The sequence below is a fragment of the Schistocerca piceifrons genome, chromosome 1 (genome assembly GCF_021461385.2).
Source record: "Schistocerca piceifrons isolate TAMUIC-IGC-003096 chromosome 1, iqSchPice1.1, whole genome shotgun sequence".
Taxonomy (NCBI): domain Eukaryota; kingdom Metazoa; phylum Arthropoda; class Insecta; order Orthoptera; family Acrididae; genus Schistocerca; species Schistocerca piceifrons.
Genome location: NC_060138.1, coordinates 749186288 through 749330466, shown reverse-complemented (window position 1 = coordinate 749330466; position 144179 = coordinate 749186288). Strand labels below are relative to the sequence as shown.

Sequence of the window (144179 nt, the reverse complement as noted above, 5' to 3'; positions counted from 1 at the left end):
AGAGCAGGCTAATAACGCAGGCTGGGCCGACCGTTGTGATCGAGCGGTTCTTGGCGCTTCAGCCCGGAACCGCGCTGCTGCTACGGTCGCAGGTTGGAATCTTGCCTCGGGCATGGATGTGTGTGATGTCCTTAGGTTAGTTCGGTTTAAGTAGTTCTAAGTCTAGGGGACTGATGACCTCAGATGTTAAGTCCCATAGTGCTTAGGCCATTTCAACAATTTTGTACGGAGGCTGGTAAACATGTCTTGAACGTTTTGAACCGTCGTCTGTGGTGTACGTAATACCATTTGATCCGATTCGTGTTTTTCTGCTTTAAATTGCTATGGGAACGAATATGAAATGGCCCGCTCAGGCTCAACAGCGTTAAATAGCATACTAGAGATGGGGTGAAAACGCATCGAACTGTATTTTGATCTCGGCTACATTTAATACGTTTGGAAACGATATTCCTCAAATGTTCTTTCACTTGCTTCATTGTCTCTACATCGTACAAGTTGAACAACAGCGGCGATAAACTGTCTTAACACCAAATTGCACTTCTATTTCTCCTGGTTGGGTTTTGTTGATTATTCATCTGTCACTGTACTTTAGCCTCAATCTTGTAAAGATTGTAAATGTCTTAATCCCACTAAGATTCTCGAAGGCTCTGTTTCTAGGTCGTCTACAAAGTACGGCAACCTCGCAGAGTAAGCTTCTAAGACTGGCTGCACGAGATCATCTTTGTGTTACTGTTTACTGTCTTAAACCAGCTTCACTGTACAAGGTTTCCAAACGCAAACATCTGTTGCTCCAATTTTCCCTGTGAGTCTCGGGGAGGACGTAGTTGTCTTCGTATAAATGTCGCCAGTGAATCTGGGAAAATATCAATATCAATGAGACAAACAAGAAACGTAGATGTTGCATGCAGAAATATGAACAAAAAATGTGCTCGTGTTAATTCTGTGTAGGAAAAATACTAGTTCCGATAAAATATATTTCACACGACTGTGTAACTTCCTTAACCGATTTACATTTTCTGTCTTAGATGTACGGTGGAATTGTTTGAAGAACTGTAAAACCAGTGGTTTTACTCTGCCTTGGAGTATATAGACAACATGAGAAATGTAGAAGCGCAGACTGAAGCACCAAAATAACACTATATACATCACGTATTTTGCATGTGTGTGACAAATTCAGTTGGCTTCAACGGAGTACCCATTCGTTGAATAAAAAATGAAATGAAATGAGCTTATGGTATTGTTGGCCGGGAGGCCCCATCCGGGGAAGTTCGGCCGCTGACGGCAAGTCTTATTTCAGTCGACGCTACTTACGTGTTGGTGATGAGGGTGAAATGATGAGGACAACACAACATCCAGTCCACGAGCGTAGAAAATCTCCAACCCGGCTCGGAATCGAACCCAGGCCCGCTGCACGGGAGGCAAGCACGTCACCACCCAGCTAAGCAGGCGCACATTCGTTTAACAGGCTGTGATTAACAGCTGAATGTCGAGCTGACTATCGTAACTGATATTACTCTTGTATTTTAATTGATGATCTGCTGATATTTTGTCTGATTTCGGGAATATTGAATAGGGCAGCATTTACACGTAGGCACTACACAGAGAAACCGCACATCACAAAAATTTGCAATTAAAAAACGTAGACGTAATCATCATCAAATTCCGAGCGGCACTTCCGTTGCCAAATTCGTTCAGACTTTAAAAGAATGTCGGAAGGAACATTGCTAGTTTGAAGTGAAGTCGATTTCGTGGAAAGCGAACTTCTTCCGTACCTTGTCCCATCAGAATCAGGACGCACTTTTTCCTTCCTGTCGACCGATGTGGATTACTGAGCTGTTGAAGTTGGTAAAAACCATTTGTGATATTCGCTAGTGAGATACTGCGGGAAACGTACACGGTATTTTAAGATCCATAGCGTTTTATAGCTACCATACTGACTCGTACTGTCATAGCAATGTCAGACGACCAGTGCGAAATTCACAAGCCAGACGATCAAATGCTTTTTTTTTTTTTAGGTACAACTGGGCAGGTGCAAGGAGGACTCACGCTCTGAGGGTTCCGTACAAACTTAATTATGTATATATATAGACTGTTTATCCATCCCAAGAATCGATAATCTCGACAATCTTTGTCTGTTATCGACGTCAATACTGGCAAGATATAGGTCCTGGGATTCCAAGACTTTCGAGAAATTTTTAATTTTAAGTCTGAAGTCGGACAGAAAACGACAAAAGATTTTTTTTACAGATTAACAATAGGTTGTTGTACTGTGAAACCATGATATGATATGATTTGATTTGATTTTAACAGGGAAGCTAAAACAGCTTAGGTCCAACCCGCCACTGTCCGCACCGAAACTAAGTTTATTCTGCGGTATCGCCACCTGTCTATTTAGTAAAGCCAACCAGTGCCCTTAAATAGTGCAAGAAGTCCCTCTACCAGTTTTTTGTTAGACACAATTTCTTCAGGTCTAGTTGTCCCGAAGATCCTGTATCTTTTACTCTCCAAAGCCATGCATTCGAAGATTAGGTGTGATCCAGTTTCTTCATTCTCATCACAGATCCTATATTTAGGGTCCTCTTCCGTTATACCCATTGTGTGTCGGTGTTTTTGGAAATTTCCATGGCCGGTCATCAGTCCAGTCATGAGCTTGATCTCTTTCCTGTTCAATCCCAGGATTACAGAGCTTCTTGTAAAACATGGCTTGGGCATCATTACCTTACCATGTTTTTGTTTATGGACCTTGGTCCAACATCCTACGTGCTGTTTCCTAAGCCAGTTCCGTAGTTATATTTTAATCACAACCTTTGTGATTGTCAGGACAGGTTCCGGTCCAATAAACGGAGTTGTTGTCCCCATCCTAGCCAATCTGTCGGCTTGTTCATTGCCACAGATCCCTGAGTGGCCAGGGATCCACACTAGGTTTACCCTATTGCTTCCCCCTAACTCCACCAGAGCCCTGTGGTACTCTGCAACAATCTTAGATCTTGTTGCAATGCTGCCAATGATTTCAGAGCTGTCTGGCTGTCTGAACAGATGTAGATGCTACGGTCCTTGTAGCACCTACGCATATTCTCCTCCACACATGCCCTGATTGCAGTAATTTCAGCTTGGAATACAGAGACCAGTTTTCCTAGAGATATGATGCCCTCCAGTCTTGGCTGAACCCCATACATCCTGCCCCAACGCCTTGGTCTATTTTCGACCCATCAGTGAACCAAACGATGTCCCCCGTACTGTGTCCAACTTTTTCCCACTGCTCCCTGCTTTCAGTTATTATGTTGTAAGGCTTGTCGAAGTAGTTAGGAGTTATTATATAGTCGGCTTGCATTTCCCCAGCCATTCCTATATTTACTTCACTCACTATGTTAGTGTGTGATTCTGGATATCCGAATGACACCCAGTTTTTGCCAGTTTTAAGTCTGTGTGCCCCAGATGCTGCCTCCATCTTGACCCAAAGGTGAAGTGGAGGCATATCCAGTATGGCTTCCATTCCAGCGGTTGGTGTGCTGCTAATTCCGCCCATTATGGCTAAGCAGGCCAATCTCTGCACCTTATGAAGCTCCTTAGCTGCAACCCGCTGTTCTAGCTTCTTCCACCACACTATAGCTCCATAGGAAATCCTAGGTCTGACCACTGTGGTGTATATCCAGTGCATACCCCTGGGGCTTAGGCCCCAGTTTTTGCCACAAGCCATTCTAGTACTCACTAGAGTAGTTTTTGCCTTGGAGCAGATACTCTTAATGTGAGGGGTCCGTGTTAGCTTCTCATCTAAGATTAGCCCTAGATATTTCACTATCCCCTTCACAGGTAGAGTTTCATCGAAGAGCTTTAGGCTGTGAAACCTTACTTCTTGCCAAATTTCATGATTCTAGCGCAACAGGAGATATCCGATAGCTGTTGAGGAAATATTCCAGAATTCGAATCAAGAACAGCTGCCAACAAGAGTAACGTAGAAGTAGATGTCCTCGGAGTAGTGAAGCAACTTAAATCATTTAATAAAAGCAAGTCTTGTGGTCCAGACTGTACACCAATTAGGTTCCTTTCAGAGTATGCTGATGCAATAGCTCCATACTTAACAATCATATACAACCGTCCGCTCGACGAAGACTGGAAAGTTGCACAGGTCACACCAATATTCAAGAAAGGTAGTGGGAGTTATCCACTGAATTATCGGCCATATCATTAACGTCGATATGCAACAGGAGTTCGGAACATATATTGTATTCGAACATTATGAATTACCTCGAAGAATAGGCCTTCTGACACACAGTCAACACGCATTTAGAAAACATCGTTCTTGTGAAATAACACTAGCCCTTTATCGCACGAAGTGTTGAGTGCTACTGACAAGGGATTTCAAATTGATTCCGTATTTCTGCGTTTCCGGAAGGCTTTTGACACTGTGCCGCACAAGCGGCTTGTAGTGAAATTGAGTGCTTATGGAATATCGTCTCAGTTACGTGACTGGATTTTTGATTTCCTGTCAGAGAGGTCAAAGTTCGTAGTAACTGACGGAAAGTCATCGAGTAAAACAGAAGTGATTTCTGGCGTTCCCCAAGGTAGTGTTATAGGCCCTTTGCTGTTCCTTATCTATATAAACGATTTGGGAGACAATCTGAGCAGCCTTGTTAGGTTGTTTGCAGATGACGCTGTCGTTTATCGCCTAGGTAAGTCATCAAAAGATCAAAACAAATTGCAAAGCGATTTACAAAAGATATCTGAATGGTGCGAAAATTTGCAGTTGACCCTAAATAACGAAAGGTGTGAGGTCATCCACATGAGTACTAAACTTCGGTTGCACATCAGTCAAATCTAAAGGCCGTAAATTCAACTAAATACCTAGGAATTACAATTATGAACAACTTAAATTGGAAGGAATATTTAGAAAATGTTGTGGGGAAGGCTAACCAAAGAGAGCGTTTTATATGCAGGACACTTAGAAATGTAACAGATCTACTAAGGAGACTGCCTACACTACGCTTGTCCGTCCTCTTTTAGAATACTGCGGTGTGGGATCCTTACCAGATAGGATTGTCGGAGTACATCGAAAAAGTTCAAAGCAGGGCGGCACGTTTTGTATTATCGCGAAATAGGGGAGAGAGTGCCACTGAAATGATACAGGATTTGGGATGCACATCATTAAAACAAAAGAGTTTTACGTTGTAGAGGAATCTTCTCACAAAATTCCAATCACCAACTTTCTCCTCCGAATGCGGAAACATTTTGTTGACGCCGACCTACATAGTAAGAAACGATCACCATAATAAAATAAAGGAAATCATATCTCGTACGGAAAGATATAGGTGTTCGCTGTTTCCGCGCGCTATACGAGATTGGAATAATAGAGAATTGCGAAGGTGACTCTATTCAACCTCTGCCAGACACTTAAATGTGGTTTGCAGAGTATCCATGCCGATGTAGATGTAGATGTTGATGTGAATTTGCGGGTATCAAAATTTGCGATATAAATGGCCACATCTTTTGGACGCACTGATTTGGAAGCTAACGCTTATTACACCGCGAAGGAATCATAGGCCTTAGTATGTGATATAAATTTCATCGTTATATGTCTACTCGTTCCTAAGAAAAAGGGGTCTTAGCAGACGGACGGACAATCGGATAAAAAATAACAACAAAATTTTCGTGTGATATAATCAAAAATTAACAGTTTTCGAATTTTTTGCTTCAGTTGTACTGTTAAGTGTTGTTTCTTGCCAAGTTTTGATTAGAAAATTTTCTAATATCAAAACATATGACATATTATGTTCGTATCTTTTCCTTGCATTGGGTTAAAAGCTCCCATTTTTTTACACTACTAAGGGGCCGTAGGTTTTAGTATGCAACATAAATTTAACTTGATACGTGATTTCGTGATAAAGGGGTTTTTGTCAGTCGGACAGGCAGACAGACGGACAAGGGTTCCATTTCTAGCGATTGAAGTACGGAACCCTAAAAATATGAATTTTTGTTTGCTATAAGTAATTTTCTGGGTATGATATCTACCAGAAACCCCAACTCTGTAAAGAATCGAACTCTCGTGTATAAAACAGCTTCAGACTTCTTATTACATATACTCTGCATGTGTTAAATATTTGATGTTAAGCATGCAAACGAGGAAAACTTCAGAAATGGGTTTAAAATTGTGATTAAAGTTTGTTGGAAGTTGTGCTCCCATTACAAAGGCTGGATGAGTATTATGTAGGTAATTTGTCTTATATTTTAATCAAAAGCCAGTTTTTCATGCATCTCAATGGCTATGATGCGATATCTCCTTTTTTTCCTAACTATATGTTGTACAATGATACAATTTTGCAGGTATATTCAATGGTATATGTAGATTCTTTCTGCAAAATGCGTTGCGAATAGAGGAAGCATTAAAGAAGCAATAAATTACTAGGGCGTACCGGAAAGTAATGCCACCGAATTTTTTATGTGGAAACTTTTAAAGCTTTTTAAGTAATCCTAATGTTCTTAACATTCTACATCTTGTAAGATGGCAAGGACTATGCCCCTTACATGAAGTCATTAAAGATCACCTAACTCACATTGAGCGAACAGTAGGGCTGAACAAAAATGAGTGACAAGGCACAATGCATCTTGTAGAGGGTATAGTATGGAAGTATTGGAATAATTAATATCGGGTGATGGTTTTAAAGTAATTCACACAACATGAAAACTTTGTGGAAAAGCGTCCATATACTGGAGGCTAGTTTATAACAGGGAATTATTCAGAGTCGCCGGCTGGGGAGCGGTGAAGGGAAGTGACAATAGGCAGCTAAGGGCGGCTCAAGCTCTGAGAAAGCAGTAATGGGACGCGGCCGCCAGCTGCCTTAAGATGAGTGACAGTGAGTGGGTGGTTGACCCCATGCTGGTGTACCGGGAAGCAGACGGAGAACTTTTATGCCCGTTGATAAATGTCTGTCATCCCATTTCCAGTGAAACATGCGAAAAGCCGCGAAAAGCTACAGTGGAGTGGTCAACAGAGGCCAAAATATGAGTGTTCGTGACTATAGCAACTTCACGCTGAATTCACGGTCTGCAGAGCCTGAAGTAAATCAGGTGAAGAGCGACAGCAAGAAATACGCCGGTGTCCAATGGGAACGTAGGACCAAGGAATTTGAAGTACTCTCCTGGGAGTCAGAATTCCGGAAAACTTGGTGTTTGTGCAGACGCTAACCTTGATGGGTGGCCTGGGAGGAGTTAAATAGCAGGAGTTGAGAGGAAGGGAAATTTTGTGGGAATTTGTTCACTTCCCAGAGCAGGTATTGGTCAGCCCTGGGAAGCGACACATAATTAACGCGACTTACACTGCAATTGGCGTAAGTGATTTTGCTGGAGGGGAAACCGAGGCAAAGAGCCGACTGGGAGAAGTCTCCGTAGTGGTTTTCCGTTCCCAGCTTGCCTAGAGTGCGCACGTGGAGTTCTTTACTCAGCTTGCCTGAGAAAGAGTGAGCATCTCTGAAGTTTAGGACTTAGAAAATGGAACAATTGAGCTTGGAGATGAGCAAGATAGCTGGGAGTGAATAGACGAGCGCAGCCTTGCAGCACCACGAGGCCGGCCGACGTCCTCACAACGCCGACGCCCCGCGATGCTGAATTCGGTGATATTGCACCCGCTCTGGCTTGAATTAGGCCACTGGTTAATTTGTTGGATCACGTCGGCAAAGTTTGCATGAGGGTTTCATGGGCCCTGTATTGGGGAATTCTTCCCACACTTCACATTACGCCTGGGTCAGTCGATAGGAATTAATTTTTATTTATCGCGCTTTACTCCACGTACACGCAATTTGTTGCCACTGCCTGATAGGAGAGTCATGTAATGTGATGATTGAAGGTCGGGAGTTAAAATAAATTTGTGCTTATCGATGCGACTGCTACGGTCACAGGTTCGAATCCTGCCTCGGGCATGGATGTGTGTGATGTCCTTAGGTTAGTTAGGTTTAAGTAATTCTAAGTTCTTGGGGACTGATGAACTCAGAAGTTAAGTCCCATAGTGCTCAGAGCCATTTGAACTATTTTTTTGTGCTTATCGACTGCATCTGTTTTCAATCAAGTAGTTGAAGTCCCAAGTCACTTCCTTAATTTATTTTACGTTCAACATTTGCATCTGGTGTTCAATAGCTGAATATAACATCAATGTGCACCCCCTTTTGATTGAAAGTGATCAATTCTGAATCAATTAATGTCAACACTGCCACCACAGTTCAATCAGGAGTCACAGGGCCTTATTACTTTCTTTGCGTTATCTGATATTGCGGGAGTTTTGCACTCTCTGTTGATCTGTTAGTCAATTATCTGGGGTGATCACACGCCAAAACCAGATAAGTGATGGGTGGGGTGTTACATATGGCTGACCCCTGCCAGGATACAATACTTCGGGATTTGCTAGGAAGTAGTCTTAAAAAAAGGAAATTTTTCCACCTGACCTATTGCTTAACCATTTTAAATTGAAAAACGGGTAGCGTTAGTTACAATAAGTTACATTGTCTTCTTCATGTGCTGTCCTTTCAAATTGACATTTATAGGTGCCTGTTCATTGTATTTGTGATTTTTTGGAGTACTTATGATGTGCAGTGCCATAATCAGGCGATGCTGAGCACACAGAACACAATCATTGGTACTAGCCTTTTTGCCTTTTTGGGGGAATTCTTCATGAACTGTTTGTCAGATGACTGCTCACACCCAGTGTATCAATTTGTGTTTTGCATTATCTAATTATTGAGTGTAAGAGGTACCTGGGTTTTGTGTTTTCGTGTAACATAAAAAGTTGAATGATAACGAGGGGAAAAGCCAAGACAACGGCAGAATATAATCAGATTGTTACTCGGGAGAACATGGGTGATAATAGGAAAAGCTCTAACGATGAGCGTGACGAAAGCGAGTTGCAACTTCGTGAAACTGGATCTCATGACTGGTTTATTCCGTTGAATAGCAAGGACGTTGATTCAGGCAGTGATACTGAGGACTCGGGGGGCGCAGGGAGTACAGGATTAATCCATAAGTATGGAAGATCCAGCCTAAGAAGCCAGAGTGTGTTGGAACAAAACGATATCCGACCATTCACAAGTGATCCGACGGGGGCGCGGAGACGGTACTTGTCTAGATATCGAAGGGTTCCTCAGAACAGAGGAGAAGAGTCGCATTTTCAACCACAAAAGAGCAAGGATCAAAATGCGGCTACTCTCAAAAATATTACGGACCTGTTGCAACAGATGCAAACGGTGAACTTAGAGCAGAGCGCCAAGCTTAATGCCGAAATTAAAAAGGCGAATTCGGAGCTGAACTATAGGCTCGCAGAAATTCATAGGTAAGTAAAAGAGGAGGTACAGAATCTCGGCGTCAAAATAGAGAAAGAGATTGCCATCATCAAACGAACGGCAATTGAAGCCAAATTAATTGCGAAAGGTGCAAGGAAAATACCGAGAGAAACTCGGGACTCCGCGCAAAGCATGGCAAAAGTAGGAAATGTCACGTTATCAAGGCCACAAAGCCGGATAAAACGTGTCGAAGAAAAGCAACGAGAGCAACCTAACGAGATGTTGAAAGAGGAGGAGGTGGCGATATTAAAAATAAATTTAGAGGATGAGGTAAAACGTCTCATTACAGAGACATCAGGAAAGGAGAAGGGTGTAATTACTGCGTCGACTGAACCCGTCACTTGCCGAACACAGATAACCGCTTCAGGTGTGACAAAGTTGACACTATAAGCAACGGGAGCCACGCCTTGATTCACAGCTCTGAGGCAACGACCGAGGTAAACACGGACAGCGCGCAGCAGTCCAGTGAGCACAATTGCTGTCGGCTGATTAGATGTACCGAACAACTGTCGAACATACAGACGGGGAGAGATGACGATAGCGTGTCGGAACGAATTAGTCAGCGTCCCGAAGTTCATATGAATCGCAAGAACGGGCGAAATGATAACTGGAATGATGACCGGTTTGACTACAAGCATTTTGTATCAGTCCGAAAGTTCCATCACTACAAGGACGAAGGTAATAGCTTGCATCCAAAAAATTTTATGGGACAATTCGAGTTATCTTTGCCCCCATACTGGCCATTGATGTACCAGCTGGATTTTGTGTGCTCCCATATGGAGGGCGCGACCGCTGAGTACATGAGTAATATAGCGAAGATGAGCGTCTCGTTCGAAGAATTCAAAAATGCCTTCTTGGGCAAGTTTTGGTCTAAAGAAACCCAAGAAAGGGTCAAACAAGAAATTATGATGTCCAGAGATATGGAAGGGGCAAGAAAATATGACAAAAAGGAACCAGTACCTAGACATCCCATGTAGCGGTGCGGAAATCATCAGATTATGCTACATGAAACTTCCCATTTCGTATCAACAATCACTTGCTGGTCGTTGTGGTAGCGATACTGAGGTATTTAAGGGCATTTTGCGCGAACTGGAATTCACATTTCAAGAGGAACAGGCGCGGGAGAAACGCCGACAGCGTGAACAAAACAACAACCGTCGCAATAATGGACCCAAGATAAGAGTAATGGCAACTCGAAAAGAAGGTACACGGAAGAAGAGCGACACTCGCCGGTGCAACATAATAAATAACAAAGGACTTGGGGCGGTAATCAGCAATCGGGAAGGAACAGGAATAATGGTTACCAAAATAACAACCAGGAAGAGGTCGAAGTCCGCCCTCCGAAGCCTGGTCCATCCCACCTTAACGGGCAGAATTACGAATGACTAGACCAGAGCGCGGACGTAGTAAATAATGGCGTAGAATAAGGATTTTTGCTAAAGTGTCTTGTTTGTTTGTGTATGTACTGATCTTAGTGGTAGAATGTCTCGTTTATATGTGCCTATATTTTGTGTTTTTATTATTAATAATGATATCTCGCCTCTCGATGTTGTGAAAGTGAAGTGCACTAGATTATTTTGTAAAAACACATGATTAAAGAAAGGAAAACACGTATTTCGGGGCGTATCCCTAGAAAAAGATGCATTAGGGACTCTGTAAGTTATAGGAAGGTTCACCGTAATTGTATCTCCGTCATTGGAGAACATATTTAAGGTGGCCAGTCCCGTTACGAGGACGTACCGACGCATCTCGTATGCCCCTGAATACGTAAGAGGTGGACGGCTATGCGCAGTTGCGTGAATTAGCGCACCCAGTGCATGTTAAAATGAACCGGATGTAATCATCTACAGAGCTAACAGCAGCATTAATACGCCAGAAATACTTGTTGATACCAAGATAGTGTAACAACTGCGAGCGTGAGCAGTGAGCTATATTAGTGATGTACCATTGTGGCATTGCTAATCCGAAACATGTTCATAGGCCTTATGAAATCATTCGCGACAAAAGGAGAAAACGGGAAGAAAATAGAGGAGAGAAGAGGTGTCGCAATAGAACACGATAAAGGACGCTATCCAAACTTCCAACAAAAAATCTTGGTAAGATTGACACATGTCTGAGTTTGTTGTGTTTTATACATGTTCGCAGGCACAATACGAGGACGTCTGCCACATAGGGAATTCAGAAGAAAAAACAAGATTAGAGATAAAAAGTAGCAAATAGTTGGCCGACACCGTGTTAGTCGTAGGAATTGGTAGTTAGAAATGGTGATGGGATCCTGTCCAGATAATCTTGATTCCCTATCCCTTGATTGTGTGTGTGTGTGTGTGTGTGTGTGTGTGTGTGTGTGTGACGACTGTGAAGCAAATTGTCTTGTACATTTTTATGTTTATGTATAAAAAAGTTCTGTTACATTTCTATTTTAATTGATCCCGAAGCTGATTTACAAACAAGTAAATTTATTCCTTTTGTAATGAAACAATTTCATTGTCTTCAATCAAATGTAAAAAAAATGTATGGTACTCATGTTAAACATGAGCACTTTCCATGTACTAAAATTAGTTGTCTTAATGTGTTAAGGTGGCGTTACTGAGCAAGAGGGAGTTGAAGCTACGACACCTGGCACACCACACACGAGCTGACAAGGAACGAGGACGACAGCAATGAGGGGAGCACACAGCTGACGATGGTAATGGCATGCAGACCACGCCCTGAATCGACGGGGATGGTGGTCAACTCAGCAGCCAAGGAGAGGTGACATCCAGCACCTCTGTGTACGACAAAGAGGTCGGTCCTGGTCTCTGTACACGGTGCGGATCGGGGGCAGCAATGAAGAGGTCCAAGAAGGTTTCTAAATTTGTTGCTCGCCACGTCAGGTGGAGCGACAGCCCAGCTGACCTTTTGTGCCTAATGACACCAACTTTGAGGGCCTGAGCTAAAAATAGGCTCTTGTCTGCTCACGGTCCCTCCCTTGCCCTAAAACGTCTATAGAAGGAGCAATGACCTGTGGCTGAGTCGCGAGAGGTCACCAATCATAGATGCACTGATGGGGTCTTGTGCCTGTCGGACAAGATGTTAACAACGAGCTCTTAGGTGAGAGCCATCCTGCCTCAAGAAGATGCAGGTGCCTGTGGCGCCGTCTCGGTAATCGACGTTGCTCTCTTCCCGGCCATTAGCCATCCCTCAACTTGCTAGTCAGACGTAATGTCACTTCCGTTCCTGCAAGAAACTTGTGCCGTGTGTGTGAGTGTGTCAGTGTGGATTCAAATGAATAACATGCGCCTCAATGAACGTAAGGTACTCATTTGTTCTGTTTATGAATTATGTTATAAGAAGGTTATGATTTTATAAATGTGCCATTTGTTAAAACGTCATATATTTGTCATCCCACATCTCTTTGTGTTAGAATAAGATTTCATACTTATACCTTGTTACAAATACACAACAGTGGTTGCTCAATACGCAATGATTCTTGTCATTTTGGTCGTGTGTTATATATATATATATATATATATATATATATATATATATATATATAGGTCACCAATCATAGATGCACCGATGGGGTCTTGTGCCTGTCGAACAAGGTGTCAACAACGAGCTCTTAGGTGAGAGCCATCCTGCCTCAAGAAGATGCGGGTGCCTGTGGCGCCGTCTCGGTAATTGACGTTGCTCTCTTCCCGGCCATTAGCCATCCCTCTCTCTCTCTCTCTCTCTCTCTCTATATATATATATATATATATATATATATATATATATATATAGAGGTACATGTGTGTACACAATCCAGACACTGGACTGGGCCAGACCTTGTTGAATTTTGTAAAGATGGCACTTACACCACGCACAATATAAACGTCCAGAGACAGTGAGACACAAAAAAAAACCTTTATTTATAAAATGTCACATATAATTGAATGAGAGCAACCACTATCAACTTCACAAACTGTTACACGAATATTGTTAATGTATGTTTTTAGTAATTTAAATCGAGTAGGGATGGATAACTGAGAGTGAATGGACCTTAAGTTATAATTGCGGGTCTTCCCATTCAAATGGCAAGCACAGAGGTGCTTAAACATGTGTATTTGCCCTTTGTGACATGTGTCCTTGTAATATAATTGTAGTTTTCTTCTGAGTACTCTGACCAATAATTGTCTCAGGAATTGGCAGAGATTAAAGTAAAATTAGACTAAATAATGACCACATCTTTAACAGCAAATCCAGTCATTGAAGGCAGGTACCCTAGGAATGAGTGGGAGTTTGCATTAGAGAGGAGGCAGTGGTAATCAGTCGCCCATAACTAATCACGCGAATGGATTAAAATACCAGTTATTGAGATATTAATTTTGTACCACGGGTGGTAACACCATAGGAGTCATCACCTGCACTACAAAATTGATTTGAAGAGAGGGGCTATGTAAGATGGCAAGAACTATGCCCCTTACATGAAGTCATTAAAGATCGCCTAACTCACATTGAGCGAACAGTAGGGCTGAACAAAAATGACTGACAAACCACAATGCATCTTGTAAAAGGGTATAGTATGGATGTATAGGAATAATTAATGTTGGGTGATGGTATTAAAGTAATTCACACGACAAGAAAACTTTGTGGAAAAGCGTCCATTTACTGGAAGCTAGTTTATACCAGGGGAGTATTCAGAGTTGACTGTGGCCAGCTGGGGAGCAGTGAAGGGAAGCGACAATAGGCAGCTTAGGGCAGCTCAAGCTCTGAGAAAGTGGTAACGGGGAGCAGCCTCCAGCTGCCTTAAGATGAGTAACAGTGAGTGGGTGGTTGACCCCATGCTGGTGTACTGGGAAGCAGGCGGAGAACTTGTATGCCTGTTGATAAATGTCCGTCATCTCGTTTTCAGTGAAACATGCGAGAAAGCCGAGGAAAGCAATGATGGAGCGGTCAACAGAGGCCAAAATATGTGTGTTCGTGACTATAGCAACTTCACGCCGAATTCACGGTCTGCAGAGTCTGAAGTAAATCAGGTGAAGAGCGACAATGAAATACGCCAGCCTCCAATGGGAACGTAGGACCAAGGAATCTGAAGTACTCTCCTGGGAGTCAGAATTCCGGAAAAATTGGTGTTTTGTGCAGATGCTAACCTTGGTGGGTGGCCTGGGAGGAGCTAAATAGCAGAAGTTGAGAGGAAGGGAAATTTTGTGGGAATTTGTTCACTTCCCAGAGCAGGCATTGGTCAGCCCTGGGAAGCGACACATAATTAACGCGACTTGCGCTGTAACTGGCGTAAGTGATTTTGATGGAGGGGAAACAGAGGCGAAGAGCCGAATTGGAGAAGTCTCCGTAGTGGTCTTCCATTCCCAGCTTGCCTAGAGTGCGGACGTGGCGTTCTTTACTCACCTTGCCCGAGAAAAAGAGAGCATCTCTGCAGTTAAGGACTTAGCAAATGGAACGATTGAGTATGGAGATAGAACGTTTTGGTTCAGCTATGTACTAATCAAGATAGCTAGGAGTGAATAGACGAGCGCAGCCTTGGAGTACAATGAGGCTGTCCAACGTCCTCACAACGACGACGCCCCGCCACCCTGAATTTGGTGATATTGCACCCGCTCCGGCTTGAATTAGGCCACTGATTAATTTGTTGGATCACGTCGGCAAAGTTTGCATGAGGGTTTCATGGGCCCTGTGTTGGGGAATTCTTCCCGCACTTCGCATTACGCCTGGGTCAGTCGATAGGCATTAATTTTGATTTATCGCGCTTTACTCCATGTAAACGCAATTTATTGCCACTGCCTGATAGGAGAGTCATGTAATGTGATGATTGAAGGTCTGTAGTTAAAATAAATTTGTGCTAATCGACTGCATCTGTTTTCAATCAAGTAGTTGAAATCCCAAGTCACTTCCTTAATTAATTTTATGCCAACATTTGCATCTGGTGTTCAATAGCTGAATATAACATCAATGTGCACACCCTTTTGATTAAAAGTGATCAATTCTGAATCAATTAATGTCAACACTGCCACCACAGTTCAATCAGGAGTCACAGGGCCTTATTACTTTCTTTGCGTTATCCGATATTGCGGGAGTTTTGCACTCTCTGCTGATCTGTTAGTCAATTATCTGGGGTGATCACACGCCAAAACCAGATAAGTGACGGGTGGGGTGTTACAATCTTTATTCCTCAGGTCTACATATGTGCAGCCCTCTGCCGCTAAAGGGCTCTGAATGGTAATGTGTAACATGGTGGTGTGTGCTGTAATCATGTCGGCATGTGCTGTAATCGAGTTTCCACTCTGAAGAGTCCGTCCACGCATGGAGCACCATCTCCTCCAGCATGACAACACCAGATCATATAAGAACGCTGCGAAATCTGCAACAGTCCAACGCCTTGGATTCACTGTCACTGATCACCACTCTCCATACAGTCCCGACGTGGCCCCGTCCAATTTTCATTTGTTTCCTCAACTTAAAGGACACCTTCGAGGACTTCACTTTGATAGTGATGAAGTGGTGCAGGTAAAGGTGAGGTTGTGGCTCCACCAACAAAGTAGACATTCTAGAGTGACGGTAACAACAAATTAGTCCTTCGTGGGAGAAATGTATTCGTCGCCGGGCTGACTATCTTCAATAATACACTACTGGCCATTAAAATTGCTACACCACGAAGATGACGTGCTACAGACGCGAAATTTAACCGACAGGAAGAAGATGCTGCGATATGTAAATGATTAGCTTTTCAGAGCATTCACACAAGATTGGCGCCGGTGGCGACACCTATAACGTGTTGACATGAGGAAAGTTTCCAATCGATTTGTCATACACAGACAGCAGTTGACCGTGGTGAAACGTTGTTGTGATACCTCGCGTAAGGAGCATAAATGAGTACCATCACGTTTCCGACGTTGATAAAAGTCGGATTGTAGCCTGTCGCGATTGCGGTTCATCGTATCGCGACACTGCTGCTCGCGTTGGTCGAGATCCAATGACTGTTAGCAGAATACGGAATTGGTGGGTTCAAGAGGGTACTACGGAACCCCGTGCTGGATCCCAACGGCCTCGTATCACTAGCAGTCGAGATGACAGGCATCTTATCTGCATGGCTGTTACGAATCGTGCAGCCACGTCTCGATCCCTGAGTCAACAGATGGGGACCTTTGCAAGACAACAACCATCTGCACGAACAGTTCGAAGACGTTTGTAGCAGCATGGACTATCAGCTCGGAGACCATGGCTGCGGTTACCCTTGACGCTGCATCACAGACAGGAACGCCTGCGATGGTGTACTCAATGACGAAACTGGGTGCACGAATGGCTAAACGTCATTTTTTCGGATGAATCCAGGTTCTGTTTACAGCATCATGATGGTGGCATCTGTGTTTGGCGACATCGCGTTGAACGCACATTGGAAGCGTGTATTCGTCATCACCATACTGGCATATCATCCGGCGTGATGGTATGGGGTGCCATTGGTTACACGTCTCGGTCACCTCTTGTTCGCATTGACGGCACTTTGAACAGTTGGTTGGTTGTTTTGGGGAAAGAGACCAGACAGCGAGGTCATCGGTCTCATCGGATTAGGGAAGGACGGGGAAGGAAGTCGGCCGTGCCCTTTGAAAGGAACCATCCCGGCATTTGCCTGGAGCGATTTAGGGAAATCACGGAAAACCTGAATCAGGATGGCCGGACGCGGGATTGAACCGTCGTCCTCCCGAATGCGCTCGGTTTTTGAACAGTGGACCTTGCATTCCAGATGTGTTATGGCCCGTGGCTCTACCCTTCATTCGATCCCTGCGAAACCCTACATTTCAGCAGGATAATGTACGACCGCATTTTGCAGGTCCTGTACGGGCCTTTCTGCATACAGAAAACGCTACGGTCGCAGGTTCGAATCCTGTCTCGGGCATGGATGTGTGTGATGTCCTTAGGTTAGTTAGGTTTAATTAGTTCTAAGTTCTAGGCGACTGATGACCTCAGAAGTTAAGTCGCATAGTGCTCAGAGCCATTTGAACCATTTGATACAGAAAATGTTCGACTGCTGCCCTGGCCAGCACATTCTCCACATCTCTTACAAATTGAAAACGTCTGGTCAATGATGGCCGAGCAACTCGCTCGTCACAATACGCCAGTCACTACTCTTGATGAACTGTGGTATCGTGTTGAAGCTGCATGGGCAGCTGTACCTGTACACGCCATCCACGCTCTGTTTGACTCAATGCCCAGGCGTATCAAGGCCGTTATTACGGCCAGAGGTGGTTGTTCTGGGTACTGATTTCTCAGGATCTATGCACCCAAATTTGGTGAAAATGTAATCACTCGTCATTTCTAGTACAATATATTTGTCCAATGAATACCCGTTTATTATCTGGATTTCTTCTTTGTGTAGCAATTTTAGTGGCCGGTAGTCTAAATATGTGTACATGAAGGATTAAAATTGTTGGATGTAAATAACGTTTGTCTTATGTAAAATACTTTAAGAGTTTAAGAGTTTTCACATAAGAAACTCGGAGGCATTATTTTTCAACACGTCCTCGTAAAAGGCCATGTCTAATGCGGCAGTTTTACTGCATGAACAGCGAAAATGAAGTAAGCGATGAGCTCCTCCTTTATTTTCCTTCTATTGTTTTGTGAAGGATGTCAGCCAGAAAAACTTCCGAAAAGGTTTAAAATCATGTGTAAAATTTGTTACAAGTGCTCTCATTGTCAAATACTGGATGAATATATGACGGTATACTGATAATTTTTACTTTATAGACCGTCTGACTACAACTGAATGAAACACGATTTTCGTGCCATACGCGTTTCGCCTTTATTTTCTGCAAGGCACTTTCAATAGCCTAGAATGTGTACATATTTTTGCTATTTGGTTTACATTTTGGTCAATGTACCTATTGGTTATAAACAGTTCTGGTGGTTGGTGCTTGACGGCCAAAAAAAGTAAAAATTATCAGTATTCCGTAATATTACACGTAACTGAGGAAGACAGGACTACAAAAATTGAAGATGGATGAATATAGTCTGGGTATTTGTGCAACGCAGGTTACACTGCCTCAAGACATTAGACAGTGTTTCTAAGTGCCCCCTCCCCCGCCCACCATTAACCATGGACCTTGCCGTTGGTGGGGAGGCTTGCGTTGCTCAGCGATACAGATAGCCGCACCGTAGGTGCTACCACAACACAGGGGTATCTGTTGAGAGGCCAGACAAACGTGTGGTCCCTGAAGAGGGGCAGCAGCCTTTTCAGTAGTCTGGATGATTGACTGATCTGGTCTTGTAACACTAACCAAAACGGCCTTGCTGTACTGGTACTGAAAGCAATGGGAAACTGCAGTCGTAATTTTTCCCGTCGCATGCAGCTTTACTGTATGGTTAAGTGATGATAGTGTTCTCTCGGGTAAAATATTCCGGAGGTAAAATAGTCCCCCATTCGGATCTCTGGGTGGGGACTACTCAGGAGGACATCGTTATCAGGAGAAAGAAAACTGGCGTTCTACGGATCGGAGTGTGGAATGTCAGATTCCTTAATCGGGCATTTAGGTTAGAAAATTTAAAAAGGGAAATGTATAGGTTAAAGTTAGATATAGTGGGAATTAGTGAAGTTTGGTGGCAGGATGAACAAGACTTTTGGTCAGGTGAATACAGGGCTATAAATACAAAATCAAATTGGGGTAATGTAGGAGTAGGTTTAAGAATGAATAAAAAATAGGAACGCGGATAAGCTACTACGAACAGCACAGTGAATGCATTATTGTAACAAAGATAGACACGAAGCCCACGCCTTCTATAGCAGTACAAGTTTATATGTTATCTAGCTCCGCAGATGACGAACAGGTTAAAGAAATGAATGATGAGATAAAAGAAATTATTCACATAGTGAAGGGAGACGAAAATTTAATATTTATCCGTGACTGGAATTCAACAGAAGAATATGAAGAGAAGGAAAAGTAGTAGGTGAATATGGACTGGGGTAGGGGATGAAAGAGGAAGCCGCCTGGTAGAATTTAGCACAAAGCATAACTTAATCATAGCTAACACTTGGTCTAAGAATCATGAAAGAAGGTTGTACACGTGGAAGAGGCATGTAGGCACTGGAAGGTTTCAGATAGATTATATATTGGTAAGACAGAGATTTAGGAACCGGTTTTACATTGTAAGACATTTCCAGGGGCAGATGTGGACACTGGCCGCAATTTATTAGTCATGAACTGTAGACTAAAACTGAAGAAACTGCAAAAAAAGTAGAAATTTAAGGAGATGGGAACTGAATAAACTGAAAGAACCAGAGGTTGTAGAGAGTTTCAGAGAGAGAATTAGGAACGACTGACAAGAACGAAGGAAAGAAAACCAGTAACTTAGAAGAAGAATGGGTAGCTTTGAGAGATGAAATAGCGAATGCAGCAGAGGATCAAGTAGGTAAAAAGACGAGGGCTGGTAGGAATACTTGGGTGACAGAAGAGATATTGAATTTAATTGATGAAAGGAGATAATATAAAAATGCAGTAAATGAAGCAGGCGAAACGGAATACAAACGTCTCAAAAGTGAGATAGACGGGAAGCGCAAAATGGCTAAGCCAGGCTGGCTAGAGGACAGATGTAATGATGTAGAAGCATGTATCACTATGGGCCCGATAAATACTGCCTACAGGAAAATTAAAGAGACCTTTGGACAAAAGAGAACCACTTGTATGAATATCAAGAGCTCAAACGGAAAACCAGTTCTAAGCAAAAAAGGGAAAGCAGAAAGGTGGAAGGAGTATATTGAGGGTCTATACAAGGGCGATGTACTTGAGGACAATATTATGGAAATGGAAGAGGATGTAGATGAAAATGAAATGGGAGACATGATGCTGCGTGAAGAGTTTGGCAGAGCACTAAAAGATGTAAGACGAAACAAGCCCCCGGGAGTAAAAAACATTCCATTGGAACTACTGATAGCCTTGGGAGAGGCAGCCATTACAAAACACTACCATCTGGTGAGTAAGATGTACGAGACATGCGACATACCCTCGGGCTTAAAGAAGACTATAATAATTCCAGTCCCAAAGAAAGCAGATGTGGACAGGTGTGAAAATTGCCGAACTAGCAGTTCAATAAATCACAGTTACAAAATATTTACACGAATTCTTTACAGACGAATGGAAAAACTGATAGAAGCCGACCTTGGAGAAGATAAGTTTGGATTCCGTAGAAATGCTGGAACACGTGAGGCAATACTGACCCTACGACTTATCTTAGAAGATACATTACATTTCTAGCATCTGTAAATTAGAGAAAGCTTTTGACAATGTTGACTGGAATATTCTCTTTCAAATTCTGAATGTGGAAGGGGTCAAATACAGGGAACGAAAGGCTATTTACAATTTCTACAGAAACCACATGGCAGTCATAGGAGTCGAGGGGCATGGAAGGGAAGCAGTGGTTGAGAAGGGAGTCAGACAGGGTTGTAACCGGCCCCTGATGTTATTCAATCTATGTATTGGGCAAGCAGTAAAGGAAACAAAAGAAAAATTTGGAGTAGGAATTAAAATCTATGGAGGAGAAATTAAAACTTTGAGATTTGCCGATGACATTGTAATTCTGTCAGAAACAGCAGAGGACAAGGAAAATCAATTCAACGGAATGGACAATGTCTTGAAAGGAGGATGTAAGATGAATATCAGCCAAAGCAAAACGAGGATAATGGAATGTAGTTGAAATAAATCAGGTGATGCTGAGGGAATTAGATTAGGAAATGAGACACTTAAAGTAGTAGATGAGTTTTGCTATTTGGGGAGCAAAGTAACTGATGATGGTCCAAGTAGAGAGGATATAAAATGTAGATAGGCAATGGCAAGGAAAGTGTTTCTGAAGAAGAGAAATTTGTTAACATCAAGTTTAGATTTAAGTGTCAGGAAGTCTTTTCTGCAATTATTTGTATGGAGTGTAGCCGTGTATGGATGTGAAACATGGACGATAAATAGTTTAGACAAGAAGAGAATAGGGGCTTTCGCAATTTGGTGCTGCAGAAGAATGCTGAAGATTAGATGGATAGATCACGTAAGTCATGAGGAGGTGCTGAACAGAATTGGGGAGAAGAGGAAATTGTTGCACAACTTGACTAGAAGAAGGGATCTGTTGGTAGGACATGTTCTGAGGTATCAAGGGATCACCAATTTAGTGTTGGAGGGCAGCGTGGAAGGTAAAAATCGTAGAGAGAGACCAAGAGATGAACACACTAAGCAGATTGAGAAGGATGTAAGTTGCAGTAGGTACTTCAAGATGAAAAAGTTTGCACAGGGTAGGGTAGCTTGGAGCGCTGCATCAAACCAGTCTCTGGACTGAAGACCACAACAAGTGCAATACTCCTATCATTGTGTTAAACGCTTAAATAAGATTATACGTCTTAATGAGAAAATTATGACAGCATTTAAAATTTTTCAATTCGCCCAATAATTATATGAAATACTGAAAATCACATCTTCGTTGCACCTGGAGGCTTTTATATAGGCAACCTGCAACTGGTATTATGCACCCTGAACCATGAACCGAATTAGCCGATTAGTAATATAGGTAATAGGTCACAGGTTCATACCTGGTATTATGTCCGTTTGTAATCTACTAAGTACAAGAAAAGTACTGCTCGGTTATTCGGAAGAGCTATCTGAAACGGTGGATAATACGGACCAAATAAATTTCTCAAACCGCGCTGCAACAGTTATAAAAAGTAAATATGTGAAACATGAATAAGTCTCCGGACTAATTATCGCATTACTAGAGCATTGAATGCTAAGATGAAGTCGTGCCATAGCCATGTTGGACTGTTGTTCTCCCATTGTTGGTCTTGCAGCGGCATTTTTCAACACTATAATGTGCACAAGTTGTTGATGCAAACACTGGAAGAAGCCTACATGCAGGAAGTTCAGTTTGCGTTCCGGACAAAAGCATTAACATGAGATACAATACCGACCCTACGACTTATCTTAGAAAATAAATTTAAGAAAAACAAACCTGTGTTTGTAGCATTTACAGATTTAGAGAAAGTTTTTGACAAAGTTGGCACTCTTCAAATTCTGAAGATAGCAATGACAAAATGCAGGCAACAGAAGGTTATTTATAACTTCCAAAGGAGCTATACTGCAGCTGTAAGAGCTGAAGGATATGAAAGGGAAGCAGTAGCTGAGAAGAGAGAGAGACAGAGTTCTAGTCTACGCTTGATTTTATTCAGCATTTCGGTAGAGCAAACTTTGAAGAAAACCAAAGAGAAATTTGGAAAGAGAAAGTTAGAAAAAAGGAATTAATACTTTGTTCAGTTTGCCGATTGTAACACTACCACATGTGTCACAACTTACTTACGCACATCCAGATAATTTTTTTTTTTTTCGTAACTGGTAATATGTGCAATAGAGGTAACACATGGAAGCTATCACTATAAACAGGTTGAATGGAAATTGTGATGAACCTGCATTACACACTGCGGAGCATCACAGCAACTTCAGGCAGAGTACGCTAAAAAGCACTTATCAAAGTAAGTTTAACAGTTAATAGAAGATTAGCGTTATTCTTAACTGTTGTCTAACAACTGACTAAACCTGGGACAGTTTTTTTTTTTTTTTTTTTTTTTTTTTTTTTTTTTTTTTTTTTTTTTTTTTTTTTTTGAGTCATTAGTCCTCTGACTGGTTTGATGCCGGCCGCTACGAGTTTCTCTCCTGTGCCAACCTCTTCATCTCAGAGCATCAGAGCAGCACTTGCAACCTACGTCCTCAATGATCTACTGGATGTATTCCAATCTCTGTCTTCTTCCACATTTTTTGCCCTCTACAGCTCCCTCTAGTACCATGGGACTCAGTCCCTCATGTCTTAACAGATGTCCCATCATCCTGTCCATTTCCTTGTCAGTGTTTTCCACATATTCCTTTCCTCTCCAATTCTGCGCAGAACCTCCTCATTCCTTACCTTATCAGTCCACCTAATTTTCAACACTCGCCTACGGCACCACATTTCAGATGCATCGATTCTCTTCTGTTCTGGTTTTCCCACAGTCCATGTTTCACTACCATACAATGCTGTGCTCCAGACGTATATTTTCAGAAATTTTTTTCCTCAAATTAAGGCCTATGTTTGATACTCGTAGACTTCTTGGCCAGGAATGCCCTTTTTGCCATTGCTAGTCTGCTTTTGATGTCCTCCCTTCTCCGTCCGTCATTGGTTATTTTGCTGCCTAGGTAGAAGAATTCCTTAATTTCATCTACTTAGTGACCATCAATCCTAATGTTAAGTTTCTCGCTGTTCTCATTTGCGCTATTTCTCATTACTTTCATCTTTCTTCGATTTACTTCCAATCTATATTCTGTACTCATTACACTGTGCATTCCATTCAGCAGATCGTGTAATTTTTCTTCACTTTCACTCAGAATAGCAGTGTCATCAGCTAAACATATCGTTGATACCCTTTCACCTTGAATTCTATTTCCACTCCTGGACATTTATTTTATTTCCATCATTGCTTCTTAGATGTACAGATTGAACATTAATCGGAGCATTTCGTTCTTGTCTTCCGATCTTATTATTTCCTCTTGGTTCTTGTACATATTGTGTATTACCCGTCTGTCCCTACAGGTTACACCCATTTTCTCAGAATTTCCAATACTTTGCATCATTTTACATTGTCAAACGCTTTTTCCAGGACGACAAATTCTATGAACGGGTCATGATTTTTCTTTAAGCCGTGTACACACCTAGCAACAAAGTCGTGGGACTTTGTATGGGGACAGTCGTGATACAGTATCTCGAGACTGTCGCAAAACAATGTCACGCGTCCACCATGTACGAAGCCAGTTGCGATACAGAAATCAGAACGCGATGTCACAAGAAATAGCTGTTTGTGCTGTTCATCTCTGTTTAAATAATTTAATGTTGTTAGGAAGCAAAAAGCGTGAACCTAAACGGTACTGGACGAGGAATTTACTTTCTGGTGGAGTTACTACAGCTTTGAACCTTCTTGAAAAACTGAAGCTAGAAGATGGCATTGGTTTCAGAAATTTTGTCAGAATGAGCCGTACCGATTTCGAAACCCATCTGCAAATGGTTGGAGAAAAGATTTCGAAAGAAAACACTATATCTAGGGAAACCATTCCAGCCTCAGTCAGGCTAGCTATCACCCTCCGGTTCTTTGCCAGCGGCGAATCATTTTCCAGCTTGATGTACACCTTTCGAGTGTCAAAACAATCAATTTCAAGTATAGTTCCAAAAGTCTGTGAAGCCATAATTACTTCGCTGAAAGGGTTAGTAAGGGTAAGAAGTAACTTAATTTTTATTAATTACATTTTTTATTTTACGAATGAATTAATTACAGGTATACAATTTTGTCATTTTTTAATTTACAATGATATGAAATTTTCAAAAAAACCCGCTATGGTTTGATCTTCTCTGGTCCCTTCATTTTGAGAAAGAGGTTCCAGATCTTGCGAAGATGTTGAGGGTGTAAAGGAACAGTCTGAAGAGTATGAGTTTTGGCCGTCTGTACTATGGGATGTTGATGGTGAAGAATGGAATCGAGGTGGAATTGTTTGAAGTGGGCTTAACTGGTTTGAACTGACCTGGGGTGAATATCCTATCGTACTGTACATTCCCATTTCCAATTTTAAGAATATGTCATCAATTTCACACTGGGTGAAGGAAATTTCGATGCGACTTGGCGGTTTCTTAATTTATTAGCAACATGCTCTCCGTAAACCGCAACTTCATCTCGGCTACTAACAGCCTCTGTTAAAGATTTCATGCAGCTTACTGTACCCCTTGCAATATCAACATCGTGATCTGCATTCTTCCTCCTTTTGGGTATCGGTGGCCTTCTGAATTCTTCTTTTGGTAGAGTGGACTGTCGTTCGTCATATCGCTCTTCTTTTGTTCCGTTGTCGTTGTCCTCCTAGGGAACAACCAACAATTTCATTGAATTTATTCTGTTTCACAGCTGTTACTTGTGTTTATTGTTTTAATGTTATTGTATTTTGTTTAATATTTCAGATGCCAAAATCTAACACCGAATGGACAGCAATCGCAGAACAATTTGCAGTGAGATGGAACTTTCCTCAGTGTTTAGGTAGTATAGACGGCAAACACATACAGATAGTAGCCCCAGAAAACAGTGGCAGCATGTATTTCTATTATAAAGGAAACTTTAGTATTGTGCTTCTTGGGGTAGGTGATGCCAATTATAGCTTTATATATGCTGATGTGGGATGTCAGGGCCGAATATCGGATGGTGGTGTCTTAAAATTTACATCTTTGTACAAGAAAATGGTGCAAAAGAAACTAAATATCCCCCCAGATAAAGCTTTGCCAGGCTGATCTACCCCTGTTCCTTATGTATTTGTAGCAGATGACGCGTTTGCATTATCCACCCACGTGATGAAACCTTATCCAGGCCAGCGATTGTGTTCAGCATCAACAGAAAGGCTTCTCAATTACAGGCTATGTAGAGCTCGACGCACTATTGAAAACATATTTGGCATTTTAAGTTCCAAATTCAGAGTGCTCTTAAAACCTATTGCACTGGATCCCGATAAAGTAGAATCTGTGGTTATGACATGTATTTATCTGCACAACTTCCTAAGAAGAAATTCTGAATCAAGGAAGTTTTATACTCCTCCAGGTTCGCTTGATTTAGAAGACATTGACGGAAGTTTGATAGAAGGACAGTGGAGATCTGAATCACCAAATAATCTAATAAAATTGCAAAGTATTCCTGTAAGAGCACCTACCGATGTGTACAAAATTCGAAATGAATTCAGAGATTATTTTATATCTCCAGGAGGAGCGGTTTCTTGGCAAAACAATCAACAATAGGGGCAATGGCACATCTTTGCGGGATAATTAATTTTTAAATTATTTTTCCTTCATTGCCAATGAAAATAATTATCTGATGTTAATAAAGCTAAAAATATATTTAAAAGCTTTGGTAAATTACTTTTAAAATACTAGAAAAGATACAAATATACAAAATACTTATGGTAAGAGTAAAAAATGACTGTGTAAATTGTTAAATTAAATAAAGTTCACTTACTACGGTATTTGTTTCTTCTTCTGCTTCATCGCAATCAGTGTTCCGGCTTCCTCCGGATTCCGTTCCTTGTAACAAAAACAGTAATGGTTTGTACCCAAACCAGCTGCACTTTTTGGGGGATGAACCACTTTTTTTTTACTCGGATAACTTTTTATGTTCGCGCCTAAACTGTGATTTTAAGTTGTGGGTTTTTTCTCCATTTCATGGTGTGACATCTGGTATTTTTTAGCTAGAGATTCCATAGCATCCCTCCTCATAGTTCTGTTTTTATATTCCTCACATGTCACATCCCAAAGATAAGGGCATGCTTGAAAATCTTCAATTATTTTCATTGTTGTCTCCATTGTGGCCAGGTACAAAATGACGCACACACATCAAGGTACACGTACAGACTGCGATATGTCGTGCGACATTACATCATGTTCCCCGCTTTGACCGGGAACCTGAGACTCGAGACTTTTGTATAGCGACAGTTTCGCAACACGAGAAAATGTCCCAGAACAACACTGAGACCTATCTCGGGACACGTGTTCCGCGACTTTTGTTGCTAGGTGTCTACGCAGCTTTTGTCTTTCTTCGATTATCAACCACAACGTTAGAATTGCCTCTCTGGTGCATTTACCTTTCCTAAAGTGAAACTGATCGTCATCTAACACATCCTCAATTTTCTTTTACGTTCTTCTGTATATTATTCTAGTCAGCAACTTGGTTGCATGAGCTGTTAAGCTGATTGTGCGATATTTCTCGCACTTGTCAGCTCTTGCAGTCTTCAGAATTGTGTGGATGAAATTTTACCGAAGGTCAGACGGTATATTGCCAGATTCATACATTCTACACACCAATGTGAATAGTCGTTTTGTTGCCACTTCCCCTAATGGTTTTAGAAAGTCTGATGGAATGTTATCGATCCCTTCTGCCTTATTTGATCTTAAGTACTCCAAAGCTTTCTTAAATTCTGATTCTAATATGGGATCCCCTATTTTTTTTCTAAAGCGACTCCTGTTCCTTCTTCTAGCACATCTGACAAATATTCCCCCTCATAGAGGCCTTCAGTGTACTCTTTCCACCTTTCCACTCTATCCTCTGTATTTAATGTTACCACTCTTGCGTTTAATTTTACCACAAGTTAATTTGACTTTCCTATATGCTGAACCAGTCCTTCCCACATTTCTGGAAAGAGTTTGACACAGTACCCCACTGCAGGCTCTTAACGGAGGTACAGCGTATGGAATATGTTGCCAGATATATCAGTGGCTCTAAGACTTCCTAAGTCTTCATAAGTAATACCTCAGCTAATAAGGCCCAGAACGTTGTCATCCACGTCGAGTGTTCATCAGAGACAAGCGCATCGTCAGGAGTGTCCTATGGCAGGACCGCTCTTGTTCTCAATATAAACTAATGATCTGAAGGATAGGGCGAGAAGTAATCTGCGACTTTTTCCAGATAATTCTGTAATGTATGGAAAACTGTCACCTCGGAGCCACTGTAGGAGGGTACAGTATGACTTAGATATTATTTCTATTTGCTGTGATGAATGGCAGCTAGCTCTAAAAGTAGAAAAATATAAGTTAATGCAGATGAGTGGGAAAAACAATCTCGTAATGTTCGATTACAGTATTATTAGTCTTCTGCTTTACGCAGTCACGTTGTTTAAATATGTGGGCGCAACATTGCAACGCGATGTGAAATGGAACGACTACATAATGACAGAAATCAACATTTGTTTATTAGGAGGCTTTTAGAAAAGTGTATCTCGTGTATCAAGGAGACCACGTATAGAAAACCAGTGTGACCCATTCTTGAGTGCTGCGCAAGTATTTGGTATCATCACCAAGCTGGTTTACAGCAAGACATCAAAGTAATTGAGAGGTAGACTGCTAGATTTATTAGTGCTAGGATCAGTCAACGAGCGAGTATCAGTACTTTTTAAACTCAGTTAAAGAAATAAGTAACAGTATTAAAGCAACAAATTCATCTGCAATGGGCCTTGTTGGAACACCACTGCCTGTTAACCTGGTATTTCAATGGAGGGCTGGCACACCTCTAATGTTACAAAAGCTGTATCCAACTTTTCAGGTTTCAAAAGTATGGACTGTTATTGGTTATCAAACAACATAATTAAAAAGACAATACACTCAGTCAATAAAGGCGCATTTGCATGCCGTTCGTGAGTTTCCTCAGAAACGTGAAATCTTAATTAAATAATTAATCTCTGACAAATAAATAAAGCCTATGGCACAGAACTGCAGCGCTATGCCGCTGATAAAACAAAATACAATTATGACACTCGTATGTTTCATTAAGAAGAAGTAGGTCGAGTAGAATAGCTGGTGCGGGTAGCACGTATATTTTATTAACTGGTTGATAATAACATATTTGATGTTATATAAGAACACGGAGAGTTGCAATCTTCCTAGGCACTCGATTCTGTAAAGAATTTATATTTATGAAAGTAAGTACAATTATTTACTGTAGGCTTATTCGTTGAATATATCTGATTTAACTAACTGTGTAACTTTTTAATGTTTAGTAGACAGACATCTCTGTACGACGTATTGACATGGCTGGCAAATTATTCTAATATTGAGTTTTAGATTTTGAGTCCGCACCTACCGTAGCAGTCTTTGGAAACGATTTAAATACGAAGTCCGATTATTTGAGTCTTATTTCACGGTCAACTACGAATAACACTGCGTTTACGAAAAAGCCATTGTCAAGCGTCTGATACCAAATAATTAAACGTCCACGTTCCAGATAAGCCAATATTAATTACAACCAATCACTATCATACATAATTAATATTTTATTTTATTCATTTCTTTATTTATTTTATATTGGCGACTGCGTGTCGGACTTGTTATTTTGTCATTTGTTACATTTTTCTCTTTGTTTCATGTGAAAAATCAACTTTCTGGACCTGGACTTGAATATATGAGAAATAACAAAAATCTGAAGATAATTTTCAATTCTAAAATTTTGCGGGAAGACGCAACGAAGCTTCCAGCAAAATAAGGTAAGACGCAGCAACTTTGCATTGGCAGGCTTGACCAGACGCATAATTCAGTGTATTAGCTCTTCACTAGATTCTGTAGTATTTCTTTCGCGTGTGGCAGTTTTCAGTGATAAATTTCATTCTCAGTGCTTTTCCTTAAACAATAACTTCTGCAACAATACCAATACACGAGTGTACAATATGGCCGACTTCTGTACGATACGTTGTAACATGGCCAGCAGCCATTAAGAATAATCCGATGTTCAGTTTACATTTTTAAATTAACAAACAGCCATTGTTGCTACGAGTGATTCATGTTCAACTGCATATTATTTTAAAACCAGTGTCAAACTTTATTTTCTTGAAGCATATCTTACGTGTGGCATGGTCATAACTAGAAAACACTACGCAAAGATGGAACAGCAAAGACTATTCAGACGCAATCCGACTCGGACGAGAGACAATTGTTAGAAAGTGACTTTACGCCAGCAACCGGTAGTGACGATTCATCAAATACTGACGGAAGCGTTAACGGAAATTTTGACAATAGGCCGTCCACCACAAAAACTTCAAAGTCTCAGTCAGAGCCCATGTTAATACATGACGTCACGTCTAATGATGCGGCGGGGGCAGTCAACTTGCAAACAGTAAACATTGCGAACATGTTACAAATGCTAATGAAACAAAACGCAGAAAATATGGTAACCTTAAAGACACAAAATGAACAGTTAACGACACAAAATGAACAGTTAAAGGCACAAAATGACGAAATTAAATCTGATCTCATAGCAATCAAGATAGGTAATGACGCTTTATGTAAACTTGTGGAACTTATAGACGCCACACTGACCAAACAGATGACTGAACTCAGTACGAAATTTTCCAAGCTTAATACGATACAAGAAAAGACTACAAATGACGTAGCACTTTTACAGACACAAGTAAAAAACCTTAATGTCACGTGTGAAGCTCTTACTGAACAAATTCAAACATATCCTTCAGTACATGACAACCTTGAAAACCGAATTACTGACGTGCAGAATAAATTTGACGACGTTGAACAACACCTGACTGACATCTTACAATCTGATGCCACAGCTCATTTTCAAAATATTAATAAAGAATTTCCTGATTGGGTAGAGAACAAAGACAAACATTTTGATAGATGCATACGTGAAAATTTACCAACAATTGTGCACGACTCCGTAGCGGAATACATCACTAATAAAAACAGCTGTTTAGTGACGCATTACAGTCTGTCACTGCACCAATGAGAGAATTCACCGATCAACCACAGTCTGAATGTAACGAAAATCAGTCAAACCAATATACATACGAGTATGACGCACACATACCGCACACAACAAACACACAAGAACAAAACACATCACGACAACAACACATACCACGTCGTGCAAACACAAACACAAGCTATTATCATGGTAAACCACAGCAATATTATCGTAATTACTCGCCATCTGAACATTACCGTAATTACAGTGGAACAAATCCATATCATAATGCAAAGGAAGAAGAAAGCTTACTAAAACACAGGCAATTTCAGACTTTTATCCCGGAAAAACGAACCATTCATCCGGCGATTTTTCTTAAATATTTCCACGCACTTGGAGTGACCGGAAAAAGATTTCATATATTGTCGGTTATATCCAAGGCGATGCAGCTGTCTGGGCATACAGTCAAGCTGACGTATGTACCACGTACAGTGAGTTTGAGCGTGCCTTTCTGAACAAATCCTGGTTGCAATCCGTCCAGGAGCGACTCAGAAGACAAATTTCAGAACCTGAAACTTTTAACAGTAAAAATGGTAACTTACGCAGATATTTTGAAAAATACTTTAACATGGGACATTTTTTGGACGAACCAGTCGCAACACGTGATATACTCCGTGCGTTGAAGGCCAAATTGCCTTTCAACATTAAAGAAAAACTCTTACATATTCCGGATGACGATCCAGATTATTTTTTAACAGCTTTAGATTCGGTTGACATGTTTCTAGAAGATCAGCGCTTCGCGCGGCAAAACAGCAGTCACAATGTTTATATTAGTGGTATGTAGTGGTGGGCAGGAAATCGCGTATCTGTTAGAAATCGCAGTGACAGAGAAGTCACAGATATCACAGTAGCAACTTTACAGAATCTAACTGCGATTTCAGTCACAGTTAGCAGTCGCAAGTAGTATTTCACATTCAAAGACGTGTGCCATCTATTGGTCGAATTTAGCACTGCTTTCTGCGATTTCAGTGACAAGTCGCAACTAAGAGTCGCAAGTAGCAACTAAAAAGCGCGGTTAACAGTGGCATCTGTTGGCCGAAGTTCGTACTACGTCCATCTCTGCGGTACGCTATGGAGCAATGAGTTAAAATTTCATAGAGTGGCTGAGATACTAGTTACAGCGCTCCTAGCGGCAACCAACGCTAACTCGGCCGCCATGTTCTCCTTAGTCAAAACATTAGGAAAGCGTTACTGTTGTTTGTGCTGGAAGTGTGTCAGCTGTTGTGATATTACTGCAATATTTAACTTTTCTAGTTGCCTTTTTTGTTACAAAATATAAAGTCAACATGCCTGCAGTGTGTTCAGCGTTCAACTGCACAAATCGCAGCGATAAAACAACAAATATTTCATATTATAAGTAAGTATATTAGTACCGAAATACGACACACGTTTTTTAATGTTTATTAAAGAGTCATTTGCATTGGAACTGTAATTATGCTTAAGACAAATGCAGGAAAGTAATTTATTTATCGTTGATTACAGATTTCCTTTAAAAGATAAGGAAATTACAAAAAGATGGGTTATAAATATGAAGCGAGAAAACTGGTTTCCTACTACAGCCAGTTACCTCTGTTCAGCTCATTTTGAAGAGAAATATTTGTACCACACAAATGTCCAGAGGCGCCTTTTGTCAAAAGCAGTACCTGCTATCTTTAACTTTCCACCACATTTACAAAAGCAAGATAAAGTATTACGACCACAGCCCAGAAAGCGATCTTTCGACAATTTGCAAGATAGTTCTGTTACAGTGACATCATTAGCACAAAGTAAGTCAATAATTTAATTTTACTCCGTGTTCTTATTACTTTGAATTACATACTTTCTATTATAATCTTATGGTGCAACTCTGTTATAAACTTATGATGTAACTGCATTCTTTCAGTGCCTGTCGGACCTACATCTATTTCTGCTGACCACAATTACTGTCTACCAAGCCCTAAGAAGTTGAAAACACAATATAACAGAGTACAAGCAGAGAATGTGAGACTAAAGAAGCGGATAAAGCAAATGAAGCAACTTAGTGTACAACACAAAAGAAGAATAGTGCAGTTACAGACTTTAGTTGCTGGTTTGAGAAGAAGGCTATAATCCTGAAATGTCAGAAAAACGTTTTGTTGAGGTTCCAGACAGAAGTGTTGCAATTGGTGAGAGGCTCCTTATTTATAAACAATGAACATCTTTTTACAGAAACTGAATATGGTGAAGAAACCCATTATGTTAAACTGATAAAACTGCTGCTCAAACATTATTTTGTATGTCGAATAAATCACTTATGCAAATCAAAATCATCTGAGCAGAGAGGTAAAGTTGTGAGACAACTATACACGAAGCTTATTTTATTTAAAGGTCAGTGAAAAGACTGGAAAAATACGAATGTTAGTTAAAAAATTGTAAAAATTAAATGTAAATAAATTATTTTACTTTTCTTGTAGATTATTATTGAATTACTATGCTTGTGTTAACTACTTGTAACACATATTTCAAATAAATTCTCGTTCACAGTGTACTGGTTTTTGAGGCTTTGACTGTTTACTTTGAAATAGCGACAAAAATATCGCATTTCTGCGCCCGTTACTGTTTCTGATAGTTAACCACAGCATGTTTAGAAGTTTCACCGTAATATTCTGGTGGTACCTGCTCTAATTGCATTAATTTATGGGCAACAAGTAACGTTATAGTGGATGGACAGGCTTATTTGAGTTGTCTTGTAGTGTTATCTACATCGAAAAGTTTAGCCATATTTCGACAAAAACATCCCTTTTTGCTGTCAGTATACACTAAAATCACTGCTGTCTATTGCTTGTTTTAGAAAAAATGAAGCTAGTATGGGCTATTTGAAGTAAGTCAAACGCAGTTACAAGGGGGCGGGACACAGCAGACGAATGCCTTGACTAAAGAAAACATGGCGGCCAGAACTTCAATTTGCTTCAAATATGGCGGACCTATAGCCACTCTGTGAAATTTTAACTCGTTGCTATGGAGTCTAACTGCGATTTCCGTGACAAGTCGCAACTAAGAGTCGCAAGTAGCAACTAGAAAGCGCGGTTAACAGTGCCATCTGTGGGTCAAAGTTCGTACTACGTCCATCTCTGCGGTACGCTATGGAGTCTAACTGCGATTTCCGTGACAAGTCGCAACTAAGAGTCGCAAGTAGCAACTAAAAAGCGCAGTTAACATACTTTTCCTAGTGTCATCTGTTGACCGACGTACGTACTTCGTTATGAGAGCCTTGTACCTCACGAGATCGATGTGCTGTGTGTGCATATGAAGGGCTTATTTCAATAGTGGTACAAGTCCATTTTTGTTAATTTTGAGATATAGAGTCGTAAAGTTAAATGAGTGCTGAAAAATCTGCAGTTGAGATACCAGAAATATTCAAGCATATGGCTTCTTGCTAGAGATGAACCTTTATTTATGTTTGTTTGGATCACTAATTTCAGAAGCATTATAGACAGAAAAGTGTAGGTAATGGACTTGTACCACTATTGAAATAAGCCCTTCATATTATATGACGACATGCACATTCAGCATCAGTTATGGTTGGTCAAATACTGCTGTGACTCTGAATGTATTATATTAATAAGAAGCAACATTGCCTTTTTCTCCTGAAAATATCAAGTAACGTAACAAATGTGTTTGATTCTGCTTCCAATATGACAGTTTTGGTTAATACTCCACATGCCTACAGGACTTTGCAATGTTAACACAGCAGAACTCAGACATCTGTATAAGTGTAGAGAAATGAAAACAGTCATATGAATGCCTCACTTTTGTTCCGACACAGTTCAAGACTCGGGAGAAAAGTTTTACACCTGGTGTTCTACATGGCAACTTCACACACAAGAACTTTTTGCCGACACTACTACCACCTACATAAGTAAGCTTTTCCTGTGTCACTTTCAAGTAATGCACTTAAGCTATTCCTGATTTAACTGGAAGATCTGTACTTCCCACTTTCATATCAACAGTCTCAAAATGCATATTGTAGACTTCGGGATATGTTACAGGTCAGTGTCACACCAAGATTGGGGAGAAAGGGGGGGGGGGGGGGGCGGCACGTCGGCATCCAACAAGTGTTTACCAATAAATAAGTGGCGGAAAATTACGGGTATAGGACGGCTTAACATGTGGAAAATGAGATTTTTATTATTCACTCAATGTATTTAACATTTATTATTCCTTTAAAATCGCACAACAACTTCAATAAAACACTTTAATCAGTCACACACTTATTTCATACTTATTTCACTTTTAAACGGCAAATCCTCTAAGAGCTGCCTTGAATCTTCACGAGTCTCTCTCAACAGCCTTGATGTGGATAGATATGTACAGCAAACAGTTATCAGTCAGAACTGCGTCTGCAAAAACACAAGGATTATTAAACAATTTTTGCTGTCACTTTACTAGCAATATAATTGACAGAGTAGATTGCTAATATTTGCTATATCACATTAGCTAATATTTGCTATATCACATTCGCAAGAACGATCTCACTGAAGTAATTAGGTCCATCAAAACGCTTAGAAACTAATCTCTCGTCTGACGAAAACGGTCTAAAGACTGACAATTTCTTCAGCTCTGTTGACAATGATATTTTGAATTATCACTTTACTGAGTGACTGAAATGTAGTTCAGGTACCTATGAACATAACAATATGTTAGAATTCATTTTCTAAACACGAACTATTACGGTACTGTGCGGCTACTTACATATTAATTACACTATTAATATTTTCACAGTTGTTTCTTTAATACAAAATTAAAGCCAACGGAAGAATAAACGTAAAACATACTTACCAATGACAGATTTGTTGAGATGTAATTTTCTGTGTGGACAGATGTAACTTTTTCATACGGTGGTACGTCGCAGAAATCGCAGGAGTCACAGAAATCGCAGAAGTCACAGAAATCGCAGAAATCGCGGAAGTAGCAGAAATAGCAGTGGCGGAGGGATACGCGACTTAGGTTCCTTAACTGCGACTCTTAACTGCGACAAATCACAGTTAAGAATAACAGATACTGAAAAGTAGCATTCACAGAAATCACTGATATCAGAAAATCGCAGTTTAGCCCATCACTAGTGGTATGCAAAACATGCAGGCTTCCCAACTCAATTCTGGCGCGCCGACGGTTCGATACGCGGTACAGCAAAAACAGCAAACTCACATGCCATCTCAATACGGAAATCAAAATCAACACACGTATTCCAATACAAACAACAGTAATAACACTTCATGCGGCAATCCATACAAAAGGCACCGCGGTAATAACTACTACAACAACGGATACAAATATAAAAACAAAAACACTAACAGAAACTCACATGCCGTCTCAATACGGAAATCAAAATCAACACGCGTATTCCAATACAAACAACAGCTACATAAGTAATAACACTTCATGCGGCAATCCATACAAAAAGCACCGCGGTAATAACTACAACAACAATGGATACAAATATAAAAACAAAAACACAAACAGAAACAGAAACAATAATAACTACGAGCCAAGACAACATCAAGGCTGGACTCGTAGCGATCAATACTTTCATTCAAACACTGCTATACCACAGCAGCCACCAGGACAAAATTGGAGCATACCTTACGACCAACAGGTAAGTAATAATGCGCAACAGCAACAACAACCGAAAAGGTTTGGAGATCACAACAGGCAATATCCGAATGAGAATATAATAGAAGTGACACCTGATACACAACCTCATTCTGTGTCAGTATCTAATACAAATGATAATCCAACAAACTAGAAACAGTCACTTCTATGCCCCGGGTCGTGGCTGCAGAATTCTTGGGGGGCGACTTCAATGTTAATCAGTTATTTGACACCACCATTGAACAACAAAATATTGATATGCCTAATAATTGTAAACAAAAACTACCTGTTTTTTTTATAAGATACAACCACAATGAGAATATATCAGATGAACTTTTGCAAGACAGTACACAATGTCATTCAAACACAAATGAAATTGTTTTAGCGTCAACTACTGGTGTAGTAGGTGGGATTCCAACTACTATTATCCTAGATACAGGTGCAGCTGTGAGCGTTTTGTCTTTTAATTTCTATAAAAAGATGTGTGAATTGGAACCTGTGCCTGAGTTTCCCGCCCAAAACTGTAAAATAACTACTGCTCTAGGTAATAAGTCATGTAGGGTTAAGAAGCAAGTTTTTGTAAACATTAAAATAGATAATGGAACCGTACAATGGCCATTCCTGGTTGTACAAAACCTTATGACAAATTGCATATTAGGATTAGATATTATGAGCGAGGACTGCATTATAGACTTCTCCAAAGGTAAACGTATTTTAAATGATAAAGGCAGTGTAATTATTATTGATTTGAACAGGAGAACTCTAAAGCATGACAAACACTGTACAAGGTACAAGTTTTAGTTAGTACTTGACAATGACATTCAAGACACGCACACACGCTCATCTGACACAGAGCTAATGGACTTGAAAACATTGCTTGATCATAAGATAAATGAAGCTACAGCTCTCAGTGTACATGAATGTATGAAACTACAGGAAGTGTTATCCAAATATTTACAAGTTTTAACCAAACGATTAGGTGTTATCAACACGTATGTGTACAAGTTAAGCCTCACAAGATCCTCTACCACAAGACATATAACGTACCGTTATCTCAACGACCTGCTGTGTGGCAAGAACTAAAACAAATGTTAGACTGGAAAGTCATTGAACCATCCACCTCACCTTAATGTAGTCCTCTACTCGTTGTCAAAAAATCAAATGGTAGCATTAGGCTAGTGTTAGATGCACGAGCAATTAATGAAATAATTTTACCGGTTCACACAAAACCCGAAAATTTAGAACAGCAATTACAGAAATTTCTAGATGCAAAATATTTTTCCACAGTAGATCTCGCTAATTCATTTTGGCAATTAGGTATCACTCCTGATTCTCGGAAATATACTGCATTTATATTCGGGGGCGAACCTATCAGTTTTGTGTTCTACCCTTCGGATTGAATGTCAGCTCTGGAGTATTCATTACAGCCCTGGATACCGTGCTTGGCGATGATTTAGTTGAGACAGTCACACACTATGAAGATGATATACTGATAGCTACAGTCTTGGAATGAACACATTGACACACTTCAAAGAATTTTAGAAAAATTTGCACAAGCTGGAGTCACAGCCAATCTTAGAAAATCAAAATTTGGTTGCAGTGAGATAAAATATTTAGGACATATCATTAATTCACAGGGCATAGTCCTGATCCCAGTAAATTAGATGCTATCAGAAACTTTCCTAGCCCTCGAACAAAAAAGCAGTTAAAATCATTCCTTGGGCTATGTTCATTTTTCAGACTTTTTTACCACAACCACTTTTGAACAGTAAACATCTGTTAAATTTACTCAGGAAGAATCAAGTTTGGATCTGGTCAGAACAGTGCAAGAATGACTTTAATACAATTAAACATGCTTTAGTGAATGCAAACATATTGAGCCATCCAGATTTCAATTTAGATTTTTGTATGATTTGTGGCACTTCATGTTCTGGCTTGGGCTGCTGCTTATTTCAAGTTGTAAAGAATAAAGAAAAGGAACAGATAAGAATTATTGGATTTGCAAGTCGTACTCTAAGTGAATGTGAGTGTACATACTCCACTACTGAATTAGAAACACTTTCCATAGTCTGGGCAACCGGCCGGTGTGGCCGTGCGGTTAAAGGCGCTTGAGTCTGGAACCGCGTGACCGCTACGGTCGCAGGTTCGAATCCTGCCTCGGGCATGGATGTGTGTGATGTCCTTAGGTTAGTTAGGTTTAATTAGTTCTAAGTTCTAGGCGACTGATGACCTCAGAAGTTAAGTCGCATAGTGCTCAGAGCCATTTGAACCTTAGTCTGGGCATTCAAGAAATTCAATTATTATTTATTTGGAAAACATACAGTAATTTATACCTATCACCAGGCCCTGACACTTTTGTTAACTTGTAAACTTCTACATCCTAGGTATCACGATGGGCAGTTACTCTTCAGAACTACTCTTTTGAAATTAAGTACATAAAAGGTAAGGACAACACCATTGCCAACGCTTTGTCTAGACTTCCACAAGGTATGAATGAAACCAACAGTGACTTAGAAAATATAAATGACTACAGGATTCTCTTAATGCAAGACAAGCAGTATCACCAATATTATATTGATATGTGCAGAAACATGGCTAAATTACAAAAATCTGATCCTCACTGATATAAGATAATAACATTACTGGTAGAAAAACACAATCATCCTTTGACTAAGTATTACAAGTTACACAATGATGTATTATTTTATCGCCGACATCCAAATGCTACTAACTGGTGTGTATGCATTCCCAAAGAGTCTGAACGTAATTTGATTTGGCACACACACTTAGTTTGGGGTCATTATAGGATGAAAAAGTGTTTGGCAAAGCTCAGCACATACTGCTATTTTAGCAATATGAGAAGAAAAATTTACAGGGCACTGAAAACATGTGTCATATGTCAAAAATCAAAACCTCAGAATTTATCCACAAAAACAGATTTACATTCTATTTTACCGAGTAAACCCCTGGAAATTCGGTGTACTGACATCAGTGGACCGCATGCAGCAAGCTCTGGAGGCGTCAAATATATCTTAGCCTTTTACGATATATTTTCTAAACATGTAAAACTTTATGCTTTAAAATCCGCCACTGCAAATGCTATAATACGAAGATTCTCAAGTGATTACCTGACGCACGTGGGAAAACCTAAAGCAATTCTGTCAGATAATGCAGCATACTACTCTGGGTACAAATGGAGAAATTTCTTGAAGGACAATAACATTAAAAGTATATTCATTTCAAGGTTTAGTCCACAATGTAACGCGACTGAGAGACTTTTCCGAGAACTAAACCGATTCATGAGGACCTATATTTCATCAAAACATGCTAATTGGGTGTCCTACCTAAGTCTTTTCGAAGATGTACACAATAACTAAAATATTTACAATACAAATTACACACCTAACGAGATCATGTTCAATTACAAACAGAACGATCAATGGATAGAACCATTACCCAAGTTGTCAGACAAGGAAATCACACCTGAACAGAAAATAAAAGAAGTATTGACTACACTGACACATCACACACAGATACGAAACAAACACCACACAAACATAATAAAAAGAAAACAAAAATTCAAGGCAGGAATGCTTGTACTACTTCGTACTCATCATAAATCTGTAGCACTCAAACGACGCAATGCTAAGTGGCGTCTGCTATATGAAGGACCTTATAATATTATTAACATACTGCATCCTGGTGCATATCTGTTACAACATCCTAGAACTAAAAAAATTATTGGGCTATACGCACTCCGAGATCTTAGAGTATTTCATGCTAAATAATGTCAAAGTCATATCCATGAAAACATTGTTAAGCAACTCGCAAAACTCTGTTTGCTACAACATAGATAATAAGTAGTATAGGAATGTTCATTTCAGCTGTTCCAGTGATGCAGTTGAAGACAGAAGAACTTTTCTTTCAACGCCGCGGCACTACCAAGAAGACTGAATATTAAGGTAAAATTTATGATTACGTAGCAGTGAATGATATATTAATTTTTCACGGAGCATTTGTGACTGTAGGTACCACTGATTTGGCATGACACCTGACGAACCGACAGGCGTCATCTGTGAAGGGATCTTTTACTTCGAGAAATAGATGAGACGCACATCTCTCAGCAAGAAAAGCATCTACCAGTAGCCAAGGCCACACAGACACTATACACACATGCACAAAACGCGAGGAATCTAACAGTTTTCTGTCTCTTATTATTTTGAATATTTATTGAGTAGTGAAAAGGCCTGGTCTTGCCCACTGATGTAATGAATGTTGTGTCTAACCTATCTTAATTTCAGATGACATCACAAAAAAAAATCGATAAAAACCCAGCGAAACCGTTAGGGGGAATGTAAATATCTGCAATTCATGTAATCCAATGTGACATAATGTAATAATTTATGTCATGGACTGTGCGGCTGGTCCCGGCGGAGGTTCGAGTCCTCCCTCGGGCATGGGTGTGTGTGTTTGTCCTTAGGATAATTTAGGTTAAGTAGTGTGTAAGCTTAGGGACTGATGACCTTAGCAGTTAAGTCCCATAAGATTTCACACACATTTGAACATTTTAATAATTTATGGTTACGTAATGATGATGTAAACATGTTTATGTGTAACTGTATTATGTTTATGCTATGAAAATATGTGACATATATATGTATCATTACTTATGTATTTTAAAAAATGATGTATAATGTAACTGTTACTATGTGAAAATTTGAACGATAACAAGTGTCAAAATGTGAAAAACTTTAAAAAAAATTTGCATAGTGAACCACTGCTCACGGACATTAACGTACATTACTAAGTCTGCAACTACGCAGAAACCTATGTGAAAGAAACTGTTAATGATATTCATCATGCATCGTACCTTTGTAAACGCGATGAACGATTTCTCTGATAAGTAACTACGAACATTTAGGTGAGCTATATTTAGCAAAAAACTGAAAATGTGAAGTGCATAATTGGTGCATCGTCTATTGACATTACTACAGTATCTAACTTCAAGATGTTAACTGGTCACAACGTGCCTGTCCAGAAAACAACACGGCGAGTGGAAGAATTTTGGTTGGAACTTCAGAGAATGGAATGTTCTCGAAATGTGACGGACACACTTACCTGGACTGTCCAAGGATCGACGCCAGCTATGTGCTGTGCGAGGTTCTGCAACCAAGCTTCCACAGAATATTGAAAACGAACTGCATATGGACCAATTACTCGACGGGTCACATCCGATCTGTAATAAACAATGCTTGTTGTCACAACGAACTGCATCACAACGACTATAATGGAAATAGGAAATGGACGTGCTTATGTATCAATTACGTTGTTATACAGCGATGTTACTGTGATCAAAAACCTTTACCACAACGACACTAACCTGCGAAACATTACTGTGCAGCATCTGAATATAAACTGTAATAACGACACGATGTGTATAGATCAACGCACCTGAAACAAAAGGACATTTTTCTTTGAAGCATATCAGTGCAATACTATGTAACTAAGAATATTCAACAATCTAAAGTTGTATTGATTATAACAAATATCGTAATTTCAAAATTAAGTAACCTGTCATAGAATGTACTCTTCATATGTAATCTTGGTGGAATATTTTCTTTGTGCAACGACTAAGAAACGCGCGCGCACACGACCAATATGTACTGTAATACTGTGCCGCGTGATCAAAATTTACGATATAACGGCAGTGCCGGAGTCACATAGATGCTTCTGCGCATGCGCGCACTCTATTTTGCCAACATAAGAACTTTTACAGCGCGCGCGCATCATTCAAATTTTGTATATAATATACTGTATAATGTATGTCATGTAAATAGTTGTAGATAACTTAGATTTTCTTGTGCCTTTAGGTGAAGTAAATAGTTGTAGATAACTTAGATTTTCTTGTGCCTTTAGGTGAATCGCTCGCCTGCAGGTGTGTCCTTTCGCCTCGCAATTCAGTGGGCAATATAATGGCACATTTGCATGCCGTGCGTGAGTTTCCTCGGAAACGTGAAATCTTAATTAAATAATTAATCTCTGACAAATAAATAAAGCCTATGGCACAGAACTGCAGCGCTATGCCACTGATAAAACAAAACACAATTATGACACTCTTATGTTTCATTAAGAAGAAGTAGGTCGAGTAGAATAGCTGGTGCGGGAAGCATGTATATTTTATTAACTGGTTGATAATAACATATTTGATGTTATATAAGAACACTGCAAGTTGCAATCTTACTAGGCACTCGAGTCTGTAAAGAATTTATATTTATGAAAGTAAGTACAATTATTTACTGTAGGCTTATTCGTTGAATATATCTGATTTAACTAACTGTGTAACTTTTTAATGTTTAGTAGACAGACACCTCTGTACGGCGTATTGACATGGCTGGCAAATTATTCTAATATTGAGCTTTAGATTTTGAGTCCGCACCTACCGCAGCAGTCTTTGGAAACGATTTAAATACGAAGTCCGATTATTTGAGTCTTATTTCACGGTCAACTACGAATAACACTGCGTTTACGAAAAAGCCATTGTCAAGCATCTGATACCAAATAATTAAACGTCCACGATCCAGATAAGCCAATATTAATTACAACCAATCACTATCATACATAATTAATATTTTATTTTATTCATTTATTTATTTATTTTATAAGTCGCAAAACCATTAGCTTTTATTTTTAATAAATGTGTAGAATTTGGAGTTCTTCTGGATGCACTTCAGGTATCAAAAGTTGTCCCAGTTTTTAAAAAAGGGGACAAACATCTTCCCCAAAGCTACAAACCAGTCTCCATTGTTCGAATATTGTCAAAGATATTTGAAGCACTGATACACACACAAATAAGCAGCTTCTTTGAAAACGACAATATCCTATGTAGCAATCGGTTTGGTTTTCACTAGGGGAAAAACACAACAGGGGCCATCTTGGAAATGACTGACCAAACCTTAACAGCTTTAGAAAACAATAACATGGTATCACTGCTACTATGTGATGTAAGCAAAGATTTCGATTGCATTCCTGTTGACATACTACTGGGGAAACTAGAGTTTTATGGGGTAATAGAGGCACTTTAGCTGTTATAAATTCTTATTTAAGTAACTGAAAACAGTTCGTTTCAGTCAGAAATGTAAATTCTTCCATAATGGAAATCAGCACAGGTGTACCACTAGGGTCTATCCTTGAACCCTTCTTCTTCGTTGTAGTTACTGATGATTTACCTAAAAACATAGCCCACCCTGTCGTGTGTTATGCTGGTGATACAACACTACTTACCACACATCAGAACATTTCAGATCTAAATAACCTAATAAAAGAAATACTTAATAAGGCCCTGGACTGGTTCGCAGCCAATAAGCTCCGTGCAATCCTGATAAAACCCAGCAACTTTTAATGGGAATATCAAATGAAGTAGGTGGTGTCAGAGGACACCGCCTTAATGAAGCACTGTCCATGCGGGTGAGGAGGTTTGCTAATTCTCTGGATCCGGAGGGCTATGCCAGTGGTAGCTTAGCTACCAGAAGGGTCACTCAAGCCAGACAGGCTGAAGGGGAGGAGCCAGACAAAGTGTGTCTCACAGTGTCCTATTGATCCCCATTTTCCTATCCTAATCCTTGTCCTTTTTCCTACCGTCCCTTGTCACAAGTAAAGGGTGGGGTAGACAGAGCTCCTTAGCCATAGTGAAGGCAGTCTGTCTAGAGTGACAACCCTTAAATAATAAGCCTCTCAAGCTAAGAACTTGGGTAGTATCTTGGACAGTGGATTGCTGCTGCCCCACAAAGAAATATCTTCAACTGAGCATGGAGGAAAATTTCGCTGTATGCACTATCCCAGGTGGTACCCAATCCACCATCACCCTAGGTGACGTTAGCAGACCTTCGAATTCTGGGGAGTCGTGCCAACATGCTTTAAGGATGAGTAGGAGTATCCTGAAATCACCGGATGTAAGCTCAGACCAAGGCAGCAAATCTTCTTCGCAACATTTAATGCTAATTTAGTGCTCAAAGTGGGTAAATAGAAATATCTGACTGATTCACTTACGCAGCGCAACATAGTACTGACAACAGTACAGGAAACCAGATTCACAGATGATCATGCCTTCGAGTCCCAAGGATACAGAATCCCCAAAGGAAAAGTGGGTCAGTGGGTACTGAAGAATGTACTCCACTTAGGTACAGGATTTATAATCAATCACAAGGTACTGGATTCAATCATTGACTTCACCACCCCAAGCAGTCTTGTATCCATCCTGTCCCTCAAATGTGTTAACATGGGCTATAGTGTAGTCGAAGTACATGCCCCAAACAACCAGAGCAACAGACGCAATCCAGACAGAATGGATACATTCTGGGAAGACTTAGAAGATATTCTTTCTAAAATTCCAGAGACACACACCATCGTACTGCTTGGTGACTTCAATGCCCAACTGGGAAGAGAGAAAAAGTACAGAAATATAGTGGGCAACTACCCAGCACATTTGAGCACTAACTGCAATGGGGAACGATTGGTGGATCTGTGTATGACTTTTGGGTTGGTCATGAAGTCTACAGCCTTCAAACACCTGCCAAGGAAACAGAAGACTTGGATATCACCTAACACCAACTTGGGTGAATTCCATATAGATCATGTTACCATTTCAAAAAAATCTCAAAAGGAAATACGAAACGTGAAGATATAGAAAGGTGCAAATCTGGACACAGATCACAACCTCTCAAAGATCAAAATGAGACTCCAGCCTAGAAGTACTAGAGTACACACAAAAACCCCAAGACGGTGAGAATTTACGTAGAGTGATTTAAGAACAGTCAAGAATTAAGCCAGAGACTAAAAAGTACAGATTTCAACACCTGGGACCAACTGAAGGAGACTCTTGTGAAGATGGCCAATGAACTCGCCCCACTCACAAGAAGAAGGAAGCATCTGTGGTGGAATGAAGACTGTGAGTATGCAATAGCCCAACGACAGACACTCTGGGAGAAGTGGAATTGTGAGAAAACAAAGATAAATTGGGAGAACTTTTTGGAACAAGGAAGGCTAACAGCTACGACAATTCGAGGAACCAAACGGACCTTCACACAAAACCAGGTTATCCAAATGGAAAAGGACTTAGCTAAGAATAATTCCAGAGATTTCTGTAGAACCTTCAAGCAGACACTCAAAAAATACAATCCACCAAGCCTCCACTTAAGATACTCACAGGGCAAACTGGCTTTTAACAACAAGGACAACTGCCATCACTTAGCTCAGTACTTTAAAACCTACTCAACTGTGCTCCACCCAGTGAAGACTTCAACTACACACAAACCATACCAAATCTGTACTCTCTGCCTCCTTCATTGGAAGAAGAACGACAAATAATTCAACTTCTCAAGAATAATAAGGCAGCTGGAGAGGACTCTATCATTGCTGAACTCTGGAAATGTGCTGGAAGTAATGCTGTGGGCAAGCTCACTGAGATTGTCCAGAACATCCGGTAAACAGAGAAATTACCACCTGATTGGAACATGGCTCTGATCCATCCCCTTCACAAAAAGGAAGATGTTGCTGATCTGAACAACTACCATGGAATATCTCTTGTCCCGGTGACATACAAGATTCTCTCCAAGGCATTATTAACAAGGGCAGAATATCAATTGGACAGTCAACTGGGAGAATATCAGGGAGGCTTCAGGAAAACCAGATCCTGTGCTGAACAGATCCTCAACCTTAAACTCCAAGATGAGAAACTGCAAAGTGATTATCACCTTTGTTGATTTCAAGAAGGCCTACGACTCTGTTGATAGAGAAACGCTTAACAAAATACTCCAGGAATTAGGACTAGACAACAAAGCCCACAGACTCATTCTAGGAACCTTGACAAACACCCATTCGAAGGTCAAATTTAGAGGTGAGATCTCAAAAAGCTTCGAGATAAAAACTGGAGTGAGACAAGGGGATGGACTCTCCCCTCTTGTCTTCAACTGTGTCCTCGAAAAGGTCATGAGAGAATGGCGCAAAGAACTGACCAACTTGGCTGTCCACAGTGATGTCTACCTGGGCTGTAAGAACGAAGGACTGATTGTAGATAGCCTGGCTTTTGCAGACGATATGGCAGTGATAGCTGATTCTCTTGAAATGGCAACAGTGCAGGTAAACTGCCTCAGAAAACAGGCAGCCAAAGTGGATCTTCAAGTTTCGCTGGAGAAAACAGAGTTCTTCACCAACATCAAATACGCTAACAAAAAGATGTTTCTAGACCAGGGAAAGATCAAAAGGACTGAGAAATTTAAGTATCTCGGCGAATGGATTGAACCCAACTTATCAGAAAAAACGCGACTATTCATGAGAGCCAACAAGATGGAAATAGCTTATCAACTGACTATGAACACCTACAACAAGAAATGCCTGTCACGCAACCTGAAACGTAAGCACTACACATCAGTCATACAACTAGAAGCCCTGTGTGGCATGGGATTTCTTTCTATTAACCGGAGAGGTCTGATGGAGAAATTGGAAGTCAGAGAGATTAGAATCCTCAGGAAGATCCTAGGCCCAGTAGAAGAAGCTGGGGAATTCAGAAGGCAGCATAACTCGGAGTTCTATGAACATATCGAGAGGCTCTCTCAGTGTGCAAGAAAAAGAAGGGTAGCTTTCTATAGCCATGTTGCAAGATTGCCTCCAAACAGATTGACCAACTGTCTGTCCACCTTCTGGGAAAACAAAAAGATTTGCACCACCTGGCTGACAGAAACCAAGAAGCACAATAAAGAACTGGGAATGACTGATTTCCAGAACAAACAGTCCGTGAGACACACCCTGAAGGAAGTCCAAGGATTTCAGGAATAGCCCCAAAGAAAAGGTACCCACTGGACAAAAGAAAGGAAGGAGCTACACTGACACAGGATGCGACAGTACTGGACAAAGATCAAAGCCCAACAGTCGAACATGTGTGGTCGAAAGTAGGCCCATTCAGAACAAGAAAAAGTCGGTAAAACTCTTAGGTATTCAAATTGACTCAAAACTCTATTGGGAGGAACATGTCAATCACATAGATGAAAAAATATCTTGGGTGGCACACCTTATCTTGAAACTAAGGGAAGTAGTGAGCTTGGAGTACCTTAGGGTGACATACTTTGGGCTATTCCAGTCACATGTCGCATATTTCATATGGTCTGATTATATGGGGTTACACCCCTCATATTAAGAACACCCTGAAATTTAAAAAAAAAGCCTTATGCATAATATGTAAAAGTGGTCATAGGGAGTACTATCATAGTCATTTTTCCAGACTCAGAATACTCACAATTATAAATGTATACATTTATGTGTCTGTACTCTATATTAAAAATAATATTTCAGAATTTATTGCCAGAAGGGAAATGCATGAACACAACACCAGGGCTAAGGGTAATTTAAACATACCACGCCACAGATTAGCAAGAACAGGAACTTCCCACAAAGTAAACCCACTCAGAATGTTCAATAATCTGCCAATTCATGTTCAGCCTATGGATATAATTTTTTTAAAAATTAAGTGGTACAGCTGGTTGTCAGATCATCCATTTATGACATTAAAGAATTATTTGAGATGCCTGAGGAGGATATTAGCATTTAAAAGTTGTCTGTAGTTAAACATATTATTGCATGCTGTGTGTAATTCATAGTGTATACATTAAACGATACAATAACGTATTATATTAGATTATAGTATACCTTACTGCATTAAATTTTATACGCTACCCTGGTGTAATTTAGTACACTGCTATACTTGAAATGTGTTCCATAATGTACTGGCACTTTTTATTTTATTATTCTGAATGTACTAGTACATCCTGTATGACGAAGCCAATATCGTTGTAAAATGATCTACGGTGAATAAAATTCTTGATACACAAGAAGTTGTAATCAGGAACACAATGTGATGAAATCAGGCCGGCCGCGGTGGTCTAGCGGTTCTAGGCGCTCAGTCCGGAACCGCACGACTGCTACGGTCGCAGGTTCGAATCCTGCCTCGGGCATGGATGTGTGTGATGTCCTTAGGTTAGTTAGGTTTAAGTGGTTCTAAGATCTAGGGGACTGATGACCACAGATGTTAAGTCCCATAGTGCTCAGAGCCATGAAATCAGGTTCTGTGTCAGGTTCATCACGCTATTTTTAGGTTTCAGCGTGTGCTAAAGCGCAATTGTTTCCACTTGATTGATATCGCCGAAATTGCAGTGTTGGGTTTTAGAGACAAACAATTTTACGGTATAAAGCCGACCACAATGCCATCTCTAAAATTTTGTACACCTGTGAGCCCTAGCTACGAAAAGTTAATCCTAGTTTTTGACTGGGATTTCTCGAAGATACTACTTCACAAGGCCACAAAAACCTTTCTAGTCACTCACTGTACCATTAGGCTGTGAATCCTATCCATAAAGTATAAATGAAAAATATTGTCACCTCATACTCATGTTTCAAGAAGCAAGAATAGACTTTCGCACCATATTTTTCCATATTCGAAGTTCACCGTCAGGTCATTTGAAGCGCTACTATAATTATCTACCTCCATATCATAACATGGGCAGTGTACTTCATATTTTGGTATTCTGGGGTTTCCAGGTGATTCACACTTGACATCAACGCAACGGAACGCAATATGGTGGTGTGTTCACACTATACCAAAGTGTATATGTCAATTAGCTTAGCCTGGTATCGAATGTTGAAAGTGAAGTTAACGTGCATCAACACGATACCTTTTTTCCTACATTTCCAGCAGTGCAAGCCCAACTAAACATCCCTATTTGTGCATGCACAATTTCTTGGAAACAGAGGTTGTGCGTAAGATTACGTTGCTTCCTGGGTTCTATGGGAATTTCATGTGCTGCTCAGCAGGTAACAGATCGCTGGGACCCTCGTTCGTTTCGTTGTGGAGTGTGTTGAGATTATGCTTTAAGGTGACTTGTTTGCAATGATGTATGATGACTGCAAAGGAAGCGTGGTAGAATTTAAGGTGTGTCCACAATTACCTGGAAGTGAAGATTGTGCATTAAGGGCATTACTTTCTACCGTTAATGGGAATCTTTATGCTTTTTAGCAGATGACACGTTGCTGGGGCCCACGTGTCTCTGATTGTGTAGTGTGTTGAGGTTATTCTGTTAAGCGATTTATTTGCAATAATGTCTGTTCACATCAACAGACAAAGGAAGCAAGGTTAAATTTATAGGTGATTACAGGCAAAAAAAGGTATATAGAATGCTGCTTCTAAATACTATTTCAAAAAAAATTGAGATGTATGCCCTGAGTCTCAAGGATTAGATAAAAAGTTTGCACTTATCTTACTATAAAGAATTAGATTTTTGCAATTTTCGAAGTAGGAAAACAAAGAAGAATAAGTAAGAAATTTATGAAACGTGTGCATCAAAACTGTGAACAAATACTCATGCTGTGGCGAGTTAATAGTACAACTGAGTAGCCTTACATCTGAACAAAAGAAATGATGTGTCTATCCTCAACAGGCTACTAGAAGTAGAATACTGATTACGCAAAAAATACAAAATTGGAAAAACAACCTCTGATCTGATGTATTCTAGCGTCTAAGAAAATCCCAAATTTGTCGAGTCTGTGGATGTTACTCTACATATAATTTTTCGTAGTTAAAGTTGTATAAACAACTTTTTTTATAAAATAAAATACAAATGACACATTGGAAGTTACCTACACATTCCAACTAAGAACCAGCCTTACGCATTTCTCAGGGGCCTTAAGTATTTCTCAGTTTCAAGAATAGGGTAATCACTTAAATGTTTTATTTTGAAATATGAAATAAATAGTTCAAACTAGTATACAGGATGAACATTGATAAAACCGACAAACTGCAGGAACGGCTTCCAGACTGGTAATGGTGGAAATGTCCTATCAACATGTGTATGGAAATGTACCATTGCCACTGTAGATGGCGCTAATGATTGACAGTTCCTGTGACCATGTGCCACGTGTTCCTTTTATGTAGTAGGCTGTGTGACTGACACAGTGTACTGTGAGCAGCAGAATGGTCTAGTATTCATGTCAGGAACAAGCCGAGATGGTGTTTGTGTATGGCCAAGCAGATAGAAACAGTCGAGAGGCAGTACAGCTACACCTAAACAAGTACCCTCACAGACAACAACCACAACACACAACATTTCAAGCCCTTTTTGAGAGTTTGTGTGATCATGGGTTCTTTCTGACTGGTGAACATGCAATGAGGCACAGAATGTGCATACCCCAGATTCGGAGGACTATGTTCTATGTACAGGATATTTAGACAAACCCTAAAGCGAGTTTCATGCAAGTGGCCAAGCAAGATAGTGGAAACCAAAGTAGGATTATGAGTATCATGCATAACATCCGCTACTATCCCTATCCCCTGAAATACATAAGGAACACACAGCACATGGTCAGAGGATCTGTCATTTGTCAGCACTATCTACCGTGGCAATGATATATTTCCATTCATAGGACCTTTTTCTTGGTTGGCCGTCAGGAATCCATTCCTGCAGTTTGTTGGTTTTATTAATTTTCACCCTACATTAATTGTTTTAGTGTTGTATGTGTGAACTGTATATGTAAATCTTGATGATTCCTTGTGTTGTTTGAATGGACATTTTGTTTTTTTGAAGCAATCTTGCTGTTGTTATCTATGATTTTCCTTATAAACATTATTGTTTCTAAGATATAGAGGGATGGTAATGGAAGAATATGAAGCTTTTTTAATTTATGTTTTGCATGAAGATCGAGATGGTGTGCCTTCCATGGCTCTTATAATTTTTTTGTGCAATGAAACAGCTTTTGTTGGGTGGTGAATTTCCCCAGCAAATTGAACCATATGTTAATAGCGTTTCTACTTGGACATAGTACACATTTTTATGACTTGCATTGATGTTCATTCAGCAATAGTTTCAATACTATAACAAATGGCATTAAATTTACTACATATGTGTTGTGTGTGATTCTGCCATCTTAGGTCATCTTGCATCAAACTCATACAAATTTGGTGCTAGCTACAGTTTCAAGTCTTTTGCCTAACAGTTCTATGATTGCAGTTAGAGGATATTTATTCTGCACTGTGTGGTAGATGCATGGTGTTTCTTTGCTGTGTGTTTATTATTAAGTTGTTCATTGCGAACCATTCCGATATATGTAAAGTGCTCTTTTTTATGTCATTTTGGATCTCTTCTGGGGTCTTTCCTTTGATAAGAATATTTGTATCTTCAGCATATTTAATGTACTTATAGGTAGGGCTGGGTTGTTCCACATTATTTACAAACAGCAAGAATTACATTGGTTGCAGTACAGAACCCTCTGGCACACCATATTTAACACAGTGTTGCTCTGAATGATACGAAATTAGGTACGGCTTTATACACTCATGGGCTTGACCTCTGATACCAACATTGTGTTTGCTTTTTCTGTCACCTTTCGTTACACAGAACAAATTGTCAAGCAAAGCTATGGATGCATAGCAGACTTCTTGCACAGTGAGACAATGTATAGACACATCAACATGCTTGGGTAAGTTTGTTGTTTCTACTAATTTTTGTGCTTGCACATTTGTTATCATGCATCAGCGATTGCATAGATGTAATGAGGCATCGTGTGGACATACCATAGAGTATAAATACTCCATTATACTATCCATGACACTAAATGTCAACTTGAGGTATTGTGTGGACATACCATAGAGTATAAATACTCCATCATACTATTCATGACACTAAATGTCAGCTTATACTTCATGTAGTATCAGAGTTAAGGAGTTAATAAAGCTTGAGTTTACTAATGGACAAAGCATGATACATAGCAAACATTCTCGACAAAGCTTCTTTGGTAAGTTTCTACACTGCTGAGAGGTGAAAGAATAGAAAAAGAGACATACAAAAACCTCAAAATATCGGAGTTTATACATAAACACATCAGTCAATATATAGAAGGCAATACGTACGTTGTATACATACATAGTATACATGCCCAGATAGCTACATGTGTTAAACCACTGCAGCGAGGATGGAGAGATGTGTTGGCCCTGGATCAAATCTGCTCAGCAGATGAATGTTGCAGTTCAGTGTACCAGCCAGCTTGGATGTGGGTTTTGGGCTGTTTCCCACATCTCAGTAGGTGAATATTGTGCTGGTACCCAGGTCCTGCCTCAGTCACATGATTCACATACATCTAGAGAACTTCTGCTCACTTTCAAGTGAATAACACTACACTACATGCGAACCTGAGCAGTTATGGGGTGGCGACAGGAAGGGCATCCAGCCACCTATTAAATTAACAATTTCAAATCCGTTGATATACATAATGATTTGGGACAAAGGCACACGAAAAAGAAGACTACAGAGCAATATAGATACTCTCTGATAGTCAATGTTAATTGAACAAAATGATATGCCATTACAATTCTTGCATGGGGGAATGTTATTTTATGTAATTCTTGCATGGGGGAATGTTATTTTATGTGTTCAGATTGAGCCCCTTTAGCAGCTTAACAATGCCGATGCTGCTGAACTGTTGACCAAACAACAGTTGTCAGCGTTTCCAGTGTGATAGTCACTCTGGATTCCTTGATGGTTTCTCATAGCTCGTTCAGTACAGCTGGCTTCTGTCGATGAACTCCATTTTTTAAGGTTCCTCATAAGTAGAAGTCAAGAGGTGTAAGGTCTGCAGACTGTGGTGGGTTCTCAACAACTCCCTTATGTCCTATACACCATCCAGGTAGATTTTCATCCCAGTGGGCTCTGACATCTCTGTGGTAGCGAGGTGGAGTGCCAGCCTGTTGTAGGTAAAATCTTTCATTTCCAAACGCATCTGAGACGGCAAGAAAAACCGGAGTTTGCAATATATTAAGATACACTTCACCAGTTACAAGACCTTCAAAGAAGAATGGGCCAATCAAACTGCATGGCGACAGACCACACCACGCATTAACACCAGGTATCGATTAACATGCTTGTCCATGTGAACATGAGGATTTTCGGGAGCCAAGTACATGCAGTTGTGGTGGTTTGCAGTTGTGGCGGTTTACAGTAACATACAGTTTGAATTGCACCTTGTCAGACCAGGTAACCATCCCTGCAAACCGTTCATCCTGGCGAAGCATGCCTTCAAACCATTTGCTGTACTCCATTCTTTCATCCGTGTAATTCTCGTTCATAGTGTGCAGCTATCGTGGAATGTACACTTTCCACTTTGCAGCCATCACAATTCGTCGTATGCTTAATCGGCTTACCTCGCTTTCATGTGCACCATGCTTCACAGAGTTTTGAGATGACCCAGAAAAATGTTGCAACACAGCAGCGCGCTGGAAGTTGGACTTGTTGATGTTTATAGTCAGCCAGGCTTTCCTTATGCACATCCTGAACAGTACCGTCGGCTTCAAATTTATCCCAAATACGATAAATAGTTGTACGTGTTGGTGGCTGAGAGCTGTACATATTGCTCCATTGCCGTTGTGCCTCCATTATGTTTTCATAGTTCCAATGCCACTTCAATATGGCCTTGCGTCGCTCAAACAACACTGGTCGCTCAAACGACACTCTTACTTGGGCGCTGATGACCACGCTGCTTAGCGCCCGAAAACCTCAAACCACACACACACACTCTTACTACATTCATTGCTGCACTATCATCTGCTGGAAAAAGTGCACAGAGATCTGTTGAGAAAACAATTGGCTACGCTACCAACCTAAATTTCAATCAAAGACATTGTAAAAAATAATTATTTCAATTAAACGTCATTTCCATCCAAAGATATTAAATTTCAAAGAGTGTCTACATTTTCCTTGACCCCTATATGTGCTACTCATGCTAGTACTTGTTAGAGTTGGGCAACTCGATTCTTTTTCCCGATTCGATTCCTACGATTCAATCTCACATTGCGAATCGATTCCTGCGATTCGTTCACGATTCTTTCACGATTCATTCTAGTCTGCGACGGCACGATTCGTACGGAATGCAAAAAGTTCTACATCTTACTCACAGGTGGCAGGACATGTCTGAAATTGTCAATGGGGTTAGAATCGAACTGTGTCATGATAAGATATGCCAGAAATAGTTTTACGAGATGGCGTTATAAAAAATGTGAAATAGCGTTTTTATAATATTAAATTGCTTTTTTACGAATGGAACTATGAAGTATATATATACTGTAAAACTTGACTTTTTACGAAAGAATGGAACTATGTAAGTGAACTCAAAAAGCAAAAACCAGTGTAAATACAAAATTTCATCCAAATCGTTGGGGCCGTTTTCGAGATACGCTAAATATAATACATAATTCAAGTGCTATTGCTCGTGTGTAAGAGAAGATGTGTTTGTTTTGCATTGCATCTGCAACAAATAAGAGGTACGTATTTATTCATCATACTTGGATTTCTTGATTTTAATCGTGTGTATTGGGAGCTGTGTACTCGCGGTATATCGTTTGTGTCATCACTAGTTTGTGCATTACTCACGCAAACTAAGCTGACGTTGGCGCGGTGGCTGATGGTAGCGATAGTAAATGGGAAATACCTTTAAGCTCATTCCTGTCAGCCACCGCCAAGTGTCAGCTTGGTTTTCACGAGTAATAGTGGTGGGCAGGAAATCGCGTATCTGTTAGAAATCACAGTGACTGAGAAGTCACAGATATCACAGTAGCAACTTTACAGAATCTAACTGCGATTTCAGTCACAGTTGGCAGTCGCAAATAGTATTTCACATTCAAAGACGTGAGCCATCTATTGGTCGAATTTAGCACTGCTTTCTGCGATTTCAGTGACAACTCGCAACTAAGAGTCGCAAGTGGCAACTAAAAAGCGCGGTTAACAGTGGCATCTGTTGGCCGAAGTTCGTACTACGTCCATCTCTGCGGTACGCTATGGAGTCCAACTGCGATGTCCGTGACAAGTCGCAACTATAGTTCAATTCATTTATCTTGGCGGCTCGCGCATGCCCGCCCAGACACGGGAGATTGCAGCGTTGCCAGTTGTACGCGCCAAGAGAAGCAGCGCCGTAGCAGTGTAGTTCTCAAACTTACGTTTAGGGGGGAGCGCGCAGTTTATGAAGTAAAGCCACCATGGTCGCATTAAACCTTTCGCTGCTACAGAGACGTGCTCCCCGCATTCCACGCCGTGCGCGATTTTGTAACCACTGCACTGCTCGCCTGTGCAGACACATAGTGTTCCGACTGCTTTGACACACTTATCATTCGATTTCACAAAAACTATTTGGCCCAAAAATTTGATTTTGACACATCTTCTTGACTGATACCTTCCCCCCATAAATGACTTAATTTTGTTTCGATTTTCAATGCAGTTATATTGCAGCATTAAATGTAGTAAACCATTGCACGAAATTTTGAAGAGTTTGCAGAGGTAAAGTTCATAGCGTATACTTTCCATATGTTCGATTGTAGTTATCACAATGTTGAGAATGAAATGTGGACAAGATACCTAAATTTCATATAAAATTTACTGTATAACAACATCTCATTTAATTTAAGTACCAGATTGGTGTCGTATGTAATATTGAGAAATATTCCGTCTTTCGCGACTGTAATAAAAGTTTTATTTACACCGGGCGCGTTTGACTTTATTTTAAAGCACTTCAATCAATCAAAAGGAAGTACACAAAACACGTTAAACAAAACTGTAGACTTACAAAAACATTAGGACTTGAATATACTGTGTATCAGTGCTCTGAGCTATGTCAAATATAATTTTTGTGTGTGGCACACACAAAAAGCATTTATTTGCTAAAACACTGATCGGCCGACACAAACGTTGAATATTGTGTTACCTCAGCACAAAACTACGAAAGGCGACTTGGCAATGGAGGAGACAAAATGCTGTCCAATGAAGATGCTTCAAAAGAGAAAAACGCGTCTGGTCTAAATAAGACGCTTATTACAGTTGCAGAAGAGGAATATATTTCAATACCATTGGTAAAATTGCAACTGTGGAACAAAAACAAGAAAGAGAACATGAGTATTATTGTGTATGTGCCTTACCCTTCATTGTTGTCAATCGCTGCGATAGTCTTCTGCATCGCTGTAGTCAGTGTCGCAGTCCGAATCATCAGGTCTTAGAGTTATGACGATGGGTTCAAGCAGATTGTCAATTACAATTTCCCTGTCCATGTCCTCCTCCTGTAGCCTTTGTGCATGCCGAACACATTCAGCCCATGCTGAAGAAGTAATTCTGTCAAGTGCTTCGTGCAGAAGCCTTTCTGTATCGGCAATTTTAAATGTCACGTTTCGTTCTGCGACATACCCTTTCACTTGTGCCCAATTTAACTCTATCGGATTGTATTGGCAATGGTACGGTGGCAAACGCAAAACTGTGTGTCCATGTTCCTGTGCAATACAATCGATTTCATAAACTTTTGTGCGAGGCTTATGAAGCACTACAAGATTCAACATTTCAGCACGAGTTTGGTTGGCAGTATGTGGAATATTTTTACTTGCAAGCCATAACATGATATCGGCTTTTTTTGTACTTGTTGTGGGTGTCTTGTCAACAACAACAGAGTGATAACTCGCATTGTCCATTACAATCACCGAGTTTGCAGGCAAGTAAGGGAGAAACTGATTCCTAAACCACAATTTAAATGTCTCAGAGTTCATTTCAGAATGATAATCCCCTGAATTTCTCTTTTTTGCCCGGAACACTAATTTGCTTTCTGGAATGAATCCAGAAGCAGAACCAGCGTGAAGCACAATTATTCGTCCACCTTTACCAACTGGTACTTTAAACCCACCCGAACCATCACTCATTTTCCAACACGCTTTCCTTGTGTGATTTTGGTTCACCCATGTTTCGTCCAAGAAAAAAATGTTCTTATTCCCGGATTTTCTTACTTCAATAATACGTCTTAAAAACTGTGCCCTTGAAGCAGCGATATCACTACGTTCCATTAAAAACTTTCTTCCGTCATTTGTATGTACATATTTGAATCCAATGTTTTTAAGTATTCTATTCATTGAAGTCATGCTACCTTTAAAATTTATGGTTTCACGCATATTCACAGTGATTTTTTTTACAGTAGGAAATTCGCCTGTGTTGTACATGTTGAGCACTTCTCGTCTTTGTCGAAATTATCTAAATTAGTTACAGTCCTCTCACGAGTGCGATATTTCCCTGGCGATCTGAAAAGTGGGCTTCCACAGGTCTCCGTAGATAACTTTCCTTCATTGGCAATCCGCTGAACGGTTCTCAAGCTAACGCCTGTCGCTTCTGCAGTGCGTTCCTGAGATCTGGCGACATCCGTGATAGGTCCACCGTTTTCTGCTTCGCGCTTGAAAAAAGCATGAATCCGGTAAATTATGTCCCTCGCCTGTTTATGGAGAGTTTGTCGCTTACCACCATTATCAGCCATGACAACTTGCAAAAAATGCGATAAAAATTCACCAAAGAATAACTACAATCACATTTAACACTCGCACTCGCCAAGACATTCCCAGCAGACCGTTCAGAAAACTACTGAACACTCATTGGCTGTCAGCGGATGCGTGACGTCAGGTGCGTAGAACCGCAGTCGTTCATGGTTCCAACTATACAGAGTGTTCATTTTAATTGGAGACATTGAAATATCCGCAAATCTACACATCGGATCAAACAAATTTATAACTAAATTTTTTTTGTCTCAGAGGGGGCCATCCAATGATACCAAATTCGACGAATTTGTAGTCAAATTTGTTATAATTGGATGTCCCCTTCCGGGAGGAACTAATTTTCATTAGGATTTCTTTTGGCTCTGTGTGTCGTTTTCAAGAGATTTTTTTTTAAAAATGGCTCTGAGCACTATGGGACTTAACATCTGTGGTCATCAGTCCCCTAGAACTTAGAACTACCCAAACCTAACTAACCTAAGGACATCACACACATCCATGCCCGAGGCAGGACTCGAACCTGCGACCGTAGCAGTCGCGCGGTTCCGGACTGCGCGCCTAGAACCGCTAGACCACCGCGGCCGGCTTCAAGAGATTTCAATGTCCCCATAAAATGAACACCCTTTATAACATAAACAGTGTTTATAAATTGGGAAATATTCTATCTTTAGCAACTGTAACAAAACTTTCTTTATACCAGAGTCATTTCGCTTTTTTCTAAAACGTTCTGATTAAAACGAAGTTGGCGAAGTACACAAAACTGAATTTTGGACGTAATAAAACATAAAACTAAAATATATTGCCAGTGAGGCACAGTGCGCAAACATTTTGTTTTTGTCACAATGGACAGCAAATACTTGCCAAAACATAGATCAGTCGACGAAACCATTGAATATGATGTTGCCAAAGCAGCGAAGCAAAGAATTCCGTCAGACAATCAAATAGCTCGGCAACGTACGAGCCGAAATTCTGCTCTAAATAATACTTTTAATATTGCCGCAAAAGAATATATCTCAATATGAATAGTAAAACAGCGACTGCGGAAGAGGCGATATACAAACAAAACGGATAACATGAATATTGTATGTGTGCCTTTTCGTTGTTTTTAATTGCTGTGAAAAGAAATATTGGAGGAGAAAATTACAAAAACTGAAAACTTATTATGATTATAATGAAGCACAGGAAATTTCAAAACATTACATTCAAACGAATAAAATTCATTAAGTAAGACACTTCGCTATTGTTTTTAAATAAATAAATAAAATACTTAGTATGCAACAAGCCTTGAACTGAGAATCTTCCGATTAACAGCCCAACACCTTAACCATTACGCCAACGCAGCTACTCATTACTGCCATCTCCTGGAGCACTCTAAACGTTTGCAAAATACCGACAAACACTGTTGGGATGACTCTGAATTACTCACGTTGCGTCGAAGTACAATAGGAAATAAACAATTACCGCTGTTCTTTATTGCGAAAAAGCGGTTCGTGAGACTGATACAAACACCTTTCCTTGCTATCGCCTGAATTAGGAGGCTTATTGTTTGTTTGGTTTAATTAATTAATAGAATATGAAGCAATTGGTGTAAAGAATGCTTTTTCCAAACTTTCTATAAAAGAAAGTCTGCTATCAAGACATTGCTTTTGTTCAATTACTTTATTTATGACTGAACGTTTCTAAAATTGAAGACACTCGTCCGTGCTCTGCACTGCAGTCGAGATCTGGCAACGTCGTTCTCTGTTCATTGGCTGACTGTGATTTGTGACGTCAAATCCTGACTTGTATCAATTTCTAACGTATGAAAAAACCGGACCTTGAAAAAACCTGTAGTGCTGTGTGCGCAATCAGTTGTCACGCGAACGGCTGTGAGCTGACAGACAGAAAAGAGTTGGACCTGCCAGTACAATACAGTATCTCTTCTTTTTTTCCCCTCGCAAGCAATGCGTTCGATATGGAATGTGAAGCCGAATTAACACAAGTACAGTGAAACTGAACGAGAAAAACCCCCTTTCGTAAAGGATCACAGTTTGTGATTGTATACCAGCCTTGTGCGTCCGGGAGTTGTACAGTGATAACACGTAATAGGTGTCACGGGGTAGATAACATGCTTTTAATGAACATGCGGCGCGTTAACGTCGCAGGATGCACTAATCTGTTAAGGAAGCTCGTTCAGCTGAGAACCATGATGGACAGCACGAAAGCAAGCGACGATCCGCATCTCTTGCATCTGTTCGATGGAGGGCCTGTTAATGTTTATTCTAAGGATCACGATAATTTGTCCGTTGGTGCTCCAGGCCCAGATCTCCTGAGGCTTTGTGTGGAAATCATGCAAAACGCGACACTACACAGAATGGTAAGACTTCTTGCAGCGAATGGTCTTTGTGCGGAAGATTTTTGTTTCACAGTTTTTTGTATTTATTTCTGTGTACATGGCAAAACGTAGCACTAGGTATGGCACCTTTTGCTGCCATTTGTTTGCTTGTTATTAAGGGTAAGGCAATACATATAAGAAAACTGTTGTCTCTTCAAGTGAAACAATGACAATAAGCATGACAACAGTCAGCTTGTAGGAGCAATTTCTAATACTTCAATCTGCTATGCCATTTTACCTAGTACTACTTTCAGATGTTCCGCATCAGTAACAGAGGTGCTTTTTTTTTTTTTTTTTTTTTTTTCATGGAGAAATAAAACAGCAAAAATATCAGTCAGGCTAACATTAAATTTTCGACTTTACCGATTTCAAGAAACGAGCGTACTGTGTGTACTAGCAAAGAAACGTGTACTGGTAATGTAAACGGCCAAATTAGTCTCATGCCAAATAATATAACGAGGAGTCCAGGTGAGATGGCGGGTCTAGTGCAGCAGGGGATACAACCCGTCGGCTTTGGACAAGGACGTCACAAGCCGCCAGAGAGCAGTTTACCATTTTCGCTTTTGCTGTTATGTTTCAGTTTAGTTTTTTTACTGATTGCTTAATAAAGTGGATCTGTTTATTCTATCTCGTGAGATTCTTTTTAAAAAAGTCAAAAAACACTTATCAGCCACTGAAGGGAGCTACAACACTAAGAAGAATCGCTTCTCGATTGGCCACTTGTGACGTCATTGTCCAAAGCCGACGGGTTGTATCCCCTGCTGCACTAGTCCCGAGATGGCTCATGATTAGTTCTTGGTTGATTGCATGTTTATGGCCAAGTTGCAAACATGTATCTTCAGCAGGTAGACACAAGATATTTGTGTTGTATCATTAGGCCTACTGATCAATATAACTCGCATTACTGCTAATAGTCTGCTGAGAACCCATTGAAGCATTATTATGAAATGAAAACATTTGCCACTTTGTTGCAGAAGAGGCTAAAAAGGTTCCTTGAGCCCACCAACAAATTGCAGCTGATGATATTGGGGTTTGGGGGGGGGGGGGCTAAGTTCCATAATTGACTAATAAATACATTAGCATTGTCTACATAATATATAGCATGTAGAATTATAATATATTTGCATTTGACAATGTAATTTTCCCTATTTAATCTAAAATCCACTCTGTTTGTTATCTCGGTGTTCACTGTTCGCCTGCTGTATGCTGACGTAATTCGAACATTCTTGTGTATTTCATCTGCTGACTGTGCCAAAAATCCCATGTCACCACCAAACACAGTTTCCCCACTGTAATAATGCCACATTGTATTTACCATGGTTGTAGATGAGCATAATGTGCACCAGCTCGTGGGAGATAAGATCTCCATTATATAATACTTTCGCAGCTTATTCTGTTGTGGCAACTACTGTTTCCAAAGTTTTGTAATTTCTGAATTCATGACTAATGAACTGTACTGAGTAATTTCTTCATTGTGAATTTTGGTACTGTGCGCTAATACCAGGATACTGAAGTCTGTTAACACTGTTAGTGCAGCCCAATTGTGGTGACAAGTAGCACTTGGTTCATTAGTTGTGGGATTTGGAATGTGAAAACCATTAAGAAATACAAACAGTTTGAATAGCCAAAATCATCACAAGCTGTATACACTACCCTTCACTAAGCCACAGAATGGACGCTTATGCACCGTAGCAGTTTTGCGCCCTAAAACCATAATAAAAAATAATAAAGCTGTATACACGCAACTCCACACCACTTTACCACAGAGCCATGGGGAAGCATGGTTGTTATACTGCATATCATACAGCTCGAGACAGAAAACTTCATAAGGAAACAGCAGCTGGTTTGTTCCAGCACATTTGTGGGAATTACAGCACACTGTTGAGTATCTACCATGCCCCTGCTGACATGCTAGTGTTGCTGTGTCCAGGCGGGCAGTGCATGGCATCTCTTTGACAGCAGCTTGATCTGACCTGCTATCATAGTAGCTATGCTGCAATAATAAAGTAATCTTATTTAATTGTCTATATAAGGGAAGATTGCTCACAGACTCATTAGAATATTTGTTTCTAATATAATAGAGGGAAACATTCCACGTGGGAAAAATATATCTAAAAACAAAGATGATGTGACTTACCAAACGAAAGCGCTGGCAGGTCGATAGACACACAAACAAACACAAACATACACACAAAATTCAAGCTTTTGCAACAAACTGTTGCCTCATCAGGAAAGAGGGCAGGAGAGGGAAAGACGAAAGGATGTGGGTTTTAAGGGAGAGGGTAAGGAGTCATTCCAATCCCGGGAGCGGAAAGACTTACCGTAGGGGGAAAAGAGGATTGTTTAATGCTTATTGTAACAAGGAAAAATATCAAGCAGCTTGTGTCTGAATTTCACAGCAGCAAGATTGTGGCCTATCAGGATTGCAGTTTATCATTCTGCAATATTACTGTTTGTGCCGGTCAGTATCTCATGACTCCCATGTAAGTATGAAATTCAAGGGGTTAAAAAGGGCCACACACAACAATGTGTGGGAATGTGCAGTCACACTACATACATAGATGTTTATCAAATCAGCTGTCAGGGATCTTATGACAGTGACTTGCCAATAGGATATGGTATTGTTTACAACAAAGGAAGTATTCACACAGACAATGTGATGTACTTGGAGTGCCAAGGGCTGTCAACACTGCAGTGATTGTTATGGCTTCCCTTGATGCAGCAGACACACCTGAGTGGTGCATTCACCAACAACATTGGACTCAGTCACAGAAGTATATCATCTTTTCAGCCAAATCTTGATTCCACATACAGCATCACAATGGACATAATCTGTGTGCAGGCTGTGAGGAGACTTAAACTTTCCGATTGTGTTCATAATTGTTGTATTCACCCAGCACTCTGCGTGATTATATTTGGTGCCATTTGACACACAACACAATCACCTGTGGTTCACATAGCTGGCAATTTGGACAGCAGCTGTTAATACAAGATTGTATGTTACCTATGCTGACATGACTTGCAGTAATATAGAAGGCATTCAAGTATTGCCTCCAGATGTCTTGAAAACGTTTGTTGTCACTTCTCAACTGCTATGATCAGTGAACTCTGCCATTGAGTTGAAGCAGTATGGAATGACTTGCTTCTGTCATCCAAGATCAGTTTGACTCAATGCTCAGCTGTGATAGAGCCACTGTTGCTGCCAGGGATGGCAGCTCTGTCCAATAAATTTCACTACTTCCCCCTCCCTCCCCCCCCCCCCCCCCCCACCGCCACACACATACACACACCATATACAAATTTAATCTTGTGTTCTCCCTACTATATCATGTATGCACAGTGAGTAAAATTTTACCATTTGCTGTCTTTCTCGGCATTGTAATTTTAGTGGTAGCATACTACTACTAGTACTACTGTGTCTTGAAAAATTTTGATATTGGGGTTCATAATACTTCAGTTAAATTACTGAAATATTCTTCTGCAATCAGTGTAATGTTGTCACTTAGGTTATTCTAATACTACTGAGTGATGTGGTACATACTGAAGTCATTAGACAAGGATTTGAGAGGAATGCAGTTTTCGAAATACTGCTGTGAGCCCTGTAGTTGATATGCTGAGTGGCAGATTGCTCCCTGAAACTTAGTTCTTAATAAAAGCTAAGTGCTCAGTGGATCTGACTGATGCAATTAGGGGAAAAGGAAGTCAGTGGCACTGAATTACAAGTACAGGTAGTCCCATAATTTACTGTTAACTAACTTCTTGAAAGGGATTTACTAATTACAAATCAAAATCTTGGTCCAGATTAATCTTGGTGTGCACAAATTTATAAAGGACAGTAAAAGATTAAGATTAAAAATTAGATATGAAACAAGGTTATAATAAGCAGTGATACAGTTGGCAAAGATAATTTAATATGGAAACTGGCTTCATGGTATGTTTAAGACCATACAGCATTTATACAGAATGAAACCAGTGATTGCCTGGTCATGCTGGAGAAATAACATAAAATTATATGGGTCATTCCATGTCAGTTCAACCAATTTGAGAAAATGTTCCAGCTGATAGTCTCAGATTTGGCTGAAATTTAGCACACCAATGCTACCAATTGTGGAACACTCGTGTACAAAATTTTAAGTTCCCCTGCCAATTAGTTCCAGAATTATGGCTTGTGAAAGAAGGTGGCGTGACCCGGAAATTACAACCTGCATCTGGTAATCTATCTTCAGACCTAACTTCAGGTCTTAATGACTTTGGAACTATTCCAAACAGTCCAGTGAAATTTTTACAACCCAGTAACATCCACTTAGAGAACACACTCTAGGAATCAAAACACTAACACCATATTTCTGAGGGAAAATAAAAAATTCCAAAATGTGATTAAAAAATGTAATATGTTAAAAGGTACATATTGTAGGTGCCCTCTGTGCCAAATTATAATTCACTCAAAAAAGGTATAATTTTGCAAATACGCTTCTCGGGTTTGCCGCCGCCTTGTAGCAGGCGCGCCTTGTAGCAGTGACAGCAGCAGCTACCACCACCTGATGATGTCGAGCAGTTGCATCGAGGAAATATTGTACGATTTACACAATACGATCCGGCGGCAAACCCGAGAAGCGTATTTGCAACAGATCCGTCGGGAAAGCATGAAAAGTCAGGTATAATTTTGTTTGTGGTAAGCTGAATGTGGCGTAAACACACACAGAACTCATCTTGCCCATATCAGTCACACAGACAGAGTTACAAAAATTTGAAAAATTACCTGAAAGACATGGGTTTTCTAAGTGTGGTAGCACAAAAGGGACAAGTGATATCCAAGCCAAATTTCAAACACTGCATAAGTAGACCATAATATATTATTTGCAAAATTTCAGCATGTTATTGCAAGGCATTTGTGTACAATAAAAGTTGACAGAGATGTATTTTGTTATGTTTCTTTTAACACGATTTAGCAAGTAATAGTGATTATGCAGACAGCTTGTTTCAGATAAAGCTGCAGCAATTGTTGGGAACCATTAGGCAACAGAAAGCTAAACAGTGGTAGTTTTCAGGGACAGAATGTGTCATTGTTTGGCAGGAACAATAAAGGAAACAAGCAACAATTACAGGTTACTCATGTTTTTAAGATTCTAGTTCAGACTGGTCAGTACTGTTGTGGAAAGTCAGTATGAAGGCAGAAGAGTGTACTAGTGGTGCTTTTGTTCAAACAAGTTGCAGTATTGGTAGAGCACAAGCATCTGAATGTCATAAAACAACATATGGAACAACATGTGGCATTCGCTTTGTACTGTATGATCTGGATGAATCGGACCAAGATTTGTTGCTATGGAGATCCGGGATACACCCTGTGGGCACAAGAAGTACAGTTCGAGGAAACTTAAGTGTTTGTTATCATCATATGAAAGTGTTTCTGGATAAGTATTCTTTCCTACAAAGAAGTTGTTTTGATCCATTTCGGATTCATAAGAAGACAGTGAAGTATAGCCTCAGAGAAATTGATATAAAATCAGTATTGAAAGTGAATCAGTGCATGGGACTTAACATGAAACCAGGACAAAAGTTATGTTCCAGGTGTGTTACACTGCTAAAAAATGAAGAATATTCTGATAATTTACATGACAGTGACAAAGAGTAACAGCCACCTACAACCACAGCGGATGAGCAATTAAACACTTCAGTGACTGGTTTTGGTTTGTCTCCCATGAAGACACACAAAGTTGGGAAAAGAGACAGGCCCAGCTATGGTAGAAGAAAACTACAAGAAGCTCAAATGGAATTAAAACACAAAATAGCCTACACACCAATGGTGGATGAGGAAGAACTATCTGCTCCAAAGGAACAGAAATCATACCAGAAATGCTCTGATTTGGACAAAATTTTGCATGATTTGAAAGAAAAATGTGCCATATCCACACGCCAGAAAAAAGTAGCTATTCTTACCCTTGCACCTTCCAGCTGGTATATTGACTATACTGCAAAGGAATTCAATGTTTCTACATATATGGTAAAGCAAGCTAGGAAAATGAAAGCAACCCAAGGAGTGCTTCCACAACTTCAGCAGGCTCAGGGTAAGCAATTGAGTTCAGAAATAAAGGTGCTAGTATATTTTAACTAAAGTTCAGTCTTGATCACAACACTTATGTCTCAATAACATAGGTGACTGAGGAGAGCTCCGCCTTCCATCCTCCAAGGAAGCCATGGGTCTGAAGATGGTTATATAAATATAACCGAAACCAGTCACCTATGTTATTGAGACATAAGTGTTGTGATCAAGACTGAACTTTAGTTAAAATATAATACTCTATTGATCACTGTTTCCAAAAAAGTTTACCAAAATTGTACAAAGGTGCTAGTGTCAGAGTTTTATGAAAATAATGACTACAGCCGAATAATGCCTGGAAAAAAAGACTATGTAATGGTGCAAATGGGAAATGTACATGTACAGATGCAAAAAAGACTTTTGCTATGAAACATATCAGAACTATATGTAGAATTCAAGGAAATATTAAGCTGATGTTTGCTGCTATAAAGAATTGTGGTCTGGATTACAAAGGTGCAATGAAGCTGCTAGTGTGCGACATCAGTTCCTACCAGTGCATAATACACAGTTGTGAAAAGTGTCCTGGTAAGGCAAATCTTGCAGAACACATGACTAACAAACTGTATGGCGAACTCCTTATGGATGACGATGAACTTGTTTCTTGCACAAATCTTGAAACAAAGCAAAGTACAGTGGAAGATTTTGTTGAAACGTGTTGTCAAAAAATGGACAAACTGACCATACACAGCTTCACAGCAACAGCACAATCGGCTTATCTCCAGTTTTGTAAGGATAATTTGAAACAAGATGAATTTATAGTAATACTAGACTTTTCTGAAAATTATGCATTTATAGTTCAAGACGCCATCCTAGGATATCATTGGGACAACAGTCAAGCAACTCTCCAGCCATTTGCGATTTACTATAGAGGTGAACCAGGTGATGTGTGTGTCATGAACCTGTGCGTTTTTAGTGACTATTTAATTCATGATGCCATTGCAGTTCATGCCCACATTTGCACTGTCATGGCATATGTGAAAAACAAGCTGCCTCACATACATTTTGCGTAATACTTCAGTAATGGGGCAACTAGTCAGTACAAAAACTGTAAAAATTTCAAAAATTGATGCATGCATTACCATGATTTTCAGATTCATGCAGAATGGAATTTTTTCGCAACAAGTCATGGTAAAAATGTGTGTGATGGTATTGGTGCTAATATTAAAAACATGGCATCACGAGCTAGTCTGCAGCACCGTACAGTCTAACACCTCTTCAATTATTTACCTGGGTACAGAAAACTATCTCTGGTATACAATCATTCTTTGTTTCAAAAGATGAGGTGAAATCAGCTGAAGAGTTGCTAAAAAGCAGATTAGAACACGTTAAAACTGTTGCAGGCACAAGGAGCCATCATCACTTCTCTCCAGCAGACTCTGACAATGTGCAGATGAGCAAGACTGTCCGATTATAAATATAGGTTCATGCACAACATGTGTCTTCACAGTGTGTCTGACTCAGGATTCAGAAGCAAAAGCAGCAACATATGGCCAGGTTGCTATGTTATTGCTGTTTATGATGACAAATGGTACTTAGGATGTGTTGCAGAGTGCTGTGAAGCAGAAGGTGATGTATTTTGTGAACTTCATGGCACCAGCAAGATCATTTCATTGGCCACGTTTGGCAGACAGGTGTTGGATTCCTTTTGAACATATTCTTATGACAGTTCCAGTTCCTACCACAGTGTCAGGAAGACAGTACAATTTTCCACTCAATGTACAGACTACAGTAGCTGAAGTGTGGGAGAACTTCTGTTCAAAGCACAGTCAACTGGTTTTTAGCAGTTAAGGCGCAGTAAACATTAATGATAGGTTGTGTTAATCTGTCTATATGTTGTTGCTTAGTGATTAAACAGTTGTGGGAGAGGATAAGAGGAGGCAAAACAGTTTACGATATGTTTTTACAAAATTTTGTTGTGGAACAATGGCCACATCACCAAATACATCTCTCAACTTCCATTGTACACAAATGTCTTGCAATAACATGCTGAAATTTTGAGATATATATCATTATGGTCTACTTATGCAGTGTGTGAAATTTGTCTTGGATACCACTTGTCCCTTTTGTGCCACCACACTTCAAAAATCCATGTTTTTCAGGTAATTTTTCAAATTTTTGTATTTTCATGTTCATGTAACTCAGTTTTTGTGAGTTATATGGGCATGATGAGTTCTGTGTGTGTTTAGGCCACTTTAAGCTTACCACAAAAAAAAAAAAAAATTATACCCTTTTTGAGTGAATTATATTTGGCATAGAGGGCACCTACAGTATGTACCTTTTAACATATTACATTTTTTAATCACATTTTGGAATTTTTTATTTTCCCTCAGAAATATGTTGTTGGTGTTTTGATTCATAGAGTGTGTTCTGTAAGTGGATGCTACTGGGTTGTAAAAATTTCACTGGACTGTGTGGATTAGTTCCAAAGTTATTAAGACCTGAAGTTGGATCTGAAGATAGATTGCCAGATGCAGGTTGCAATTTCCAGGTCACACCACCTTCTTTCACAGGTCATAATCTTGGACGTAATTGGCAGGGGAAACTAATACTTTGTACACGAGTGTTCCACACAAGGTAGAATTAGTGTACTGAATTTCAGTCAAATCTGAGACTGAGCTGAAGCCCCTGGTTGAACTGACATGGAATGACCCATATGCAGTTTGCCTGTTCACCTAGTCATGAAAAACTAATTTGAATTTACTGAAACATTAGTATATATTTAATTCCATGCCACCCTAAGTGGTCAGTGCTGCTAGATATTCTCGCTATTATGTGGATGTGTTTGATTGTTACTGATAGATTTCCACTCCAGTCTGCTTTACAAGTGAACTTCATCTCCCTACTTCTAAGTCTGCAATCCAAGAGCAAGTCTGCCGTCAGAGAAAATAGCTGTTACTCAAATGAGTTGTAAGAAAAAGCCTCTACTAGATTGAAATCTGCCACAAGAATGTTACAACAGTAATCAGGCCACAAGTCTCGTAAGCTTGCTTTGCTCAGAGTTTCCTTCGATAAACATCACTCACCCCTGAGCTTGAAATTCACTTGGTGCTATCCTATTGTGTAATTTTTAATATTGTTAACTTTACCCACTATGGATTGCGTAAAAATCGTCCTCCACTCATCCATTCTCCCACTTTAACCATTTGGAGAATCACAGGGAAGCAGGCTTACGTCAGAGGCTCATGTCTTCAGTTACCAATATGTGGTCTCCTCTCAAAAAATATTTCGAAAATCAGTCTGTGACCTCAGTTTCTTAGCTGTCGTTTTGAGGACTTTCAAGACATCACTGTCAGGACTATAGGACAGAAGAGTTTTCCCTCGTCCCACCTGTCTTCTGCAAACTTGCCAGCCAAAGTGCAATGCCCTATGTTGAAAGCACTCAGCCAGAAAGGACAGATTGTAAAATGTCCATTAAGTGGGAGACAAGTGGCCACAGGCTATCTTTTCAGTGTATTTACCGAGTCTGTGTGCAGTTCTCTGCGTTCCAAATTTCACAGTAGATGACTGCTGCATCTGCCTTCAGGACAGCATGTTTCCAGTTACCTGCCTTAGGAAGGACCAGGAGGTCCTCTACTCTCATCTGGTGTCCAGCCTTTTAAGTTGCCAACTAGGGTCCATGTGAGAACAGCGTGGCAGGGAGTGCTTGATACTGCCCGTCATTTTCCGTTAGCGTTGGCTGTTCAGGGCTTTGGCTTGCAAGTGAACATTCTACACATGCACAAATTCCCAATTGCTAGATAGAAAATAGATTAATACAGATGTAACAGTATTATGAAAAGGATAGATGCTACTCACCATATAGTGGAGATGCTGTCACAGGTAGGCACAACAAGAAGACTGTCAGAAAGTGAGCTTTTGGCCAACAAGGACTTTGTCAGAAATAAACGCACATGCAAATGCAAACGCAACTCACACACACACATAACTGCAGTCTCTGACTGCTGTGGTTTTTGTGTGTGTGTGTGTGTGTGTGTGTGAACATGCGTGCACATGAAAGGTTGTGTATGCGTGAGTGAGTGACTCAATATCTTCACTATACGGTGAGTAGCAACTATCCTTGTAATAATGCTGTTACATTCAATCCTGGGTTTTCCACTGTTGATTAATAAAGATGGCTTGATCTACACAATCACTGCCTTAATCCCCATCGTTTGAATCATAAATTATTAGTTGAGTGGCCTATAAGTGACTTAATTGGTGTCAGATGTGATTCACTTATGAGAAAAAGTGAAAAGAGATAAGTTGGAATGGTTTGGTGCTTTACAGGTTCAAATCCCCAACCAGCCATTTACTTGTAGGCTTCCCACTGGCACTTGACAGGGTCTGGTACAGACACTAGGCAGTTGAGTAGCATTTGCCTTCAGGTTAGTTTAATTCCTGTAAATACTCCAAACTGCATTTGTTTTATTCTTGACATTCTGAATTTTTGTGTATGATTTCTGCTTTTTTATAGCAAGATAAAGAATGATGTAGTGTTGTCTGTAGTGTACCTTTAGGGTTTGATTGCAGTTAGTCCTTTGTATTAAATAAAGGTTTCTCTTCTTGGTTCTAGATGCTTTGATCCCAAATAGTAGTAACTCTTTTTCTCAGATTCTGGTGTTAATTCTTCCTATCCTATTGAAAAAACTGCCTTCCTAGTGCTATTAAGCATATGCATATCTGTTGCCCTTGGTAAATTTCTTCCCATTGTCAAATGCTCTCAGAATAGTGTGACCAGTATTTCTTTATTTCTGAAAAGCATTTGGTTCAATACCACACCCACACTTATTGCCAAAAGTACAATCATATGAGGGTATCATGTGAAATTTGTGATTGGATTGAGGACTTTTTGTCAGGGAGGGCACAGCATGTTGTCTTAGATGCAGAGTCATGATCAGATGTAGAAGTAAGTTCGAGTGTGCCACAGGAAAGTGTATTGGGACCGTTGCTGGTCATATTGTATATTAATTACCTTGCAGACAATATTAATAGTAAAACTGGGCTTCTTGAAGATGATGAAGTTATCTATAATGAAGTACTATTTGAAAGAAGCTGCATAAATATTCAGTCAGATCCTGATAGTATTTCAACATGGTGCAGAGATTGGCAACTTTCTCTAAATGTTCAGAAATGTAAAACTGTGCACTTCACAAAACAAAACAAAAAAAGAACGTGGTATTCTATGACTATAATATCAATGAGTCACTGTTGGAATCAGCCAACTCATGCAAATACCTGGGCGTAAAACTTCATAGGGATATAAAATGGAATGATCACTTTGGCTCAGTTGTGGGTAAAGCAGGTGGTAGACTTTGGTTTATTGGTAGAATGCTGGGAAAATGCAAACAGTCTACAAAGGAAATTACTTACAAATCAGTTGTGTGATTTGCTCTAGAATATTACTCACGTGTGTGGGACCCGTATCAGATAGGACTAACAGGGCATATTGAACGTATACAGAGGACAGCATTAATGGTCACAGGTTTGTCTGATCTGAGAATGTCACAGATATACTAAAGGAACTAAATTGGAAGACTTTTCAAGGCAAACGTAAACTATCCTGAGAAAGTCTATTAACAAAGTTTCAGGAACAGGCTTTAAATGATGGCTCTAGGAATATACTACAGCCCCCTACATATTGGTCACATAGGCATCTTGAGGATAAGATTAGAATAATTATTGCATGTACAGATGCATTCAAACAATCATTCTTCCTGTGCTCCATATGCAAATGGAACAGGAAGAAACCCTAATAAATGGTAGAATGGAACGTACTCTCTGCTGTGCACCTCATAGTGGTTTGAAGAGTATAGATGTAGATGTAAACTAGATGTTGTGGAGTTACTGAAAATTTGAAAAGCTCCAAGTAAAGACAGTTTTACAGTAAAGTAACAAACTGAAGTATTTTAAGCAGAGTTGAAAGTAGAGTACAAACAAAAGTAATGCATATGTGATGCTATAAAGTAGTAGTATTCCTGGCTCTGAAAGCTTAAAGACAAGGGAACAATTTATTATGTGTATAAGAGAATAATGTTAACTTTTTCTTTTCAATTTGTTTATCATGGGTTTTTTATGGGCTTCCTTCCACAATTTACCTGAACATTGTTTTGTTTGTTCTTTTTTTTTTATTTGGTTTCTAGTGTGGCTTTGATTATAAAATCATTGACACGAAAGTCAAAGCCAAGTTATTAAAATAGTGTATTAACATTTCCTATTTTCTGTTTAATTGATTTCCTTTACTTTATGATTTATTTTAATTTTTATATGGTATCTCACATTTTTCAATGATTTTTCTCATTTTGACCTGAAATTCCAGTGAACTGATAATACACAGAGACAGAGCCAAAAATGTACTCTAAAACTGCTGCTAAATAAGTTTGTGCAGTGTGAATGCTTTTTGAAGGAGCAGTGTTGAAATCATCATCTAGCCATCCCCATGTAGATTTTCCATTATTTTACCTGCTTAAGCCTAGTGTCAGGGTGGTTCCTTTGAAGAGAACACGACCCATGTCGTGCCCCACCCTCATTTATTCTGTGTCTCTGTTACATCTCTAATAACCTTATCAACAGTGGGACTTTAATCCTTATTTTCCCTCCTTTCTGTCCTGTAATGATACTTTCTTAATGCTTGTGTGAGTTGATAGACTTTGTGTGTGTGTGTGTGTGTGTATGTGTGTGTGTGTGTGTAAATTATCTTGAGAGCCTTAATGTGGTGTGCTGCCTTAATCTTACTGCAGTCTTCTGAACCTTCATGTTATATGAAATGTACTGTCTGTGGTTTTCTGAAGAAAGGCTTAGTTGTAGACCAGTTAGTTGAAAAAAAAATCTTCAATTTTTCGTAAAGTTACAGAGAACAAATAGGTAAATACATAAAGTTACAGAGAACAAATAAGTAAATAGTGCTGTTCTCCACAGTTATTGAAGGATTCAGTAGATTTTTGTAAAACTTGCATGGCATCATTTGGACTTGCTAAAGAGATTAATTTTACTAGTTGATTCTGCAACCTGAGTTTTCTTACTGACACAAGATCTCACAGTGCATGTGGTTCAAAAGTTCCCTTTTTTCATGTACAGGTTGAGCATAAAATCTTCCTCTAATTATAAACTTTTCTGGGGTTGCAGTAAGGATAAAATATTTAGTTTGGCAGTTCCTGATGTACAGACTCCTAGAGCATGAATAAAAGATGCAGCAGAGGTGGTGATGGAAGAGATATTGGTAAAGTCATGAAGAGAAAGTGAGTATCTTTAGACATTCTGCAGACAACAGAGCACATGTGGAAGTGTATCCATAGAATCTTTGAATTAAGCTGCCGTCTGCAACAAAACACATAGCTTTCTCTTGCATAGCTCCTTATGGAAAAAAGTGGTCAGAGAAAAATCTTAGTGCTCACACTGGACATAGTCGTACTGTTCAGTGTTTATTGTTGCATACCACTAGTCTGTCAGCTCTTTCACACACTAGCCATCTTAAAATGTTTTTTTGGCAAGCATTATATATTGCTTTGAACATATTCTAGTTTTGTCACTTTCAGAACATTTTTGTGTTCCAGGAAAGTGAGAAAGAAAATCCGTATCTTTTCCAATATGGTATTCCTTGTGGACTCTGGGAATTTAGAGAAGATCTTTCTCATTTTCTATCAGAACTTTATGGTGGAAATGTGAACAGGTATTTGATATTAATTGTATTTTAACAATTAAAAGTAAAAAAGCAAATAAAAGAAAAAAATAAGAGACTGGATGTTGATCTGAATGCAACATTCAGTATTATCTTGTCTTTATGGCATGTGGGATAGTATGTTAGAACAATACAACATATAATTTTACATATGTTTAAAAGGTGACAATTAGGTTTTTAATAATTTATATTTAAAAATGCAGAGTAATAAAGCTCCAAAAGCATTATGACCATTTTATACAAAACAGTAAAATTACTGAGATATATAATATCAATACTCATTGATCTGAAACAGGAAAGTGAATAGAATCAACACAAAATACAAGGGTTTGTTTATTGAGAAGTAAGTACAGGTATGGCTGAAAATGTCTCATGCCAACATTGCCACCATTATTCTGTTTTGGGAGTGTATTTCTTAAGTTGTTACCTGTAGGCTTCTGCAAATTTTTAATTTCTTGTGATTTTTAATGTACACTAGTTTTCTTGTAGTATCTCAAACTGGTGTTCATTAGGCCCCCGTATTATGAGAAAATAAGCAATCAATATGTGTGGTTCAATATTGAATCATCTAGTGACCCTTAGAGGGTATATTGTATGAATGTATTGTAAGTTACTTCTTTCAAAGGCAAGCTAGATCTCGTAGGAGTTTCCTGCAGAGGCAAAAGTGGACATCTATTTTTGCAAAAATTATAAGAATCATATGTACCCTATACCTGCTGTGTCATCTCCATTCCATGATTTCTTTTGACCTTACGCTTATTTTGAATTTGCACCTTGAGATGGCACCATATCAAAATAATATTAGCAATTGCTAAATATGTATACAAATTGGATACACATTCCAGTCTCCTTCTCCCCTCTCCCTTTGTACAGCTCCTCCTCTTCCACTGTCCCTTTGCCCATCTCCTTCTCCCCCTCCCTCTCTCTTTATCAGCCTCCTCTCCCCCTCCTTCCAACCACCCTCTCCCTGTTCATATGCTTCTCCCCGCCCCCCCCTCTGCCCATCTCCTTCACACCTCACTCTGTCATTTCCTCCGATCCCTGTTTGTTGTTCTGGTTTTCCCGTCCTCTCTGTTGGTCTGCTCCTCCACCCCCCCCCTGTCGATCTCCTCCTCCTCCACCCCCCCCTCTGTCCGTCTCCTCCTCCTCCACCTCCCCTCTGTCGATCTCCTCCTCCTCCACCCTCCCTCTGCGGTCTCCTCCTCTTCCACCCTCCCTCTGTCGGTCTCCTCCTCCTCCACACCCCTGTCAGTCTCCTCCTCCCCCACACTCCCTCTGTCAGTCTCCTCCTGCTCCACCCTCCCCCCGTCAGTCTCCTCCTCCTCCACCCCCGCTCTGTCGGTCTCCTCCTCCACCCTCCCCCTGTCAATCTCCTCCTCCTCCACCCTCCCTCTGTCGGTCTCCTCCTCCTCCTCCACCCTCCCTCTGTCGGTCTCCTCCTCCTCCTCCTCCACCCCCCTGTCGGTCTCCTCCTCCACCCCCCCTCTGTTGGTCTCCTCCTCCTCCTCCACCCCCCCTCTGTTGGTCTCCTCCTCCTCCTCCACCCTCCCTCTGTCAGTCTCCTCCTCCTCCACCCTCCCTCTGTCAGTCCTCCTCCTCCACCCTCCCTCTGTCAGTCTCCTCCTCCTCCACCCTCCCTCTGTCGGTCTCCTCCTCCACCCTCCCCCTGCCAGTCTCCTCCTCCTCCTCCACCCTCCCTCTGTCGGTCTCCTCCTCCTCCTCCACCCCCCCCTCTGTCGGTCTCCTCCTCCTCCTCCACCCCCCCCCCTGTCACTCTCCTCCTCCTCCTCCCCCGTCAGTCTCCTCCTCTTCCCCCCCTGTCGGTCTCCTCCTGTTCCACCCCCCCTCTGTTGGTCCCCTCCTCCTATACCCCCCACTATCGGTCTCCTCCTCCTCCTCCACCTCCCTGTCAGTCTCCTTTTCCTCCACCCCCCCTGTCGGTCTGCTCCTCCTCCACTCCCCCCCCCCCCCCATCGGTCTGCTCCTCCTACACCCTCCACCCTCTGTCGGTCTGCTCCGCCACCCCCCCTGTAGATCTGCTCGTCCTCCACCCCCCTGTCTGTCTCCTTCTCCTCCTCCACCCCCCAGCCCCCTCTGTCGGTCTGCTCCTCCTCAACCCTACCCCCCTCCCAGGTCTGCTCCTCCTCCTCCTCCTCCTCCCCTCCCCCCCTCTGTTGGTCCACAGCTGCCCCTCTTCCACCCCCGCCCTCTGTCGGTTGCGCACCTCCTCCTCCTCCTCCCCCCTCTGTCGGTTGGCGCACCTGCTCCTCCTCCCCCCTCTGTCGGTCCATTGCTGCTCCTCCCCCCGTCTGTCAGTCCACTACTGCTCCTCCTCCCTGCTCTCTGTCAGTCCGCTGCACCTCTTCCTACCTCCCCCCCCCCACAGTCAGTCACTGCTTCTCCTCCTCCTCCTCCTCCTTCTCTCCCCTGTTGTTGATGTGCTGCTCCTCCTTCTCCCCCCTCCGCCGACCTCCTCCTCCTGCCCCCTTTTCGAAAGTGCTTCTCCTCCTCCCCCTCCTCCCCTCCCCCTTCTTCTCCGACCTGCTCCTCCTCCTCCCCCTCCTCTGATCAGCTCAGTCTCCCCCTCCTCCCCCTCCCCTCCCCCTTCTCTGTTGACCTCCTCCCCCCTCTCTGTCGACCTCCTACCCCTCCTCTCCCCCTCCTCCTCCCCTTCCTCTCCCCCTCACCTCCCCGTCCTCCTCCCTTGATCTACTCTTCCTCCTCCTTCCCCCCCCCCTCCTCTGTCGACCTGCTCCTCCCTCTTCTCTCTCTGTCCATCCCCTCCTTCTGCTTCGATGTCAATCCATGCCCTCCTCCCTCAATCTTACTGTGTGTTGTCATGCTCGCCCCAGTAGGAGGCTGGTGGTCCGAACCCCTTCTTCCAGATTGTAACTAATATGTGTATCTAATTTGGCTGTGATCATTCCAGGTTTAGGATGAGCTTTCAACCCAGTGGTATTGGTCGCATATGCACATGTTAGATATGTTTTACATATATTGATTATATGTCTCACAAATCACCAGCGAATTTTGCCTGTAGTTTCATTTTCACGCAGCTTAATGTTTATCATATTGTGTCTCCTGAACTATGTGGTTTATAATGATATAATATTGCAGGTGCATCCAATGGTATATGTGGCTACTGTCTGTTAAATGTGTTGTGAACAGAGTTACTAGTAAATAAGTAATAAAGTGCAGTGTCATATATGGTGCCACAAGTGTTTCAAGCATCTCAATGTTTGACATCATATCTCCTAAATTATATGTTGTACGGTGATATATTTTTGTAGGTACATTCAACAGCTGATGTAGATACTGTCTACAAAACGTGTTGCAAATAAAGTTGGTGGCACCTAAGTAATAAATTTAAACATTCTGCAAGATGCAGCAGTTTTTCACACATCTCTGTTCATAACTTCAATCTCCAGAACTGTGTGTCATACAGTCATATAATTCTGCTGGTACATTCAGTGGGATATGTGAATACTGGTTGCAGAATGTGTTGCAAACACAGTTAGAAAGTAAAGATTTAGTACATTGAAACATCATGCTTCATGGAGTGGTTTTACTAATTGGACATTGAAAGTGTAGCAAGCAATAATTTTTTTTTTTTTTTCCTTTCAATATGGATTGGGGCTAAGAAATGAAAGAGGAAGCCGTCTGTTAGAATTTTGCACAGAGCATAACTTAATCATAGCTAACACTTGGTTCAAGAATCATAAAAGAAGGTTGTATACATGGAAGAATCCTGGAGATACTAGAAGGTATCAGATAGATTTTATAATGGTAAGACAGGGATTTAGGAACCAGGTTGTAAATTGTAGGACATTTCCAGGGGCAGATGTGGACTCTGACCACAACCTATTGGTTATGAACTGTAGATTAAAACTGAAGAAATTGCAAAAAGGTGGGAATTTAAGGAGATGGGACGTGGATAAACTGACTAAACCAGAGGTTGTACAGAGTTTCAGGGAGAGCATAAGGCAACAATTGACAGGAATGGGGGAAAGAAATACAGTAGAAGACGAAGGGGTGGCTCTGAGGGATGAAGTAGTGAAGGCAGCAGAGGATCAAGTAGCTAAAAAGACAAGGGCTAGCAGAAATCCTTGAGTAGCAGAAGAGATATTGAATTTAATTGATGAAAGGGAAAATATAAAAATGCAGTAAATGAAGCGAAAAGGAATACAAATGCATCAAAAATGAGATTGTTAGGGAGTGCAAAATGGCTAAGCAGGGATGGCTAGAGGTCAAATGTAAAGATGTAGAAGCATATATCACTAGGGGTAAGATAGATACTGCCTACAGGAAAATTAAAGAGACCTTTGGAAAAAAGGAACCACTTGTATGAATATCAAGAGTTCAGATGGAAACCCATTTCTAAGCAAAGAAGGGAAAGCAGAGAGGTGGAAGGAGTATATAGAAGGTCTGTACAAGGGCAATGTACTTGAGGACAATATTATGGTATTGGAAGAGCGTGGAGATGAAAATTAAATGGGAGATATAATACTGCATGAAGAGTTTGACGGAGCACTGAAAGACCTAAGTCGAAACAACGCCTCGGGAGTGGACAACATACCATTAGAACTACTGATAGCCTCAGGAGACCCAGTCCTGACAAAACTCTACCATCCCGTGACCAAAATGTATGAGATGGGTGAAATACCCCCATATTTCAAGAATAATGTAATTATTCCAATTGCAAAGAAAGGAGGTGTTGACAGGTTTGAAAATTACCAAACAGTCAGTTTAATAAGTCACGGCTGCAAAATACTAACACAAATTTTTTACAGATGAATGGAAAAACTGGTAGAAGCCGACCTTGGGGAAGATCAGTTTGTATTCCGTAGATATGTTGGAACACATGAGGCAATACTGACCTTACGACTTATCTTAGAAGATAGATTAAGGAAAGGCAAACCTACATTTCTAGCATTTGTAGACTTAGAGAAAGCTTTTGACAATGTTGACTGGAATACTCTCTTTCAAATTTTGAAGGTGGCAGGGGTAAAATGCAGGGAGCGAAAGGCTATTTACAACTTGTACAGAAACCAGATGGCAGTAAGAAGAGTCGAGGGGCATGAAAGGGAAGCAGTGTCTGTATATTGAGCAAGCAGTAAAGGAAAGAAAAGAAAAATTTGGAGTAGGTATTGAAATCCATGGAGAAGAAATAAAAACTTTGAACTTCACCGATGACATTGTAATTCTGTCAGAGACAGCAAAGGACTTGGAAGAGCAGTTGAATGGAATGGACAGTGTCTTGAAAGGAGGATATAAGATGAACATCAACAAAAGCAAAACAAGGATAATGGAATGTAGTCAAATTAAGTCAGGTGATGCTGAGGGAATTAGATTAGGAAATGAGACACTTAAAGTAGTAAAGGAGTTTTGCTATTTGGGCAGCAAAATAACTGATGGTGGTCGAAGTAGAGAGGAAGTAAAGTGTAGACTGGCAATGGCAAGGAAAGCGTTTCTCAAGAAGAGAAATTTGCTAACATCGAGTATAGATTTAAGTGTCAGGAAGTCGTTTCTGAAAGTATTTGTATGGAGTGTAGCCATGTATGGAAGTGAAACATGGACAATAAATAGTTTGGACAAGAAGAGAATAGAAGCTTTCGAAATGTGGTGCTACAGAAGAATGTTGAAGATTAGATGGGTAGATCACATAACTAATGAGGAGGTATTGAATAGGATTGGGGAGAAGAGAAATTTGTGGCACAACTTGACTAGAAGAAGGGACCGGTTGGTAGGACATGTCTTGAGGCATCAAGGGATCACAAATTTAGCATTGGAGGGCAGCGTGGAGGGTAAAAATCGTAGAGGGAGACCAAGAGATGAATACACTAAGCAGATTCAGAAGGATGTAGGTTGCAGTGGGTACTGGGAGATGAAGGAGCTTGCACAGGATAGATTAGCATGGAGAGCTGCATCAAACCAGTCTCAGGACTGAAGACCACAACAACAACATTTTGTAGGGGTTGTCAGTGAGAAAAAGTTTCATAGAGGTTCGAAATTGTGTGTAAAGTTTGTTGCATATCACTTAAGTGCTCTCATTCTCAAATACACATCATGGGCTACACTGCTTCTTCAGCCCCACCCCTTTGATAGATGGTTCTTACCAGCACAGTTATGATTTCCAGATGGTGATACATTTACCAAGTTTGTTTGAAATCTGTCCAGTGATTTAGGAGGAGATGTAGTGTGTACATAACATACATACACAAGTATGTACCTACATACATACATAATACATACATACATACAACAACTTTTATAAAATTTTAAAAAAGTGCTCTACTAGGTATATAAAAACATGCATAATCAAATGTGCACCATTGTATTAAAATTTCAAATCAGTCAATGAAGAACTGCCGCAGGTTTAACATTTTGAACAAACAAACATTTACATTTTTACCTATATAGATATAGAGTAACAGCCCAGCATAACGCAGTTATTTGGGGACTTGCTTTACTCGGACGGTATAGAGAGCCACTTGTATGAATATCAAGAGCTCAGATGGAAACCCAGTTCTAAGCAAAGAAGGGAAAGCAGAAAGGTGGAAGGAGTGAAGAGTTTGACAGAGCACTGAAAGACCTAAGTCAAAACAAGGCCCCGGGAATAGACAACATTCCATTGGAACTACTGACGGCCTTGGGAGAGCCAGTCCTAACAAAACTCTACCATCTGGTGAGCAAGATGTATGAGACAGGCGAAATACCCTCAGACTTCAAGAAGAATATAATAATTCCATTCCCAAAGAAAGCAGGTGTTGACAGATGTGAAAATTACTGAACTATCAGATTAATAAGTCACAGCTGCAAAATACTAATGCGAATTCTTTACAGACGAATGGAAATACTGCTAGAAGCTGACCTCAGGGAAGATCAGTCTGGATTCCGTAGAGATGTTGGAACACGTGAGGCAATACTGACCCTATGACTTATCTTAGAAAATAGATTAAGGAAAGGCAAACCTACATTTCTAGCATTTGTGGACTTAGAGAAAGCTTTTGACAATGTTGACTGGAATACTCTTTCTCAAATTCTCAAGGTGGCAGGGGTAAAATACAGGGAGCGAAAGGCTGTCTATAATTTGTAGAGAAAGCAGATGGCAGTTATAAGAGTCGAGGGACGTGAAAGGGAAGCAGTGGTTGGGAAGGGAGTGAGACAAGGTTGTAGCTTCTCCCCGATGCTATTCAATCTGTATATTGAGCAAGCAGTAAAGGAAACAAAAGAACAGTTCGGAGTAGGTATTACAATCCATGGAGAAGAAATAAAAACTTTGAGGTTCGCCGATGACATTGTAATTCTGTCAGAGACAGCAAAGGACTTGGAACAGCAGCTGAACGGAATGGACAGTGTCTTGAAAGGAGGATACAAGATGAACATCAACAAAAGCAAAACGAGGATAATGGAATGTAGTCGAATTAAGTCAGGTGATGCTGAGGGAATTAGATTAGGAAATGAGACACATAAAGTAGTAAAGGAGTTTTGCTATTTGGGGAGGAAAATAACTGATGATGGTCAAAGTAGAGAGGATATAAAACGTAGACTGACAATGGCAAGGAAAGCGTTTCTCAAGAAGAGAAATTTGTTAACATTGAGTATTGATTTAAGTGTCAGGAAGTTGTTTCTGAAAGTATTTGTATGGAGTGTAGCCATGTATGGAAGTGAAACATGGACAATAAATAGTTTAGACAAGAAGAGAACAGAAGCTTTCGAAATGTGGTGCTACAGAAGAATGCTGAAGATTAGATGGGTAGATCACATAACTAATGAGGAGGTATTGAATAGAATTGCGGAGAAGAGGAGTTTGTGGCACAACTTGACTAGAGGAAGGGATCGGTTGGTAGGGCATGTTCTGAGGCATCAAGGGATCACCAATTTAGTACTGGAGGGCAGCGTGGAGGGTAAAAATCGTGGAGGGAGACCAAGAGATGAATACACTAAGCAGATTCAGAAGGATGTAGGCTGCAGTAGGTACTAGGAGATGAAGGAGCTTGCACAGGATAGCATAGCAGGGAGAGCTGCATCAAACCTGTCTCAGGACTGAAGACCACAACAACAGCATAGAGAACCCGCAGTATATCGAGAGTGAGCCATGCAATGACAAACTAAGCATGGAAAGATAGGAAGAAAACACAGTGCAATATTCCAGAATAAAATTTTCACTCTGCAGTGGGGTGTGTGTTGATTTGAAACTTCCTGGCAGATTAAAACTGTGTGCTGGACCGAGACTCAAACTCGGGACCTTTGCCTTTCGCAGGCAACTGCTCTGCCAACTGAGCTGTCCAAGTATGACTCACGACTCGTCCTCACAATTTTACTTCCACCAGTGTAGTTGTGAAGACGAGTCGTGAGCCGTACTTGGACATCTCAGTTGGTAGAGCACTTGCCCATGAAAGGCAAGGGTCCCAAGTTCGAGTCTCGGTCCGGCACATACTTTTAATCTGCCAGAAGTTTCAAATCAGGCACACTCAGCTGCAGAGTGAAAATTTCATTCTGGGAACATCACCCAGGATGTGGCCATGTCTCCGCAATATCCTTTCTTCCAGTAGTGCTAGTCCTGCAAGTTTCAGAGGAGAACTCCTGTGAAGTTTGGAATGTAGGAGATGAGGTACTGGTGAAAGCAAAATTGTGAGGGTGAGTCATGCTTGGTCAGCTCAGTTGGTAGAGCACTTCCCGCGAAAGGCAAAGGTCCCGAGTTCAAGTCTCAGTCCGGCTCACAGTCTTAATCTGCAATATTATACATACTGTGCTATGCTGTACTCAAATTTAAAGAACAGTAGAATTAAAGCACTTCAGAAACTTCCCAAATATGATACAGCAATTAGACAAACTTCACTCAATTGTCAACCAAACAATAACACAAATTTACACTGGCTGTAAGCTACAGTGCATCACTATTCTGTTGTTTTAAAGAAATCAGTTAGCTTTATTTGGCATTTCATTTCTCACAGTTGCTTTAGTGTGTATTGTTTTAGAATTGGAATCAGAATTTTATTGTCCAACAACATACATACATAAATCATTGATGTAAAGTATAGTAGGCTCGTCAATATAGGTAATGTACTAGGGATACATGCAGTGTGTCAGACAAAGAACAAAGACTATTTTAATTTACAAAAATCATTACAAATTTGGTCAATACTCTACCAAAAACATTTTCATCATCATTTAAAAATTCCATGAATGAATAACATTTTTGCACTAGTTTGACACACAATCTTATCTTCCGTAAACTTAGTTCCATACTGTGAAAGTTTTTCATTTTTAATTATAAACTTTCATAGCCATGTAATGAGGAGTTTGGGAGTAGAGCCTTAATCTATGAGACAGCAGCATGAAATTCTTTCCAGAATGAGATTTTCACTCTGCAGCAGAGTGTGCACTGATATGAAACTTCCTGGCAGATTAAAACTGTGTGCTGGACCGAGACCTGAACTCGGGACCTTTGCCTTTCGTGGGAAAGTGCTCTACCAACTGAGCTACCCAAGCGTGACTCACGACCTGTCCTCACAGCTTTACTTCTGCCAGTACCTCGTCTCCTACCTTGTTAGAGCACTTGCCCGCAAAAGGCAAAGGTTCCGAGTTCGAGTCTCAGTCCGGCACACAGTTTTAACCTACCAGTTTGTTCTTGGTCTTCTTTTGGTTTTTCAGTAATTATTTTCACCCATATACCTCTGTGGTCTGACAGGTAATTGACATTAAATAAGACTAGCTCAAAATCACACTTGTTTACGTTTGTTATTAGATTGTCAAGAAAGGAGAAATGCCTTGTAGGACTTTCATTAGCACAAAGGAGATTGTAAAACCTTAACATGTTTACTAAATTAACATTTTTCGCTGTCATTTTCCTAATGTCTATGTTTAGATCCCCAAAAATTAATATTTTGTATTTAGCATACTTTTGTATACTGATTGCAAGTTTTTCTAAACATTCTATAAATTGTTGTACATTACTTCCAGGAGTGTGATATAAAGAAACAGTTATGAGCTGTATACTAGGTATAATCAAAGCAGCTGCTTCAAAAACACCTTTAATGCTTAGTAACTTCAAGAACAGAAAACTTTTAAGTCTGCATCATTGCTAACATATATGGATGAACCCCTGTAAGATTCACTGGGTCTGCAGTAGTATGTAGCTAATTTGAAGGCTGATGGTACATACAGTTTTTTATCTTCTTCCTTTAACCAATATTCGTTTGTACATAAAATCATTCTTTTGTTGCTTTTTAATAGTATACCAAGCTCATCAGCTTTGTTTTTCAGAGACCTGACATTTAAGTGCAGAAATAGAGTTTCTGTCACAGGAGGGGAGGAGTACAGTATTATGGGGCAATGGAGAACATTTAATTGTTTTTCCAGCCATGGAATCTATGTAAGGTGGCAGTTGGACTTCCTTGGAATAATCCATAAAAAAGCTTCATTTCTCTTTGGTAATTTTTTGGGTTTGCTTGAAACACAGTTGGAAGTTTCACTTCATTGTCAACAAGTTTTATAAGAACATGTTTTCCCAAATCATTTGGTACCACTTCATCATGAGACAAAGATGATACTTTACTTACTGTGACTGGTCTATTCTTTTCTGCTACCTCTGAAGATGATGGGGGAGCAGCTGGTTCTGTTTCTGCTGGTGGAGTTGTAACTTCTGCTATTACTGGTAAAGGAGTTTGTTCTGCCACTGCTGGTGAAGGAGATGGTCTTGCTGCTGTAGGAGTTGGTTCTAATGCTGGAGGAGTTACTTCTGCTGTTACTGATGGTGGTTCTTCTAATGCTGCTGTTGATTCTACTGCTGTTAGTATTTCTGCTTTAGGTACTTCTGCTGTATTTTCTGTTACTTTATCTGATTCTGCATTAGTCATTCCTGGAGGTACTTTCTGTGGTGGTGATACAGGTACCCCTGATGATGATGTTAGTAAGTTGTTTGATGTAATAACATCCTATTTACACTACTTGCATGCCCCAAAAGATTATTCGATATCTTACAATGGCTTCAAAATAGCTGTGGTTAACCACTTTCCTAGTGTCAATGTCACTTGCGTAAGACAGTATTGTCATTGCAAATGCAAGACTGTTTAGTGTGCCAGGTAACTTATATGTGAAGACCAAGATAAGGTTTTTTTTCCTAGAAATAGCCCCAGGAATTTGATATATTCTGCTTCCTTAAGTTCCTGATTTTTATGGATAATTTTGAAATCTCTTAATTTTGACTGTTTGGTTTAAAAATTTGTAGTTTTTTTTTAAATATAAAATCAGTGTTCAAAACTATATCAAATTCTTGTCAGGTTTCCAGCCAGATCAAACTGTCATCTGAACACAATATTTCAGTGGTCCATCTGGCCGCCACCCTCAGGTGAGAAAAGCTGCACTGCTGTTGCCGATCAGTTATCGGCAAGAGCAGCATAGCTTTTCTCACTGATGATGACAGCCAGGTGGGCACTGAAATATTGTGTTCAGATGACAGTTTGATCCGGCTGGAAAACCAACAAGAATTTGATATACTAATACGCCGGGAAAGCCTACACAGTCACAGAGTTCAAAACTATTTGGGGTATTAACAACTCTTTGGGGAATTTGTTCTCTGGTCTCATTTTCAATAAGTACAAATGTGTCATCTGCAAATAAAACTCAGTGTGATGTTATATTGAGCAGTAAATCATTTAACTAAAATAAAAACAGGATTGGGCCTAAGATGGAAGCTTGTGGGGTGCCCTGTGAAACAATTTTCCTTTCGGAAAATTTCCTTTACCTTACATTACAGCTACCCTTTGCTTTCTATCTGTTAAATATGATTTGAAACATTTCAAAGCATTACTATTTATTTTGTATATCTTTCTAATTTATGTAAACAGTAGAGAATGGTTTACACAGTCGCACACCATTGTAAGATTGAAAAAAATTCCTGTGACTTTTTGGGATTTGTCCAGAGATAAGCAAATTTTCTCAATATGTTTGATGATGGCATATCTTGTACTCGTGCCTTTCTGGAAGACGAACTGGTGATACTGTAACATTTTGCCATGAAATAAAATATTGAGATGAGACTTGCTGGTTGGTTGTGTACTACATCTTCCTTTGTGCCTTTCTTGATTAATGGCTTCACTATTGCCTACTTTAGAGCATATGGGAAACATTCTTTTTCAGATGACTGATTTATTGTGTCAGATAAGGGTGCTGATATTATACTAGAAACTGTATTAATTACTCTGGTGGGAATTTCATCGCATGAAGTGCAACAACTCAGTTTGGTTTCATTCACTTTGTTACTCCATCCACAAAATCATTTTATGTATGTTATCCTGTTTTTCACACATACTGGGAACCTCATTTATATTTTATTCTTCAGAGTCATCATCCTCATCCTCTACTGCTTCACTGTTCTCAGTCCAAACAACATCAATAATGACCTTGTCATCTGTGATCTCCAAAATTGGTTCTTCATTGACTCTACAAACCAGAGTAGTGGAAGAAGGGTTTATGCAGTAATTAATAATGGTATGCAGTCTTATGTGGAACTTAGATGGGTGTGGAGAATAGCTGTAAACAGTATGTACCTGAATATGTTGTTGTAACAGTGATATCCAAGAGATATAGTTTGATGTTTTGAAGCTGTTTCATTGTGTAGCATCAGATTATTTGTTTTGATTGACCCTAAAATACCACATGGCTTATGATAACATTTTAGGCTGTAGCATGGTTCCCCACACAATGGCACCAATTCGGAATCGAACCTTTCCCATATTGGGATGATAAGTCTTCTGTACATGAAATGCAGGCTATGGCATCATAATATGAAGAAAATTGAGTGGATCTGTTGAATTGGTGTGTTCAAAACTGCAACAACACATCTGCTGAAGGTCTTTGGGATAAAAGAGAAATCTGTCATGTGTCATGTCAGTTTGTCAAAAAGGTTGGCAGCTACTATGTCCAATGATTACAGAAAAATGAAAATTGGAATTTGTATGGAAAGCCTTTCCCTGTTTAAACACAGCAACAGCTGCAAAAAAGATTTGCTGCTTGATGTGAGTTTTGGTAGAAGGCTGACAGTTTTGGAAAGTACAACCACGTGCATCCGTGGATTTTTTTTTTTTTTTTTTTTTTTTTGTAATCACATAATGTAGTTCCCAAACGCGATAAACATATGTAGTTGTTTAAATTCTTCAGTAACTTTGTTGCTTATAAAGGCAATCTAAAACACAAGGGTTGCCTTTTTAAGTTTTTGTAAATGGCCACTAGATGTGAGATTACTGTTTTAAAAACTATCATTTGTTGTTAATAAAATAATGGCAGCTCAGGAATTTACCATGTAGTTTGTGTACTGCGAGTGTTTAAAGAGACAGCATAATGAAAAAAACTGAAATTTCACACACAAATTTTCATTAGAGGTTTTTTTACAATTTTTGTACCAAACTAAGTTCTTTCTGCAGAACTTCACCATAGTCTTGTCTCATAATGGTGAATTTCATTGTTCCAAAAAACATCAATGATGTGTGCAACATGACTGAAAAGGATCAGCAAATAACTTACCCTGATATGGAATCCTTAGATTTGTCAAAGACTGTAGCATATATGATTTTGTGTGAACATTTAAGTATGAAAAATATTTGCTCACATTGGATTCCACACAATTTGACTTTAGCTCAGAAACAAGCTTATCTCAATTGGTGTGAGGAAAAAATATTGACAGAGGAAAATTAAACTATGTATACAAACATTGTAATAGAGGATGAAACTTGGATATATTCACATGAGCAATAAATTAAGCAGCACTTCACTCTTTTAGTGTCCCAAGATGATCCAATCTGACAAAAGTTGTTTGTTCACAAAGCACTTGTGAAAAAATAATTGCTCATATTTTTAGTTACACCAGTCATGTCATGACCGTCGGTGTATAGGGTCGACAAACAGTTAATGCAGAATGGCATACAATAATTTATGCCACAGTTTTGTCAATAAAATGAGGTAAAATGCAGAAAATGTTGCATCATTCTTCATCAGGAAAACTGTCACACAACATGTCAAACAAATCATTATTTGATGGAGAAAAACATGGAATTAATATGTCAGTGTTCACCTGATCTTTTGCCTAATGACTTCTTTTTGTTCCCGTTTTTTTTTTTTTTTTTTTTTTTTTTTTTTTTTTTTTTTTTTTTTTTTTTTTTTAAAGTGGACGGTGATTTTCATCACCAAAGCTGTTGAATCTTTACAAAACCTTGTTTTTTTAGGTTATAGCATCAGAGTGCATAATAAAATGTTTCTAGAATTTGTCTCAACACAAATATAAGTGTGTGAATTTAAAACCAAATATTTTTATACTGGTTAAAATGACTTCTTTCATTGCTTCTGTAAAAACATAAAAGATGGCCCTCATAGCTTGTGGCAGAGTAAGCAGAAAACTGGAAGCTGGTCTTTGAGCGCCTGTTCCAACAAACCTAATTTAAAAATTTGTATACTATATAAAAATAAATTTCAGCCCAAGTTGTTGGGATTCCGAAAGTGACTTTAGGTCAAGCATTATTGATAATATGATTTTCCAAATGATAATAATATCAAACAATTGCATACTTTATGCTCCAAATGCATGATTTGAAAATTAACTTTGTCCATTTGATTAATTTTGTTCATATATTTTCAAACATTTTAAGTACACTTTAAACTCTTCAGCATGTAATGTCCATATTCCTGAGGAATCTAAGTACATTATTTTAGATTGTGTAATGTAATTTAAAATTTTAAAAAATTGTGAATTGCATAGCAAACCCCTTATGTAGTGATTACGTTGTTTCTTTTAGTTAATTTGTGACATGCTAATTTGATAATTTTAAGGAAAGATCTTGTGCTAACATGTGGGGCAACACATGGTCTTCAGCTGATACTGGGGACATTCCTGTCTCCAAATGCTGTTATATTTGTTGAGGAGGCTACATACATGATTGCATTGTCAGCTTTCAAACAGTATCCTTTGATGAAAATAGTTCCAGGTATTTATATAATGCTATACATTCTTGTTTTATGTACCACTTAAGTGTGTTGGCTGAAATTTGTCTTCAGGACAACTCACAGTATTCTTGTGTGTCCAAGAATTATTTTGTGCTATTTTTATATGGGCCATGCTTTGCGAGTGTCCCTGAAACTGTGGAAATCGTAATGAAGGATATAATTATAATATGAAGTTGTTCATTTGTTGTCTGTAGCATTAGATAATGTAGACATTACAGATGAAAGAATACTCTTTTTATACCCTAAGAATTCAGTGAGTGTATTTAAATTTAAATTCTTGTACAAAGGAAATTTATTGCATCATCTTAATCCAGTCCTTGATTGTGATTTATTTTATTCACCTGGTAAGGTGATTGCTTAATGCAGAAGTGCTCTGCTTGTTTGTTGATATGTATGGACAAGTAATTCGCATAGAACAGAATCAGGATTGACACTAAATTTGAGCTTTATTAGTTTACTCAACTAAAATAATTCTGTTGTTGGCTCTAGTTAGAATAATAATTTACAGTTAGTTTAAGTGGCAAGCAACCTTTTTATGTTCTGCTTATATGGTGCAAGCCATTCCTGAGACTTGCCCTAGTCCCATATTTATATGATTTATAGAGAGCAAGGTGAGCTTCATTGACCGGATGCCTTAATAATAATAATAATAATAATAATAATAATAATAACAAGGTTGCTGCACTACGCATACATTGATTACCAAAAAGCTTTTGATAGTGTACCCCACTCATGGTTGCTACAGATATTGGAAACATACAAAGTAGATCCTAAATTGATACAGTTCCTAAACATAGTAATGAAAAATTGGAAAACCACACTTAATATCCAAACAAATTCAAATAATATCACATCACAGCCAATACAGATTAAGTGTGAAATATACCAAGGAGACTCATTAAGTCCTTTCTGGTTCTGTCTTGCTTTGAACCCACTATCCAACATGCTAAATAATACAAATTATGGATATAATATTACTGGAACATACCCACACAAAATCACACATTTGCTATACATGGATGATCTAAAACTACTGGCAGCAACCAATCAACAACTCAACCAAATACTAAAGATAACAGAAGTATTCAGCAATGATATAAGTATGGCTTTTGGAACAGACAAATGTAAGAAAAATAGCATAGTGAAGGGAAAACACACTAAACAAGAAGATTACATATTGGATAACCACAGCGACTCCATAGAAGTAATGGAAAAACCTATACCTATAAATATCTAGGATACAGACAAAAAATAGGAATAGATAATACAAATATTAAAGAAGAACTAAAAGAAAAATATAGACAAAGACTAACAAAAATACTGAAAACAGAATTGACAGCAAGAAACAAGACAAAAGCTATAAATACGTATGCTATACCAATATTGACCTACTCATTTGGAGTAGTGAAATGGAGTAACACAGACCTAGAAGCACTCAATACACTTACACGATCACAATCCCACAAATATAGAATACATCACATACATTCAGCAACGGAAAGATTCACATTAAGCAGAAAGGAAGGAGGAAGGGGATTTATCGACATAAAAAACCTACATTATGGACAGGTAGACAGTTTAAGAAAATTCTTTATAGAACGAGCAGAAACTAGCAAAATACACAAAGCAATCACTCATATAAATACATCGGCTACACCATTGCAATTTCATAACCACTTCTACAACCCTTTAGATCACATAACATCAACAGATATGAAGAAAGTAAATTGGAAAAAGAAAACACTACATGGCAAGCACCCGTATCATCCAACACAGCCACACATCGATCAAGACGCATCCAACACATGGCTAAGAAAAGGCAATAAATACAGTGAGATGGCAGGATTCATGATGGCAATACAGGATCAAACAATAAACACCAGATATTACAGCAAGCATATTATTAAAGATCCCAATATCACAACAGATAAATGCAAACTTTGCAAACAACAAATAGAAACAGTAGATCACATCACAAGCGGATGTACAATACTAGCAAACACAGAATACCCCAGAAGACATGACAATGTAGCAAAAATAATCCATCAACAGCTTGCCATACAATATAAACTAATAAAACAACAAGTTCCCACATACAAGTATGCACCACAAAATGTACTGGAGAATGATGAATACAAATTATACTGTAACAGAACCATTATAACAGATATAACAAATCTGACATCATACTCACCAATAAAAAGAAGAAATTAACACAACTAATCAAAATATCCATACCCAATACAACAAATATACAGAAGAAAACAGGAGAAAAAATTGAAAAATACATCCAACTGGCTGAGGAAGTCAAGGACATGTGGCATCCGGATAAAGTTGACATTATACCAATTATACTATCAACTACAGGAGTCATACCACACAATATCCACCAGTACATCAACGTAATACAGCTACATCCAAACGTATATATACAACAGAAATCTGTAATTATTGATACATGTTCAATTACCCGAAAGTTCCTAAATGCAATGTAACATATACTGTACAGTTAAAAGGAAGTCACGCTTGATCAAAGTCTGCATCACTTTCCATTTTTAACCAGACATAACGTCTGAGAAAGGAAAGAAATAATAATAATAATAATAATAATAGTAATTATAATAATAATAATAGTAGTAGTAGTATACTTTGCAGTATAATTTGTCATCTATATTCTCAGATACTTCCAATAAGAGTGAAATAATGGAAACAGAATGGTAGTTTATCATGTCCACCCTTTATCATTTCCCAAACAGATGTTTCACTTCTGCATAGATTAGATTAGACTAGATTAATTATTCATTCCATTGTCCCATAAAAGAGGGAATCCTCCCGGGTGTGGAACATGTCAGATAAACACATTACAAAAATGTAGTTAGAAAAACGTGAGTTTCATTTTTAATGATCCTCAGTCAGTAAACAGTAAAATTATGTATATGAATTAAATTTAAACTTCTAATATTTACAGGTTTAATACTTACATCTGCTTTCATTAAATCCATCATTCAGACATTTGCTAGTTTCTTGGCTATTACAACCATACTTTAACACAATGGGAAAGCATCTCTGTTTGAAAAGAATGCTTGATTATTAAAGTTGGCTGGGAGTGGGGTTGCCTGTGTTACACGTGGCTTCAATATCCTTTAGTGTGTATCCCATCCACCCCACCCTGCAAATGCCATCTTAGCGATTTAATATTTACGGCATCCTGTTTTATATTCTTTAAAACTGTTTGAGGCACTCAGGTTCTTGCTCAAGTCCAAAAGATATATTTAGCCCAGAGCATTTACTTTGAAATAGGACTTTGTGCAAAAATAATTGAAGAACTCTGGTGTATTTTTTTTCCCACTGCCTTTGTCTTAAAATAATTCTGTTGTTTGCTATTTGTTTTGTTACCTTCACACCTTAAACATTTGACATTCAAAAATGTCCAAGCAACAACAACAACAGTAAACACAGAAAATGAGTTCAGTGTGCTGTATTTTGTATTTTATCACTTCTCAAGTGTCTAGGGCCGGTATTTCATGCAGATCCCAGTAGAATGGCTTTTTGTAGTGGGCATATGGATATTTTATCAATGCTAATGGTTTTTATGTGCCTTCTGAGATGTTTTGGCACTGCGTATGGTGTGAAAGAACCACTGGGACAACTTTAACTCGTTTTCATGAGAGTCACTGCAGTTAGATTTTCAAGTCTTTGTACCTGGTAAGTTTTTCTAGTTGTTTCTCTTTGATTCTGCTATCACTTAGGATGACAATGTCTGTGAGCCACGCTTTCTTTTTTCCACAGTTGTTATTTGTGATGTATTACTTTGCAGCATTCAATCAATTTAAGTCTGAAGTCCCACATTAATTTGGCATATTAGTTTTCGACGATCTTTTCTGGCTTGTGATTCACCAATTCCTTGCCGCCCACAGGTGGTAATTTTGGTATAAGTTCCAGTGGATCTTTTGAGCCACATCTTTACATCCCTGCTTGCAATCGGTCTGAGTGATCATCATGCAACACATCAAGATATGGTCAGTTGTTTTGTCAGCTTCTGTTCAGTGTCTGTACTCTGGGATTTTGCGGATTTCTTTGATAGCATCAGTTGTGGTGGCTTTTTCCTATAGAGCAAAAATTAGGCCTCAGTTTCCTTTGTTGAGGTTCTGTTGGTCATCCAAGACCAGGACTTCTCTTTATCTATTTGCCTTCAGTGTTGTCCACACAATGCTTTATTGCGTACACTGTCAGTTCAATATTGGTGTACACTTTTTGGTATTTATTCTTGGTTTTCTACACCTTCAGAAGCTTTCTGTTGTTGATGTCAATCAGAGCTGATTCTTTGCTATCTTTCCTTAGTCTGTCAATGCATATTTCTCTTATCCACTGTGTGCCTCACTTGCAAGAATCCTCTACTTCCTGCTTTTCTGGGAAAGAACAGTCTGTCAACATCACTGTGAAAGTGGAGTGCATGGTGAATGGGCATGATTTTCATATTTTCCTGTCTGTATTATTCACCTCTGCTTGTGTCCTGTTCACAATGCCTGCAATGATGGGCATGACCCTTGTATTTATTGCCTTGATATTATTGTCACCATTCAGTTTGCCATACAAATTTGTTCAAATCCTTTGGGTGTACTCTTTGCTGGCCACTTTTGTACATGCCTGTACTTGCTGTTGCCCATCTGCAAAATGGGTAGGTGTTCGTAGGCTTGTGGCTAAAGGAACTTTCTGGTTTGTCCATTAGGCATTTTGATGGCTTCACTTTCATTGCCGAAGATTCAAACTGGATTTCAGTGTCAAATTTTCTCTAGATCTTCATCATTCATGTGCAGTAAGTGGGATGTTATCTTAGAATTTTTTGCTCTTTAATAGCCTAGGATTTTTTTGTGAAGATGATTGACAGTAGAATAAAGAAAATGAACAACAGTGGTGAAAATGAGTGCCCCTGGTAATTGTGTTTCTTGATGTTAGCTAGTCTGTAACTCTTTTTTAACAAATAATTCTGTTTTCCAGTGTTCCATTGCATTTTCTGAAAATTGATTCTGATGATTCTGCTGACCCCCAATAGTTCCCATGCACCTAATGATGCAACTGTGTGACAGTGAGTCAATCTTTTTTGCAATCAGTCCACTTCATATACAGATTAGTTTTCCAGTTTTTGCAATTTTACACAATCATTTTGTTGACCAGGAGCTGGTCTTCTTTTCCCCTGCTGCTTCGTTTGCTACCTCTTTGTTATATTGGTATGATGTTATATTCTTCAAGAAAGTCCTGACTTCTGTTGGCTATGATGTCTGTCAGCAACTTGAACATGATAGTCAACAGTGTTATTGTCCCTTTAGCTGAGTCGTTCTGTAATTAAAACAGTTTGCCAGTTAGCCATTCACTGATGTTTTGTGTTCTCAGCACTGTTTTACAGATCAGTCATTTTCACATACAGACTGGCCAGGAATTTGAACCAGGAGCTGTGCCATTAATCATTGGCAAGGGATGTCCAGTTCCTGACTTTCCTCACTCTTTCCTCAATCATTTCAGGTGTTACCTTGAGCTGTTACATTTTCTTAGAAAATTTATTTTCAAAGTCCTTTATCCACCCAACAGTTTTCTTGTGGTCTTTTTCAGTTTCCCAGAGATCTTTTCAGAACTTGGCTGTTGCATTTTCTCTGGGTTTTCAACTTTTCTTGCAGCTTGTCGATTCAGTTTCTGGTAGAACTGCGTGTGATTGGATTGGAAAGTATGATTTTGCCTGTGCTAGATGGTCCTTGTATCTTCTGATTGGACTGAGTGCCTGGCCTTGTATCTTTAAATTTCCTTTACTGTTGCTGTTGTTGTTATTACATTATAGTTTATTGAGTATGATGACACTAGAAATTCTTATACTCAGAAGACAATTTGACCTCACTTGTTACTGAAGATGAGCAGTTCCTTGATTAAAGTTGCATTTTTTGTACATTAAATTTCTTTGCTTGGTTTTGGTAGTTCAAAAGTAATTAAGAGTGAAGTTATATACTGTATTAAATCAATGAATTTCCATATATCTCTCCCACTTTTACTACAGAAATCAGCTGCTGTAGCAGGCTTTTCCTCTTTTCTTTATTGAGGTTTTCAAGCAGACATTGAAATTTAGTGAGGGAAATATCTTTCCTGAGAGTTTGTAAATCAAATCTGCTGTAATATTTAAATCTTTTAACCCTAACAAAACCAAGGAATTTTCCATAACATACATTCCCAGGGGAAAGGGGGAGATTCCTTAATGCTCACCTTCCAAAGAAATAAATAAATAGAATTTGTTAATTGTTGTTTAATTATATTTACAGCATTATTTTTAAAGAGGTACTGGAGTGAATGTACGGTCTGGAACCTGAAAATACCTTCTAGCACGCACTTGACAGTATCAACGCCCTTTCAGTAACAAGTACTATTGATTTTATGACCAGCACCTATAAAAATTTTTAAATGCAAATTTCATTCATTGTTGTTGACTTTTACTTTCAACATACCTTTTAAAGAGCTGCTGATGTGCAAGTAAGACCCTGAACTTAGAAATATTGAGTATGCCATTCAGTGGAAAAAGTGACATCTGCTACTGAGACTTAAATTTTCAGAATAAGTTTAACATATTTTTTCATTATTTTAAAATATAAAGTAAGTGACTAGATTACAATTTTCTCAAAATGTGGGCATAAAGTAAATCCCCCCTCCTCCACCCTTGGTATTGTGGGGGTTAACTCTGCACAGAGTCTCTCAGATATAAACACTCTGTCATTTCCCATGTCGTAATTAATATTTGAGTAAAGAAGTATGTCTGAAGCTATGTGTGATTTGTTTTATGTACAAAATCTGTTCACTACATTGGAGTTTTGAATTTTCCTAGTAATTTTAGTCATCTGTAATTTTTCCTCTGCAAATCAACATTCATTGAGACAAATAACTTACATGTTTATTCTCAAAAGAATAATTTAAAAATCATTACCTTATAACTCTTGTTTGAAAACACAGCATTTATACCATTAACATTCTAGTGCATAATATACATATTTAACTTGTTTTTATCATTCCAAATTCATTTTTTGTAGGTAACCTGTAAATCGTACTGTTTTTATGGCTGGAGTTTGTCAACCTTTTTGCTATGCAGTTGAGAATTTTGTTGCAGAAATATTACTTACAAAAGTTTCACATTGCATTAATGCACAAAAGAGAACCACAATGTATGGACATTTTCTTACAGGATGCACTAGTCAGACAGTCCTCCTCATATGAAAAATGGAAGAGGTCCATATTTAGAGTGAAAATGTTCTGCGGGTGAAATAAAATACTGAAAAGAAAATTGAATCATTACTTTATTGGAACATAAAAATACTGCAACAACAATGACTATTTGTACAAATGTAGTCCATGCACAATCAGTATTCACAAAGTGTTGCAAAGCAGTAGAAAAAAGAGTGTATTAACAAACTAAAAATGCTGGAAAAAAGAAATACAAAAGAAGCATGGATCAAAGACAGGAAAGATATGATAAAATCTGCAGGGAAGTACAATGAGCTTTAAGGTAGTGTAAAAAGAAATACCATAACAAACTATATGAAGCACGTTATAATATCAAGCAGATATATAAAAACTTGAGAGAAATCTCCTACAGATTGGAAAACCACTGTTATTTGTCCCATATTTTAAAACAATGATTCTCATGTATGTGATAACACTAGAGTAATTGAATTACTCAGTGTTACTTCTAAAGTCTTATTGATATGCCTTATGAGCAGACTTGTGCCCAAAATGGAAGAACTGATTGGGGATTACCAGCGTCGCTTATACAAAACCGGTTCCACAATGGATCATTCTACAGTCTGCCAAAGATAACTCAGAAGGCTCAGGAATTTCATACAGATGTCCACACATTGTTATCCCCCCACATCATGAAATACTTTGAAAATTATTCAGATTAGTTAATATATGTATGGAAGAAACTCTATGCTAAATAAAGACACTGCTAGAAAAAGTGGTAAGTTTTACACTGGACTAAGTCAAGGAGACTCAATTTAACCTTATTTTAGAGAAGATTGGTATAATATTTGTGAAACCTGACCCCCCAAGGGAATCAGACTGCAGAATATAAAACTGTTACTAGACACCATCTGTGCAGATGATATAGAGTTGATAAGAAGTTCAAGGCTAAAAGAAACAGAATGAAGTAAAATTGTCAAGGAAACAGAACTATGTACTAATGAGGAGAAGACAGAGTACTTGGTGAACCAAGACAACACTTTACTGTGTACCAAAATCTTAAGAAAAGAATGTTCAACAAAACTTCAAAATTCATTTTAATCCATTAATACTATAATGACAGCATAATTATATAGATTTGAAGCTATAATGATTAAGAAATGTTACTACAATTTGAAAATAAATATATAGAAAGATTTTTAGACCTGATGGATGGAATGAGGACATAGGCTCTGTTGTACTGGAGGCAGATGGCAGATTTCAGTTCTTTGGCAGGATACTGTAGTTGGTCTATGAAGGAGTCTACTGACGAAATACTTGGGTGTCCTATCTTAGAATAATGCTCAAATGTGTGGGACGCATACCAAATAAGTCGAATGGGGATATTGAACGTATAAACAGAAAGGCAGCACGAATGGTCACAAATCTGGAAATCTTGTATAATACAGTAAGGGTGAGTGTCAACACCAAATAATGTGCTAATGCATTAGACAGAAAGAAATGATAAAGGCTGTGGAGATGATGTGTGGCCGCTCTGAGAGCTGCACCGCATCTCATAACTATCATTCTGTGTGTGTGTGTGTGTGGGGGGGGGGGGGGGGTATTAATATCGTAATGTTGTAAACTGAAACCTATTGTAGAAAAATGCATATGCAATTACGTATAATGTTAATATCTTTTATTCATAATGACATAGCAATTTTCTTACAGTTTCTTTCCTGAAAGTCATATGACATTTAACTTGAATTGTTAAAGTTCCTTTGAACAACGATGGTGTTGATACAGAGGCATTTAAGAAAATTGCTCTTGAAGAAAAAAGTAAAGGGAAATGGATGACAGATGAGCAAAGACCATTCTGGGCTGTGTTCTACACTATCCCTCTATTTCACAATCCTACTGGCATAACTATGTCGGAAGGTATGTAAAAGTTTTCTCTTTTTTTGTATCATTTGAGTGCCAAGTGTATTTGAAGTGATAAGGAGCATTAAATCTTAGAGTGTGGGATAAGATGATAAATTCTCCACAGTTGTTTTACATGTTGTTTTCTCTTAATTTGCATCTTAATCTCTTAGATAGTTCCCATTTTCATCCTTAACATTCTTTATATTTGAAATTTCCTACTTGTTGTGACAACAGTGAGCCAGTATTCTACAAAATTATTACATGTTAAGTGATTAATCCACAGTATTTATTTCAGAAACTACGTACTCATTTTTCTTGGTAGATATTGCTCACTCCTCCAGCTTTAAACAGCTTGCCAAGTGTAAGTTTTTAGGCTTTTGTGACTGTTGTCAGTTTCCACAAAATCCTTCACAGTCTGAAGTAACTTCTGCAGAGCAAATAAAATTTGATCATGTTCATTTTCTACCAGAGAGTGGTTAGGGAACTTGATTCATTATTTGATGATGCCTGCCTTATGCAATATGGTAGCTGTGTAAGATTCAGCATTGCCTTTATGGCACAATGGTGTAGGGACCAAGGCAAAAATAATTGGTCAACTGCTTGCATGAACTCCTCAAAAGCCGGCCGGTGTGGCCGAGCGGTTCTAGGCGCTACAGTCTGGAACTGCGCGACCACTACGGTCGCAGGTTCGAATCCTGCCTCGAGCATGGATGTGTGTGATGTCCTTAGGTTAGTTAGGTTTAAGTAATTCTAAGTTCTAGGGGACTGATGACCTCAGCAGTTAAGTCCCAGAGTGCTCAGAGCCATTTGAACTCCTCAAAATAGCACTATGCTGTGAAGAAACCCAAAATGAATGCCAGTAATGACACCCGTCACTGAGGTGGATCTCCAGTTCAACATTTGTGAGGAAACCGTCATTTGCTGTTGCACTGGGTCATTTGACCAGCCTCTGCCATAGAGGAGCGATCTTATAGACAGGATGAGCAACAGTATGTGACTGTTGATGACATTGTAGTGTATGGGGAAAGTTAAGTTGTTGAATGATTGTTGGGCAATACAGGATGATCTAGACAGGATTTTTACCTGGTATGAAGAGTGGCAGCGTTCTCCAACTGTGAGAAAATATACGTTAATGTAGATGAGTTGGAAAACCAATCTTGTAATGGTCAAATACAGAATTAGTGGTGTGCTGCTTGACAGTCATATCGATTAAATAACTAGACATAATGTTGCAAAGCAATATAAAATGGAACAAGCATGTAATGATTGTAGTAGGAAAGGCAAATGGTCGACTTCGGTTTGTTGGAAGAATTTTAGGAGAAAGAGCAGGCACATGGGAGGAGAGGTTTACTAGTTATCAGTAGCTCCAGTGTTCAGCACGTTGTGAGCCCTCTTAGGGAAAGAGTGTCAAGGACTGGAAAGAATTCCAATGTTCACCCAGTATGTCAGCCAAGGGAGGTGGAGCTGGGAGCTTCATGTGAGATATGGAGGAGGCCTTGCCTGTGGCTACAGAGCTTGGAGGTTACAGTAGTTTGCAAGTTGTTGCTCATGTCAGTGCCAGTGACACCTATCACTTGGGTTCTGAGGACATATTCTGTTTCTATGGGTGGCTGGCAGAAGTGGTGAAGACTGCTGGTCTTGTTTGCGGGGTTCATGGTGCAAGCAGAACTTATATTTTGTAGCATTTTACCCAGAGTCAGTTGGAGTCCTCTGGTTTGGGGCTGAGTGGAGGCTCTCAACCAGGTCTCTGTTGATTTTGTGCATATTTCTGGACCTGAGTTATGGGGTGTAGATGATAGGTCTGGGGTGCATAATACAAAAGAAGCAGCTACTTAGGTAGTTGAGTACTTGTGGGGTGCGCATGGAGGCTTTTTGGGCAGAGACACTTAGCCTGTTAAAATTCTAACAGTAAATTGTCAAAGTATTCATAACAAAGTTCCAGAGCGTACTGCCCTCCAGGAAATTTGTCGCACTCAAATTATTTTTGGAAATAAGAGCGGCAAAACCAGAAGTGGTTAACTCTGAAATACGAGGGTCACTCCAAAAGAAATGCACACTATTTTTTTGAAATCCATCTTTTATTCTACATGTTTGAAAGCTTTACAGTGTGTAGATACATCCTTTAGGAACAATATTTTCATTTCTCAACATATTTTCCATCCGTCTCAACTGCCTTACGCCATCTTGGAACCAGCGCCTGTATACCCACACGGTAAAATTCTGGACCAACCTGTTGGAGCCACTGTTCAGCACAAGGGAGTGCACAAGGGAGTCATGACCTTCAAACCTTGTTCCACGAAGAGAGTCTTTCAGTTTCCCAAAGAGATGATAGTTACATGGAGCCAGGTCAGGACTGTAAGGTGAGTGTTTCAGTGTTGTCCATCCGAGTTTTGTGATTGCTTCCATGGTTTTTTGACTGACATGTGGCCGTGCATTGTTGCACAACAGCAAAACATCCTACTTTTGCTGATGTGGTCGAACACGACTCAGTTGAGCTTGAAGTTTCTTCAGTGTCGTCACATATGCATCAGAATTTATGGTGGTTCCATTTGGCATGATGTCCACAAGCAAGAGTCCTTCAGAATTGAAAAACACTGTAGCCATAACTTTTCCAGCAGAAGGTGTGGTTTTGAATTTTTTTTGTTGGGTGAATTTTCATGATGCCACTCCATTGATTGCCTCTTCGTCTCTGGTGAAAAATGATGGAGCCATGTTTCATCACCTGTCACAATTCTTTCAAGGAATTCATCTCCACCATTCTCGTACTGTTCCAAAATTTCGCTGCATACCGTTTTTCTTGTTTCTTTGTGAGCCACTGTCAACATCCTGGGAACCCACCTGGCACAAACCTTTTTCACCGCCAACACTTTCAGTATTCTGCAAACAATTCCTTCCTCTATCCCAACGTAGCGTGACAATTCGTTCACTGTGATGTGTCTGTCAGCAGTCACCAATTTGTTAACTCTCTGCACATTGTCTGGAGTGTGTGCAGTACGAGGTCTGCCGCTGCGAGGACAATCCTCAATATTGCCATGCCCGCTTTCATCAAGTAACCTGCTTGCCCACCGACTAACTGTGCTGCGATCAAAAGCAGCATCTCCATACACCTTTTTCAACCTCTTGTGAATGTTTCCTACTGTCTCGTTTTCACAGCACAGGAATTCTATAACAGCATGTTGCTTCTGACGAATGTCAAATGTAGCAGCCATCTTGGAGACATGCTGTGACGGCGCCACTCACAGGAACAGGTTGGACTAAGTTTGAAAACAAGCAGGAAGGATGTATCTAAACACTGTAAAACTTTCACTAATGCAGAATGAAAACTGTATTTTTACAAAAATAGTGTGCATTTCTTTTGGAGTGACCCTCGTATGTAGCAAGGTATGGAACTTACATTGGAAAGACAGGTTAGACATTATAAGAGGAGTGTTATAGCTGTCACCAAAGATATTGTATGCACTTAGTTTGAAATTGAATTGGACTTTGAAATTATCTGGACACCATTTACAGGCCTAGGTGAGCTCAAGTTAGTTATTTGATGTGTTTACCTGCCACGTGATTCCACCATAACAGTTGTAGAATCATTCGAGAAAAATCTATGCTCAGTAGTGTGTTAATACCCAGATCATGCAGTATTAGTTGCTGGTTACCGAATATAGACAGGCATGTCTATGGATTTACTGTAGGTGGTATGGAAAGACAGTCTTGTGAATTACTTTTGAACACATCTTCCAAAAACTGCCTTGAACAACTAGTTGGATGGCACATACACAGACGTTTTGGCTGCAAACAGCCTGACACTATCAACAGTGTTAGTATAGACACAGGGATTAGTTATCAGGATGGAATCATAGTGATGATAGGTACTAAAAAATTAACAAATCTGTCAAGATAGCTAAGAGAGTATTTATGCCAGAAAAAACAGATAAGCAGTTATTAGCATCTCACTTAGAAAACGAATTGACATCAGTTAGCTCCAATATGATCAGTTTAAACTGGTTGTACATCACACTCTGAAGACATACTCTATGACAAGTAAATGGATTTCGGATGGAAAGGATCCTTTGTGATTTAATACTCAGATTCGGAAAATACTGACAAAATGGACATTGTTGCACTCTTGATTAAAAAAGAATGCACAAATGTTGATAGGCACAAATTTCTATTAAATTCTGCCTATGTAAGATAATGAAGGTGTGAAGTCTACACTATCTTCCACGATCATACCTTAGTGAAAGATCTTGCTGAGAAACCAATAAGATTCTGGGCACACATAAAATCACTAGGCAGGTTGAAGGCTTCTATCCAGTTGCTTGTCGACCAGTCTGTGGTGGCCACAGAAGACAGCAAAAAGAAAGGTGAAGTTTAAATTTCACATTTTAGAAATCATTTATGCAAGAGGATTGTACTGACATACCACTGTTTCATGGCCATACAGATTCTCACATGTAGGATGGATCTATATACGGGCATCCGTGGCATAGAGAAGCAACTGAAAGAGTTGAAAACTAATAAATAACAGGTCCAGATGAAATCCCTGTCAGATTTTGCAGAGAGCTCTGTGACACTGGCCCCTTACTTATCGTGAATATCTCACACAGCAAAAAGTTCCAATTGAATGGAAAAATGGGCAGGTGACTCCTGCATATAAGAAAGGTAAAAGAATGGACCCACATTATTATAGACAAATATCCTTAACATCAGTTTGCTGCAGAATTCTCGAACACATCCTGAGTTCGAATATAATGCATTTCCTTGAGACGGAAAGCTTCTGTTAACAAATCAGCGTGAATTCAGAAAGTGTTGCTTATGTGAAACTTGACCGTGTTCGCTGTTGGTGAAGGTGCGAGCATTCAGTTTGGGTTCTAAGATATGAGAGTGGCTCGAAGACTTTTTAAGTTACAAAATCCAGTACATTGCCCTCGGTGGTGAGTACTCATTAGAGACGAGGAATCATCAAGAGTGCCCCAGGTAAGTGTGATAGAACTTGCTCTTATTCTCTATATACATAAAAGATCTGACGAACAGGGTGAGCAGTAATTTATAACTGTTTGCTGATGTATGGGAAGGTGTTGTCATTGAGTGATTTTAGGTGTGTACAGTATGACACAGTATTTCTAATTGGTGTGATGAATGGTAGCTTCCTGTAAATGTAGAAAAAAGTAAGTTAATGTTGATGAGGGGGGAAAACAATCCTATAATGTTCAAATATAGCATTAGCAGGATGCTGTGTGTGACAGTCACATCACTTAAATATCTAGGCGTTATGTTACAATGTGGTATGAAATGGAGTGCGCACATCAGGTTGGTAGTAGGGAGGGCGAATACTTGACTTCACTTTACTTGGCGAATTTTGGGAAAATGTAGCTCATCCATAAAGGTGTTGGCATACAGAACACCAGTGTGACCCAGTGTTGATTACTGCTCGAGTATTTGAGATCTGCACCACGTCAGATTAAAGGAAGATATCAAATCAATTCAGAGACGTGCTGCTAGATTTGTTAACAGTTGTTTCAAGCAGCATGCAAGCATAACGGAGATGCTTCATGAACTCAAAAGAGAATTCCTGGAGAGAAGACGCTCTTTTCATAAGGCAGTAGTGCAGAAATTCAGAGGCCGAGGCTGGCTGCAGAACGATGCTGCTGCTTCCAGTGTGCATTTCTAATAAAGCCCACGTAGATAAGATGTTAGAAATTAGAGCTCTTACAAAGGCTTTTAGACAGTCATTTTTTCTTCACTCTGTTTGCAAATGTAACAAGAAAGGTAATGACTAGTAGTGATGCAAGGTGACCTCTGCCATGCAACACATGATGCCTTGTAGAATAAGTATGTAAATGTAGAGAAAAATGGATACATTAGTGAACACATACTACCAATGCGATTCTATTCTAGCAGTTTCTTACATTGCTAGTTAGACAGGGCAAGGTAATGTAAAGGCCAGTGGAGGAAAACTGTGAAAAGATATTTGAGAATGGTACAACAAGACATACAGTAGTCCATTATAGGTTACACAGGTCCCTTTTCCTTAAAGAAAGACAATGGTTTTTTCAGAGCCTGTTAGAAGTTTCAAGGTGTAGTCTGTTTAGGTTTCACACATATTTCATAAATAGAGTGAGGTTGTCTCATCTCCTGCTTTGGACATATGCAGTGGTTGTATTATCTCCACTCACAAGTTCCACAACAAATCAAAAGGAGCTATAAATTTCATATGGGTCCATTGCAGACCTTTCCATTACTCACTTTATAGCTCCTAGTCTCACATGTTACCCTTTTCCTAGTAAAATACACATTCTGAAGCTGCTGCCACAATTAATGCAGGTGTAGCAGTAGCAGATCCATAATAAATGGACTTTTATAGCTTTCCAGACTAAATGAACATTGCAGTGCACGAGACACTGAGGTGTCAGACATGGAAGTGGGTGTCCAGAATGGCTATTTTGGGAGGAGATTACAGGCTGGATGCCAGTCTAGGAGATTTGAACCAAAATACAATTGAATAGAAAGATGGAGATATGGTGTTTTACATAAAGTTCTGGTGGAGACCAGCCATGGAACACAGAGCTGGAGGCTCTATCTCCTAAGAGTGTCATCTGTTCTACTTGAAAGCTGGATACTAAGAGAGAGTCACCTCTGTGCTTTGCTCTCCACGACCACCCAGTGATCGTATACATAACTCCCCTCACATCTCCCCATTGGCTAGTCAGTAGCATGGGTATGCAGTGTGTTCAGCAGAGGGCTGGAAGGGTGAAATGATTCTAACTTCAGCAACTAAAAAAATATGTGGCACAGTGCAGCATTACACAGTTCTTGGCATATAGACACTGTAGAGACTGGTGCTTGGAGTGTGTTTGATAGTCCTAATGGGAAGCAATAGTATGAAATAAAAAAAATAAAAAATAAAAAAATGTGACAAAGCCTCTAAAATATTTTTGACTGGCTGGCACACTGTATGATGATGACTCTATACTTTTCAAGTTTGTATCAGAGATATGAACTCCCAGTTCAGCAAACCAATAACATCTCAACTTTCCAAATATGATTTATGTATCTAAAAGTGTTGTGAAAGAACGTTAAGTTTTGGTACACATCTGCAGTGATGCAAACTTGAAGTTCCTGTGTAGGCTCATTCATGCTGAGTCTGGCCTTGAGTATTTCTCCATACAGACACCTTCTAAAAACAATTCACAAAATACTTATTTTTCTCCACACAATGTAGAACTGAATATTTATTTCTCATCATAATAACTCACAACAGAGGAGCTCTGGAAGACAAGGAAGTATCTGAAACAAGCAACAATCTTGTTGCATCCTTGAGACCTTGAGAAAAACTGAGATAACTGGCATGAAACAAGTTACTTACTTGTTGTGTATTTGACAGTTAACAAGCAACTGAGATACAGTCAGCACATATTTCAAGACTTAACATACAGGTAAAGAATAAAGAAATTTAGTTGAAAATAAGAATGCAGACAAAGTTAGAATACCTAGAAGCTTCCAGTTTAAATGAAAATTTTATCGGAAAAACTAAAGCTGACTTTTTACATTCTTATTTTTAACTATATTTTTTTTACATGGATCATTTATATTAAAGTTTCCCACTTAATTGCCATCAACAAAATGAATACAAGATGGTGCACAATAAATTATCATTTTTATCTTTCAAATAAGATTTTTTTCATTTTGTGTGATTTTGAATTTTTCAGTCCCTGTGTCTTGGAAAGCATAAAACGAAAAGCCAAAGCTATTTAACAAGGTTAGAACATATTTCTTCCAATTGTTGTTGTTGTTGTTGTTGATTTATTAAAAAGTGAAAAATAAAATGATAGGCTTTAATGATAAATATGATGTTTACAGGTATTGGAAAACTAATAACTGAAAAGAATCAATTTTTGACAGACTAATTTAATTGGACAGATAAGAAATGTAGTCACCAAATGGTGGCAGAACACACACATAAAAGAAGGTTTTAATGAAGCAAGCTTTTGGAGGCAGTGGCTCCTTCTTCAGGCAGAAGGGTTGACAGGGAAGGAAGAGAGGTGAAGGAAAAGGACTAGAGGTCTAGGAAAAGGGGTAGATTTCAGGAAAGTCACCCAGAACCATGGGTCTGGGGAGACTTACCACATGGGATGAGTCTTTCTGGTTGACTTTCCCAAAATCCATCCGTTGTACTAGACCTCTCTAGTCCTTTTCCTTCACCCCTCTTCATTCCCCTTCAACCCTTCTTCGTGAAGAAGGAGCCACTGGCTCGAAAAGCTTGCTTGATTACAACCTTCTTTTATGTCCATGTTCTGCTGCCACTTGGTGAGTAGATTTTTTACCTATCCAGTTAAATTAATAATTGAAAAGTTTACTCTTGAATGAAGAGTAGTGTTGAGACAGCAATGTTTCAGATGTATTAAGCGATTCCTCAATAAAAACATATCATGAATTAAAAGTCTGAAACTGTAACAAATAGTGCCAGTTTTCAAACAGTTAGTCAGAAGTTTTGCTTAGCTGCTTTTTATGTCAAGGAGTGTCAGTGGTTATAGAATTTTGTCAATGAACTATAACAGATTTTGTCAACATAAGTGGAAAATTCTCTGTTCATAAATTACTGACAGGGAAGCAAAGCTTGATGAGAAGTTAGAATGGTGTTTTATATTTTCTGTTATATTTCTTTTGTGCAGGCTGCAGTCAATCCTTAATACATATGGCACGAGAACTGGACATACTTATTGCCTGTGATGATGTATATAACTTACTATATTATGGCAGTAAAGAGTATCCTCCTAAAAGATTGTTTGCTTATGATACTGAAATTGATGGTTATGGGGGAGGCCATGTTATATCAAACTGCAGTATTTCTAAGATTATGGCTCCAGCACTGAGAGTTGGCTGGCTTGAAGCTCCACCTAGACTGACAAACATCTTACGAGAATCGTAAGTTTCCACGGCATCTCATTTTATTTGGAATACAGTATGACATTTCTTTTGTTAGATTTAGCAGTTGAAACAATAAAAATGTGTTTGTGTTAACAGTTTATAAGCATTTAAAGCTTTCTTTACAGTATAGCTTGTTCCATGAAATCTTCAGAGGATTGCAAGATATCTGTAACTTGCTGCCCTAAAATGTCATTGTAGCAAAACAATATCCAGCTTCTCTATTTAATACCATGCAGGCACTTTTATGATGTAAAGTATTTGAAGACCATTGAGTAGTGTTACTTGAGCACCTGCACTTCCGTTGCAAGTCTCTGTTTCTCCAAGTGCATTCTGCTGTGAAGCTCATCTTATCAGTATCAGACTGATTATTTGTTTTTGTTAAAATCACTGAAAGATGATTACACAGAGCATTAAGTTTCCTAATGGCAGGTGGTACCCAGCCAGAAACCACCATCCAGATTGATCTGGTCCTCAGTAAGTGACATTTGCTTTTATTTTACAATTACAGAACACCAAAAGTTCATTTTATGAGCCACAATTTGCTTCTTAGCTGTGTCGTCTGTAAATATTACATCCTTTTGCCAATCACATTTTTTTGCTAAAATCTGTTTCTTCAAAAATTGTTTTAAATTAATTTGTAATCTAAATTAATAAAACTTCTGTAATTGAATTCAGACTGCATGTTCTTCCTTCATGTTTCTGGAAGCAAAGTTTTAAATACACTGTTGAAGTGTTAAAATTTCTTGTACTAAAGTTACTATGAAACTTCTGGTCACTAACCTCACCCTTAGGTTCTTTATTATAAAACAAAAATGTCTGATAGTACAGCTTTATGAGCTTCTGAAATTAAAAATTTGTTAAGTCAGTTGTAAAATTTATTCTTCTAAGTGACTTCAAAATTCTAATGCTCAATTTCTGAGTTATCAGTTTCCAATAAATCTTTATGCACTTCATATATAACTGAAATAAATAAATTCTGTGCTGTTGTTTGATTGTGTGTTGCAATACAACTGAATGTATTATCTTGAAGTTGCATATGTAGTTTTCACAATATTGACTATAGCCAAGCTCAAAATATCCTGAATGCAAAATTATTTTGAGGTTGTTTAATGCTATGGATTGCAATGAAATTGTCATCTTCTCCGATTTCTTTAGTGGGTTTTCTGTGTCCACTGCTTCTGTCATTGCAAGCAATAATTATTTTCTTCTTCTTCTTCTTCTTCCCCAACTCAGCTTACCTCTATAGTGGTATTGGCTGTCTTTGGTGAAGTGATTTGTCACAGTTGTCCTAAACACATTGCCTCTGAAAAGTCATCAAAGCATCAGCCAATAAGTGTGTTTTCAATCACGTGGCCAAATCTTCATATTTAATGTTTTTTGAACTTTAATTACATAAAAATAACACATTTTGTGAGAATATTGACTATAAATGCTTTTTAAATGTTATAATCAATCAGAATAACAGTAATCTGAGCTATATTTGTAGCATAGGAAAATAGCCTTATTGTTTCAGTGAAACTGACTGGACTTTTCTTTCAGTTCTGAATTTCTCACTATCCTGATTAAGTCTGATTAAGTATTCTTCTGTATACTAATATTATCAAGGGATGTTCGTGCAGATTTTGTTGAAACTGAATGAAAATCTATCTCAGAATTGATGAAGCCGAAGTAGTGGTAATTTCAGTTGTGACTTACAAATGGTCCATTTTGTTATATCCTTATCTACAGTCAGCTTGCTCATTTGCTGGATTAATTTTTTTCATGTTGTTGTTGATAGATTACATGAATATGTTGAACACAATGGAGGAAAGGCTGTAGGGTCTGTAGTTTCTTAATGTCTTCTGCCTATCCTTTATTATGTAATTGGATAATTACAGCACTATTCCTATTTTGGGAATTTTCACTGTACAGGCATTCTGTAAATGATTTTGCAAGTTCCTTTAGTATTACATTGCCTGCAGCTTTAACTGTTTCTACTGAAACACTAACTCAAGGCTCAAATGCCTTATACACTCCATCTAGCATTATTTCCAGAATGTCTTATTATTATTATTGATTATCTTTGTTTCTGGTTCATATCTTGGAGTAGTCAGACATTCAAAGAAATTTTGGAATGCTTGAACAATTTTCTCTCTGTTCTTAATTACTTAATTGAAGAAATGTTGACCACCCAACATGCAATCCTGTTTTGTCTTCACTATACTTTCATTGGTTTCAGTAATATTGTCTCATATTTGAATTGTCACTTCCACATCCTCTTGAAATATTTTTGAAGAGTTTTATTTGAGTCAGTGTATTCTAGCTTGTTCTTACTATTATTTGGCAGAAAGCCTCTTTAGTAAGTGCCTTGTTCCATTTGACAGTTTTCTTTTCTTGTACTGTCTTTGCATCTGCAACATCTTTTGTCTGCTTTTGCAAGATGCTGAACATGTTGTTTGATATAGTCCAGTATACCTTCATATTCATACCTTCATATTCATAAATTAATTTATATAATCGACATTTGTGATTTCCTGCATAATCAGTCTTTTTCTTTCTTGCTTTGTAAGTATCTTTTTTCTGCATCTTACAAGTCTTAAAATAACTCAGAGTACTATAGTGGTTTAAGACTGCCACATCCTATACAATTTATTAGATGGTAGAATATAGTTAGTTTCATTTTTAATTCCATTTGGTTCTCTCCAGGTCCAATTTTATATTTATCATCTGAAGAGCTAATTCTACAAATTGCATTAATTTGAGTTAAATATTGTGGAAGCATTCTTTAGCTTTTATCCTTCTTTTGCAATGAAATCGCCCCTCATCCTGTAGTGGGATTTTTGTGTCATTTATCACCATCTGTACATCTTCGCATATAGCTTCTGCCTACTCATCAAAACAAAGGAAAGGTGGTACATGTTCCCATGGTAGATCTTTTATTTATTTTTAAAATAGGTGTTGCTGTTCTATTAGATTCCTTCGATATCTGTGATATTGTTTACAATTTGACACTGAATTTCCTCAGTGCTCTGTTTATCTCTAATAAAACATGTGACCAGATTTCTACATATAATTTTATTGTACTAATGATAATCTCCCTATATTGCAGTTGATGTCATTTATCTCCTCTTGCCACTCCACTAACCGGACTGCAGATCCTAAAGTTCTGCAGTTTATTGTTAATAAATAAAATATAGTGAAAGCTGTTGGATTTCTGAGGTATGTGTTATGGTTTATTCCCCCAAATTCCATGTAGCAAGAGGCAGGCACAGTAATAGCTGGGCTTGTCCCATGGCTTGAAGCCATTGCCTGAATTCTCTCAGCCCACCACTTCAGATATTACTTCACCTGGGCTGGAATTATGATGACACAGAAACTTGTATGTCTTAGCAAGGTCTGTGACAGCCCTGCAAGCGATACTTTAACCTGCCAGTGCCCACAGAGTTTGATTAATGACACATGAGCAGTGTTAAAACTCAACACTGGTATCAGCTTGGGCCTGAGCGTTTCTGGAGATGAGCCTGGGATTAACGTGACCATTCCCTATACTGATTATGTATCTTGTCTATATTGTCATTTGGCATTGAGTCAACCTTTATGCCATACATAGTATATTTGATTGAGAAGGTTGCAAACTTTCGACTCAACACGTTTTCAAACTAAAGGCAGGAATTGTTTTGGAGTGTCTCAAAATGTGTTGTGAATACCTTAGTTGTAATTTTAATATGATATATGCACTCTTCACTATGTAAGGTGTTTCAAAAAGAATGATCTGATTTGGACAGTAATAAATATGAAACATGGGAAATGTGTCATCTCAGGTTGCAGTGAGAAGTTAGATAGCATCCACTCAACAGGTGTTTTGTATGCTGCAGTTTGCGAAGAGTCTGTTTATTTCAGTCCAACGTGCTTCTCATCAGCATTTTGGCAGTGATCCACCTACACCCAAAAACATTCATCATTGTTATTGCCAATTTCAAGAGACAGCATGTTTGTGTAAAGGTAGTCCAGATTGACCTCACACTTCTGATGACATAGTAGAAAGAATTCAGCAAATGTGTAAGCAGAGTCCAGAAAGTATACTTGCCACGAAAGTGGGGAATTGGCGATGCCTCGTACGACTATCTGGTGAGCATTAAGGTGTCGTTTGGTTTATAAACCATATGGACTACAATTATAAGCTGGGGAATGTGCAGGGATGAGACGGTGAGAGGACAGGCCAGCTAGGTGCAGTCAGGAGGTTAGACGGAAGGCAGTGGAGATAATATTGTTACATTTCTACCACAGTTACTTTTCAGTGACAAAGCAACATTTCATGTCAGCAGTTAAATAAACCTATGTAACATATGTATATGCAGACTCCAGAACCTTCGTGCATTATTGAGAACAAAAGAGACACCTAAAGGGATTTTTTTTTGTGCCATTTCTCGTAGAAAAAGGATATGGTCCCTTCTTTTTTGAGGAAAACACAGTAACTGGGACGAGCTATCTTAAAATGCTGCAGAATTGGCTTCTTCCATAACTTCAGGACTCTGACAACTTCATTTTCCAAGAGGACAGAGTTCCTCCATACTGGCACAACAGCATATGTCAATTTCTCATTGACACACTGCCCCAACACTGGATATTGCGCATGGGACCTCAAGACACTGCCTTGCTTTCTTAGCCTCCAAGGTCATCAGACGTGACCCCATGTGTTTTTTTCCTATGGGGATATGTGAAGGAAAGTGTGTTCATCTTCCCTTTACCTCATGACATAGAAGTAGTGAAGAACAGCCAGATGTTTGTGCTGCTGCTGCTGTTAGACACACAAAGTATTTGTAACAGCATAGCTAAAACTTTTAAGATGTTGTGAGTATTTTGCAATTTATTCCATGTTTATAGTATGTTTTTATCAGTAAATATGGAGGTTTGAAATCGGGCCATTCTTTGTGAAACACCCTCTATTTTATTATGACCATATCTTAGGACTCATTGATGTTTGATAATCCCAAGAAGTTTTTGTATGGGAAAGAAGAAAGGGAAATTTCAGTAAGAATTTACTCTAGTCCGTTGCAATATTATTATTTCATGTCTCTCTTCTGTTTTCAAGTGGTGTGTTAGTCAGTGGTGGAGGAGTCAATCAGTATATGGCGGGATTAATCACAAGTGCTATTAAACTTGGTACTCTAAAGAGTCATCTTAATGTACTGAAAAAGACATTTCAAGTAAGTATGTTCTCATCAGCCATCAGACATTAATATCTCATTACTAAAAGTATTTTTAAATTTTCAGAATGATATTTCTGCATGCCAAACATTTGTTAATGATCACTGCTTTTATTGAAAACATTTATCACAAATAAGATCACAAAAAATTTACTTCTTGAATAAAAATTATATAAAAATGTTGTGCTCATATTATGAAAAGGACAGTTGCTAACACACACACACACACACACACACACACACACACACACTTGCACGCGCTCTCACACAAATGCAACTTGCACACACATGACCACAGTCTCTGGCACCTGAAGCCAGACTGCAAGCAGCAGGAGCAATGCATGACGGGAGAGGCAAGTGGGTGGACATAAGGAGGAGGCTGGCGGGAGGGGGGGGGGGGGGGGGGGGATGCTGAAGTGTTGCTGGGGAATGTGCAGGTATGAGACGGAGAGAGAATAGGCCACCTAGGTGCAGTTGGGAGGTTAGACGGAGGGTAGGGGAGATAATATTGTTACAGTCCGTCCTGGATTTTCCATTTTTCTCATATTAGTAATATAAAGCTTTTAAGTTGTTGCCCTATTACCCTTTCCTGTCGCTTGTGCCCCCCACCCCCCTCATTTTTTTAATGTGTGGGGTGCATAGGGAGTGAGCTCATAACCTTTGTTGGTAGAAGGCTATACTGCCAGATTCAGCAAGCTCTGTGTCTGTCACACGTTAACTCTGTAAGTAACATATACAGAACAGAGACTGAGTATTTTATTTGTTCTACAAAGCATCATTGTGACAATTATTAATTTCTTTAATGACTGTGTGCCACTGCTGTACACACAACCATGCACGCAATACATATCATACTACACAATAAACACTCCAGCATGCAAGACTTGTCCCACAGCGGCTCACTCTGACATGTACTACTGCACAACACTTGTTGCATGCTGACACATGCCAAACCATTATTGAGACCAGAAATAGAGCAATGCACTTCCACATAATTCATGAAATTGACACAAACCTGGAACACACATCGCACAAAACCCTGGAAATGTCAAGTGTGCTTTCCTTCTAGCATGTAATATTCAACAAAATTCCATTGGACAGCCAAGTGATAGCAGTGTTTTACTCTTAAAATTACTTTGCACTATTTACCAGAACTCAATTATTTTATGTTTTCTTACTGTTGATGTAATGAAAATTCTTTGTGCGCATTATGCCTGGCACCTTAGCAAAGACACCATCACAGTCAACAATGACACCAGAGTGGTATTCCATTTCTAAAACAATTGTAAATTGTGTCATTCTAATGAAGGTATATATTGGAATGAGTAAACTGTATAATTCAGGCTTAGTTACATTGTAATTTATTTGAACAGATTTAACTGACTGAGGTTAGTTAATGACCATGTTACTGCTTTTGTAAGATCTGATGATGGCTGTAAAGCTGGAAACAGGCACATGTTCAAATAAACTGAAAAGTGATTGCACTTCAATTAAAATAACTTTGCAGTTAACAAATGTATTTGGTGGAGAGTGGGGCTTCTGGCTTGTACACATTGTGACACCTACCCATGTAGTCAACAGTTGTGCACAAACCATAAACCACTTTGGAGCATGTATCTACTGCCTGTTCTTGTTCAGAACAGGCAACACAGTGAAATGTGGAACCCAAGAGATGACTGTGATTGGCACATGCGCAGCCCCCACTGCTCAGTTCAGTGAAACGCAATCACAAAGTTGTTTCAGTGACACTATAAGACTGCAAATTCTACCATTTTTTCAGATACCAATGTTACAGGTCTCCTGCAAATGTAAAAGCAGCTCCATTTCATACTGGAATGAGTTTTCTAACACAAAATTTCATATTTAAGAAGTTGTTCATGTAGGAGGATCATACAGACATACTGTTGTTAGACCATCACAGAATCCCTTATGAGGACATGGTAATAGACATTCCTGGCACAGAAAGGCAACTGCAAGAGTTGAAAACAAATAAGTCATCAGGTCCGGATGGAATCCCAATTTGCTTTTCCAAAGTACTCCAAGACATTAGATTAGCCTCCCCCTCCCCCCCCCCCCCCCCCCCCCCCCCCGTCACTTAGCTCCTATTTATTATGAGTCTCTTGCCCAGCGCAAATTCCCAAGTGACTGAAAAAAGTACACAAGGCTGAGAGAGAGACTTGCAAAGTTACAGAAAAATATCCTTAATGTCAGTTTGTTGCAGAGTTCTTGAGCATATTCTCAGTTTGAATATATTAAATTTCCCTGAAACCGAAAAGGCAAAACTTGGCTTGCCCTTTTCTCACAAGATATACTGCGAACTATGAGTGAAGGGCAACAGGCAGATTCTGTATAGATTTCTGACAAGTGTTTGACTCAGTGCCCCACAGCAGACTGTTAACAAAGATATGAGCATACAGTGTAGGTTTCCAGATTTATGAGCGGTTCAAAAACTTAAGTAATAGAACCCATTATGTTGTCCTCAATTGTGAGTATTCGTCGGGTACAAGGGTATTGTCAGGAGAGCTCAGGGAAGTGTGATAGGACTGCTGTTATTCTCGATATAATGAATTACCTGATGAATAGGATGAGCAGCAGTGCGGGGCTGTTTGCTGATGATACTGTGATGTGCGAGAGGGTGTCATCATTGAGTGACTTCAGGAGAAGGCAAGATGACATAACTGTTTGCTGATGGTACTGTGATGTGCGGGAGGGTGTCATCATTGAGTGACTTCAGGAGGATGCAAGATGACATAGACAAAATATCTAATTGATGTGATGAATGATAGGTAGTTCTAAATGTAGAAAAATGTGAGTTAATGCAGATGAGTAGAAAAAACAAACCTGTAAAGTTCAAACACAGTATTAGTAATGTACTGCTTGACACACTCATGTTGATTAAATAAGTAAGCGTCATGTCGCAAAGGTATATGAAATGGAATAAGCATGTAAGGGTTGTAGTAGGGAAGGTGAATGGTAGAGTTCAGTTTATTGGGGGAATTTTAGGAAAGTGTGATTCATTTGTGAAGGAGATCACATATAGAACACTAGTGTGACCCATTTTTGAATACAGCTAAAGTATAAACCAGGTCAGATTAATGAAAGACATTGAGGCAATTCAGATGTGGGCTACTGGATTTGTTATTGGTAGGTTCGATCAACATACAAGTATTACAGAGATGCTTTGGGGACTCAAAAGAGAATCCCCAGAGGTAAGGCAATGTTTTTTTTTTGAGGGGCAGTGTTGAGAAAATTTAGAGAACTGACATTTGAAGCTGACTGCAGAACAATTCTTCTGCCACCAACGTACATTTCATGTAAGGACCACAAAGATAAGATGTGAGAAATTGGGGCTTGTACAGATGCATATAGATAGTAATTTTTCCCTCGCTTTATTTGTGAGTGGAACAGGACAGGAAATGACTAGTTGTGGTACAAGGTACTCTCCACCACACCCTTTTGGTGGTTTGTGGAATATGTATATACAGGTGAATCAAAACGTTATCACCTGCTTTGTAGTGTTGATCCACCTTTTGAGTCCAGCATGGCATGGATTATGCAGAGAATGAACTTAGCAACTGTTGGTAGGTTTCTGGAGATATGTTGCACCTGATGTCTATGCACAGGCCACACAATTCCTGTAAATTATGAGTCAGTGGTTTCTGGGCATGGAGTTGGTGCCTAAATTGTGCCAGATGTGTTCTGTCTGGTTCATATTAGGTGAATTTAGTGGCCAAGACATACAAGAATTCACAATCGTACTACTTAAACCACTGTAGCACTATAACACAAAAATCTGTTGGAAGATGCCATTGCAGTTGGGGAAGATATCAAGCATGAAGGGATACGTACAGGTAGTTCAAAATACAAGGTGTACAACTTGCTTCCACTGTTTTTTTCCCCAACATTTGGGGCTTTAATGAAACAGATTGGTTATACATGTATCATTCAAAGTATTTTCCATCGCTGACCACTACTTTCTCCCATCTTTCGGGCAGTGTACAAATCCCGCATTGAAAAAATTGTTCATCTTTTGAAGCGATCCATGAATCAATCCAATTTGTGACTTCTTCATGAGATCGGAAGTGTTGGTCAGCCAGGCCAAGCGCCATTGATGTAAGCAGGTAATAGTTAGAGGGAGCAATGTCTGGAGAATACGGTGGGTGGGGTAGGACTTCTCATTTTAACGTTTCCAAGTACATTTTGACCTCTTTTGTAACGTGGGGTCAAGTGTTGTTGTGCTGCAAAATCACTTTATCATGCCTCTCACTGTATTGTGGCCGTTTGTCTTTTAATGCTCTGCTCAAACACATTAATTGTGTTCGATAACAAGCACCTGTGATTGTTTCCCTTGGTTTTAACACCTCATACTACATGGTGCTGAGCTGGATCCACCAAATGCAGAGCATGATCTTGGAGCCGTGAATATTCGGTTTGGCTGTCGATGTGGAAGCATGGCCGGGATATCCCCATGATTTTTTGCATTTAAGATTATTGTAATGAACTCATTTTTCATCCCCCGTCACAATACGATGCAGAAATCCCTTCTGTTTTTGCCTCTAAAGCAACTATTCACAAACACACAAATGCCGTTCAACGTCTCTTGGTTTCAGCTCACACGAGATCCAAGTTCCTTCTTTCTTAATATTGCCTATAGCCTTGAGACATTTTGAAATGGCTTACTGTGTAACTTCCACTAATCGTGCCCATTCTTCTTGAGTTTGATGCGAGTCTTCACTCGGCAATGTCTTTAATTCCGCAACTTCGAAAACATTCTCTCTTCCACCACTATGCTGGTCTATGACATTAAAATCACCATTCTTGAAGTGTTGACCATTCACAACGCTCTCTTTCACTAATAGCGCCCTTACCATACGTATTTGGGAGCATTTGATGAGACTTGGCCACTGTTTTCTTCATATTAGAACAAAACAATAACACTTCCCACAAATGATGAGAATTAGGCTCGTAAATTGACATTTTCAATTAATGATGCAGACACAAATCAACTAATGTTTGAATGAGGTTATGTTGACAGAGGTCCAAGCTAAATGCCTGACATCTGCGATCTGTTTCTTTTGACTGCTACCGTTGTCGCCACCTATCGGCAAATGGCGGAAGCAAAGTTGTACACCTTGTAATATTCATGTAATCCACAGCTGTTGTTGCACATTTGATTACTACCACACATCCCATGGAAGCCCAAGTGAATGCCCCCCTAGCATAATACTGTCCCCCATCAACTGGCATCCGTGATGTTGTGCATGTTTCGAGCAACAGTATACCCAGACATGACTGTCGACCTAGTGTAACAAGAAATAAGGCTTATCCAGACAGGTGACAAATTTCAATTTATCAACTGTCCCAACCTTGATGATCACATGCTCACTACAGTCACAATTGGCGATGTTGTTAGGTCATCGTGGAAACATGCAGGAGCCATCTGCTGCAAAGCTGCATTTTCAATCATAATTGTTGAATGGTGTAGATCCAAAATACTTACACCTGCTCCAGGGTTGCACCCTGTCAGATCCGCCAGTATCTCCAACTATCCTGCTTTACAAAGCATCCATACCTTTGTCCTCCACATTCTGTGATGAGATGTGGATGTTTAAAACCTTGTCACCTATTTGTGGTTTCACCGTACTTCAACTTTATAGATGCACGCAAGTAGCATGGAAGCAGTCAATGAGGTCTGCTATTTCCAAGTTGCACATTTCCATGTATGGAGCCGTAATAATCTACCTTTTGTCAGAGCTGCTAATGTCAGTGCATTTCCCCATTTACCACCCCTATCATTGCTAGAATGATCCCCATTTCCTTACTGTGTCATGTACCTGTAACACCATCAGCTGGCATTCAATCTTATGGTGGGCATTGCTCATAATGTTATGGCTCATCTACATGTATAGATGCAACGCTAAATTGATGTGCTACCAGAACACTTTCTTAGTTGTAAATTACAAGTACAGGATTCAATGAGCGTAGATAAATATCCTTCTAGATTTATCATCAGTTGACGAGAGTTGCTAGACATCAATAAAGCATAGCTATGGTTTATCTAAGTGAATGGCAGACAAAAACATTCATTGACCAGAACAAATCATCAAAGATATTAAAATAAAAACTCAGAACTCCTATTTTTCACTCAGGTACAGTCGGTTTTTATTATATTATTATTATTATTATCTTCTTTCCTTTCTCAGACCTTAGGTCTGGTTAAAAATGGAAAGTGACATGGACCTTCATCAAGCGTGACTTCCTTTTAACTGTACGGTATATGTTACATTGTATTTAGGAACTTTCGGGTCACTGAACATGTATCAATAATTACAGATTTTTGTAGTTGTATATATATGTTTGGATGTAGCTGTATTGCGTTGATGTACTGGTGGATATTGTGTGGTATGACTCCTGTAGTTGATAGTATAATTGGTATAATGTCAACTTTATCCGGATGCCACATGTCCTTGACTTCCTCAGCCAGTTGGATGTATTTTTCAATTTTTTCTCCTGTTTTCTTCTGTATATTTGTTGTATTGGGTATGGATATTTCGATTAGTTGTGTTAATTTCTTCTTTTTATTGGTGAGTATGATGTCAGGTTTGTTATATCTGTTATAATGGTTCTGTTACAGTATAATTTGTATTCATCATTCTCCAGTACATTTTGTGGTGCATACTTGTATGTGGGAACTTGTTGTTTTATTAGTTTATGTTGTATGGCAAGTTGTTGATGGATTATTTTTGCTACATTGTCATGTCTTCTGGGGTATTCTGTATTTGCTAGTATTGTACATCCGCTTGTGATGTGATCTACTGTTTCTACTTGTTGTTTGCAAAGTCTGCATTTATCTGTTGCGGTATTGGGATCTTTAATAATGTGCTTGCTGTAATATCTAGTGTTTATTGTTTGATCCTGTATTGCAATCATGAATCCTTCCGTCTCACTGTATATATTGCCTTTTCTTAGCCATGTGTTGGATGCGTCTTGATCTATGTGTGGCTGTGTTAGATGATACGGGTGCTTGCCATGTAGTGTTTTCTTTTTCCAATTTACTTTCTTCGTATCTGTTGATGTTATGTGATCTAAAGGGTTGTAGAGGTGGTTATGAAATTGTAGTGGTGTAGCTGATGTATTTATATGAGTGAGTGCTTTGTGTATTTTGCTAGTTTCTGCTCGTTCTGTAAAGAATTTTCTTAAATTGTCTACCTGTCCATAATGTAGGTTTTTTATGTCGATAAATACCCTTCCTCCTTCCTTTCTGCTTAATGTGAATCTTTCACATTATCATTATTATTATTATTAGTATTATTATTATTTTAAATTGAGCAACTTTCCTTTCAGTGCAATGTGCAAAATTTCCATATTATGCCTGGTGTCCTACACAGAGTGCATTCCCATAGACATGTGCCTCAGAAACACTGGTTTCTTCTGCAAACACATGCGCTCCCTAAAACAGCTCAGATGATCGTCCTGTTCGGCCAATATAGTACTGGTCGCAATATTTGAAATTACCGTACATTATACCCTCCAGAATTGGGATACACGTTATACTAAAACTCTTTACTTAACAGCGTTAGTCAATGAAATTTGAGTGAAGTTGATTACCCTATCTTAGAACTTATTTCTCTTTCATCCTGCTGCGCTGTGTGTACAGATTGTAAATAGTTTCAAAACTTTTAGCCACACACTATTGAATATCTTGTATGACAAGATTAAGTTGATACTTGGTCGAGACACTACGAAATGTTGGCATTATGTGTGAAGCATCTGTCTTAAGCAAATCTTTAATTTTATGCAACTGTCATATTTGCATGTTCAAGTAACTGTTCACTTGTAGCTTCAACTTATTGTGCTGATAGGGAAGTATTGGAAATGTTAATTTTAGGATATGTGACAGTGATGCCCAGAGCTTTTATTAAAGGTAATTTTAATGTCTTCTTTAGAAAATATCTGTCCAATTTTCAGAAGATTACAAACATCTACATTTGTCTGAGACTGCATTTCATTTGCAAGCTAATACAGTGACATGAAATCCATAATCGTCTTGATCACAATATAAAGAAGCAGTTAGGCAACAGGGTTTGGTTGTTGACCAACCTTTTTCATATTTAAACTTTAAGACATGATAATGTGCCCTAATTCCTAATCCAAATTGTATCATAAAGCCTATTGTCAAACAAATAACAAATTGCAACACACTCAGAATGTGCCCAACGCACTGCCAGCTTGATAGAAAGCCACAACATGACTGGCCACTTTACTTCCCTGTACACCTCTAGCAAGAGTTTCCAAACTAAACAAAATTGCATGCTTAAAGTCATGCAGTTGCAATATAAGTATAATAGGAGAAAGAATAGTTAGTATAACAGTTTAAAAAAATACAGAAAAATCCAAGTAACAAAGACAGTATTTTTAAAATCCTAATGAAAACAACCTATCCGAAACTTGCATGTGAAGCCGCTCTTATTATGGTATGCAATAAAGATTTCTATAACTTAAATACCCAGAAGACAGTAAAACATGGAAATATAATTGTTCCATAAGTGAGGGAGTAAAAACATACCACCAAAGACACTTTTAGAACTCAAAATTAAAACTGACTGCAAACACTAAAGTACGTAAATTACATAATGTAATTACAATTTTATTAAAATTTATGTGAGTGAGTGGAGGGAAGTTGCCGGCATGTGCTGAGTGCACAAACAGGTGGCGATAATGCCATGCCCACCTTAGTTCATGGTTGTTAGCTGGCCACCACACAAACATTCTTTGGCAGTAAATAAATGATAATACTGAACAGAGCAGTTAGATCAGTGAATCTTTGACATGTACATGTACAGTGTAAGTGGAGCACCCCCAAAGGAAGAATCATCACAGTCCTCTTTCTCAGGCCTAGAACTGGTTCTTCAGCTGACTGAAATGACCTTCTCTTCAATCTGTTCATCCAGCAGTCCTTCACGAATCCGTGTCTCCTCGACTACCTTCTTGATATGACAAACAGCTCAAGACCAGTCCTGTGGCTAACATTTGCAATGGCTTCTTTTGTCAGCAGTTAATCCTCACTGAGTGTAAACTACTTGTAGTTTTTTGCCACATTACATTTCACCTGGGTCCGTACATTCTCAAGCAGAATTAAATGAACTTATTGAGTAAGACTGATGTCCTTTAGTGTTTAGCCAGTTTGTCATACAAGAAGTATGGAGTTTTTGGCTTTTACAGCGCTACAAGTTCCATTATCCCCACCTTATTCATGCCAGGTTCAACTTTATCCAATGGAACATTTCTTTATACCCAGAGCAAAATATCCGCTGTCTTCAACTGCATTGTCAGAGCTTTATTTATCATAACTGAGTGGTATGGCACATTGTCCATTACTGTTGTTGAATTCAGAGGAATTTTTTTGCAGCAGAACATTAGAAAACCACTCCATAAAAACTTTGGCATTCATTTCCTCATGATATTCGCCTCGTTTCCTGGACTGAAACAGCAATAAAGAGTTTGGAATGAAGCCTCAAGTACAGGCAGCATGACAGATGATTATCCTGCGACCCATTCCCAACAGTGCTTTCATCATTCCTTGTGCTGTGCAGTCCACCCCATTCTCAATGTGTGACACACATTAACACACATCTTCTCCAGCCACGCAGTGTCATCAAACGAAATGCTCCTCACAGCCCACAGATATCAGCCTCCTCAGGCTACTATGTCAGTTCTCTTGGTGATAAATGTCAGAGACAAAAACTTTTCATGCCAGAAACCAAGTTCATGGAGACAATTTTGAAGTGACAACCTACTCCCATTGGAACAGCTCCACTTCTTTGAGGCTGAAAAAAGTTTATTTAAAGTTGGATATTCCATTTGCTGATTATAAGCATTTACATATCTGTGCATTGCATCATGCTGGAATGCGTCCATCATGGTTACCTGTCTTTCGTAACTTCTTTTCTTGCCTGGAGTTTCAGATAAAGAATGTGCTGGTGTCATTTCAGTTTTCATGTCTCTTTCCTAATATTCAGCAACATAGGTCAGTGAACATTAAGCATAGCAGCTGTTCTGTCCACCACTCTTGTAACATATGAAGTCAGATCACAACCAAGTTCAATAACTACACACAGAGTACACACATTTGTAGTCTTGTCCACAGACCAGAATTCCACCTCCTATACACTATATCCTCGCAGCCGGTGAATGTGTTCTTAGACAACCTATTTATTGCAAATCTTGTGTTCACGTATGCTGTAGTTTTGCTGTTAATTAATGTACAGCCAACACAAAATACTAGTTCACAATATCTGAAAAACTGCAGAACACTTAAATGCCAAAAGAATATCACTTCACAATGAGTGTGACAGACATAGATGCATTTAATGTGTGACACCATGCGATACTATTTACCCACCACTTGGCAGCAGGGATGTTCTACTAACTGAAATGCCAGTGGCACAGTAGAGAAAGCTGGATTGCCATTGGTATTACCTGATAAGCAGCATCATGTCTCCTCCAGTGAGCCAAACTTCAAAAGTTGCTACAAGTTTCAAATGCACTATAATGAGGAAAATTACATGGGAGGAAGTAAAATAGGAAAATAAAAATGCTCTAAGGTGCGAGACTAGCATCACAGAAGATGAAGATATTTAACTTTTGAATATTTACTATTAAAAACAGTCTTGATCACGATTTATTTATCAAGGTGACTGGTTTCGACCACTACTGTGGTCATCTTCAGACCTACAAGTTGTATACAAAGCTCTAATTAGAGGGCTACATACATTAAAGAAAATACATAAAGTTATAAAGCTATAAAATGTTGAATTACCATTGAGTAGGAGCCTCTTTCTGTTGGAAAATCACTACTGGAGAAACCAGTGCACGTCTTACTATATATAATGGAGGCTCCACCCACTTCTGACTGCATGATGTCATTACTAACCAATGAGTTATAAGTCGAATTACAGTTTAAAATTTCTTAGTTAAAAGAACATTGTCAAGAATTAGAAATAAGTACACGCTAAACTTAACTTATTAAACAGCTATTGTCAATTAAGAAGCGTTAAAAATATTTAAATATGTAGGACAATGAACTTCGGTTTGGCAATACATGGGTTGCCCTCTCAAGGCCTGTCAGTGAACCATTTGGAACCATTGGTTGCCATGGTGAAGTTGGATGCCGTTGCAAAGATGAGGCAGCAGGCTTTTTTGACTGAAGTTGTTGTAAAGTCGATAGTCGAACTAGTGGTTGCCATGGTGAGGACAAACACCAGTGCAAAGATGTGGCAGCAGGCTCCTTTCCAACGAAGTTGTTGTGAAGTGGAATGGCGAAAACTGTCGCGTCAGCCGATGTATTACTGAGCAGCAACATGTCTTCATTGAAACGATTTTTAAAGAGTAAGCTACAATAAACTGTAGCTGACATGTATACTACATGCTGCATAAATATGATACAAAGTAGTTGTCCGTATATATGAAATATTGTCTATGAAGTTGATATGTAGATTACATGTGCCAATTATTTTAAAGGCATTGCTATTCCTCAAGTTATATCCCAGTCTTATAAGCAAATAAAAATGAAAGAATTTAAAATTATAAGCCATAGTGTCAAAAATAAAAGGATGTGAATTAGCAATATGCAGTCTAAAAGCATATAAGGAAAAATTCTAAAACAGATAGTCAATCATAAAATAATGTTTTGTAAAATACAATTACAATGTAAAGGTAAAATATTTGCTAAAAGTCTTAATAATTTAAAAAAAAAATTTAAGAAACCTTTTAAAACAAAACACAGAAGAGTAAACATTCTAAAGCAGATCATTGAAAAGCTCAAAGAAATGTTTGTCTTTGAACTGAAGTTGTTCGTTTAAAACAGATAATGGATTACTTTTATGAAGTGAAAAGATTTCAATTTCTTCTAAGGTATTTAGCAGTGGTCCTTTTGGCACAGTATGAAATATTTTCAAATTGCTAGAAATGCAACCCTCAGAATGATTGTATCCATCAAGATGTTGACCAAATATTGATTTGGTACGTGCAGTACCAGTAGTATGTTCTTTGAAACGTGTTAAAAAGTTACGGCCAGTTTGGCCAATATACTGTTTCTCACAGTCATTACATATTATTTTGTAAATGCCTGACTTTTGGTATATATTTGAGTCTCCAATTGTGTGTTTCAGTTTCATCTGTAGGGGGTTACTAGTTTTAAATTCTATTGTCACGCTTGTGTTCTTAAATAATTTATGTATTTTATCTGAGATAGGTCCCATGTATGTCATTTGTGTAAATCATTTCTTGGAATTTATAACAGCATCATTTGTTTCTTGTAATTTTTGATATAACAGATCAACCTGATGGGAATTATAATTGTTAGCAAACTATTTTTTGTTATTTTTGACACTATGGCTTATAATTTTAAATTCTTTCATTTTTATTTGCTTATAAGACTGGCATATAACTTGAGGAATAGCAATGCCTTTAAAATAATTGGCACATGTAATCTACATATCAACTTCGTAGACAATATTTCATATATACGGACAACTACTTTGTATATCTAAAAACACAGATGATGTGACTTACCGAACGAAAGTGCTGGCAGGTCGATAGACACACAAACATACACACGAAATTCAAGCTTTCACAACAAACTGTTGCCTCATCAGGAAAGAGGGAAGGAGAGGGAAAGACAAAAGGATGTGGGTTTTAAGGGAGAGGGTAAGGAGTCATTCCAATCCCGGGAGCGGAAAGACTTACCTTAGGGGGAAAAAAGGACAGGTATACACTCGTGCACACACACACACATATCCATCCGCACATACACAGACACAAACAGACTACAAATGTCTGCTTGTGTCTGTGTATGTGCGGATGGATATGTGTGTGTATGCGCGAGTGTATACCTGTCCTTTTTTCCCCCTAAGGTAAGTCTTTCCGCTCCCGGGATTGGAATGACTCCTTACCCTCTCCCTTAAAGCCCACATCCCTTCGTCTTTCCCTCTCCTTCCCTCTTTCCTGATGAGGCAACAGTTTGTTGCGAAAGCTTGAATTTCGTGTGTATGTTTGTGTTTGTTTGTGTGTCTATCGACCTGCCAGCACTTTCGTTCGGTAAGTCACATCATCTGTGTTTTTAGATATATTTTTCCCACATGGAATGTTTCCCTCTATTATATTCAACTACTTTGTATCATATTTATGCAGCATGTAGTATACATGTCGGCTACAGTTTATTGTAGCTTACTCTTTAAAAATCGTTTCAATGAAGACATGTTGCTGCTCAATAATACATCGGCTGATGCGACAGTCTTCGCCATTCCACTTCACAACAACTTCATTGGAAAGAAGCCTGCTGCCACATCTTTGCACTGGTGTTTGTCCTCACCATGGCAACCACTAGTTCGACTATCGACTTTACAACAACTTCAGTGAAAAAAGCCTGCTGCCTCATCTTTGCAACGGCGTCCAACTTCACCATGGCAACCAATGGTTCCAAATGGTTCACTGACAGGCCTTGAGAGGGCAACCCATGTGTTGCCAAACCGAAGTTCATTGTCCTACATATTTAAATATTTTTAATGCTTCTTAATTGACAATAGCTGTTTAATAAGCTAAGTTTAGTGTGTACTTATTTCTAATTCTTGACAATGTTCTTTTAACTAAGAAATTTTAAACTGTAATTCGACTTATAACTCATTGGTTAGTAATGACATCATGCAGTCAGAAGTTGGTGGAGCCTGCATTATATATAGTAAGACGTGCACTGGTTTCTCCAGTAGTGATTCTCCAACAAAGAGGCTCCTACTCAATGGTAATTCAACGTTTTATAGCTTTATAACTTTGTGTATTTTATTTAATGTATGTAGCCCTCTAATTAGAGCTTTGTATACAACTTGTAGGTCTGAAGATGACCACAGTAGTGGTCGAAACCGGTCACCTTGATAAATAAATCGTGATCAAGACTGTGTTTAATAGTAAATATTTATAAGACATTGATCACTGCTGTTCCTGTAATGCATTCAAAAGTAATTCATTTAACTTTTGAATTTTAGTGGCACCTGCAGTCATGTGTTTTCATTGCTTTTCCTTACTGCATACATGTTACATCTGTTCTTACTGCTTTCCCTCATTACATACTTGCTAGTGAAATTGTGATTGTTGTAGTATTACATGTCACACAGTGCTTTATGACACCAGTTGCATTTAACTGTTGCTGCTTTATATTATAATCAACAAATTTATTGTGATATATTAACATGGTTATTGGTTGTCATGTTAATTAGAAAAAAATATGGGTCGTAGTGGTGTAACGAGTTGTAGAATGAAAGAAATGAAAGTAATGATTTGATCGTACTTAATAAAGTGCAACAGGCTCATAATATTTGTTGATGGAAAAACCGGACAGAAAATTGGTTTATGGAATTTAGTTTTCTCTATATATTTACTCATTGTGGTCTTTCTTTTTTAGAGTAAGCAATTACCCTGAAGATAATTACAAAGGCAGAAAAGTGGTACATTTATTTTATAGTTTAAAAATTTGATGATGAGCAGTACGCAAACCAATATAGTTTTTCTCACTTTGTTCACAAGGGATTTTGAATATTTTCTTCCACCTTCCATATTATGTCTTCCCCTTTTCACTAACACTAGTTGAGTTAAGAGTAGCATTTCCAATGAGGAAGATATAAAATCCTGTTGCACGGTGCATCCATATCTATGTTCAGTTACTTTTATACTACAATATTGTAATTACTCTATTACGTTTATTTTGCAAGGATGCACAAATTTCAAAAGCTGGATTAACAAATGGTGGAATTATTTTACAGGATCGCATGTTTTCATTGTGCGAGGTGTTGTCCAAAAATCTTCCAGATGGTTGCAGTGCAAGGAGACCAGATGGAGGCTATTTTGTGTGGATTGTTTTGCCAGAAACTGTAGATGCAAATGATTTTCTTCCATGGTGTAAAGAAAATTACAAAGTTTCTGCTTTACCTGGGAACATATTTTCACCTGTAGGAAAATTCAGAAACTGTATAAGGCTTGCAATTTCTTTTCATGACAAAGAAAGATTAAGTGCAGCTGGATACAGACTTTGTCAAGCTCTTACAGAATACTTTAAAATCAATTCTATAGTTGTTTAGCATATTACAAAAAACATTATGTTGACTAACAATTTTGTCAAGTACTTAGTAACATCTGGTAAGACTTACTGGGAATGTTGTGAGTGGAAATTATAAGTGTGTCTGCATATATAATATACAACAGCATGGGCAGTACATGGTAAAGGGTATCATATATAGAATAAAGAAAGCTATTAATATGCGTGTTTTATTTACCTTATCCTTTGAATCCTACAAAACCATTCACTTAGAACTTCATGTCTCTCACTGAATGAAAAGTATATGCAAAGTACATGGAAATAAAATAATAAATGAGAATAGCAGATTTGGCTTCTTGTCAAGTAAAAATGAACTGACCCACACATTACATTTTTCCACTATGATATGGTTACCCCCTATAATACTATTACAGTTTTGCATAAAGACATTCAGTGAACGTGGGTATTAAGTATGAGGTAATTTTAAGCTTTATGGGAACACCACAGGACAGTTTTTCAGATTACATTGCAAATGACAAGGACATAATCAGAACTTCATTTTTGTTCAGAGCTGTCCTGTTGTGTCATTTTTTTAACAATTATTTCTTGGTTTAGTTTATTATGTTCCTTGGACTGCGTCCATGATGATTGTTACATTGTAAATACATCAGTGACAGTTTCTAAGAATTTCTATGGCTACATGCCAGCCATTAACATATTTTTCCCATTATTGTACAAGGTGTTTTGAAAAGTTTAATCAGATTTCACAAAACTGTCTGCTACATGTACAGTGTATGATCGAAGTATCCAGACACCACTTTGTAATGTGGAATTGACCACTAGATGTCATAAGAGAGGGACCATTAGCATAAAACAAGCTGGGGAGTGTTGTGTTGTCAGTAGAGAAGCAGTAACAACAGAATGGGTCAGTCAGGAGAGCTCAGAGATTTTAAATGTGGACTAGTCATTGGATGTCACCTGAGTAACAAATCAATCGGGGACTTTTCAACAGTTCTGAAGCTGGCTAAGGTGACTGTTGACATGACTGTGAAGTGGAAACATGAACAATCACAGCTAAGCGAAGACCAGCTGTACCTCATGTCCTGATGGACAGGAACTGTTGAGCATTGCAGGGGATGACTGTAAAAAAATCACATGAAATCAACGGAAGGAATCACTCACGAGCTCTATAGTCTACCAGCTGTCAAGCTGTCATAATAACTGTGTGTACGGAGTTAAAAAGAATGGGATACAGTGGCTGCACATATCTGTGCTTGAACTGGAGTAAAAAGCTACACAACTGGACTGTGGAGTGGAAACAAGCCCTGTGGCACCTGATAGAAGGGTGTTGAGCTCACTAGTAGGTAGGTGTGAACACCACATTAAGAACTCTGCAGATTTCTTACGTCGATCGGAGGGATTGCATTTGAATGACTCTGATATTTTAGTCAGTTTTGATGTGGTTTCTCTTTTCACTCATGTTCCTCTCTCTGATTCGTTGCAGCTAATTGAGGTTAAGTTTGGTGTCAAGTTAACAAATTTGTTTCGACATGTGCTGACTTCTTCCATTTACTTCTTATTCAATGGTCAGTACTACGAACAGACTGATGAAGTTGCAATGGGAAGCCTGTTGTCACCTATTGTGGCCAATTTGTTTATGGAGGACTTTGAGGAACGTGCATTTGAGTCAGCGACCTTGAAACCTGCGTGTTTTTTCAGATATGTAGACGATACTTTCGTTGTTTGGCCTCATGGTAGTGAGAATTTAAACCGGTTTTTGGAACATCTGAATTCAATCCACCCAAATATTCAGTTCACTTTGGAGGTGGAAAAGAATGGATGCCTTCCCTTCCTTGATGTGTTGGTCAAAAGGAAGACTGATGGTACGTTGGGACATTCTGTGTATAGGAAGCCCACCCTTACTGACTTGTAACTGCGAGCTGATAGTTGTCACCATCCAGCTCAGCGTGAAGGAGTACTTCGCACCTTGGTTCACAGGGCCCACATTATCTCAGACCCTGAAAGTTTGGCAGCTGAGCTAGCACATATCGAAGTCACCTTTTGTCAGAATGGTTATAGTGAGAGGCAGATCAAACGTGCATTGTGCCATCAACCTTCTGTGCAACGGGTGAGTGACGGTAGCAACGAAGTGGCACCTAAGTCTACGGCCTTTTTGCCTTACGCAAGGAGCATTTCCAACAGGATTGGCCATATTTTGCGGAAATTTGATGTGAAATGTGTTTTTCGACCACCTTCTAAGATTAAGGCCCTGTTGTCGTCCATAAAAGATGATCTTGGTTTGCGTAAGGCTGGGATCTATCGTATTCCCTGCAGTTGTGGCATGTCATATATTGGTCAGACAATCAGGACTGTGGAAGACCGGTGTATTGAACATAAGCGTCACACACACTTACAACAGCCGAGCAAATCTGCTATTGCAGAACATTGCTTTGACACCGGTCATCCTATGGAATACAACAACATGGAGATTCTGGCTTGCACGTCCAGCTATTGGGATAGTGTTATTAAGGAAGCTGTTGAAATCAGACTATCAAGCAACCTTATTACAGAGATGGTGGATTTTGTTTAAATGCTGCTTGGAATCCGGCTCTGTCTCTCATCAAGAAACAGAAGGACAGAATTAGTGCTACCTCACCTGTTGATTAATAGTAACTATCGATATTTCTGATGTTGGTTATCTTTGGTTGTGTTGACACTTGTTCTGTGTGTGGTGTCTTCCTTTTTTCTCCTCTGTGAACCGAGGTATTAAATTTGCTTGCACATTTTTTCTTCCTTGCATTTGTGCCTTGAGAATGGCAGGGTGTGCTCCTGTCGAAATATCGGCGGTGTTCGACGACGTCACCCGGCAGCAGTTCTAAATGACAGTGGTACACTCTACATGCTAGATTAATCAACAAGTCAATATTTTCAGATTGCCACCACTTTGGAAGCAAGCACGGTGCCAAAGGGAGAATGTGCCAAAAGAGCTTACCACACCAGCCATCCAGTTATGTGCCAGGAACGATTCTCTTATCAAACTTTACAGAGCTTTCTCATACAGAGCTTGACTTACATGAAGAATTTCCAGGGCAGTTTTTGGTCACTATTGCTAAAAAACCACTCTTAGATGCAGATTTTCTCTGTCACTTTCCTCTGTACCCAGATCTGACTAGAGAAATTCTTACACATACTAGTAACAGAGAATCTGTACCTGGCATCACAATTAGTTCACCACTATGTGTACACTCGCCTTCAGAGGGCATTCGGTGGGTGTCTTTCCACATGTCGTACAAATGAGACAGCAGCTGTCAAGGCATCAGCACACATACATCTGAGACAGAATTCAGTGGCTGATTCATGACAGACTTAAGTCAGTGCAATGAGTTTTTCACACAGTGTGCAGATGTCATCTGTGTGTGACCTCCCTGCCCCTCAGGACTCAAGTGTGATGAGTCAACAGTCAGGTATTCAACATGAACTGTATATAAAGTCAATACTGCAGTACATATAGCTGAGACAGAATGCAATTCCTGACCCAGCACAGACATAGCTCAGTACAAATACAGTTTTCTCACAGTGTGCACACATACATGTCTTGTTGTATCTTCATTTTAAGCAATAGAATATGTGTGAATTCCGTTCATCTGCATTTCACTGTGAAAATTTCTCCAAGAAACTCCCGCATACAGAAAAGGTCCCATTTTTATGTAAGGTTGCAAAACTTTCCAGAATTTATGGCTGTTGTGTGCACATTCTGATGTTCTACTAATTTGTTTATGTTTTGATGGATTTGAGGAGCAAATTTGTCACTGAATTCTTCAAGACAAACAAAAACGGTTGGTAGCAGTTTTCCAGAAAGTGTTAATCCATATTAGTTTCGATGATAAAATCTATTTTTAAGCCTGCGGCAGGCGCGCTTAAGATTGTTGCGTCAGCGGGCACGTGTGGCACTCAGTGCCGCCTACATTTAAATACATAACAAAAGCAGATTTTATTTTTTTGGTGGAATTAATTATTTATTATTTTATAACATCATTCTTAACAGCAACTTTTAATATGATCTGTACACATATATCTAAGGTGCATGGGAAAATTAAAATTGTTACAGAATATCTGACATATGTTTCCAGGATATTTCCTAAGCGCTACTGTAATAACAAATTCTAAATAAATTATAACCGTAGATATGATTTGATTGTTTACCATTGTTAAAGCAAGTTTTATAAAACATGTAATATGCATAAAAACATTGTAGTAATACTAAAGAATAAGGCAGTCAGTAAATACATATCAAGAATCACACGCTTTCTTCCTCCGGAGAAACTCTGCAATCATTACATGTGACAACATTGTAGCAATGTTGCTTGCAAACGAATCTTTTGCAGCTATTGCAAGTGACAATAATCTTATTATTTTTTTTTACCACGACATAGATGGCACCTCCCACACCTTCTTACAGTCTCATCGTGATTGGCGGGAATTGATTGTTGAGGTGACATAAATCCTTGAATATCTCATGGTAGAGAGCTGAGCCCTTTCATTCAAATGGCAGTCCATCAGAGCCAAGGCCAGGTTTGTTAGGTAGTTTCTTCTTCTGAATCTTTTCTCTGGATTGTTTGCAAAAAACAAGACCTGGGAATTTATCCCAGCAATATCCATGGTCCTTCATGTAGAGTAGGATGTACACATATAATCCACAGTATCGACTCCACCTTTTGTTGCATTGTAGTCCAAATTTACAACAGGCTTGCCTGTAGCGGTGTCGATTTCAGCAGTTTCATGCATTGGTGACAGGAAAAGTACAGCCTTGTTCCTTTTTGTTTGGCACGAAACAAGACAGAAGTCATTTTGTAATCCGAAAAGACAATTTCCAATTTCTCGCGATCTGTTGGGCAAAAATTCTGGAGGAATTTCCTTCTTGTTCTTTTTCGATGTTCCAATGAACGTTTGCCCATTTTGTAAAAGATGCTGGGCTACAGGGTAACTACTGTAGTAGTTGTCCATAGTTACGTTCCTGTGAGTTCCCTTGATTGGCTCAACCAATCTCTTCACAATATCCATTGGCTGCTTAGATGCAACATATGGTTCAGGATTCTGTCTGCCGCAGTATACTTCAAAATTAAAAGTATAAAATGTCTTGCTATCCCACAATGCATACAACTTCAATCCATATTAGCAGGCTTATTGGGCATGTACTGAACAAAACCACAATGTCCGCGAAATGAGACAAGCATTTCGTCTATGGTTGTGAACACCCCTGGACTGTACTTATTTCTGCAGTTGTTCAGAAATGCTGAGTGGAGATTGCGGATGGCAGCAAGTTTATCAGTTGCTAGTCGTTCTTTTCATGTAGAAGTATCATCAAATCCAAGTGACCGGAGCAAGAACAGAAAGCGCTTGTAGCTAAATGCTGCCCTTAGAATAATCATTTCTGTTCCATTTGATGCCTACAGTTCTAATAATTTGTGCGTCCTCCCTTTTGTACAGGAATGAGAAACAGTGCTCCTAAATGATCCGTTATTTCAGAAGCATAAGTAGTTTAGCAATCTCTAGCCCTTGAGTAATTCACAGATGATCTCTTGTTATTTATGTACTTGTATGTGCTTGCAATGACATAATCAATTATCTCAGGATCAAACAATTTGAGAAAACTTTCAATTTCAGTTTTAGCTTCTCTACCATTGCGTTTCGGGCCAGGTAGGACTGTGATTATATTCCTACGTTTTGGATTCCCTGGTAGTGTTAACAGATTATTTATCGACAAAGTTTCTTGGTCCTTACCAATATAAAAATGGCAGTCATAATGTGGCATTCCTTTTACTTCATTCCCATCAACGCATGACTCCTCAGAATCGCTGGAATGATCTGCAGTTTCAATTATTTTTGCTTCCTCATCACTGTCAGAGAAATCTGCGTAATCTTCTTCGTCAGATGATTGCAGAAGACGACGCTCAATTTCTTCTGTTGTTAGTTCTTTCTTTTGTGCGGACCTGGGAGACAATAAAATAATTCTGATGCCAAAGTAATGTTAATAACTAAATCATCATTCACCCACAGAGTTGTAAAACAAAGCTTCTAATCATCAAAACATTCAACAATGGTACAGCTACATGTACTTACATTACCGGGCGGGTGCGGTACGCAGTGCCGTCTTGGTGCAGTCGCCCATTTCACAGGTGAGTCACAGCTGGTACGATGGGTATATTGATGGTGCATTAATTCAGTTTGGCACGTGACTAAACAATCAAAGCATATCTAGCACCACTGTTGTGTGCTCGGCGCGCTAACGTAATTATTGAACGAAAACAAAATTGGTGGCACTGTATGCCGCCACGCGCCCGCCGCAGGGTTAATAAGATTTGAAATCTTTATTTATTTTGGCATTAATTACATTGTATTTCATGTCATACAAAATATTAATGTCACATATTTCCGCAGGAAAGGAGGGGGGGATGGAGAGAGCGGGCAGGGGAGGGACCGCACATAATGTTGGATTTGAACATGGGTGCAACATTTTGAAAGTGTGCTCTTAGCCACTGTGCTGCCGAGTCACTTGGTTTTATACCATTCTGAATAGCCTGATGAAATCACATTGAAACTTTGACCATTTTCTCAGAAGCTTTTGCATGCTGACACCTAAGCCAAAATAAATGTCCCTTTATTTTTATCCTACTGTCACCCTTGCAGGCTTTGACTACATCAGAGAGCAACTTATAGCAGGTTCCCATTGTAAGTCATACTGCAGTAAAATATTCAGTTATCCATACCATTTGATTAGCAACATTTCCATCAAAACTACATACATTAGAAGAATCGGTACATTAAAAATAATAATCTGAACAATTAATCTGAGTGGAATTCAGCGCACATAACATTTTCAAATATTTATGCATTAATTACAAGAGTAACTTTATTAATACAGAATAAAACTCAGAAAAGTAGTTATCATCAGAAGTTGAAATCACAAAAGATGGAGTAATTTTAACTTCCTGTTTCACACAATATTACCCCTCCTTTAACAGCTTGGAGAGTTATCAGTAGATTCCGCTCAACAAATGCAAAAACTTCCCTGTTTCCTAATTGAGGTTCAAGAATATATTTTCAACGTAACTGAATTGCCAATATTCCAATTGCTGACAAAGAGTTGCTTAGGCTGCTATATCCTCTGGCTAAAGATGGGTTCGGTCATGACATTTGTGACACTGCTGCAGTGGGGAGTAATTTAGATCAATTCCATGATAAAGTACATGACTTTTATGCACCAAATAGGCTTGGGCATGAATTGATGGGTAAATACTACTCGTGCCTCCAAGGTGAAAAAGGGTCATTTTCTCATCATATGACAGAAATTCTGATGAGTGTAAAGCCCGTTTGAATACACATTACAGAGGATCAGATTATCCACAACATTTTAGAAGGAATGAAACCTGCTGATCAGTCTAGGGTATTGTTCTTGCCTCAACTGCAAAGTATTAGTGAACTGGAGAAAGTGAAATCACATATAGAGAGCATTGTGTTCTGTGACACAAAGCAAAGAGGGTTTGGATCTTGGGGTTAAAGGCAATGGTAGTGACACACAGTTGGGGCAACACACATCAATTAGCACTGCTCACTTGGCTAGACAATGTAGAGGAAAAAGGCCAATTTCACATAAGGGTGAGAAACATTAACTGAGGCACACTCATGCAATGCAACTGTGTGGTGGTTTCGAATTTTCACATCTCCCCTTTGTTTGTGCTTGGGTCATTGAAGAGCCAGTCTGCATTTAGTAGACTCCAGGAGTGGAGTGTCAGTTCTGGATGACCACTGGTATAACTGTTACAAGTCAATTTTTAGATTGCTGAGTAAGTGCCTACCAGTCAAGTATGCTTCACCTAACTCCCACTTGCAGCTGAAAGGTAGTTTGCACATAAAAATTCAAATACAAGGTTTTACGTGAAAGGTTCAGATTTTAGTGGCAAGTACTTTACTCATCCCTTTCATTTTGGGTTACAAATTCATCCAGGAAGAGGGTATATTGTTAGAATGGGCTGGTTGTAAATATTCCTTTAATTTTTGCCCTGATCAAAGTTTTGCCTTGCGTCTGCATAAGTTGCAATGGGTAGTCAATAATATTGTAGGTGATGTTGAAGAGACCCCAGAGGATGTTTCATGAAAGCATTTGCCAGAAGAACAAAAGCAAAGCTCTTGCATGATGTTTGCAAGTGGTACCCAGATGTTCTAACTAACAGTTTGGGCATGACTCACCGGATGGACTACTGGATACAGCTGAATGATCAACAATCATTTAGGCAGGTGCCTTATTTGCTATATCTGCTTCAGATGGAAGACTTCAGCAGATTACAAATAAGCTCTTAGATCAGGATGTAACCAGACCATCAACTTCTCCCTATTCACTGTCCAGATTTTTTGTCCCTTAACCTAAAGGTAGTGGGTTCCTACCTGTGTTGACTTCCACACTTTAAACAAGAAGGTTGTTTCACAATTGGTCTCATTGCCTAATCTGCATACATGTTTCTCATGATTCGTGGAGCCCACTATTTCACTGTTTTGGATCTTGGGCTTATCACCAAATTTCTTTGGTCTAAGAATAGTCTGTACAGATAGACTGGAACCTCTATGAATTTAATCATGATGTGTTTGGTTTATCTATGGGAGCCACTGTATTATCACAGTTGTTATGTAATACGTTTGACTCTATGAATCTGAATTATTATATCATTCATAGCTGATGTAATATTTTTTAGGAAAACATCAAGGGACGTGTGAAGCATATCAGGGAAATATTGCAGCATTTATGGGAGGCCAAATAAATGGTGTGACCATCTAGAGTTAATTAAGCACATTGAGAAATTCAGGGTGAAAATTATTGAACTATATGAAAAAAAAGTAAGTTAGTTACAATCTATGACATGCACACACTTTATTCAACATGTAAACATCACAGATATTTGGATTTAGGTTATGACATGTTTGACATGCCTGCCATCATTGACGATGATATGGCCCAGACGAATAGTGAAATTCTGTAGGACCCGTTGAAGTATGGGAACATCAATGCTGTCAATGACATCCTGTATGGCTGTTTTTAACTCAGCAATGGTTTTGGGGTTATTGTAGTACAGCTTGTGTTTAATAAGGCCCCCCCCCCCCCCCCCAAAAAAAAGTCACATGTGTTCAGATCTGGAGAATATGGTGGCCAATTGAGGCCCATGCCAGTGGCTCCTGGATATCCCAGAGCCAGAATTCAGTCCCCAAAGTTCTCCTCCAGGACATCAAACACTCTCCTGCTTCAGTGGGATTGAGCTCCATCTTGTACGAACCATGTCTTGTCGAAATCAGGGTCACTTTGGCTAATGGGGATTAAATCATCTTCCAACATCTTCATGTACCTTTCACTAATCACTGTGTCATCAAGGAATATCACACCAATTATTCCGTGACTGGACACTGCACACCACACAGTAACCCATTGAGGGTGAAGAGACTTCTTGATCATGAAATACAGATTCTCAGTCACCCAGATGCGCCAATTTTGCTTATTGATGACCCATCCAAATGAAAGTGGGCTTCGTTGCTAAACCAAACCATACAGAGCATACTAATTCCCATCATGCCCTATAGCCAACCATGCAGTTTGAACATCCTAACACAAATTGTTCAGGCAATATGATGATTTTGTTTCATATAGTTCAATTATAGTCACCTTGTATCTTTCATCCACCATATCAGAACATGGAAGAAGCCTGGAGATACTGACAGGTTTCAGATAGATTATGTAATGGTAAGACAGAGATTTAGGAATCAGGTTTTAAATTGTAAGACATTTCCAGGGGCAGATGTGGACTCTGACCACAATCTATTGGTTATGAACCGTAGATTAAAACTGAAGAAACTGCAGAAAGGTGGGAATTTAAGGAGATGGAACCTGGATAAACTGTAAGAACCAGAGGTTGTACAGAGTTTCAGGGAGAGCATAAGGGAACAATTGACAGGAATGGGGGAAAGAAATACTGTAGAAGAAGAATGGGTAGCTTTAAGGGATGAAGTAGTGAAGTCAGCAGAGGATCAAGTAGGTAAAAAGACGAGGGCTAGTAGAACTCCTTGAGTAACAGAAGACATATTGAATTTAATTGATGAAAGGAGAAAATATAAAAATGCAGTAAATGAAGCAGGCAAAAAGGAATACAAACGTCTCAAAAATCAGATTGACAGGAAGTGCAAAGTAGCTAAGCAGGGATGGCTAGAGGACAAATGTAAGGATGTAGAGGCTTATCTCACTAGAGGTAAGATAGATACTGCCTACAGGAAAATTAAAGAGACCTTTGGAGAAAGGAGAACCACTTGCATGAGTATCAAGAGCTTTGATGGAAACCAGTTCTAAGCAAAGAAGGGAAAGCAGAAAAGTGGAAGGAGGATATAGCAGGTCTATACAAGGGCGATGTACTTGAGGACAATATTATGGAAATGGAAGAGGATGTAGATGAAGATGAAATGGGAGATACAATACTGCGTGAAGAGTTTGACAGAGCACTGAAAGACCTGAGTCGAAACAAGGCCCCGGGAGTAGACAACATTCCATTAGAACTACTGACGGCCTTGGGAGAGCCAGTCCTGACAAAACTCTACCATCTGGTGAGCAAGATGTACGAGACAGGCGAAATACACTCAGACTTCAAGAAGAATATAATAATTCCAATCCCAAAGAAAGCAGGTGTTGACAGATGTGAAAATAACCGATTTATCAGTTTAATAAGCCACAGCTCCAAAATACTAACTCGAATTCTTTACAGACGAATGGAAAAACTAGTAGAAGCCAATCTTGGAGAAGATCAGTTTGGATTCCGTAGAAATATTGGAACACGTGAGGCAATACTGACCCTACGACCTATCTTAGAAGCTAGATTAAGGAAAGGCAAACCTACGTTTCTAGTATTTTTAGACTTAGAGAAAGCGTTTGACAATGTTGACTGGAATACTCTCTTTTAAATTCTGAAGGTGGCAGGGGTAAAATACAGGGAGCGAAAGGCTATTTACAATTTGTACAAAAACCAGATGGCAGTTATAAGAGTCGAGGGACATGAAAGGGAAGCAATGGTTGGGAAGGGAATGGGACAGGGTTGTAGCCTATCCCCGATGTTATTCAATCTTTATATTGAGCAAGCAGTGAAGGAAACAAAAGAAAAATTTGGAGTAGGTATTAAAATCCATGGAGAAGAAATAAAAACTTTAAGGTTCGCCGATGACATTGTAATTCTGTCAGAGACAGCAAAGGACTTGGAAGAGCAGTTGAACGGAATGGATAGTGTCTTGAAAGGAGGATATAAGATGAACATCAACAGAAGCAAAACGAGGATAATGGAATGTAGTCGAATTAAGTCGGGTGATGCTGAGGGAATTAGATTAGGAAATGAGACACTTAAAGTAGTAAAGGAGTTTTGCTATTTGGGGAGCAAAATAACTGATGATTGTCGAAGTAGAGAGGATATAAAATGTAGACTGGCAATGGCAAGGAAAGCGTTTCTGAAGAAGAGAAATTTGTTAACATCGAATATAGATTTAAGTGTCAGGAAGTCGTTTCTGAAAGTATTTGTATGGAGTGTGGCCATGTATGGAAGTGAAACATGGACGATAAATAGTTTGGACAAGAAGAGAATAGAAGCTTTTGAAATGTGGTGCTACAGAAGAATGCTGAAGATTAGATGGGTAGATCAAATAACTAATGAGGAGGTATTGAATAGGATTGGGAAAAAGAGAAGTTTGTGGCACAACTTGATTAGAAGAAGGGATGGTTGGTAGGACATGTTATGAAGCATCAAGGGATCACCAATTTAGTATTGGAGGGTTAAAACGTAGAGGGAGACCAAGAGAGGAATACATTAAGCAGATTCAAAAGGATGTAGGTTGCAGTAGGTACTGGGAGATGAAGAAGCTTGCACAGGATAGAGTAGCTTGGAGAGCTGCAGCAAACCAGTCTCAGGACTGAAGACCACAACAACAACAACATCAGAACAAGGTGAGCATATACCTCCACCCACAAGCAGCAAAGGGGTCACAAAGTTTTTGCAATGAAGAATTTTTTTCACAAGTTCATTGTGAACTTTGTGCATATGGCAACCCCATTGCTCCAGTACTCATGGTCTCAGATTTTTCCAAACCAGACATCTGCCAGCCAGATTGATGCGTCTACATCAGGGATTGCTGTAGTATTACTTCAGATGCATGATGGTGAGAGGAGCGCAGTGGTGTATGCCCCCTGGGCATTATTATAGCTTGAAAGAAAATATTATGTCTACTAGTTATAAACCTTAGGTGCTTATTCACACTGGAAAAATTCCATTTTTACTTAGAGCATAAGCCATTCAGTTTGGAATCATACAACCATGCTTTCAGCCGGTTTCTAGGTAGGCCACAGAAAACAGTTATAATAGCAAGGTAGGCTGTCAGATCTTAGCCTTTTAGTTTGACGTAAAACATATTAAGTGAATTGCAAATGTCATTACTGATAACCGAGTCAGAAGTTCACTTGACAGGCATGCCCTCATGACCATAAAGAGGGTACTGACAGGTGTGTTAATGAGCAGTGTATCACTACTGCTTTGATTGGGTTGCCACCATTGTCTGGTGATTTGTTTACGTACCACATATTTGCCATTAAGCAGAAATTAGGAAGTGGACAGCATTTAAAACCATATCTAATTAAAATCAGAATAGTATGCTACATGAATCAGAGGTGTGGGAAGGATAAGATAATGCTTCCTAAGAAACAAGTGACAGTCATTTTTAAGTAATACTATGAATCAGTAATCAGTGGCCATTCCAATGTTTTCAACACTAGGATGAAAACAGAGGAATATTTCAACTGGGAGGGACGAATGATATTCATCAGTCCCCTAGACTTAGAACTACTTAAACCTAACTAACCTAAGGACAACACACACATCCATGCCCGAGGCAGGATTCGAATCTGTGACCGTAGCAACAGCACGGTTCCAGACTGAGGTACCTAGAACTGCTCGGCCACAGCAGCCAGCGAATGAATGATAACATTAAGTGATTGATTAGTAACTGTGTTAATAAGCAACAAGAGTTGCTCACACCAACCAGAAAACCAGATCAATGGAACATCCATTTATTGACTTTCTGAGCCCCTTGCCAAAACTGAAGGAAAGAAGCAGGCACATATTTGTAGTGGTAGATGCCTTTTCTTGATTCATTTGGATACTGCCTATGATGGGACCAAGTCAGGACTGTATGGTGGTGTAAAGCATTGAAAGATCAGAGTCATTAAGTTAGTTAAAGATAGGTGTTTTGCAGTAATAAAGTTAGTTAGAATGTGAAGAATACTGGGAGCCAGAAATTGCCTGGATCATTCTTTTTATTCTTTTGGTATATTTTCTCTTTATTAATTATAGCAAATTTAAATGTAAATGTCAGATGACTAGGGCCTCCCGGCGGGTAGACCGCTAGCCGGGTGCAAGTCTTTCAATTTGACTCAACTTTGGCGACTTGCACATCGATGGGGATGAAGTGATGATGATTAGGACCACACAACACCCAGTCCCTGAGCAAAGAAAATCTCTGACACAGCCGGAAATCAAACCAGGGCCCTTAGAATTGACATTCTGAGATAGAGATAAATAAGCTCAAAGCAATGGAGAGGGATCAGTCACATCCCAACTCACCCACCCTTGATGGCATTGTTGCGGCATTGGTTACCCCATTTGCAGGGAGACATTGGGAAGATATTATTATCTTTTTTGGCAATTTGGGTACGGTCACCAAATTTGGTGGGGGGGGGGGGGGGGCATGGAATAAGGAGCATTTATTAATTGTTGCTAGACTGAAGTTAATGGGAGATGCTAGAGCACGTGTAATGGGAATCTGAGGAAGGCTAAAACATTTGAGGACTTTCAGGAAAGGTTAATACAGAGATATCAGAAGAAGAACAATGCAAGATTTAGTTGGGAACAACTTACTAGGGTTTTTCATAAGCAGGATGAAGTGATTGAAAGTTTCACTAACCATATTCGTAAAATCAATGTAGGTACCTATGAGCTCATGATTGATGATAGGGTTAACTTGATAATTTTGCAGGAAGCAGAGCAGAGGGCTCTTGATGCATTTTTGAAGGGGGTTGCAACTGGAAATGTCGAGAAAGGTTTGTTTGGAAACTGCTAAGCATTTGAGTGAAGCAATGGATATTGCATTATCGTTAGAGGAAATTGAGTCATTTGCTAGGCCACATGAATGTAGGACAGTGTTTAGTATGGACATAAATTATTTTCAGTATGGGCAAAAGGGTCATGTATAAAGAGATTGCAGGCAGCAACGCTGCAGGTATTGTAGGAAATTTGGTCACTCAGATTGGCAATATCGTAGCAGGAATCAGCAACAACAGAAGTTTCAGTTGCAGGGTAGGTACTGAGGACAGCAGTTAAACAGTGCAGGGGGCAGAGTGTCCACTGAACCAGGCTCCCAGTTAGAATTAGCATAGTGTCAGACGTTTTTGTGACTGGCTATGAGGGGGAGATAAACTGTGTAAAATGTTGTTGGATATTGATTCTCAGGCATTGGTTGCAAGTAAGCAAGTATTTGGGACAAGCAGGTTAAGTGCACCATGCTGGACCTTAAGTGGCATAAGTGGAGGATGTGTAAATTCACTTGGTGCTGGAGTGTTGAAGTTGTGAGTGGGGGAGATTAGCTTACAAGTGGATGCTGAAGTTTTTCCTGTGGTTAGCAGTAGGTACAATGTGATTCTAGGACTCAATTTTCTGGTTGCACATCTGTCATAATTGACCTGGAATGGTATATAGTAGAACTGGATGGAACTTTGTTTCAGCTAGGCTCTGCAGCCGGAATACCTTCACTGTCGCAAGGTCCATCCCATGGCCAGGGAAACAAATTAAACTGCTTACAAGTTCCCTTCAGTTCAGTTCATGGGATCACATACCAAAAGGTACAGGAAAGATAGTCTGGGTTGATGCTGAATACTGACCTGCCAGAGAACTCATTGTTGAACCTTTGGCAGATAATGAATTATTAGATGCAGGTACTTGTTTTATATGATGCAGCATGACCTATGTTCAGGAGGCAGACGGCATGAGGGTAGTGCCTGTCAGTATTGATAATTTTGGCTCTAAGGAAGTAGAGTTATTGCAGGGTATCCTAGTTGTGAATTTAAAAGTGCTAGGTGAAAATGAACTAGATAGTGATTTTACAGAAAACTACACAATGCCGGGAGAGTCTGTTGATTGATCAGTGCTAAGAGTAAGGTAGCTCACCTGGAAGCACAGGATAGATCGTTAGTGAGAAAACTGTCAAGTGAGTATGTGGAATTATTTGATCTGTCGGGTCCTTTACCCACAACACCACTTGTTCAGCACCAAATTCCTATTGGAAGTAAAGCACCAGCTACAAATTACCGTATCAAGTTACAAGCTATTTTCAGCTGATTATGGAAGAGTTTATAGGTCAGCAACTTAGAGATGGCATCATAGAATCTAGTTGTAGTCCCTGGTCTGCTAACATTGTATTTGTAAGTAAAAAATCACCAAATGATGACAAAACATATTTTCCTGTTGTGACTACTGGTTCCTTAACCAGAAAATGGTGTCGGATGCATATCCTATGCCTAATATAACATAGACATTGGACAACTTGGCTCAGTGTCGGTAATTCACAACACTGGATTTGCATAGTGGCTACCACCAGCTGGAAGTAACACCAGAGGACCAATCGAAAACTGCATTCTCAATGCCAACTGGGCATTTCCAATTTTGCTATACCTTTTGGACTTAAAAACACACTGGCAACCTTTCAGAATTTGTTGGATAGTGTGTTACATGGATTAAAACCAAAACAGTGCAAGGTATAACTGGATGACATAATTGTGTATTCAAACAATGTTCCTAAACATCTGGAGCATTTGTGGGAAATGTTTGATCATCTGTACACAGCACGGTTAATGTTGAGGGTAGAGAAACATAATTTTGTATTGCAAGAAGTTCAGTATTTGGGTCACATTATAGGGCAGGATGGAATTTGTACCAATCCAAAACTAGATGAGGCCATTCAAAATTTTCCTACACCCACCAAGGTAAAGGAATTGCAATCTTATTTGAGGCTCATGAATTTTTACCAAAGGTATATTCCAAAAGTTGTAGAAATTGCAACGCTTCTCATGCAGTTACTACACAATGGAGTGAAGTTTTATCGGACAGTGAGTGTGAGGTGGCAATCCAGAAATTAGAAAATTTGTTGACATCTAGTCCTGTCTTGGTCTATCTGGATACTGGAACACCATTTATTTTTTTCTTGTGATTCAAGCAGTTTTGTGCCACGAGTTATTTTGAGTCAGGAAGTAGATGGACAGGAGTACATTATTGTGTATGCTTCATGCAGCTCAATAATGCTGAAAATTATTTCACTATGGAGAACAAAATGCTCACAGTGATTTTAGAATTGGATACCTTCATTGTTACCTCTATGTTAGACAATTTAAAGTGGTGAGCAATCATGCAGTTCTTGAGTGGCTTTTAGGACATAAAGATTCAACATGTAGGTTGTCGAGATGGGCCTTGCAGTTAGGCGATGTCGATTACTAGGTAGTACATCAGCTGGGAAGGTCCAATGCTAACACAGACAGACTCAGCCATAAGGTACACACTATGGAATGCACACACACATGAAAGTGAATGGTGGGCAGCACTAAGTGATGACCCAGACTCTCAGCAATTGGCTTAACACCAGCACATAGGATGGAGTATTGTACTGCACAACGCGAAATGGGCCACAGTTAGTAGTACCACAGAGCTCGCATGATGAAGTGTTGTGGCAAGCACATGATTTAATTTTAGGAGGACATTCAGGTCAAAGAGGAACAGAGAGAAGGGTAGCGCAGCATTATTGGTGGGTGACATGTAGGCAGGATGTGGACTGTTACATGAAAATCTGTGTTCTATGTGCTCAAAGAGCAAAGCTTAACCACCAGAAAATTAAACTACACGGGTTACCAGAAGCTGATAAGCTCTGCGAAATGGTAGGACTGGACATCCTTGGCTCTCTAGCACAAACACCAGCAAGGAATTGTTACATATTAACCATTACTGACCATTTTTCTCAGTACATTTCCATGAAAGTTTTACTTGACCAG

General features: G+C 39.2%; 1 protein-coding gene across 1 annotated transcript; it reads left to right on the top strand.

Annotated features, from left to right (window-relative positions):
• The first annotated feature begins 59424 nt into the window (after nucleotides 1-59424).
• On the top strand, nucleotides 59425-127240 carry LOC124711971 (2-aminoadipate transaminase). The gene is made up of 7 exons (XM_047242257.1): nucleotides 59425-59951; nucleotides 73596-73711; nucleotides 88547-88701; nucleotides 97685-97846; nucleotides 106498-106750; nucleotides 111825-111939; nucleotides 126753-127240. Exons 1-7 carry the CDS (start codon nucleotides 59703-59705, stop codon nucleotides 127065-127067), a joined length of 1365 nt encoding a protein of 454 aa, XP_047098213.1. The 5' UTR covers nucleotides 59425-59702; the 3' UTR covers nucleotides 127068-127240.
• The last annotated feature ends 16939 nt before the right edge of the window (nucleotides 127241-144179 follow it).

Bases quoted from the DNA above. Each gene is read 5' to 3' on its own strand.
- LOC124711971 (XM_047242257.1), top strand. From the start codon at position 59,703: ATGCTTTTAATGAACATGCGGCGCGTTAACGTCGCAGGATGCACTAAT. The intron at 73,712-88,546 runs GTATTTGATATT...GATAATTTTAAG, and splicing joins TATGGTGGAAATGTGAACAG to GAAAGATCTTGTGCTAACAT. The intron at 88,702-97,684 runs GTATTTATATAA...GAATTGTTAAAG, and splicing joins TTTGATGAAAATAGTTCCAG to TTCCTTTGAACAACGATGGT.